Here is a 128,125-nt window from a genome sequence, read left to right as displayed (position 1 = left end):
GCTTTAAATGCCCAGCTAGATGGCGCCACTGTCACAAAACTCACAAAGAGCATTTCTTTCTTTTTGCAATCTGGATTCAAATTCTACAAAGGAATACTAGGATATTGAATTACATTTTGCCCCAAAACAGTGAAATAACCTGGGAATAGTATTTTCACAAGGGCCCCTTAGTGCTGGAACTAAATAAATATCAAGTACACTTTCCCTAACCTTTCAATTCAAAGACGACCACCAACCATACTTTTGGGATATGCCTGCCACAGGTTAGGTATTCACTGAGCATTTTATATCAAAGCTGCTGATAGGCCTCTCCATGGAGTAACGTCCTTGGTCCCGCCTACCGAGGCAATAAGTAGTCACTCTGCAGAGCTCAAATTTTCTTTTGTCTCTCACAACCAGGTAGGTAAGGTGGATATAAACTAACCTCTTCCAGTTGTTGATTGTCTCTTAAAAAGAGTCATTTTCTCTGAGTTTTTCTTGCAATTTATTGCTGGAAGTTGGCTTGCCACTTCCACAGAATCAGAACTCGGCAGCTGAAGCCTGAGCAAAACATTATAATACAAACTAATGTGCACACACTTTAGTAAGCACATTTTATTCTATGGTACAGTCCTGACAGACAACCGAAGATGAGCTACTGATAGCACAGCAGTCCTTCACATCCTTTTTCCCCCAGCAGAGTTCAGTGCCAACACAGCAGGGGCTAAACAAGAGCTGTCTGTTTACCTCGTCCTCAGCTTGGATGGTGAAAACTTCAACTCAGAGGAACTTAGAGCTTTCTTGGTCACTCTAAGCGTTATCCGAAAGCTGGCTGAAGGTATCTTCTTGTAGGGTGTTTTTTTTTTTTTTTTTTTTTTATTCAATTGGAATTTTTCTCAGTCCTGTACAATTATATAAACACAACTTGCTTACCATCTTAAAGAAGATTTAGTTTCAGTTTCTCTTACAGAGAAATTACAAACAACCAGGTAAATTATAGTGAGAAAAAAAAAATAGATATTCAGAGGTAATAATTTTTGTTATGAAAAACAACTGCATCACACTCAACTACTGTTCTCTCCTCTTCTTGTCCCGCCCCATAGCAACCCATACACCCTCCTGTTCAGCTTGTACAGTACTCCCCTGACCTCCCAACTCCCACCTAGTAGGGTATTGTTAACTGTCAGTAAATGTACTGTATTCCAGCCCCCAAAACACACAAGAGTAATGTATTGCAGATCAGAGCCTCTCACGGCGCTGCTTCTAAAATGCCTTAAATCATGTAACAAAATATTGCAGCATTTGTAATGCATAGTATTATTAAAAAAGGCCACCCCTGTATAATCGCTGCCCATGTTTAAAGGCCACAGTCATTTTGATAAATTTAAAATAAACGCTACGGATCAAACCATCAAACCTTGTGAGGTCGCGTCACTCACAATCGCAGGTTCGATGCAAAAGAAAATTTGAGCTCCACAGAGTGACTGCTTATTCCCTCGGTAGGCGGGACCAAAGACGTCACTCCCCGGAGGGGCCTATCAGCAGCTTTGATATAAAATGATCAGTGAATAGCTGACCTGTGGAAGGCATATCCCAAAAGAATGGTTGGTGGTCATCTTCTCTTTCAGGGAACTGGGGTTACACCTGTAAGCAAATGTTATACTGCATCTGGTTGAATTTTGAGCAAATGAGGAATTGGTAACTACTCAGACTGGAAGGTCCCAAAGGACCCTCAAATACACTGTTTAAAAACCTTGACAATACCCACCCTATTAGAAAACAATTGTTAACATTCATTTTTAGATGACTGGGGGAATTGCAATACAGGTTTAATTGGAATGAGTTCATCCCTTTCACATTGCACAGCACATCTGTAGATGTACTGTATATATGCGTTGTGTTTTATGTGTGTTGCCAGAATTCACTATCCTAAGAAGATACATACTATCATACTTATCACAAAAAGTGTCACATTTACCCAAAGTAAACCATATTTACAGTACTTTGAACAGATTGCAGACCATAACTTTAGGTACTTGTAATGCTATATTACCACATTATAAAAGCACGAGCAACTGAACTTGTAAAACTTTCATCGTTAACCATTATTCCTTAGCTACCATAATTAACCTATTGTTCCTATTTAGCAAATGTAGCTACTGCATTAGTAGAGCTGCTGCTTTTAGTTGGAGAATAATCCAAATACTCTGCAAATCTGGTTTAGGTTAAATACTTTGTAAGACATTATTGGAAGGTCTAGAGCTTGCCCATAAATAATTCTGAGCTGTTAAGTAATGATGAATTGTACCCATTTTTTTTAACCAGTACAATATGTTATAGTGATGATAAAATCTATTCCTCTGAAATATAAGAGAAAGTGCAAATACAGGTGTAACTCATACACCTAAAGATAACGTAGCAACAGTGGAATGTTGTGACGTGACATGATCAAGTATACTGTCTTATAGATGTTTTTCATACTGTAGGCCATAAATGTTATCACAGTGCCATTTGCTTAGGTAGTGGCAGTTCAGCATGACATTTTATTTTTGTTTAGCATCATGCTCTGGTGTTGGACAAAATAACCATTTTGAGTAGTTCTGATTCAGTTGTTTTTTATGTTTATTTCTGAAGTCTGTTTTGAGGTGAATGAGTTCAGGAGTGCCTCTTCTCCTATTCTACTTGCCTGCCATAGACGTACATAAAACATAGGCAAGATCAGCCAGCGTCTTTGTATGTAAAAGCACCATCTCGAGCACTGCTCTGTATTCTCAGCAAAACATAAAGGAAAGTTGAGCCAAAGTGGCAGATCCCTAGTTACCTGCGGCAGCAACAAAAACTGGAGTAGCTCCAAAAGCACCTTACCACAGACTTATTGTATTAATAACCAAACAGAATTATTAATAAACATCAATGACTGATGAACATATTGTTGCACTGGATGAAATATGTTTTTGATTAAAACATTTGACTGACGTTTTCATCAAATTCTTTTATAAGTGAGTATGATATAAAAAAATATTTTAGGGGGTTCTCAAGAAAAAAAGAAAGAAAGAAAGAAAGAAAAAGAAAAACTACTTCTGTGCTTTTGAGTGGAAGCAGTTCTGATAGTGTACAAACACTTAGCAACTATATTAGCTGGGGTTTTGATAAAATGTACTGTATGTCCATGTGTAACTAGAGGTGTGACCCTCCCGTCCAGGCTGAGCAAGCCCAAGTGAGAATCCATTGGTCTGCAGCAGTAAAGGGACAGTCCTGAGGAGGAGGGAGGCTCTAAGACTTGACAAAAAACTAGATGTCACCTTTTGGGGGATCCTAAGTCTCAGCTCTGTCCGGGACGGGGAGACAGGGAGAGGTGGTGCCACTGGGAAGAAGTCATATCAACATTTCAATTACATTGTTCACCTTCGACAACATGTGGCACATCTGTAAATGTCTTCTAGGATATTTGAAGGGGGAATGAAGGCATTGATTTCCTGTATGCAGTTGCAGCATTGATGTTCCAGTTAGCCAGTTAGTTAGCTGTCTTTTTCAAGTTTTGCTTTTGCATGTTTATGCTCAACTAGCTTATATCTAACTGCTCTAGGTCATTTATAAGGCACACACGACCATGTAACACAATGTCATGTGTTCGGCTTCATTGTGTAGCATTGCCTTGTGATGTGCCTGCTGTGTTTCTGAAGAATTTGACAGCCACTTTTCAGAATCTTAAAAAAAAAAAACTTAAAAAAAAGGATGGTGAGCAAGTAGATTCAAGAAAATGCACAGAGTCCTTTTCTTCAATCAGTTGTTAGGTTTATTGAAATATGCAGGGAGTCTGGTCCCAGGTACAGGACAAACAGAATACTCGTCCTTACAATTTTTCATGACATTAAATACCCTTCCGTATAGATGGTCCACCTCCTCTTTCTCTGACATTTAACCAAGAGCAAAGGTACAACACATTATTCTGTTACCATATACTCTATGTATTTAATTTAGTGTGTGTGTGTGTGTGTGTGTGTGTGTGTGTGTGTGTGTGTGTGTGTAGTCTTATGTGACAACCTCTGAACTCAGTGCATTCTTCAAACCCCTGACGCCCCAAAAGGTCCATACATCTGTTTTTTGTCATCTTCCTTGTTCATATTTCTCTGTTTTGCTTGAGACCCTTTGAGTGCAGTGGCGTTATCTCTTATTCTCCCTGAGAACTTTTGGGTCCAACGGCAGTCCCTGGGAGCCTTTTAGCTCCTTTATGCTTTGCATTCCAAAAGTCTTAGAGCTTGGCCCCTTCTGGTCCACAGCATTGTTATCTTGTTAGCTTGCAGTCAATGCTGGGCAAGAAGCTTGTAGACGCAAGGGCTCTATCAATTGTTAACAGTACATGCAATTTGAACCAAACAGTCTGCTATCTGCAATACTAGTCTCTTTTCAGAAAAGAACACCAGTATAGCTCGGCCAGTCCACATGCGTAGCAAACTGCCTTCAATTCTTGATCCGTGTTTTCCAACAATGCCCATCTTATGTGGGTCTTGCAGAAGGTGTAAGAAGTCACTCAATCTGTAGAGAGGATGCAGAACTTTTGTTGTTAAAGAGGCTATATTGATTGCACTATGTAACACAATGTTTGTTCCTGGGTAGTAAAAAACAACATATGAATCCAAATTAACATGTATTTATACATGTTATACAGTATAATCGTAAATCTCGAGAAACTACTCACTTCTAAATCTTTTGTAGTCATTTTTGTATTACTTTAGTATAAATACATGTTAATTTGGATTCATATGTTGTTTTTTCTGACTTTATGTGAATGAAAAGACACACATTTGCCCGTTTTCCCATTGGAAATAGTGATATTTTGAAATATCACTGTCCTGGTCACAAAAGCAAAGTTTGTGGGGAATAATAGTCATTTTCTATACTTTTGAGGCATAAGCAATTAGGAAATAACACTTACTACCCAGGAACAAAAAAGAACAAAAAATTTGTTACACGGTGTTGTTAGTTTCCTGTAAAATATAGCATCCTGTAATGCATGACCAGTTCTACTGTAAGAGTATGGATTTTACTTCTGACTCCAGGGATGGAAATACGACTCCCTTTGCATAGCAGTGATCCATTCCTGGTTTTACTATGATTTTAATAAAACACACCTGAGCTTGTTACCTACAGTGGCTCTCAAAAGTATTCACACTAGGAATTACTTTAATGCTGTGTTGAAGATTTAATTTTGTTTTGTTTTATTTACATTGGTTCATTTAACTGCGTTGGTAAATTTTGGGGTACTACCTGTTTTTATTTTAATTTTTTTTAAAAAATAGAAATATTTGAAATTTGCCAACCTCCACTGCTTAATAGATATTCGTCCACAGTATTCCTTTGTATGCTTACCAATTCAATTGGAAAAAATATAATATTTGCACACTTCTATTAAATAACCTTGAGAAATAGAATAAAAAAATAAATTAATAAAATAAAGGGATGGTTTATATTTTATAATTTGTACTGCACTGAGTTACACACATATGTAAGAAAATGTACAAATGAGGCCATTTATCCCTACTGTCACAAATGGTTCTGACAAGTTGCTTTTGTGCTATAAGTCATTAGATCCTTTTGCATGGAAGGCCTTGGCTGCAAGGGTGTGCGGTTCTTTGATGGACCCAGATTCAGTTAAAATGTGTTTGTCTACTGACGAAGGGAATGGGAATGTAGAGATGGGAGCCCAGCTAACAAGACTGAAGTCTTTGCAGGTATAAAGACCCTGGTCGCCCACATCTGTATGTTAAACGTTGGATGCACAGGCCTGTTGTGGTGTTCGCAGAGCCACGTCGAGCTGAGCCAGGAAGAGAATTTGAATCTTGCTGTAAACAAGCTGACTTATTTGATATAGATTGGATGCTACAGAATGAAATACACTGCTAATAGTAATGTTGTAGGATCCTGTACTTTGTATCCTTTTGACTAAGTCTGAAAAAGAGAGCTCCTGGTATCAAAAGGTCAGGCTGACCTGCTGAATGTTCCAAACCTCCCTTTTCAGGCAACAGCATCTATTTTTTAATTAGACTCAGAGAAAACATTCTGATCCAGCCAGAAAGGCAAACTCCATTGAACAGAATTAATATGCCAGAAACAATCAAACTAGGTTTGAATATAATAAGAAGAAACAAAAGTATTTAAATAAATAAGAAACCTAATATAATAACATTAAGTAAATGTATGAGCAGTCCTAAGTTTTAATATTCAAGGTTGCATTTGCTGCTAAGCAGGTGCCTAATTAAAAATTAACCTCTTGCCTTCTGTGTATATCAATGAAGTAAAATAGAATTGCAGTTTATAAAAGAGATTGTTATAAATACATGTTACAAAATAATTTAATGTATAAACTGTAACTTTACATATACAGTGAACCAATTTGTAACCCTGTCCTTAACTGCTGGTAATAAAAGCAGTTTTGGAAATGACTCATTGGTTTTGGCCAATGTGGCGTCTTTTTTTTTTTTTTACTGGACAGCAGTTTAAAAGCCAAGATCCTCTCTATAATTACCGATCTTGTTAATATTATCAAACAAAATATATTTCAGATAACAGAAGTTTATATTAAAATATATAACAAAAATTAATTAGAACCCAACAAGAAGAAATGGGAATGAAAAGCATAGGACAGGTTTACTGTGTTAAGTTAAAATTTGGTATAAAATAATGAGTATTAGAAAATGCTTATGGTAGTGTTTCATATTAATCAACACCAATAATTGGTAAAAGGCTAGAATGTCTTAAAACCTGCTTCAACTGGATTTTGTATGAATAGAGAAAGAGATCAGATTTACTTCAGTCACTGTAAAACTATTACATTTTAACATAAGATGTAACATACATTTTAAGAATAGATGAAAATAACTGGATCTTCCATTGAAAGCTTAAATTACTTCATAACAGATCAATGGAGTAAAATAAAATTATTGATGTACCTGCATTGGAAATATATGTTATAGAGTTATTTAAAGTTAAACTGTTGAAAGAACATATTAAAAGTGTATTATAACAGAAGCCTGACATTGACAATGTTGTAGACAAATTAAGACACATTTGAGATAGTGTTCGTTTAATTTAATCAATTTAAGAATTAGTTCAGTTTCTGTCTCCAACTAAACAAAAAGTATTTTAGACATTATAATATCAATTAAACTAAAGAATGTAAATGTTTAGTTTATATAAAGGTTTTACTGCAACAAAAAACAGAGGAACTGTTAAGTTTGAATGTAAGACAATGAAGTGTAAACTGTATTGGATAACTTTAGCATACAGTAAACTTGCTGAAGGAATATAACTAATTATGTGATTCCTTCACCTGCTTACAAGCAAAAGCAGTACCGGGCATGAAAAAATAGGTTTTTGCTATTTACTGATCCTCAGCAGTTTTGAATCCAAGACCTTTCAATAATTAACAAAATGAACTCTCTTATATCAAAGAAATTAATGAAAACTTGGCAGCCGAAGCAAGCATTTCATTTAAATTAGACAAGTTATCTACATTATCAGTGCTTATCAGATAGGTAGTAACTTTAATTGGGATAATGTTTGAGAGCCAAAAAATTATTTCATGCGGTGAATTTGGAAAAGTGCTTACAGTGGAGTTTCATATTAATTAAAACACTAGCCTTGTCCAGTAAACAGGGTGTCTGAAACTTGCTTGTGCAGGCAAATTCTTAGGAACAGTGAGGTCAGGTTTAATCAAAGCATGGTACAATGGAAGACAGTTGTTGTATGTTGTAGGACATAGATGTGGGTGCTTTAGCTTTTTGCATGACTAGCTTGAAGACTAAATATATGATAACCTTATTTGTATTACTGTATTGAAGTATTAATGCTGTTAAACATGTAAAGGCACTGAAAATGCCCAGACTGCCTATTAGCAGGGATCCAAAGTGGCTTGCAACCACTTGATCAATTTTTAAAACATTTAATAAACTGAAAATAGCACTACTACTGCTCTGATTTGTTAAAAGTTCGAATTAAATGAGTCTGTGTGATTTTCTTGATTATTAAAAAGTATATCATAAACAAAAGAACTTACAGGAGTTTAAGACATCTATGTCCTCCTTAAATGTTTCCCCTGAGTTTAGGAGTGTGCTCAGAGCATATATATAAATAAAAAGAGTATGTGCAAATCTTGACACTACCAATAGACAAATGTCTGGAGAATCATTCCTGGGAATTGATTTCAGCAACAAAACAGTACAGATTCAGCTTACATATGAAAAACGTTGCTCACATATAAGCAGGTTTTAAGGTTGGGGGGAGTGTCCCACAGTTACTATCTAAGAATGTAAACAACCTCACAAACAAGGTCTGCTTTCTGGCAAAATAGAATGCGTAGAAAGCAAAAAAGTGAGAGTTATATTAGCAGTCAAACTTTGGCAGATATTAAACAGACAGAGGGAGTTATATTAGTAGTAAAACTATGGCAGCTATTAAAAATACAGCAAGAGTTATATTAGCAGTAAAGTTGAACAGGATTGTGGCATAGTTTAAAATAATCAAACCATATGCAATTCCATTACCATGTGCATGTAAATACTTTTGTTAAAAAATAACCCACTGTTGTAAATATGTCTTCTACCCATATAAAATGTCAGCAGCAGATTTGGCAAGCGTGCACTTCAGACTGAAGAGCTTGAAATGCTGAGCATTTAGAGAATAACTGCTATTTCCTGCAGAGTTTTCCTACAAAAGGATAATGGGAAGTAGGAATAGGTCAGCCTTGTACAAGGGGGGGTGACCCAGAACAGTCATCAGAAAAGTTCATACTATTCTACAGGTACTGGGTGATGAATGCTGATCCAACTCAACATTTTCTGACCAAAGGACAAATGATTTTAGTTAATATAACAATTTTAAATCGCACGTATGTATTGTATACAGTTTCTAACGAACCAGCTCAGGCAGGCTTTGACAAACCACGCTGGGCCAAATTTACTTTTGCTCCAGTGAAAACCTTGTGCATTTTTTTGTTCAATATGGCTTATTCATTTTAAGGTTTTCAGATGTATACAAAATCAAATACAAAACATGTGCATATACATGGATCTATGCAGCAAAAAAAAAAAAAAAAAACTAAATTAAAAAAAACTAAATTAAAGGTCAAAAGGTAGAGAGAAAAGAGACAGTAGTAGGGAAAGAGATAGGAGTGTCACACTTACCACCCAGATGATGCATTTTTGGAATGTGTGTGGAATGTATAATTTGGTTTTAAAACATTTTGTTGCATCAGTGCCTCAGAGTTTCATGCATTTAAATGAGAATTTTCTTCCACTTATCTACACACCATACTCCACACTGTTAAGGGGAAAAAAGTTTTTATTGAGAAAAAAAATATATATTAAAAATACAAAACTGAATGATCATAATTGGATCAGTCTCCACCCCCCTGAGTTAATACTTGGTAGAAGCACCTTTGGCAGCAATTACAGCTGTGAGTCTGTTATGATAGGTCTCTACCAATTTTGCACACCTAGATTTGGCAATATTTGACCATTCTTCTTTACAAAACTGTTCAAGCTCTGTCAAGATCCTTGGAGCAAATAAAAGCAAAAAAAAAAACAGAAAATCACTTCTAATTTTTAAACCAATAACCGGCGTTTATAATATATGCTAAAAAATTACATTAAAAAAGGCTCAAATATTTTTCAATTAAAGATAAAAATTCCACAGAAAGACCTGGCCTGTGTGAGTGAAATGTGTTCTGTACTCTGAAGGGAAGTGTCAGTACTTTTTCCCCTTCCAACTGGCCCAGATCTATGGAAAAAATGTTTGTAACAAGACTGTAAGGCATGTGGAACATGTGGGTCCATTTGGTGTTGATAGGTTAAAGAGAAGTATGCCTTCAAGGTTTTGTGAATATATAATTTATTTTTGTTTAAACCAATCAGGAGGACTGAAGATACATGGGTTGCCAATTTTCACCTGTCAAACCTCAGCCATGTATGTTACACGTTGATGAGCCCTGGAGGCAAGGGCCATCCTTGGGATTAACCTCCTATCAAGATGGATAATAAACCTGGTATTGTAAATAAAGATGAAACCAGAAACAATAGAGTGATAGAAAATGGACATGGACAGATTAGAAATTAATCATCAAATGAAGATGTATTATAATATATACTTAGATAGTGTAGTCATCTATGTCATCTTTTACAGACTGCACTTTTCTGCAGTTTGCCAGCGCTTCCTTCCAGTTCACTATTTCATTTGCACATAAAGTTTAGTCTTCTTATACACAGATAGATGGTCAGAGTTGAGATCCACTGAACACATTACAAACAGTTACATGTAGAGGAAGCTTGTTACGCACTCTGGCATTCTTATAAAGGGCACCTTCATTTAATTTCTCATTAGGATCTGTTGACTTAAGAGTCAAGTATTGTTTAGAGTTGGTAAAACTGTTATAGTTAGTGACAATTAAGGATTCAAGTTACATGTACATCTCAACAAAGTGCTTCACTGTCTACTAATCTTTAAAACGAGAAAGCCATTCATGACCTTTTACTGCGTTTCGGCCCAGTCTGATTATTGGCCCTCTGTTTTTACAAGATTGCCTTTGTTCTGGCAAGGTGGCCTGGAGTGTACTGACATAAGATTCTAGTGTAACTAGGTTTGGGGTCCCTATCCTGTATGATAGATACACTTTCGGTAATGGATTCTGTTTTCTTTTTAATCGGGCTACAGTACCTTTTTGGTTTTTAAATTAAAACTCATTAGACACATATTTTGGATAAAGACTCTTCATTGCTAATAGTTGTTCAGATTAGTTTTAGTTTCTAAAAAATATTGTAAAAGTATTGTATAAACTTAAAAACGATTTGGCAATTGTTGAGGCTGGAATTGAAGTTTCATTTGGTATTAATATATATTCTACAATTGAGTGTTTTATACACTGAGAAAGACTTCTTGTAGAAACATTTCTCAAATAATGTAATATTTGTTATGCTTGATGAATGACCTAGATTATGTTAATGCTTAACTTCAAGTGGCTGTAATTAGACATTATTATGTAGGTACATACAGCTAGAATGTTAAGATTGAGACAAAATAATAATAAAAAAAACTATATGAACATAATTTAGATATTTTATTGAACATCATTTAATCAAAGAAACTACTAAATGATTTTGCAAAAGTCTACTAGATGACTTAATCGTAGTACAGTATTTCATTTTGGATTTTGAAATGTCACAAAATTGTCCACTTGTTATGGAAAACAACAAAGAGGTATGTAATTAAATATATTAATGTAACATTATTCAGCAGGTTTCATTAGACTTTATGAAGCAAAATGAGTTTGTTCTATAGGGTGATGCCATAGCTGTGCCATATACTTACATATAGTAGTGTTTACTGTGTGCGACTTGCACATAAAAATGTTTTGACTTAAAAACATACGAAAAGTGAGTGACAGAAAGTTATGCAAACATTGTACATTCCAATCACATACATATTCCTTTATGACAAATAACCATAAACCCTAATGATATGCACAACAGTAACAGAGTGTTTCTGGTGCATGTCTCAAACTCTACAGTATCTCTTTTAAAATGGCCAGTTAAAGCTTGTTTTATGGTATGCATTTCAGGTTCCTCATTCTAGTGCACAAAACATATGTGCTGGATTTCCTTAAATCTCCCAGCTGTGCTATCTCTGACAAAGGGAGTTCTCGTACTTTAAAGTCATTTACGCCCCACCAAAAGCTTTTGATCTCTGCAAAGTGGAAAATCTCCAGAGTTTATGACTTCATTGTACACAGTTTCTTTACAGGCCTTATTGAGCAACAGTTTCTATTTTAGTGTTCGATATAGTGTTTGTTTTTCCTGGCCTGTTTCCCAACTCTCTGTGCTGAGCCCTAATTTGCTATTATATTTAACAATAAACTCTTGATTAATTGTTGCAACTATCACTCCAGCTGCTGGTTTGAAAGAGTGTGGTGTAATCTTTTGACAGTATCATTGCTGATTGCAGGGATTTATTTTGGCCTTCTTGCTTCCTTTGGTGAAAATAGAGGCCTCAAATTTTAGCTAGTGTGTATTAAAGCATTTTTAAAGCATCAAGTGACTGTACACCTATTGCTTTTAAGAACACAATATACAATAACTGAGTAGACCACCAAAATGTATTTCTCTATTTAAAGCTGTAGTGTCTCTTTAATGTACCAATCCAAAGTTTTGAATTAAATCAATATTTGTTTTACCTTTTATTAAGAACTTTATGGTTTATCCCACAGGTAGATATCAATCGTAAAAGCTAGTAGGACTTTACAATCTTGAAAGTTGCATTGTGCATTTTAGAATGCGCAGATTAAAAAAAAAAGATGCTATTGATTTCTGGTACTCTAGTATAATTGAAACTCACTCAAGCAGTCTAGCACTGAAATGTTCTGCATTTTGTGTGTATTTTACCTGTGTCCTCAATTTAGAATGTCCAAATTCAATCCCCACACCAGCTTAGGAGAACTAAGAAAGTGGGTGTCCTGTGATCCCATGACAAAGTCAGTTGTCTCTGTTGGAGCGCCAAGGCCAATGTGACGCTCCCTGTGGAATCCACATGAAGATCTTGGCACAAACAGGAGGCAAACCTACACTCTCCTAACTGTATGGTTTACCCTGCCTGCACACTAAGTAGGTGTGCCAGTACCAGCTTAGCCACTCGTGGACCCCCAATGTTATGTTGTTTTTGTAATATAAATCCCTTATTCTAGATTAGTGAAGTGTGCAAAACTGCCTTGTGCTTTTGCTAAGGTAAAGTAAAAACAATTAGCAGGGTTGAAACAGGTAAATGAACTAAAGCTCAACCAATATTTGGCAAGAGGTTTGTTTACCGATTTGACTTTTCTACATTGTTTTTTATGTTGCTGAAACGTTTGTTGACATTTCCTTTGCTTTCCTTTGGTGGGTTGTCTTGTTTTAAAAGGAAAGGTCATTTGCTTTGTTAAAAGTGTAAGGTTTCCAATTTATTTGCCTGCCCTGGAAATCATTGTTTCAATTCTTTCTTGAAAAGGCTGCTGGGAGGAAATAATTTCCAAGACCTTTCCAAAAACTTTTGGGACACCCTTCCAATTGTTATGTTTCCTATGAATCACCTGGTTATAAATCTGTCCTATGATAGCAGCAACCAGGAAAGCATGCAGGCAATGCACAGGACAATATAAATGTCCCTCATACTGTACAAAGCTGTTTATTTAAAATAACGGCCTACCAAATTACCAAATTCATAGTTACATAACCATCATATAGAGGCAACTGTAGTATATACCACAAAGCGTAAGGTAACATTTATTAAATGAATGTGTTTTAAGCTTAGATGTACTAACTTGGGTTTAGTTGTGCACCAACACAGTAGGAAATTAATTACAATCCCCTTAAACAATAATTCAATAAAAGGCTCCAGCCACATTCTCATGAGCTATCTGGCAGAGACCACATTTAAACCAAAAAATAACAAAGCAGAACACTTGTCTTCTTTAAATCAAACACAAAATACATTAAAATCATAAAATAAAATCTTTTAAAAAATAATAAAATACACCACCAACCATTCATTAAATGCACCCATTCAAAATAAACAAACAATACATTTTAAATTTTAACAATCACCTGTATTTTTAACCCCATAATACATTTATTTCACATGGAGGGCTTTGTCCTGCCCCCTTTTATTATATGTATGTATTTTTATAGCTGTATTTGTGAATAATGCTAAACTGTACCAGAGATATCTCTTGTAAAATGCTATGTGTTACATATATAACTATGGGACATTGTTTCGCAAAGGCTAAATGCATGGTTTCAAATGGCAATAGAATGTATTTGAAACATGTTTTCAGTGATCAGAACTAGTTACATACAGTAAGATTAGCTGAACTTAGGGGCTTCCGAGTGCCGTATCCAGTAAAGGCACTCCGCTTGGAGTGCAGGATGCTCCCTATAGCCCGGAGGTCGCCGGTTCAAGTCCAGGCTATTCCACTGCCGACCGTGGAGGGGAGCTCCCAGGGGGCAGCTCACAATTGGCCTAGCTGGGGGAGGGCTTAGGTGGGCGAGGGTGTCCTTGGCTCACCGAGCACTAGCGACCCCTATAGACTGGCCGGGCGCCTGTAAGCTGCCCAGAGCTGCTTTGTCCTCCAATGCTGTAGCTCTGGGTTGGCTGCATGGCGGGCCTGCAGAGTGAAAAAAAGCGATTGGCTAATGGCACACACTGGAGGACAGCGTGTGTTCGTCTTCGCAGCTCCCGAGTCAGCGCAGGGGTGGTGGTGGTGATCTGAGCCTAAAATACAATTGGATGTGTCATATTGGGAGAAAAAGCAAGGTAAAATTAATTGGCGAATACTAAATTTACAAAAAAAATAAAAAAGATTAGCTGAACTTCAAATTGCTCAGTCAGAAGGTAAAAATTAGTCAAGTTGACAAACCGTTTGGCAAGATCCTTCCTCAGTGTGATATGTAGTTTCTTATAAGTTTTGATGATAAGCATCTTCAAAAACACATATTCAATAGCTCTCCTATCTACATTATAATATGAGTGCCACTGCTGTTTCATATAGTTAATCTCTTTTTCAACTTGTTGACACTGAACTGTTTTGGAGACAGTAAGTCAATGAGCTCAGCAGCCTGGTCTCTATTGCACAACAGAGTAATAATATATCCCAGATGTATAGAATTTTGCTTATAGCAGTTTGAGAACTGGATGAAAAAATACAATTTCCTTAGTAAATGAATATCAAACATGATTTGGCATAGTGTCAGTGGCAATGCTTTTCCCGAAAGACCAGAGGTAACTTATCATTGTCATTTTAAGGTCTGCGTCAGGAAAACTACTAGCAATGTTTCCTTTATTATTAGCAAAATGAACTGTATCACATTTAATGTTGAAAATCTGTATTTAATATATTCAATGTTTTTTTTTTGTAAAGTTGTTTACTATGTAAACTATCACATACATTTTTTAAACAAAGTAGGCTTGATTTAGCATTTTTGTCTTTATATTTTGCTTTTGTTTATATTACAAATTTGACATTGATTTCCACATCCAATATTCAATTAAAAAATATATGCTGATATTATGCTGTGACAGAAAGACAATGATTCTTGGTGGTAAATCTGACCGACCTGTGAGGGGGCAAAGTAATGGGAACAGAGTACCCCGGACTGCTTGGCCTGACACTTCGTTCCTAGGGTTAAAAGAAAGCGTCATTTAGAAAGGGGGCGGAGTTTAGGTACATTAACTCATCAACCCGGAAGGGAAATGATGTGGCAGCCGCAGATTGGAGGAGCGGCTGCAATCGTTTACCAAGGGGTCAGGAGTGACAGTATAAATAGGAGACGAAGCGGCGTAATCTGTTCCTTCGTTTGGTTAAAGCTTTGAACCTGGAAGGACCCAAATTGTACTGTATTGTGAGTGTTTTGTTTGTTTTGTCTAATTGTTACTTGTTATTATCAGACCGCTAACAAACCCGGAACAGCCGATAACTGTATTTGCACAAGCACTAATTAACACACTAACAGACTTGTGTATGTGTTTTGTGTGAGTGTATATTAAACAGGACTATTATTTCGGGACAAACCCAGGGATTACAAAGTAAACATCATTTATTGTTTACTGTTTATTTTGGAACGGGACATACAAACCCATTAAACAACTTTGCACCTGGATTATAATTGTCTGTCTGTTCATTGATCACCTGCACACTGTTAACCATTTTGCCACATACTGTATGCCATTTAGGATTTTAAGTTTTTTGTTCCCATTTAAACCTTTCAAACATAACGATATATGACAAGAGATTGAAACACAATCATTCATATAAACTTTTATTGAAGACATAAAAGACATTTTATAAACAAACAGTTAACAAATATAAAAGAATTGCAATGCATATTATGACAAATGACAATTACATGTATTACACATTGAACAACATATCATGTAATAATTTACAGTACTTCAGGTCAATGGTTCCCAAACTGAAGTTCCCTGGTAGACTGCAATATGGTTTATGGGGAGCCACACATACTGGTCATAAAGGACCCTGATGCTTGACAAAACAATGTTCTGCAGGTGGACATCCATTGTACATGTATGATATTATTTTCTAATGTTAACTGTACCAGTATCTACCATAATACAAAAATAATAATAATTATATGATTATAATTGGGTTTGTCAGTCAGGGTGCCTTATGTCAGAAGTATTAAGAAAGTTTCAGGAACCCCTTCTCTGAGGAACATTGATTGCAGTGGGCTATACATTTTCCTTTTTTTTTCAAAAGCTTCCGCTATAAATAAGATTAATTAAGTGATATGAAAATAGGGTATTTCAATTATTGATATACTGTACATGCATGTTCTAATTTGACACATCCGTAAGGTTCAACTAACCATGACAAGTAGAGTGGGTACCATGGCAACTGGAACTTTCACAAATATATACTTTTCCTTTTTATGTTGTGTGTGAGCTTTATACTCTAAATCAGTGGTGCACAACTTGATCCTGGGGGTCCAGTCTCTCTGCAGGTTTTCATTCCAACTGCACCCTAAAGTACTTTATTGGACCTTATTAGAAGCTTAATTTGTCCAATTAACTAATTTAGGGTATGTTTAGAACAAAACCAGCAGGGACACCAGCCCTCCATGACCTGAGTTTTGCACCACTACACTAAATGCATACACACAACATATGGTCTATAACCTGTCAACAAACTTCAATATACTAATTCTTCAGATAACGCAGGCCTACAGGTATTAGATTAATCAGTCCCTCTTTTTTCAGGGGCAGATTTGACTAGGACCATCAGTGGCAAAATATACAGTTTACCACCCATGCCTTGTTTTCTGTGAAAAAAGAATAATAAGGATTACAATTTGTCTACTTTACACCTAGCCTAACATGGAAATAGATTGGGGCTATTTTTAATCTAAAGAGAGGGTACATTATTTTCTCCTGTGGTGATTTATGGACCCACTAATATAAGACAATAAAATACACTGAAGCAAGGTTTTAAAAAAACAAATTTATAAATTCCAGGGAGTTGGTGTAATATGATGTTTACTGTTACTTAGGTCTATTTGTAATTTTGCTGCACTATTAAAATGTATCTGTGCTAGCCAGGTGGGCACTAAATGAATAAACTAAACTAAACTAAAACTGTTAAAGAGCAAGTAGCTTCAAATTACATTTTTTTTTTAACCTCCCCTTCCCTTTTTTGATTTTGCAATTGTTCTGAAGATGGCATTTCTTGCCACTGCTGCAGTGAAAAATCTAGCAATTTTCTGATGGCCGATTATATGGGAGTCACATTCTATTTATTTTGTCAATGATCAAGTTTAGGATGAATTAGCTAAACAATTCAAACAATGTCTCAGTAATTAAAAATCACATGATAATCATGGTTAAAGTCCACTGGGTTGAATTTCTTTGTGAAGGGTCATTCTCCGAGCCAGGGCAGCAATACAGGGCGACAGTCCCCTGTACTAATAATGCACACTTGAGTTTTCTATTTTTAAGTTCACACAGCAGATAAAACATATCATTCTATAAACTAAAATGGTAGTGATAAAGATCAGTACTTGTACCTCAAAACATCTATGCAGAGAATGAAACTCTCTATGAAAAAACATGTCAAAAGTTTAACTAACCCGATCTTGCAAGTAGGAAAATCTGTGTTGGCAGTCTACATGCCCACTTGTGCAGTACAGATAAGTAATACGTAAACTCTCATTTACATATTTCCATGTAGTTTCTTTGGATTTTGTGACACAGAAGAATTAAAATACTCCACGTAAAAATATCTTTAAAATATCTGATGTACATTCTGTGACAAAAATGCAGGGAATTAAAATACAGGTACTCTCAGAGATCATGAAAGGGCCTTTAAAAAAAAAAATTGTCCTGCACATATGGAACTGCCCCAATATTTGAATATTATTTTGTTGTAAACTTATTTTAAAAATTCTCATTGGCTGAAGTCTTCCATGAAATTACTTACATTTAAATTTCCAATTTGTTGGAGCCTCATTGTCATCCTGATAATAAAGGTCAGGGATAAGCAGAAGATAATGACATTGGTGACAAGGTCTAGGAGCTGCAGGGCCAGGTGATACCACTGATAGAACAATGGGTCCTGACACACATTCTGAAACTTGGCCTAGGGAAAGGGAAGCTCCACAGCATAGCCAAGGTGATTGGTTCCAACGGCTCCAGTGAATGTGTAGTAACAATATGGGCCAATCGAGATGAAGGCAACGGCGATTGCAAATTGTACTGGAGAGAATATGGTACACATGATGGCAAAGGTGCAGCTAACCTCCCACTATGATAAAACAAAAAATAAGATACAATTAATAAAAGACAAGGCCAGTTATCTGCAGGTAATGACATCTGTGAAGAACACAAATACTATAATAAACCAAATAAATAATTGTGTGTATTTTTTAAAAGTGTGGTTTTTATTACACCACTACACACACCAAGTGTTAGTGATCAAAAAATGTAATATTGCCTATTCTCCAAGGCCCCTTTAAAACAGGGTTATCTCCAGTCATAAGTACAAAATAAGTATTGATGCCCATTATAGAGCTAAAGCCTAGCCAATACATAGGTCACGTGAATTTCCTCTGTATTATTTTACCAGATTCAGTTGCACCCTAATGTATTGTAGAATGTGTGTTCGTCTGCATTGCGCCAGTTGTTCAGCCCTGTTGTTTTATTGTATTTTTCTAATTTTAAGAGCTAAACAAAGCAATTTAAATTCAATACATATAACAGAGGAAATCCCATTCTGAATCAGCAAAAACGTCCTGTAAAAGCTTATGTATTTTAACAAGGGACAAACTTTCATATACAAGTTGTTAGTTTTGGGGTTTTTTTTCTATATCAACCCTGCTTACGTGGTTTTTAATTATTCTTATTATATGTATTATTAGCAGCATAGCAAAGCACAGTGAAAGAATGGTAAGGCATAGGTAAGCATTGCAAACCCCATTTTCATTTGGCACTGTACTAAAGAAATCTCTATTTGAAAACCTTACTTCCAGGTCATCTTGAACTTCCTTGGTCATTTCACCAGGAGAGTTCAATGCCTCCTCTCATGTCATTAACCACCCAACAGCTTCCCCCCTATCGACTGGCATACTTTGCCGTCAGTAGCATGTTGGATCACAAAGACACTGCTGAAGGGTAATGATGTAAGAAGTGACACAGTAACAGATTCCCTCAAAGTAAGGCAAGTAAACAAAACATTCTTTGACTTTGCGTAGTACCAGATGTCACTGAAAAATGTCATTGATGACTTCAAATTAAAATACACGTTTATTGGTGTGTGTGTTTCCTTCAAAACATATTGTAAGCTATACCCTCTTGTGACAAAGTGGCTGAGTGGCTACAGGTGCAGGAGTGATGCAGTACGTGAAAGAAGCAGACAGAGATAATTGTAATCTAGCTTGTAAATATTTTTATTGTATTTTTCAGGCCTGGCAACCAAACAATAATTCCCCGGCAATACACATCAATGTGTACTGCACAGGGTAAATAACACGGGAAAAGACAGTCACAAATAATAAACAATATCTGCCCCACAATAATACAGACCTGGTCACCTGTCCTGGGTGCGTGCAGTAGTGCTCGTGGTGGGTGATACAAGTTGAAGAGCATGATAATGGTGAAGTGCTGTCCGGTTTAGTGCTGGCCCTTGGCGACAGCTCTGGATCTGTGTTAGTCGTCTAGTAATGAACAAGACAAAACAAGACAAGACAAACAAAACACTCACAGTGCTTTTTAAGTGCAACGAGGTCACTCACAGTCCTTCTTAGTTTATTTACACTAACCAAAGCGAAGGAACAAGTTACAATTCTCCATCCCCATTTTATGCTGTCACACATGACCCCTTGGTAAACGAGTGCAACCGCCTCTCCAATCTGCGGCTGCCACATCATTTCCCTTCCAGGTCAATGCATTATTGCAACGGAGTCTCGCCTCCTTCCTGGCTGGCCGACTTCCTTTGAACCCTGGGAAAGAACTGTCACGCCAGCCTGTCCAAGGAACTCTGTACCCTCATAGGTCGGGAGGGAGATTTACAACCAAGAATCATTGTATTTGTGTCACACCGCTGCAAAGCTACAATGTGACACAATTCTGTTTGATTTTACTACTGTTTGTCACTTGACTACATTATTTTATTGACTAGCCTTCGGTGCACAACTATTAATCTTGTATCCATTCCCTAGAGGTAGTTTTAGCTATGCACACAATGGCCTTGTGTGTGTGTGTGTGTGTGTGTGTGTGTGTGTGTGTGTGTGTGTGTGTGTGTGTGTGTGTGTGTGTGTGTGTGTTTCTTTTAGGACATCACTTAGCTAAACACATTGGTGCCCCTGCTGATTAACAATGTTTTTCATCTCCATCTATTAAAGTGTAACCACAAGCTGTTTTTGAAATTATTTCACCATGTATTTCAAAACGATAACAGCGTTTTGGGAACACTGACAATAAAAAACAAAAAAACACTTTCAGCTGGTTTCACAGATGGCAGCTGTTCATGCTAACCAGGCAACAATGACTGTACTAGTAACTAGGATTGAAACAAGTCGTTATCAAGTCATTGTGTTTTATTTCATTTTGATTGGTTAAAGGGGGTAGTGTTTCTCTAAGCAGCGCAGCTAGAAAGGCATATGTGAAAACCATCTGGGTTAATCTGTATGTGAATATTAGATTCATTTTTAAAACTGTTGAAGAAATAAAATGGTGTGAAAAGATTATGATCATTTTTAATGACTAGATTAGTAAATTACTTAATTAAGCACACAAACGAAGGCTAATGTGTTCAAAACACTTGTGTGATACCAGCTGAAGGCGATAAAAAGAATTGGGGACTTTTGAACTTTTGAGAACTTTTGTTGTCAAGTTTTTGTTGCTTGGTTTGGCAATTCTGTTTTGTGAGGGTTCATGTTACAGGTTGAAATTGTACTGTTTCATTTATTTCTCATGGATACCTATAGGAGGAAAAAATACTGAGTGTTTTGAGATGTTTTTTTGTTTGTTTGTTATTTACTGCATTAAATACTAATTAAATACTAACCAGAATTTTGTGTCTTGTTAAGGGCTTCTCCTGACGGCAGGGATTACATGCTATGTATTCCATGTAAGAAGAATGGGAAATGTTAAAGATGTTAATATACTGAGCATCAAAAGAAACTTAGCACTTATATTTGAGCATCAAAAGAAACTTAACACTTTGGATAAAATTCACTAGATCTGATCGAAAAATGACAAACTTTGTTTTAGAGCAGGTGCAGTGACTTTTTATTGTGCTGATTAACAGTTGACATCACAAAGATGTTGCAAAATGATCTTGGGCAGGTGTTGTGACTCTTGGTCTCCCAGTCTGTGGCCTGTCATTGACAGAGTGTGTCTGGTTTACTGTCTCGCCAGGTTTGAAATTGCTGGCTGTGAGCACCCAAGATGGTGAGCCAAAGTACACTACCCTAGTCCAGCCTCCAACATGTCGATTGCACAAAGGTGTTGCTCTCTTGACAGACGTGGCATATTGTTTTGTTTTTTTGTTTTTTTCTGTGATTTTCTTTATTGCTTTTACTCAAGCTTACAATTCAACAGCTGAAATCACTTCATGTCCAGTGTCCAATCAACTATCTCCCTAATTAGGTTAATCAAGATTAAGTGCATATGTTTCAGTTATAGTCACTCAAGCATGTCATGGTCAAGGATGAATGATCGAGTGATTAAAAAGAAACCAAAAACATTTCATCAATGTCCATCATTTATATACCTTTTTTTTCCGAAAATAAATGTGTTATAATAGCGATAAGTTTCTTTTGATGCTCGGCATAATAATGAACACAACAAATGATGGAAAAGCTTTTTTTCTGCAGTTTTCAATTAATAAAATGGGAGAAATTATCCATTTTTTCTTTCGTATTTTTTGATACTATTATTTTTGAGTCAGAGTCGAATTTCTTACGGTTTGGAAGCTCTGGTATACAAGTTGGGCTCAAAAATTGAAAAAAGGTCAGCATTCGAGATTTTTTCATTTAAAAATAATTAACTTAATTTCTAAAACATAGTGCGAAAATTTAACACAAAGAAAAGAAAAACAAATATGTTTCGCCCGTAGGCTTCAAGGTGGAGTTCAATAAAGAAAAAAAACTCCTATTCAGACATACCATAAGGGATTATAAAATAAAATCACTTAGCGCTGCTTTTGTGGCTAAACACACAGGACAGTTCAAAGCAAGGCGCTTGGCAGATGAAGCCCCAAAATTAGAGATTCTGGGGCCATCTGCACTGGTTTTCCTTTTCAAAATAAAGTACTGCAAAGTGTTCAACAAGTTTTATAACTCCTGTAGCAAATATAAAAAAGTTTTCCTACCAAAACTTTATTCCAGATTGCAGTGGCGATTTTGTCAATGTACCAGGGCTTGTAGCTGAAAACTGGAAAGAAGGCAATAACCCCAGAGAACAAATTGAGAAGACCAAAGGCAAGCAGCGTTCCCCCAATGCAGCGATACATAGCCCTTATTTTGAACAGGTAAGCTCCATGGTTTGTCCTTGTATAATACTCAATGTTTCTATGCCATTTCTCTGTGTAGAATGTTTGTGGTCAGTGTCTTATGAATGGTTGTTAACAAATGCATAGGTATCTGTGTACATAATGATTTCCTAATACCACAAGAAGACTTTGTCACTTTGTTTGCTAACATAATGCAGGAAAAACATTCAAAGAACCAAAGCTTGCTTTAGGGATTCTGTAAGTGCACTTCACTCACAGAATCCCTATACATCAAAAATAGTCTTGCAGCCCAAGTGTTATTAATCAATATGGGTCAGAATAATGGACAGAAATTCAAAGGGCATAATAATAGGGGCATGCTATAAACTGCCAAATTCAGATGCCGAGAAAAATAATCTGTTATACAATGACATTAGAAATGTGTGTAGCAAAGGAGAAGCCATACTAGTGGGGGATTTCAACATATAAAATGGGAAAACCCAGTGGGGAGCACCTCAACTGAAACTTAAATGGTAGAAATGACTGCTTTGTAACATAATTGGTCAAGGCACCAACTAGAGGGTCATCGAGGCATGCCTTGATTTGAATAATAACTAAAATAGAGGTCAGAGAACCATTGGCAAACTCAGATCACAACATGGTCTCATTTGAAGTGCTTTTTAAAACCCAAAAAGTTACAACTAAAGCTAAGGTTTATAATTTTAAAAAGGAAGTAGATTGCAGTCAAATAGATAAAACAGCCACAAAGAAAGGCTGGCTATTTTTCAAAAATGTAGTACTAAAGGCGCAAAACAAATACATCCCAAAAGTAGACTAAAAAGTTAAAAAAATACTTTAAAAAGTATTCAGAGAAAAAAAGGCACTTTACAGAGCGTTTAAAAGGGACCAAGAACAAAGTACACAGAAAGAGTACTTGAAACCACAAGTCAAAAAGGAAGTTAGAAAGACCAAGAGAGAGCTAGAAATGAACACAGTCAACATGGTTTTAGGAAAGGGAGATCGTATCTAACTAACCTGCTTGATTTTTTTCAGGCTGCATCAACAATGGATAATTGCAAAGCATACGACACAGTTTATTTAGATTTCCAGAAAGCTTTTTGACAAAGTCCCCCATAAAAGATGAATTTTCAAACTGAATGCAGTAGGGAGTCAAGGAAATGCATGCACATGGATTAGGGAATGGTTAACATGTAGAAAACAGAAAGTACTTATTACAGAAGAAACCTCAAAATGGAGAGAGTTAACCAGTGGAGTATCACAGGAATCAGTATTAGTTCTTCTGCTCTTCTTAATCTACATTAATGACTTAGATTCTGGTATAGTAAGCAAACTTGTTAAATTTGCAGACAACACAAAAAAAGGAGGAGTGGCAAACACCATTGCAGCAGCAAAGGTCATTCAAAATTATCTAGACAGCATTCAGAACTGGGCAGACACTTGGCAAATTACATTTAATACAGAAAAGTTTAAGGTACTGCATGCAGGCAATAAAAATGTCCATTATAAATATATAACATATGGGAGATACTGAAATTGAAGAAAGAATCTATGAAAAAGATCCAGGAGTTTATGTTTTTTCAAAAATGTCTTCATCTCCACAATGCGGAGAAGCTATTAAAAAAAAAAAAAGCCAACAAAAAAGTGTTGAATTTAAATTAAAGGAAGTAATGTTAAAACTTTACAATGCATTAGTAAGATCTTGTCTAGAATATTGTGTTCAGTTCTGGTCACCTCGCTACAAAAAGGATATTGCTGCTCTAGAAAGAGTGCAAAGAAGAGAGACCAGAATTATTCCGGGTTTAAAAGGCATGTCACATGTTATATGCAGACAGGCTAAAATAGTTGAATCTATTCAGTCTTGAACAAAGAAGAATACACAGCGACCTGATTCAAGCATTCAAAATTCTAAAAGGTATTGACAATGTCAACCTAGGGGACTTTTTTGACCTGAAAAAAGAAACAAGGGCCAGTGGTCACAAATGGAGATTAGATAAAACAATGTACAGAACACAAAATAGGAGGCATTGAGAATTGTGGGAGTCTGGAACCAACTTCCCAGTCATGTTGTTGAAGCCAACACCCTGGGATCCTTCAAGAAGCTGCTTGATGAGATTCTGGGATCAATAAGCTACTAACAACCAAACAAGCAAGGTGGGCCGAATGGCCTCCTCTCATTTGTAAGCTTTCTTATGTCCTTGTAATGCAATATTTACACAACAATATCACGCTTTGCAGCCAGGAACAGGTCTACCAAACCAAATTAAACATGTCAGCAAGGAAGCTTGCTCATGTGTAGACTGTTTGCTGATCAAACAAGTCTGACTCTTTTATCTTTTGATGATGCAAAAAAACTCTTGTGGGGAACTAATTTGAAGCATCTTCTAGTGGTCTTTAGTAGAGAACATATTTCTACAAACAATGCTAAGCTCAATTTTTTTAAAAAGAAGTTTTAAGGATAAAAAGAAAAATGCAAATAAAACAAGTATGGAAACCAAATAACATGAATGATATGTGTGTGATGAAAGTAAGACATGTAAACTTTCATTTTAGTTTGGTAATAACGTGTGTCTCTTTAAAAAAAAAATTGCACAGGATATATATATATATATATATATATATATATATATATATATATATATATATATATAATATATATTATATATATATATCACAAATGATTTAATTAACTTTGATGAGCTTCAGTCCAGATCATTTCCTTATCTCCCAAAGCTGTGTGTTGTGCATTTCCTACTATACTCACTAGATGGCGACCGACACCAATTTATGAGGCTCGGATGGCACTAAAACAATGGTTTTGAGGTAAAGGTAAATGGAGAAAAAACTGGATGATCAAGTTCGAGTTTACAAACACCTATTTTAATATATTTTAATACAAACATCACTTTTGTGCAATGCTCTTCTGCCCCTTAATCACTCATCCCTGCCCTCTACCTCTGGTGGGTGTATTCACCATGGATTGGAATGCCATTAGCAAACATGCAGTAATAATTAATTACCGGTACCTGAACAAACTAAGGCCTGGTATGGGGAATGTGATTTTTAACAGAGGTGGGAAACGTTAATGCTTTCCTGCTTATAGTCAATTGAGGCAGACAGACAGAGGGCTTCTCTTCTTCTCCTTCAGGCTTTCACATGCTGCCAAAAAGCTGGAGAACTGGATGACAAAATGTGCAAATGTGTCATTATCTCTGCCGAATGATGAACACTACTGTAAAGAGAAATAACATGAATCACAATGTAGGCAAGCTATGCTATCAACAGGAGGCGCATTAACATGTACATAATTAATAACAATGAAAACACACAGGAAATCAATTCAGCTACCAGTACCAGAAATAGAAACTAATCAACCTGATGTTAACTAGATTAATATCATTTACATTTTCATACCCATTTTATATCCTAGTCTGTGTTTTCTCTATCATGTTAATGCTTCTTTTTAGTGCATTATTTACCATGCTTTCTAATTATTCAATCAGACACTTAATGTACTTCTAAAAGCTGGTATAGAGATTTTATGTCTACTGACTCAGTTGTACATTAGGCCATACACACTATCACACTACAGAAATTAATTCTGGAAGGTGTATCCATTTTCCTATGCATTTATTAGCTTCAGTATCACTTTCATTGATTTCTTTGATGTGTAAAGATAGGCCCATTACAGTTAAGTTTCTATTTAACACATGTGTTGCAGTTAAATATGTCCCCAACAGTTTTGTGGGACTATAATCGGGGAGTTTGGCTAGGAAGATTGTTTTCAAACTTGTTCAAAAGCTTATAACATACAATTACTTTGCAATGCAAATGAATGGGCAACAGATTTTATTAAGAAAGGGCAGTGCTGTGCCAAAAGTTATAGATTTGCTACAGTGCCATCATTTTCCCTTAAATCTGCAATGATGACTGCGTTGGCTGGCTGTACAGTACCAGTAACACTTTGTGGTGGAGTGTCCTGCCCCTATATATATGTACGCTGTTTTATTGTTATTTGTCGTCTTAATGTTTGTGGCACAGATGTAAAGCCACCGCCATTATTTGCTGTTTTGTATTTTTTATTTTAAAACCCTGTGAGGATGTGTGACTGATCAGTTACTGATTATTTAACTAGCTGACAGTCATGCATCATTATTAAACTCATGCAGATTATGGCCGAGCGGTAATAGGATCATTAATTAATAGCTAGTTAAACCCTCGACTGTCTGCTCTCGGAGGGTGTTCAAGTGAGGAGTTAGGAGGTAAAAGGTAAAAGTATTAAACAAGAACAAGAACAAGAACAATTGCAATTGCTAAGCGTGCTGGCATAAACACCAGCATGATACTTGTTTGTTATTTGTTTATTTGTTTGGCCAACGCACCTTTTGTTTTGCGGTGTTTTGTTTAAATCTTTATTTTGTTTGTTATTTAATAAAGTACTGAACGCCGTAGCGTTACAGTTCTGCCCTGCCATTCACTGTTTTGGTTTGTGTTTCTGGTCTGACGTCACCCCTGCAGCCACCCTGTTCACACATTTATATTTTTAAATATATTTCTGAAAGCTTTGAAAAGCATAACAGTAAGTGTAATATGTTTACTGTACTACTACCCTCCAAGTAATCCAGTTGGAATTCCTTTCAGTAATCAGATGTCTTCCCCTCTCAGATGCCTCATTGTTTCTTGTAAAACGGTTTACTTCTGAAGTGGATATACAGTGCAGGCAGTATGAGGTAAGTTTGTTCTCCTCTGTCTTTTCTCCTTATCATGTGATTGACAAGGTTTCTCTATATATCCTGTAACTTGTGCTTAATAGTTTATTTCACAATTTATACCTATTGCACACAAAGCAAAGCAGTGGTTGTTTTCTCCTGTTCACCCTATTGAGTTCAGAACATTTGTTTTTTTGGTTTATTGATTTTTAGCAAGCAGGAGATTTAGAGGCACCTTGCTCATTACACTTTGTTTACTAAATATGTCATGTGTTTTATACAGTACAAGGATGACACTGTGGTTGTAAATACAGAGGACAGCAATACTGCAAGTCAGAGGCTATTAATAAATACAATGGGTCTTACTGGGGATGAAATGTCCTGCGAAGGGGGTGTGGTGGACCAGGTGGTACATACAGTTTCTGCATCTATCTGAAGAACAACGTATTCTCATGAAGCTTTCTACTAACATTATTTGGCATAAGTGATATAGAATATAGAATATGAGATTCTGGATATACAGTGCCTATAGAAAGTCTACACCCCCTTGAACTTTTTTTCACATTTTGTTGTGTCAGTGTCTCAGAGTTTCATGCATTTAAATGAGGGGTTTTTTTCCGCTTATCTACACAACATACTCCACACTGTTAAGGGGAAAAAAGGTTTTACTGAGAAAAAATTATATATTAAAAATACAAAACTGAAAGATTATAATTGGATAAGTCTCCACCCCCCCTGAGTTAATACTTGGTGGAAACACCTTTGGCAGCAATTACAGCTGTGAGTCTGTTGGGATAGGTCTCTACCAACTTTGCACATTTAGATTTGGCAATATTTGACCATTCTTCTTTACAAAACTGTTCAAGCTCTATCAAGTTCCTTGGGGAGCGTTGATGGACAGCAATCTTCCCAAGTCATGCCACAAATTTTCAATTGGATTTAGGTCGGGGCTCTGACTGGGCCACTCAAGAACATTTACCTTTTTGTTCCTTAACCACTCCAGTGTAGCTTTGGCTGTGTGCTTTGGGTCATTGTCATGCTGAAAGGTGAACTTCCATCTCAGTTTCAGCTTTCTTTCTGAGGGCAGCAGGTTTTCCTCAAGGCCTTCTCTGTACTTTGCTCTGTTCATTTTCCCTTCTATTCTGACAAGTGCCCCAGTCCCTGCTGATGAGAAACATCCCCATAATATGATGCTGCCACCACCATGCTTCATAGTAGGGATGGTGTTCTTTGGATGAGGCGTTGTGTTGGGCTTGTGCCAAACACAACGCTTTGCATTTAGGCCAAGAAGTTCCATTTTAGTTTCATCAGACCAGAAAACTTTTTTCCACATGGCTACAGAATCTCCTGAGTGTTTTTTTGCATACTTCAAACAGAATTCAAGGTGGGCTTTCTCGAGTAATGGCTTCCTTCTTGCCACTCTACCATACTGGCCAGATTTGTGGAGTACTTGGGATATTGTTGTCACATGCCCACTTTGACCAGTCTTGGCCATAAAAGCCTGTAGAGCTTGTAAAGTTGCCATTGGTCTCTTGGTAGCCTCTCTGATCAGTCTCCTTCTTTCTCGGTCATGCAGTTTGGAGGGACGACCTAATCTAGGCAGGCTCTTAGTGGTGCCATACACCTTCAACTTCTTAATAATCGTCTTGACTGTGCTCCAAGGGATACTCAAAGCCTTTAATATTTTTTTTTTATACCCATCCCGTGATCTGTGCCTTTCAACAACTTTGTTCCGGAGTTCTTTTGAAAGCGCCTTGGTGCTCATGGTTGAGTCTTTGCTTTAAAATACACTACCCAGCAGAGGGAACCTACAGGAACTGCTGAATTTATCCTGAAATCATGTGAATCACTACAATTTAACACAGGTGGAGGCCACTTAACTAGGTGTGTGAGTTTGAAGGTTATTGGTTACAACTGAGCTAATTCAGGATTGCTATTACAAGGGGGTAGACACTTATCCAACCAAGCTATTTCTGTTGTTATTTTAAATTAATTTTCTACAAAGTTTTTGAATATTTTTTTTCACTTGGAAATTGTGGGGTAGGATGTGAAGATAAATGAGAAAAAAAAAAGATTTTAATGCATTTTAATTCCAGACTGTAAGGCAACAAAAGGTGAAAATTTTGGAAGGGGGAGTAGACTTTCTATAGGCACTGTGTGTGTGTGATTATATATATATATATATATATATATATATATATATATATATATATATATATATATATATATATATATATATTGTGGCAGGCTGGCGAGTGGAAAGAGGCCCAGGGACAGACTGCAGTTCAAAAAAATCCTAATTTAATTATAAAAAAAAAACACAAAAATAAAGTGCACAAGGGCAAAACAAAGATCTTTAGAAACAAATAAAGCAAAAACAAAACTTACAAAAAAAATAAGGTTTCCAGGCTGGGCAATGCCTTCACTGGATTCAAAACTTTCAAACTAACAAACAACCACAAACACCAACCTGCTTCCTCAACTCCCTCCTCCCAAATGAGAAGCAGAGGCCTCCTTTTATGCCATTGTAATGCTAAGTGCTATGTTTGGCACAAGCCTAACACCTCACATCATCCTGAGAACATCATCCCTACAATGAAGCATGGTGGTGGCACCATCATGCTATGGGGATGCTTCTCTGCATCAGGGCCTGGAAGGCTCATGAAGATAGAGGGCAAAATGGATACAGTAAAGTACAAAGAAATCCTGGAGGAAAACTGCTGAAGTCTGCAAGAGACCTGGGACTTGGGCGAAGATTCATCTTCCAGCAGGACATTGACCCCAAACATACAGTCAAAGCCACACTGGAGTGGCTTAAAAACAAAAAGGTCAGTGTCCTGGAGTGGCCCAGTCAAAGCCCAGACCTCACTCCAATTGAGAATATGTGGAAAGAGTTGAAAATTGCTGTTCACCAAAGGTCCCCATCCAACTTGATGGAGCTTGAGCAATTTTGCAAAGAAGAATGGGCAAAAATTGCAGTGTCCAGATGTTCAAATGGTAGAGACTTATCCAAATAGACTCATGGCTGTAATTGCTGCCAAAAGGTGCCTCTACCAAATATTGACTCAAGGGGGTGAATACTTATGCAATCAATTATTTTCTGTTTTATATTTGTAATTAATTTAGCACAATTTGTAGATTTTATTTTTCACTTTGACATTATGGACTTTTTTTGTGTTGATCAGTGGCAAAAACTCCTAATTAAATCAATTTTGATTCCATGTTCCAACACAATAAAATGTTGAAAAGTCCAAGGGGGGTGAATACTTTTGAGAGCCACTGAGATCCATGGGGGCCCTGCACAAGGAGCCACTGTTGTCACTTTTCTAGGTGCCAGGACGGCTCGGCAAAATTATTTGTTAGTCACGACTCGAGTTTTTGGGTGAACCACTGCGCCGTTTTAGGAGGTGGTTTAGGGTGCTCCCCTGAGTCTATATCACTTGCAATGGTGGTTCTACGTGCTCGGGTTCAAGAGATATGCATGAAAATGTGCTTTTTAACACTGCCATAGACATGAATGGGGCTAAACACCCTGATTTTTTTTTTTTTTTTGCAAAGAATTGCTACAAAACTGGGCATATAACATTCAGTCTGGTCCCCTGAGTCTAGAACCATTTGAATGGAAACAGAGCAGCCCATAATTTGGGATGTTATCAGAGCGGCCCAGAATTTAGGACGTAAATGAAAACAGGGGCAGCCTATATTTAAAACTGTGATTACATTAGTTATAAACCAATGTATCCTGTAACAAAACTGCAATAGCGTATATATTTGATATTAAAATACATCGTGCAAATGATTATAGATACATACTATTTGAAAGAAAACAGTACACCACTACAGAAAAAAAAAATTCTTACATTTGTGCATAACATGATAATTCATATAAAGTAATAACCCATAGTTTGTTATATTAGTACAGCAAAATACCGCGTTATATTTTAATTGAAAGGTTGTAGAAAGCAGATCTCTCACTCTTTTTCTCTCTCTGATCGTAATGTTAAAAATGCCTGCAAGCTTTTCCACTCGTGTGACAACATATTTAAGTGACAACATTTTTTAGGCTATAGGCATTCGTGTTTATAATTAGCAACCTTTTGAGCCCAAACTTTCAGCAGTCTGACTGAAGTCTAGGGGTGGCTTTATCAAAATTTCCTTTTAGGGTATTGCAATTTGTGAGTGTACTAGCTATCTGATACTCATGTCTAAAAACCTTTTAGTTACTCATAAACAAATCTGTTTGAGCTGTTCTTTCGACCAGAGATTGGTTATGAAGTAATACTGTGGATATTAAAGCAATCTAAGTACAGCATACACTTGCTTCAGTTTACTGTAAACCAGTGCAGGCACATACCATGCAGGGTGTGATAGAGAAACAGATGGACACGATCAGCTCATAAAGGTCACCATTTATAGAATGACCCTAATAATGTAGTTTATTTCCTTCAACTGTGTATGTGTTGCCATTCAACTGTGCCTCACCAAAATTTAAACAAAAACATCTGAGGATCATCTAAGAAGATGCAGAAGAAAACAACCAAATATGCAGCATATAAAACTATGTCAGACAGAAAAGGGCAGCCAGTGTGTCAAAAGCACATTCGTATATTGCTCTGTGACATTCACTTTATCAGAAATCAGACCTACTTGACATGCCAGTCTGTGCACATTCCCTGAAGTTTTAACTGCAGGCTGTCCTTGATGCAGCAGGAATTGTATACGCAGCAGCCGGGGACAGGTGAGACGGACTTAAACAAATGAAAAAAGGGGTTCTTCATTTTTTCTAATTGTTTTTTTAGGCCCACACATAAACCAAAGTTTTTAACATGATATTAATGGTATTATGTATGGGCCATCCACCTTTTACAAAAATATGAGGCTGCCACCAAACAGCTAATAGACTGCATAGGAAAGGGAAGTGTGATAGAAATGTTTGTTACTCTTCACACCAGTGAAAATGGAAAGAAATCAGCTTAAACAAAGAACCAATATGTGTCAATGCAATCGCTCTGTATATTTAGGGAAACCATAGCACTCACTATTGCATATCGGTAGGAGTCATGATTGTAATAGTAATCCAGTACTCTTTCAAGCTTGCTGTAGGGAGACATGCAAGTACATCTGAGGTGATCTGGTTACATTAATCCGTTTCAAGTGCATTTGTACATAAATAATTGATTTGTTGTCTTTTGCACGTCTGAATAAACAAGTAATCACGTTCTGTGCAGCTCGCACCATTGATTCATATGCACTCAATACATTCCATTTCACACAGACGCAAATAATTGAACGCGTGCAACAAACTACTACTATTTGTTATGATTATTATAGTAGTAGTATTGTTATTGTTATTATTATGTAACTTGTTTAAGATACACTTGCTTGCTTTCTGTTGTAAAACAATCATTATAACGTAATGGTATTTCTCAATTAAAGTATATATACACATTTTTAATTACAAAATAACAAAACAAAAGCGTTTTTGTTTTTTTTTTACGCTTTATATAATATATAGCGAGTTCTATCCTTAACGAGACGTTCGTCAAATACGAGTATTTGCAAACATGTATTTATTTTTCCAGAAGAAACCGTCAATAAGAAAATTATGTACAGAACTACACTTTTAAAAACACGTATCTTGGTATCTTTCTGGACCTCCCTAAAGTGCGATTTTATAACCTCAGGAGTCGAAAGTTCTGGGCGGTGTTGTAGCTTTAAGTAACGCAATCGCTGTGACGGTTTTACCTTTTTTTTTTTTTTCACCCGCTGTTTAGCGTTTGTTGAAGTTGTCAATTGACCGACAGTAAATTGGAACAGGTGAGTTACATTAATTTCTAATTTATTACACACCAAATTAGAGCCTGCTTTGGTTATACGCATTTTAAGAAAATACCTGCCAATCTTCGTAGTTCAATGCACCTTCCTGTGTGGATGTGTAATTGAACGATAGATGTCCTTAAATTAAAGTGAGATGTATTTGTTGTGACCTGGCAAATTCGTTACACCTTTCGCGAGAAAAGCTTCACGAGACAGGCAGAAAGATTGAACTATGCTTGCCTGTGCAAGTGTGTCTTTTTCGAAAGCAGATTTCATGGCTGTACGTACGCTGCTGTGACTGGTTTCATCAGAATTATTATCAAAGGGGTTACTTCTGCTTTAATGAAATAAGTCTGCTTAAGTCTCAAATTGTCTAATATGTAACACTGGAACAAAAGATTTGTCATTTAATGTTTTAGTCGCCAAATTAACTGAACATGGAAAAGTGTGCCTTTGTACTGAACTTTGCACACCCAGAAGTCAAAAGCATCCCCGTCTGTGTTTGTGCAACATTAAGTTTTGTAGTTTTTGTTTGCACTGTGTGAGGATTTATTATAACTAGTTATGGAATTGTTCATTGTTATAGCTGCTGGATATATTTTTACCGTTGTTGGTAAGCAGAAGTTCGAAATTGGTGTGTGTGTGTGTGTGTGTGTGTGTGTGTGTGTGTGTGTGTGTGTGTGTGTATATATATATATATATATATATATATATATATATATATATATATATATATATATATATATATATATATATACCCACACACACACCATGCTTCATTGCTTTAAATTCAGTAACAAATGTTTAGAATAAAGTACATTCTCATATGACTTCAAGAATTTTAGTCAGAGCATTTGTCATTTACTTCACACTACAGTGTTTCATAGTAAATAATTAAATCCCTACAGCATTGCAATATCCACTTGATATAAGAAGGAACAACAGATACCTGCAACACCTCTCTGAAAGAGCCTGCTGTCCTACCTGCAAAATATACAAGCATATTCCTGAGGGCTACAGAGTGAACAAACACCAAATATTGAACACACTGAGAAAGACCTTTATTGGCTTTTCAAAGTTTCTTTTGACTCAGCCTGTAAATGTAGAGCTGTTTGTGACCTTGTAGCCTTGTGAAGTTTCCTGTGTTGTCACATGCTAAAGTTGCTTAGAAATGTGGTAAGATTCATTATCTACTACAAGAAGGAGGATGTCCATGGTGCATGAACAGTAATAGCTAAGCCTTTCTATAGGTATTGCCTAGTATTTGAAAAGACCAGCCCATTCACTTGCCATTAATTTAATCATGGACATGTCATTTTTATTTAAATTGTTAGGTATTAAATAGAAAGCAAACCAATTCCGGCCACAAGGAATTTGGCAACCCGTGTGTAAAATGCAACATTTTTATACTAAGGGTTTAATGTCAAAGTGTAAATAATTAAAGCATGTGTGGTACAGGGTAACAGTTTGTCCAAGACAGACAGCTGTGGGGTAAATAAGATGATGCATGCAAAGGGAAATGTCCCAGGTCTGGAACAGCTTGTGCAAGAGACCCATACTCTGTTGTACAGAGGTCTGTGGTGAGGAGTGAGAGGTACCAGCCAGCCTCTGCCTTTCCATTGATCTCCCCGGAGTCTGTGTAGGAATCCTGCTTGACATGCCCAAACTGAGAATCAGTAAGACAATGCACAGCATTTCAAAGATACTGTTTGTTTTGGTAATGGTTTTAAATACAGATGTCAAACTAATAATTATCAGCAAAACCTAAACAACCGCTTTTGGCTGCATTCTTCATTTACTTGTCCTGCATTAAAATGTAGGTGTTGCAAAAAGGAAGCTAAGCAAATGCTGTTTTAAGGATTTTACATGAAACAACCACATAGAGGAAAAAGTCTCTTTTCTGTTTTATGGGAAAGTGAGGTTGATTTGCTGGATCCCCCACCTTTTTTTTATCAGATCAAATATACTTTTATTGCACTTTCTAGACATGTTGGTCACAGATCAGCCCACTACCTCCCTAGCTTCCTCTTTGCAGCTGGCTCAGGCAGAGGGGGACTAAAGTCCAGCTAGCTGTTCTGGCTGCTGTATGTACGCTGTCCTACTGTAAGTTTGTTTGTATTGTGTTTAAGCTTAAAACCATCTTTAAGCACAACAGTGTAGAATGCAGTTCTTTAACAGATTGCTGGGCACTGACATCCAAGTTCCTGGAAGCCAGGTTTTGAATCTACCTTCAGTCAAAAGTAAAGTAACTTCACAATTTGACTTAATTGGCAGTCTCTGCCTGAGGCTGGCCCAAATACAGCCTCCAAGCTGTCAATAACAACATAGGATGTAAAAATGTAATTTCTACATTTCCAGTGTGGGTTCATTTCATAGTTTGCAATGCGGGCAAGTCTGCAATAGGGCTGCTACAATAAAATCGAAAATCATTTTTTCAATCGATTCCATTCCTCATTATATACATCGATATAAATACTGTATAATCAATTTAGATAACTACATTTTTTGTAACATGCATAGTTAATAACATTATTTACGTGTATCCCCACCGAACGCACCCTGCCTTGCTATTTACAGTATATCTGCCAAAGAGAAGCAGTAGTTGTGCTTTTCTTTTCCTGCTGATTTGCTGGTCCCATCATACAAGCGAATCACTTTTGAAAATTCTTTGTATGTACACACCATCTGTGTATTTGATGTAAACAAAAATTGTGCTGCCTTGGATCCAGAGGGCAAACATGTAAATAAATTGTGCAAATTGATGAAAACTGACTGTATACAGTTTGCTTGTCTTTAGAGTTTCAAAATGAGCTGTGAAACTTGGGGATAATACTGTTTTTTAGTTTTTTTTACGATGTGTTTTTCAAACTCGACTGCGTGCACCGTCTGGGTTTCCTGATTGATGACCACCTCTATTTGATGTAAGTACAGTCAGTGCTGCCCACAGCTGATAAAACTAATGATCTGCATTTGAGATTTTTAGAATCGGGTCCGAACGGGGTATCTCTCATTTGAACCTGGTACTTTGAGTCTGATTCCGGTTCCCAAACTATTTAACTCTTTCCGTATGTCAATATGTGATATACATAAAAACAAGCACTAGTGCTACAGTTCTATATCAGCATAAAAAACCATTAGAAAGACCTCAACAATCACAGAGCAAAAAATAAGTCAAACTAAACTCATCACAGCCGCGATCAGACAGTAGTCCAAAACAAGGACAACAAAGCACAAATATGTAGTCTAGCTAAGTACGGGTTTTTTCAGGTTTTTTTCTAAGTATGAACATGTCCATTATAGTTAAGAAATGTATTTTTGACCTAAAGTGTATGTGGGCGGTACAATCTTTGACATTTATTCGAACGATTATATTTTGTGTGCCCAATTAATTTATTGCTATCTGGAGGCTTAACGGACAGGTCTAGTCTAATGCTCTACCTTGACAACACATCATACACAATAACATATTTTATCAGGGATACATCAATATATTTTTTACAGTCTTAAATGTTCAACCCCTATTCCAAATAAAGAACTGGCAGCAGTTCCAGACTAAACTTGTACTATATGGTATTCGTTTTGTTTTAAAAAGGAGATGGATACTCTGCTAACATTTAAATATTTGTTTTTCGCTGTAAAGCAATATATAAACCCGGCTAACTAAAGATTAATCTGGTTTAATGGAAATATCTTGGTAAACACATACAAATATAACATGTAAAAAAATTAATTAAACAGATAAAAACACCTGTATGACCATGAGTTAATGAAACGTCCACATTGCTCAAGCATGGAGGTCAATTGATGCTAAGGTGTAGGGACCCAGGTAAGAATTAGCCAGTTATGTTTCAGCCTCATTATGTTTCAACTTATGATATATATATATATATATATATATATATATATATATATATATATATATATACAGATATATATATATATATATATATGTAAAATACGTAAACAGCATATAGTATCCTTGCAGCTGAACACATTTTATTTGATACACAGCACAGTGTCTACAGTCACATTTCAAGGGATGTAGCTGTATACCAAGGGCAATAAATACTTGTGGTGATGACTGATTACACAGCCTTTTCCACAGGGTATAGCTTGAACAGGGGAAGGGCAGAGGAAGGTTAGGAGTGAATTATGGATGCAGTGATGCAGGTGTTCTGTTGCTATCTAAACAGACTGATTAATTGTCTGTGCAGTTCTTCATGCTGGTAACATTTCTTTCTGTTTGCCTCACTGTACAGTAATGTAAATAACACTACATTATGTCAAAGTTCAGCAGGAATATATATATGGGAGTTCATTTTTTTGTTAATTATGAATAAGCCCAGTCATGTTCAATTTCACACTGAAATGCAGTTAATTGTTTATTGCCTTCTTACATAGCTTAGCCTTCCCATGCTCTTTGCTTGAACAGAAAGAAACAATAACAGAAATTTAAAAAGTCATTGCCATTTTTTTAAATAGTGTATTTGTTATACAATCAATTTAGTATTAAACACCACCTGTATAATGGACCACCTGCCTAAGAGAGAACAATTGTTGTTTTAAGATATTTGTGGTTGCATATGTAGTTAAGAAAAACTGCTTACTGTCCACAAACTCACACAGTCGTCTTAATGATTATGGATAGTAAACCCATTCACTCCCGAATAATAACGTGGAGAATCAGTTACACCATGCTTATAGAGAATACAAGCAACATGAGATAATCACGTGCTTTTCTCTCCCAGTCTCAGATGAGAAGCACTGACAGGTTACAATAGAATGGAAATAATATTACACAGCACCACAAATACATGTGAAAAGAAATCCCAGTTTGGAGGCTAGGTGGTGCAGTGAACAAATTCACCTGGCCATTTTTATTATTATTATTATTATTATTATTATTATTATTATTATTATTATTATTATTATTATTATTATTATTATTAGCAGAAGCCCTTATCAGAAGTTACAAAGTATCACACTACAAAGTATCACATTACCAGTAAGAGCAGTTATAAAATACAATAAAATCAGTAGAAAATGAGAGCAAATTCAAATAAGAGCAAAATAGAGTACAGTAAATAATTATATATAAGAACGAATTTGAATAAGAGCAGTTAAACTTGTAGTAAAGGAATTTGCTTATACAAGCAAATTCCATAAAGAGCAAGTAGTAAGTACAATCAATGGATAAGAACGATTTGAAAAAAGAGTAGTTACAAAAAACGAGAATACAGTATGTGGCAAAGTGCACAGGTGTAGAGGTGATGCAGTGCTCCAAACAACGGCAAACACAGTTTGATGAAGTGATGGGTTTTTAATTGTAATCCAAATGGTCGAAACTGACCAACAGAAATTATAAATGAAATACAGGTAGTACACAACGAGTACTGCTGTGTATAATTAATACACGGGGCTGTCCCAAATGATAGTACACGGTAATTCACAAAAAGACACACACACACACACACACACAGAAACACACAAAACACATAGACGGTCACCAGTCCTCAGTGAGTGCAGTAGTGCGCATGGTGAATATACAATTTATCGTGCTCTAGTGCAGTGATGTTCCGGGTACGTGCTGGCCTCTGGCAACAGCTCTGGAACGTGTTTAACAGTCTAACAAATAGCAAGCAACAGTTAGACAAACAAACAAAAAACACTCACGATACAACAGCAAGGGTCCTTCCGGTTTCAATGCTGTTAACCAAAACGAATGCACAGATTCGGTTGCATCAACCCCTACTTATACCGTCACTCATGACCCCTTGGTAAACGATGGAAGCCACTCCTCCGGTCCGCGGCCGCCACGTCATTTCCCTTTTGGGTCGATGAGTTAATGTACTGAAGCTCCGCCCCTTTTCAAAATGACCGACGGCCTTTTAACCCTAGGAACGAAGTGTCAGGCCAAGCAGTCCAGGGTACTATGTTCCTGTTACTTAGCCCCCTCACAGGTTGAGAGGGAGCTTTACCAGCAAGAATCATTGTTTTCTGTCACAGGTTACCTTTAAGAGCAAAATCAAGTACAGGATACAGAAAATAGTTACAGTTAAGAGCAGTAGTAGAATACAGCAAAGTGTGGAGCAGCTAAGTACACGAACAGTAATTCGCAAGTGCTAATTCTGAGGCACTTGTACTGCCAATGAGCCCATCATTTTAACAAACTAATCTCAGAATTGAACAGTGAGTGTTGTTTCATGCTTTGGCCAAAAGGGGGCATGAGGAGCTTTAAAACTGCAGTGCCATAGGTTTTTATGTTTCACTTAAGTATACAGTAGTTTTCAAGCTTGGCATTAAATAAGTATTTCTTTGATATGCAGTTACCCTTTTTTGAAATCTGGTTAAGTGTTAATGATCAGAAGTAGATTTGGCAGGGGTCTGACTGTTCAAACACCTGGCAGCTTGTAATTTCAGTAGTGTCCTTAAGTTCAAAAGCCCTGCCTTTTATTTGGAAGAAGGGACCTGTGTGCTCTCGAAAGGTTGAACTTGTATGTTGTCCAAAAAAAGTTATTAACTTCAACATTTTATTTAGAATCTCTGGACTAATACGGTGGTTAAGGTCCAGAGTTTGTAACCAGAAGGTCACTGGTTCAAATCTCTGGCTGACTCACTGTGTGACCCTGCGCAAGTCACTTAATCTCCTTGTGCTCCATCCTGCAGATGAGATGTTAAATCAATGGCCTATGGTAACTGACTCTGCAAATAATGCACAGTTCACAGCTTACCTCTGTAAAGTGCTTTGTGATGGTGGTCCACTATGAAAAGATAGGAGAATCAGACCTCAATCCCTGCAACTGAAACACTTAAAATATTAATTTATGATTATGCTTTTTTTTTTTTTTTTTTTAATTTTTTTAAACATGCTTACTCATCAACTAGAGACAAAAATGTGTGTACATTTAATGGTGGGCTGTTTATCATTATGTATTTTAATGTTTAACCTGGTATTATTTGGAAATGGCTTTGTAGGAAGTGTTGAAATGTACCATGATTTGTTTCTTTTGAAATGTGATTGATTAGCCTTGTGTAAACATTTGCTGAGTTAATGATTGATATTGAGATCCATTTTATTGGAGAGATTTATGATTTTGTATGATACCAGGTAGATGCTACAGTGATTAGAATGTCACATCTTGGTTGGCTTATCCTGTGTGAATCATATTAGATTTAAATACTGACAATACTAGCAGCATTTGAAAGTGTCACTGAGAGAATTCAAGCATTGTGTGGGCCTCTGGTCTGGATCTGAGCCACAGATTCCAGTGAATACAAAGTAGCTTATATAATTTCAGGGATAGGAAAGCAGACAGTGCTGTTTTGTCTGTCAACAACATAAATAAGTTTGACTTCATCATAGTACTTTGGATCAGTACCATAAAGGGAGTTTGTATGAGTTTGTCAACCTACTGTACCATCACACCTACTACTGCTCAGGGCTCGCAAAATTTTGGTAATAGTACTTTCCCTTCGGGTAGTCCATTGTCGACATTTGATTGTCCAAAAAAATGTCAAGTTATCCATAATTGACCTATGGAGTGTGATTTGTACAAAGTACACTGTACTCAATATAGGTACAGTATCTCAGGGTTCATACACTTTTTCAGCATCAAAATTCCATACTTTTTCCAGATTTCCATTTGTTTTTCCCAGACTTGTGTTTTAGTTAGCTTCTACTAGTTTTTTGATAGTTATCCACATAGATGGGCAGCCGCAGAGCATTATAGACTTTTGATCCAGAGCAGAAGTTGCTGCTGGTTTTCTAAAAGTATTTGTTAGAATCTGGAGGTGCATATCTAGCAAGAGACAATGCAGGTATGCAAAAGAGAACAATCTAAGAAATGTCCAATATTTGAGAACTGCGTTGCATTAGTTACAAAAAGAATATACAAAGTTGTATACTGCAAGTATACTTGTGCCAAAATAGGATAGAATAATGGTCCCAATAGTATACCAGACAATTCTGGCACAAGTGTACTTGCAGTATGTTACCTTTTTGTAAGGGATGACATTGGATTCTGATCTTAACTTCTTTATACCCTCTTAAATGTTGAACACTATGGGAGGTGAAAAATAACAAAAATGAAAAATGTGCACACATTATATAGTAAAATGTGTCAGTGTCGTGTATTAAGCATATAAGTCAAATACTAAATACAGTACACCCTCGCTATAACAACCCTGTCTGGGTCCAAAGCCTTTTGCTCACTCTAGTAAAAGGACAACCCAAAACGAACAATATAAGCTGCTGGAGTAAGTCAAGAAAGTCACCTTGGATAAAGGCATTAGCTAAATTATTAATAATTTTAGTACTGTTTTATTTTTTTGATTATTATTACAGTATTTGTCATTACTAGCACTAATAATAATAATAATAGTGCTGAGATTGTGAATAAAAGCAGAATTACAAGTACAGTACCTATTTGTGGCATGCTGCATCCAGTATTCTTGCTATATCCTATTCGTTGAAGAACACAGTACAACACCCCTCAAAAAAAGTGCATCAACAAATTTCAGTTTTGTTTCAATTGCAAATGTTAATTGAAATCTTGGTTCTTTATTAAAAAAAAAAATCAAATGTTGCTTTGCCGTGCCGGTTGTATAGACCTGTACGAGCCAACATCGCAGCAGTTTGATTTCTTTATTTATTTTTAAATCCGTATTTATTCATATAGAAGACCATATAGCGAGGATGTAAATAGTATACCTACACTCGGCTGACGGTTTGGACCTGAGACTGTTGCTGCACTCAGTACAAGCAAGCACCGTATATTTAAAATAAAATTACCAGTACATTTTATTAATCACATTAAAGAAATGAAAACAGCGATGTCAGCATGCTACGTGCTAAATCTGAGTCAGTGATAATAACTATTGTATTCAATAATATATATATATATATATATATATATATATATATATATATATATATTAACGATTTAATAAAGGTAACAAGAAGATAACAAAATGTGAATCTTGGTGAACAGAGTACTGTAGCTTGTAATTCCAGTCTAACTTGGTTTAAAAGAATGGGAGTAGTGTTAAACCGCCAAGTGGTGATGACAGATGCCTCCAACCTGGGTTGGGGGGCGGTCTGTGAAGGCACAGGAGTATGCAGATCCTGGCCGAACCGCTGGACACCCCCGCACATAATTATGCTGGAGTTGCAAGCGGTTTGCTTTGCTCTCCACCACTTCCTTCCAGTGCACATGTGTTGATACGGACGGACAAACAACAGTGGTGGCGTATGTCAACCGCCAGAGTGGCCTATTAACATGGGCTCAGACGGACTTGCTGTCTCTAAGGGAGATGCACATTCCTGGAGTGGTGAACAAGGCAGCGGACCTCCTTTCCGGCTAGCACTCTTTGACACCTGGAACCGGGCAGGTTCTGGGTATGGGTCTGGCCCTTGAAAGGGACCGCTGGTTAGCCCTAGGGCTATCAGATGAGGTTGTGGCTACATTGCAGAGCGCTATGGCAGACTCCAGTAGGTCTTTATCTATAAGTGGAGGTATTTCCAAGCTTGGTGTCTGGCTGGAAACAATGTCCCAATATCTTGCCCTATGCCAGTTACTTTGAAGGTGTATTTACCATCTATCTCTGCATGCCACGCCCCCGTAGATGTCTCCAGGTGCGTATTTCTTGGCTACCCATTTTCTTAAAGGCTCTCAGAGATTACGTCCTTCCAAGAGGACTGTCCTCCGCGAATGGAGCCTTAATATTGTACTGAAGGCTCTCACAAAGGCCCAGTTTGAGTCCGTGCACTCCATAGAGCTGAAGTACCTGTCTGTGAAGACAACCTTCCTCTTGGCTATCACCTCTGCTAAGCAGGTGAACTCCTGCATGCGTATTTGGGAGGATGGCAGCAGGGTGCCTCTGTGCACTAACCCTGCTTACCTGCCCAAGGTGATCACAGCCTTCCACATTAATCAGTCTGTAGAACTGGTCCTTCCATCCACCTACGTTTACTTCAGTGGAGGATAAGAGATTGAATTTCCTCTGCCCAGTGCTGGCATTGAGATGCTTCATGCATAGGACAAAAGCTTGTGTCAATCTGACCAGCTCTTCATCTGTTACAGGACATGGACCCTAGGACAGCCCCTCTCTAAGTAGCATCTGTCTGACTGGATTGTGGACAGCCTCGACTGTGTATGATGGTGCTGGCTTGCCCCCACCAGGTAGGGTAGCCACACACTAGAGGGTTGGCTACATCTTGAGCCCTCTTCAGAGGGGCCTCAATTTCTGACATTTGTACTGCGGCTAGCTGGGCTGCGCCTCATACCTTCTCCATGTTCTTCCGTCTTAATGTGGTAGACCCTGCCCTGCTTCATTACACGAGGATCCTTGAGGGTGTAAGTTCACACCGCTAACCTCTGGGTTAGACAGTGCTAGTGCGTCCCTCATATGCTGCTGTTCCTTTTCCATCACGACGGCTCTGGTATACATTATCCCATACGAAATGTCATTGGTGGTCATTTTTTCATTGAAAGGGAACGTTAGGTTACTTACTGGTTCCCTGAAAGAGAAGATGACCACCAACCACAACGTTGCATCTGTCCCCCTCATGGGTTTGATGGAAAAAGAGAAATGGCTTCCTTCGGATGGCAGTTTTATTCCCTCGGTGGGCGGGACCAAGTGCATCATCCCAGGAAGGGGCCTATCGGCAGTTCTGATATAGCTACCCAATGAGCAGAGACATCCCATACATAATATCATTGGTGGTCGGCTTCTCTTTCAGGAAACCAGGGTTATGGTAAGTAACCTAACGTTTTGTGTTTGTGCTGGTAGCTTTTCTGTTTTACTTAATAAAATACAGCAAGTTACTACATTTACTATTATAATAATTATTTTCTATCTATCATTTTGTGTAAATAAGTGATTTTTAAACCTTTATTTTTACTTTATATTGCTGCATTTTTTTGGTTGGTACTATATGTATATGCTTTTTCAACCCTGCTTATGTAGTTGCTTTCAAAATTGATTTATAGTATGTATTAAAGAATCTTGAAAATTATTGATTGTAATGCTAAGTTTATGGGATGGTAACGTGAATTTTTTGAATTTTTATTGTGTTTTGCTTTATGTGAAACCAGTGTTCTCCGTACTGGCTCAAGATTAACTATGAAGGAGATACCAGAAACTTAGAAATGTGTACCGGTACACATATCGTCAATGGAATACAATCATGATGCAATTAAAGAGGATTTGTGCTCTAAGCTGCCTGTCTTTATGTTTGGTAAACACATGTCAATGCATGACAAAGACTAAATATATGTGGAAAGGGTATTTATGTAAAGGGTATTTAATGTGACAGTGTAACTGCGGCTAAACGATTAATTGATATAAATCAAATAGTTTAAACTGATTTTTTATTAAAAGATATTTACTGCACATCCCTAGCGTATGCACTTGACAAGCCGCTATTTATTCTGTATGTGGAGTCTCTCATCTCTCATTTGAGATTCCAGATCCTGTTATTGGTACAGTTTCAACAGATGTCACAAAGACACCCATTCACAAGTGGCACACAACTGATTTCTTATTAAATGCAGGACCTTAAAGTCCAAACCACTTGTCAGATACTGCAATAGCTACAAGTTGAAAATGCATTGAGTTTATTAGTAGACTGTTGTATGTGGCCCCCTAGAACCTCTGTACTGTGTAATGTGTAAGTATTATACCATGATTGCCACTTACAATTATGTGTAATAATCTAAACTAATGTTATTGTCTGGTTATTTGGGGAATGATTAATAGCCAAGGCAGAATTCCAGAATTGAGAAAGCAATGTCTTTTTTTTTTTTACTCAAACTAACAGGGTAATTACAGTAAAGCCAAAAGTAATGACGTTAACTCCTACTTGGTTAGACAGAAATAGGCAGAATATTGGAAATGAAATGATTTATGGGTTTTGAAGCAGATATGTAACTTTACTGCCCCCATGAGTCACTGAGGTGGAAAGTTCAAGAGTACAACCTACCAAGAGTTTCGTGATTAATTTAACAGACAGTAGTTTGGTGGTATGAAATATAGGAGTCATCAAAATACAAATTGGTTTTCATTTTACTTTTTCTTTATAGCACACAAAAGTGTGAATACTGATACAGATATAATTGGGACAGAGATGTACTCCAGCCCAGTACTTGTCATCTGACTACCAGGATAGTCTAAAATGAGCAGGACCAAATCAAGTCTGAAGTATTATGTGACATCAATGTTAGGGGTGCAACAATTAATCGTTGAATGGATTATTGATTATCTGTCCTTAAATTTCCCAAGCTTCAATTAGATATTGGTGAATCGATGCATCAAATTAGAACCCATTTTGAAGTTTCCTGTTGCCGGTTAGTAGGCCTGTTGTATTCACGTTTTCTTGTTTTAAAAATTAAGACAATACGTTTTTTTGTTTTGTTTTGTTTTAAATGTATTAAATCTACCGATTACCTTCATTTGTTTCAAAGCGTGTTTGGGTTATAAGGCAATATTATATCAAAAGAAGCTGAATTTAGTACTATAGTTAAATCAGTCAGGATTTGTGAAATTAATTCAAATGTTTTGCTTTAATTTTGGACATAACATGCTAACAGTAATGAACAGCCATAGTTCAGCTAGAAATTACTTCTGTTAAAATGTTGTATTTTCTATTATTATTACAGTGTTAAAGGGACATCTGATGTGGACACATGCATATTCTTTTCAGTGGTTAAAAGACCTTTGTATTTCTTTTTTTTTATAATCAGAAGTGTTCTAATATGAATACAAGTTGTGCCTTTTTGTTTAACTATTCTGCACAACGGTGTTTTTAGTTATTGTATCTTCTGTTAAAAAAAAAAAAAAAAAGTTCTTTATTTTGAAAAATAAGACGTCAATGCATAGATTATATCTGATAAATGCCCGTATGATAATCGAATACGAAAGGGTGCTGACTGCACCACTAGTCTATATATATATATATATATATATATATATATATATATATATATATATATATATATATATATATATATATATATACTGTATAACACATATTGAAGCCTTATCACTGCATACATGTAACAGAAATAAATCCTTTAATTAGCTCGCCTTCTAAATTTACATTGCTGTTATTAAATACACTTTTTATATAACTTTTTATTTATTGGAATTGTTCAGCATTCTAATACAAACAACCGAATAAAGAACATTGTAATTTAAAAGCAAAAATAAAATCTGAAACAGGTGTATTTAGAGAAAGTGTGGCTGTACTGACTATACAGTAGCAACGGTTATGACCTGTGTAAATTAAATAAGTAATGTTGTGATTACTGTTAAGCCAACCATTTATATATATATATATCTCAGTGAACCAAAGTGCAGTACATTCCCTTCAGTGTACTGTAAATGATTGCCTTGTGGTTTCTGCATTCAAAGGAGACACAAACCTGGCAGATAGATAGTCTAGGACAGCTCAACAACAAGGAAGTACTGTATTTGCATTAACTTTCTCCAATAGGTTGCAAGTCACTGATTGACAAGGCAGGGCATGCAGAGTCTCTCCCCAAAGGGAGTTGGCCTAAACGACACACAGAACTCTGAAGTCAGTTTCTATCTCTGTAGCCTGCACTGCATGTTTTCTTTGCTTGGAATTTTGGCAGTCGTGTTTGGAAAATATCTTAGTGGAAAACATTAATTAATTAAATAAAAAGGAACTCAACGGTCACCATGAGGAGTCTGCTTTCAAGGGGGATACGGGTTAGTATAGAAGTTACATGGTTTACTTTTACTTAATGATCTGTTACTGTCACTATATTTACTGCAGCACCATTAGGCACAGCTACAAAGGGAACTGGGAAGATAATGTTCATTTGCGCTAATTTCTAAGAGGTGTATGCATAAGCGTAGTGTAATTATGTTTATTTTAACATCTGTTCCTAGTTTTCATATAGAAAAATATGGTTGTACAGTGTGGTGACTGTATTAAAACAACCAAAAAAAATCTACACTGAGGCTTGTGTGAAACTGCTTGGAATGAAAAAGTTTGGGAGTATGAAATATAAAAGGTTATCTATTCTTGTTTGTATTATGATTGTGTGAGTCTAGCTATTATAAATAATGTGTTGCTTTTAGTAATGTTTCCAGGTGCTCAGTTAAAAGTGCCACTTGATGGTGATCACTGTTTTCTATTCATGTACAGGTAGGCATGTCTTTTAGAGTTTTAATGTTAACAGATATGCAGATATGATAGTTTACTTACCAGAAAAGTAAAAAAAAACAAAACAAAAACAACATTTACTGTATTTTGCACATGAAAACACTATACTATAACTAAAAACTCAGTTTTACAAAAGTGAAATGTATTGCAAAAGTAAAGCTTTCTTTGTCAGTAACACTTGAATTATGATCAGCTGATGTCTGGAATGAAACAGAGCCAAGTGTTTTTGGTTTGATGAAATAATATATTACTATTAAGTGAATCATGTAAGATCACAATAATTGACATAGCCCATTGCATAACACGAATGAGCTTCTAGTATACCGCGTAGCCACAATATTGATAAAGTATTACAATATTTTATATAATGGCCCTATTCACAATTTAAAGATTTTGTTTTAAATTCTGTTTTGATGGATTAAAGGATGTTTTTATGCATGAAAGTTATACAAAAGCAGCAGTGGCATAATTAAAATGTGATCTCATATTTATTGGGACAGGTTCTTTAGTCTATGTGAGTGGTGTGGTAAGGATTAAATGTCAACAAAGAAGGTCTATTTACCTAATTTGTCCCATTTTTATTAAAAAGAACTGTCTCCTCTACCAGCAGTGGTACTGGGGAATCAAACAGTGGGCTTGCACTTGCAGTCCCAAACTAAAAGGTTCCCAAAATAATAAAACAATAGTCACAGTCCAAGGTGTGCAAGTGACTGATCTCAGAATGCTGGTCCAGTTTGAAGTGATGTGTCTGTGCACCTCTCGAATCCGTCTATGTCTGCATCTGCTTACACAAAACAGTAAAAAAAACACACACACAGCACTCTAGGGCTGCAGCGAAGGGTACATTTTGGCCTTCAAAGGTTCGGAACACATTACCAAAGGAAGGTTCGAACCTTCGATGGTACTAATTTGCATAATTTACTGGTGACGTCACCATAGCTACTTGTTTATATTGGATAAAAAAAATACATTATACTACTAAAAATATTAATAATAATAATATTAATAATTAATACTATGAACTGTCAAGTGATGCCAGAGATTGGTTATGCCTCCACGATATGAGTCGCTTGCACAGTTTGCATTTAACTATTTTTATTTTTTTTTTTGGTTGTCTGGACATTTAACAAAAAAATCATTTACGCTATACAATGCTGTCGAGATGGTGAATGAAAAAATGTAAGGTTTGCCTCTGGATAACGTGAGCTGGAGGGGGGAGGGGTGGACAGTGCTCAGTTTTCGAAATTAAAATGGTTAGTGTTTTGTATGTTTCAAAAATATTCTACCATATCACTTCTCGTACACTGTCTTGTATGCTAGGTATTCAGTACATATTTTACTGAAGCACTACAACTGCTATAGGTACCCCCATCCCCCAGTGCTTTGGCATACTATACCCTGTTCCATACACGGCAGCAGTGCCATATGGAGTTGATACCACACGTATAACGATTTGGTGCAATCACTCTGGCTTTCTACTATATCAGCATAAGGGGCCTGCTGAACTCCTTCCTGTGATCTGTATGACGCCTCGCTCTATCCAATTGCCGCGTGCAACACAGCTGATCACAACAGAAGTGTTCAGCAGTCTTACAGCTATGCCCTCTTACCAAGATGGCCGACTACCATCGAGTCGGCCCATCTCTGTGAAGGCGTATCACCAACCTAACTTAGCGCCTTTCCTGGTCGGGAGATAGAGCTACACTTCAGATTCATTCTCTCCTGTTCACAGCTTTCACCTTTTTAGTTCACATGCTGGGATTCAAGTGAATAATTAATTAGTAAATGAATTCCGGCGCAACAGTATATATAGATGCACGTTCCACTCGCTCTGGGTTGGGTGTTCAGGGCGAGAGAACGGGAAAGAAAGTTGGGAGTAAATTGTTATACATGCTGAATTAGAGCAGCACAATACTTGTTTGTTTAGCGTTCGTCCCCTTTCTTAGTGTCTGTTTCGTTTAGTGTTAGTACGTTTTGTTTGTCTATTTATTTTGGTCTAAAGTGCTGTGTGCTGTTTTTGTTTTATTTTTTTGTTTGTTTATTAAAGCACCTCAACGTCTCAGTTTTCAACCCCAGAACTGCCTCTCTGTGTACTCCTTTCAGGCCTGACGTCACCCCACACACGCCATCCCCATGTAGCTGTCACAAGTCTCCATGTAGCTGTCTTGGTAAGGACACTGCATGGTGTGCAGGGTCAGTCATAAAGGTAGGTGTGCATCCCGACTGTGCCAAGTTGTCGATAAAATACTGATTGATTGGCTTGGCAGTCGGATCGAAGGATGCCCACTGACCTTCAGTTCTCCTTTGCTGTTGTGGGGAGATGCTACAGTGAGGGGACATAATTGGACAGTGTAACTGGATAGTATTGTGGGCCCATGTGTTATCGGCAGGGAAAGAGACTCCGACATCAAGAAGCTGCATTTTAAGAGCTGATGCGCGTTTTAAATCAACAAAAATAACAAATAAAACAGAATCAGAAGGGCACAAGAGCCAAAATAAACAGTTAAACAAAAACACTAATGTCAGGCTAGGCATTCGCCTTCACTGACCACTAACAGCAAAGTAACAAACACAAAACGATTGCTGGGCATTTGCCTTCACTACTTACAATTATACCAAACACAAACAACACAGTGTTCACTCACCAACTTCCTCTTTCTAATGGAGCCCTGTGCTCCGCATTTATAGGATGTGGCTTCCCCCAATTAGCACCACTTGTTCAATTAGGAGTAGCTACATTCCCACATGTTTTTGGCAGGTAGAGGAATTAACCCCATCCCTGAGGATATTCCATGGAGTGACTGCGATCGTGGTCCTCCAGTGATGTCTAGGACCAGACCTGTAAACTTTCCATGTTGATATGGTTTATTGCCAGTTTGGGTTTTTTTGGCCTGGCTGTCTTTTGTGGTCTTTTTCCACCTTAAATTAATTTGGTCCATGGTTTGCACTTGCCCAGACCTAGTAGAGTTCACTCTGGTTAAAATGTCAGGCCACGCTGCATTTTTTTTTTGCCCGAGTTTCTCTGAGTTGTGCTGCTGAAAGCATGAACAATGACAGCACAATGACTTCTAATGCACTCTTAGAGAGCGTGAGTCTCCGAAACAGTGACATTTCTGTCTTTAGTATAGGTAGCAGTATTCGCTTCTTCCTCCATCTTAACCTCTTTACATCTACATAGCACACAAACACGTATTTAAAAATAAATTGTTGAACTTCACGTATATAAAACAATGAAATGCTTTTTTATTAAAGTTATACCACTAAATATGTTTTCCTTTTTACTTGAATGGATACAAAGCTTAAAGATTTATGTAAATATTATATTATAATATTATATTTGGACATATAGTGTGTGTTTGCTGTGACAGTTCATGCAAAGTATCGCTGTTCTATGATCATTTAAAAGCGAAATCCACCTCCACAGTAGGAGCACGGTAATCCTGGTGTTTTGGATCAAAGTAATCCTGATTTCTTTAAATTCTGAAAAACTCAATTACAACATTTATTTGTGATAAAAAGTGCAATTGGATTACCGAAATGAAATCCAGATCACAGTAATCTTGATTGCATTTTTTCATGCTTTGAAAAACCCAATTTCACAATATACCCCAGATCAAACGTGGAAATCTGATTACCAGAGTTTTGAAAAACAGACCCCTGCATTAGCCCCAGTGGTCACCAGTCCACATCACGAGACCATCTCAGAACTGAGACTGCTTGAGAGAGGCCCAGGACAGAGTAGCAGTGTTATTTCAGGCGTGGATTCAGGTGTGCTTGCAGTGCTGTGAAGAAAACCTCCTGTTTGATTTTAGTCGGTTCAGTTGTCCCTCATCCTTCATGAGAACTACTGACAAAATTAAATTAAAAAACAATAGCAAAATGTTATTCTTTGGCTACAAAATAGTAGTGGAAGATACAGTAGTGCACTCAATTGAAAGCTTTAAAGAAATTAAACTGTTGCTGTACTGGCTTGGAGTTAGAGGGGCCCACATGTACAAACAATTAAAAGACACGCACATTCCTAATCAGAGTCCATTCATTTATTCCTAGAAATGTGATTTATAGCCAGTGCAATGCAAGCACCACGTTTAACTTTAAAACAGTTTTCTATTTCCTCAGTGATCCTGAGAAGCCAAAGTCTGGCTATTTGTACAGCGGTTTATTTTCATAATGCTTTCTGTTTAATGAATACCTAAAAAAAAAAAAAAAGATTTGCTGAAAGAGCTGCATCCTAGATCCTGGCATTGCTGTTCTTTTTAATTTTTATCCTGCCGCTCCCAATTGGTTTGATTTCTAACGTTATATTAAAGTGGAACTCCCAAGGGGGAATCAGATCCGCTAATAACAAACATTAGAACTATGAACTTTTCCGCATTCTATTGTGTTACAACATGGAATCAAAATGGATTTAATTAGGAGTTTTTGCCACTGATCAACACAAAAAAATGTCCATAATGTCAAAGTGAAAAGTACAATTTACAAATTGTTCTAAATTAATTACAAATACAAAACATAAAAATAATTGATTGCATAAGTATTCACCCCCTTGAGTCAATATTTGGTAGAGGCACCTTTGGCAGCAATTACAGCCATGAGTCTATTTGGATAAGTCTCTACCAGCTTTGCACATCTGGCCACTGCAATTTTTTCCCATTCTTCTTTGCAAAATTGCTCAAGCTCCATCAGGTTGGATGGTGACCTTTGGGGAACAGCAGTTTTCAACTCTTTCCACATATTCTCAATTGGATTGAGGTCCGGGCTTTAACTGGGCCACTCCAGCACATTGACCTTTTTGTTTTTAAGCCACTCCAGTGTGGCTTTGACTGTATGTTTGGGGTCATTGTCCTGCTGGAAGATGAATCTTCGCCCATCCCAGGTCTCTTGCAGACTTCAGCAGGTTTTCCTCTAGGATTTCTCTGCACTTTGCTGCATCCATTTTGCCCTCTATCTTCACGAGCTTTCCAAGCCCTGATGCAGAGAAGCATCCCCATAGCATGATGCTGCCACCACCATGTTTCACGGTAGGGATGGTGTTCCCAGGATGATGTGAGGTGTTAGGGTTGCACCAAACATAGCGCTTAGCATTGAGGCCAAAAAGCTCTATTTTGGTCTCATCAGACCATAGAATCTTCTTTCACTTGGTCTCAGAGTCTCCCACATGCCCTCTTGGAAACTCTAGCCGAGATTTGATATTTTTTTTCAACAATTACTTTTTTTTTGCCACTCTCCCATAAAGGCCAGTTTTGTGAAGCACCCAGGCTATTGTTACCGTATGCAGTGTCTCTCAGCTTAGCTGTGGAAGACTGTAACTCCTTTAGAGTTGCCTTAGGCCTCTTGGTGGCCTCCCTGACTACTGCCCTTCTCGCCCGGATACTCAGTTTTTGAGGACGGCCTGTTCTAGACAGATTCACAGTTGTGCCATATTCTCTCCATTTCTTAATAATGGACTCTACTGTGCTCCGGGGGATATTCAGTGCCTTGGAAATGTTCTCATATCCTACCCCTGATTGGTGCTTTGGAAGAACCTTATTCCGGATTTGCTTTGAATGTTCCTTCGTCTTCATGATGTAGTTTTTGTTAGGAAATGTACTAACCAACTGTGGGACCTCCCAGAGTCAGGTGTATTTAACCTGAAATCATGTGAAACACCTTAATTGCACACAGCTGGACTCCATTCAACTAATTATGTGACTTCTAAAGACAGCTGGTTGCACCAGAAATTATTAAGGTGTGTCATAGCAAAAAGGGGGGGGGGGATACTTATGCAATCATTTATTTTCTGTTTTATATTTGTAATTAATTTAGAACAATTTGTGGATTTTATTTTTCACTTTGTCATTATGGACGTTTTTGTGTTGATCGGTGGCAAAAACTCCTATTAAATCCCTTGGAATGTTTGATTCCATGTTTTAACACAGTAAAATGTGGAAAAGTCCAAGTGGGGTGAATACTTCTGAGAGCCACTGTATGTCTTGAAAGAGACTGTGTATGAATCAGACACTTGTTTTAAAGCTGCACTAATTATCAGGTTTATAATGACACAGATAAGTGTTGGTTTAAAAATAAATGTTAGTTTAAAACTGATAGCCACATGGGTGCATTGTTTAAACAGATGCTAATTTCTTAGTGGTTATGGAGGCAGCAAATAGGCTCCAGACAGAGAAATCACAAAAATAGTAGTTATCATAGTTGGCAGCTTAGATGGAAGCAGGCGTTTAAAAGCAGAGTGCAAAGGAAGCACTGAAATGTATTATTATCCACCTACATACCCAAGCAACGGGAAAAGTGGAGGCAACCATACAAAAATCGGGAGTATCACAATCTAGGAATATAGGAAGGATTAGCACTCCTTGGGGAAAATGTCAAATTAAAAGCATTTTATATGTTTAAACCTGTAACATTATAAATAAACCTAAGCTAAACTGTCCTTGAAAAAATATTGTGAAAGATGGAAATCACATAGAATATGCACTGAGTGAAATTCATTTTTGAAACACTTTAAATTTTAGTAAATGCAATAAATTGCAAAAACTAAACAGACATTTTTATCAAACCTTTAAATTAGGTACCTCTGTATAATTGAACATTTTAGAAATGCAGTTATTTTTCTTGATCATCGTTCATAACTACCTGAAGAGGAATCACTTCTGAGTAAAACCAGTACAACATGCACAAAAACATAACTCTTAAATCCTAATTTCTGAACACTGTGTAACTAAAATGTCCAGCCATTACCACTCACGCTGAACTGTCATGCACAAAAGACAAAGTGCAGAATGCAGAAAGAAACAAAATCTTGCATAAGTTACTTTTTTCGCCACTCCTGTACAACCAAATAGAACTTGCAAAATCACATTCAGTTGGCTTGTAAAATCCCCCCCCCCCCCCAAAAAAAATATTATTATTTAACAATAAAACATATTCTAGCATTATTTTAAGATGACTGTAAATGAGCCAGTAATCAATAAAATAGCAGTTTATCCAAAAATTTTAATAAATCAGTTACTGGTATGTAACACGATTTATTAGTTTGGTTTAATAACTTGATTTAGTTAATGTTGAAACATACATCAAAGTACTCAATATTTTAAATGTTAATAGCTAATTAGTCACAAAAACTTATTCACCATAGGCATCAATTAAATTTTGTAATTAATTTTATCAAGTACAAAAGTTAATATGAAAACGTTTCTACAAAATTAAAAAAAAAACATTATATCACCTCAAAACTGAGCCCACGGTACAAATGCATTCAGACTCCTGTAGCTGCCTTTTTTGTTCTTTATACTTTGCAAAACTGATTCTTTTGTAGTGGATTGGATATAACATATTGTCATTTTATTAATACTGAACACGCTTTTTACATCTGCCAGCAGAACGATCATGTGACCTTAACACTGCCCTATTGTCAGAGCTCTTGCTCTACATCCCGCCTACAGGTAGGCAATCTGTTGGCGTGATTTATGAATTGCTGTTTTGACTGACAGTTCACCAATACTGCCTTGCTACACTTTATTTTTCTACAGTTACAGCTGCCGCCGGCGCCTGCATTTCACTACGAATAGAAAAAAATACACAGAATGTCATTGCTCCCGCAGCCCACCTGGGACCACAGTTTGGGAACACCTGCGTACGTGATACTTTGCATGGTGTTGGCGGCTCCAATTTCCGCTGCTGGGGGTTTACAGAGGCTGACTCTATAGCTGCCCATCTGTCTGTATGTCGCAGTTAAATTTTTTGTATAACTTTGTATGGAAGATTCGGAGTATGTTGAGGCATCTCTATGTCAAACTTACATTTATCAGCAATATCCGTCACATATATATATATATATATATATATATATATATATATATATATATATATATATATATATATATATAGATGTGCACGTATATATATATATATATATATATATATATATATATATATTATATATATATATATATATATATATATATATATATATATATATATATATATATATATATTATTCTTTTCTAGCCGTTGTTGTCATTGCTGGTTTCGCCTTTATGGTCTCTGGCCTTTGTTTGTTGATAATGTGACCCAGATTTTGATATTTTGACCCATTTTTCTCGTAAACTGTAATAAGTATATATATTTTTAAGATGAGACCCCGCAATATGAACACAACACTGTATTGTTCGTTTGTAAAACCACTCTGCCTCTTCTGCCTTTGTGGTTTGGGGAGGGGAAAACTCGTCATCCCTTCAGTGGTCGTTATGACATCACCGACCACGTATTGTAATTTAGATATGTGCGTGCATTCTGACTTAAGCCGGCTCAAGGCACAACCGCATGAAAACACTATGTGAAAAATGATAAGAATCTCCACGATTAGTCAGACCTGAGTCGGCTTAGGTCAGAGGTGGTAGGGTAAACACAGCAATAGTGACTCAGGAATCCTGCCTGGGAAAATCTGTATAACTGACTGGGTATATGACTGTGGTGTCCATGCTGTTTCTAACAACTCTGATATCATAATGGGTGACCTTAATATACTCAGAGACCTATGACAGCACCCAAAGCTTTGTGCAGAATATATATCTACTGTATGTCTAAATATGTCGGTAACAGTGTTTTTACATATTGTTTGCATTTTGCAGTGGAGAAAGTTATTAATTATGGGAATCTGAAGCCTTTATGTACTATGCAGTCAGGGTTTTGCACACTTCAGTTAGTCTTAGTTTGATCTCAGAATCTCAGTTTTTCATGTCAAGACTTGCATCAGACCAATTAGTCTGATATGTTTTGTTGGACTTCCAGTTTGATGTAAAGTGAAAGCAAAATAATGGTGAGACATATATTTTTTCACTATACTTAGGCCTCATTATGTTACCGGCGATGTAATGCTAAAATTATTTAAATGGTAGCGCAGAAATCTTTTTCAGTCAACCAAAGACTATTCTAGGTAACCACTGTTTGGGGCTATAACTGAGAGAATATTTACTTTAGAAGAACAAAGAGAGACCTGACCTCCCTGTTGCATGTGATCTCAAAAATCTGGAACATCAAACGCTTACAGCAGCAATTATAGGTGAACTATAACGTTTTAGGAATCTTTTAGCATGCTGTATATTAGTAACTTGTACTGAGATTCATATTTGTTATAAGAAAGCCGTTCAGCTTGATCATTTGTTGTACTCTACAGTATAAAGACAGTGTGTGTGCTTTACATGGTTGTCTCTGAATATAATGTATGCTTTCATACCCAACATGCAGTGTGATTTTTGTTCTCACTGTCACACTCGATTTTGTACTAATGTAATTGTCTTGGTGTCTGTTGGCTGTGCATCTGTCTACTGTACTTCATTAGAAGAAAGACTTTATTTAGACTGTCACAAACTTCCTCCCCACTTGAAACCTGCTTGACTACATAACTATGTGAACCAAACAGAAATCGAAATTATCTTTTTTTTTTTCCCAAACGCTTTTTTGTCATACTGATTACTAGTGTCATTTTAATCATGGACTATTAGAAATGCACCTTTCCTAGATATTAAAAAGTAGGTATTTGTAGAAACTGTTTTATGACCTACAGACAAACAGTACTCTTAACTTTGTTTTTATTTACTGGTGTTTTAACTCGATCTGATTTAAGGTGTTTAACTCAGTTGACCCCTTTATTGACATCCCCACATGCAGTAAATGCATGGGGGAAACAGATCCGCCAAAAAGGTGTTTAAGCGGTATTAAGATTAGCTGCTGTATTGATATTTACAAAAGGCCCTGTTGGAAGACACATGCTACAGGCAGATTCCTCCTTCTATATGAATAACTTTGCCAAATCTGATCATAAAAGCTGTGAAAGAAATTCTCTTTACCAAGGTTTCTAAGCATTGCCTCAGCTCACTGGAATGTTTGTCTGTTAAATGGGAACTAGTACAGCTGTGCCAAGTCCAAGGCTTCTTTAATATACTATTCATTCTAATGACTAGGTTGTAAACAACATACAGTGCTGTCCCTTTAAAATGCTGCAGAGATTGTCCACCGTTAAGAGGCCTTGCAACAGTATTTGTGTTCTGCCTTCCAAAGAGTACGAATTATGGGGCAAAGCAGTTCATCTGTATAAAGGGCTGCTTTACAAGGCATGAGCCCAGCATTTGTTAGACTTGACTATGTGTAGTTTGCAAGGAATTAACTTAAAACCACACACTATTACTTTGTTAACATTGACAGTAAATTGCTTTATGATGACAACTGCCATTTAAATGTAAACGCACACACTCTCAATTTTAGATTGAGCATAAATGTGCAACACTAGCTATAAGGCTACTGGCCATTTAAGACAGACAATGTCCTGCAGCAGGTTGCCTATAACACATAATTTACCTTATTAGCAGTTTAACTCTGTCAACACTGCATACCTCTAAAGAGGTCAGGGGGACAATAGCTCCACTCAAAATGTCAGACTGCTGGCACAGTCTAGGAACATCCACTGAACACAACAGACCACCTAACCACATACTTTGGTGCTGGATCAGCTGTTCCTCACATTAATCACTTTCTGCCTTGATGTGTGCAAAACATGTGGGGACATTTTAATAAAGGGCAGTGTAATCTGTAATCTGTTGCATATCTGACTGTGGAGGGACCAGAGTAAGAGCAGATATGTAAAAAGGCAGATGAATGAATCCTGTTTTAAATACCATTATACACAGCTGTAACTATTACTATAATAACACAATTATTGTTTTGAGGTTCAGCTTTTATTAGGGAGCCCCCCTAAATCCCTTGTTTAAGAAGATACAGGGTATTAATGCTTGTGACAGAGTAGCTGTCTGCCGTGAGGGTGTGTGCATTTGCTGCTGAGTGAGATTGAGACGAAGGGGGATCTACAATCTCTGAACTGATCTTCTCTATTTAATAATAAACTAACATTCCTGAAGAACTTGATTAGGGCGGATACACGACAGATTACTATAGTCCTGTGTTGGGTTTTTTTTCTTTAAAAAAAACAAAAACAAATTACAGATCATTGTTTAAATTTTCAATGTGTTGAAAATAACACAGCACAGTGAGAGAGCAACACATGCACAGTGTATCTCTGCACAGTGTATCCATGCATACTTCTGTTGACCCTTTCTGCTTAGTCACTTTCCAAATCAGGGTGTAACTTTAGCTGGGTGGGGTGAGAGCACTAGGAAACGGTCATAAGTCCTTATGACAAAGTGCCCGCCCCTGTTTGTATTTTCTGTATATGTTGCGTGTGGTGTGTTAAATGTTGGTGTATAGTCATTGATACATGGGATATAAACGGGTCTGTGTAACACGAGTGTTTAAAATGTATATTTGTATTTAGGCACCAGGATTGCACAGCACTTCACGTGCAAGTAAAAAGTAATAATATGTGAGCACAGGGAATTGCACTTTATTAATTCACGTGCAGTTGTACCGAGACCCCAATTGAATGATTGATTACACTATGTAACACAATTTTTGTTCCTGGGTAGTAAGTGTTATTTCCTAATTGCTTATTCCTCAAAAGTATAGAAAATGGCTATTATTCCCCACAAACTTTGCTTTTGTGACCAGGACAGTAATATTTTGAAATTTACCTATTTCCAATGAGAAAACAGGCAAATTTGTGTCTTTTTGTTCACATAAAGTCAGAAAAAAACAACATATGAATCCAAATTAACATGTATTTATACTAAAGTAATACAAAAATGACTACAAAAGATTTAGAAGTGAGTAGTTTTTCGAGATTTACGATTATACTATAAATCACTTTCACGAATCAGCCCCCAAATGTAGTCTCCCATCATGTTCTCGTTATACTGTCCTTGGTAACGGCGTTCAAAGTCCAGTATATCCTGGTGGAAGCGCTCGCCTTGCTCCTCCGAGTACGCTCCCATGTTCTCCTTGAATTTATCAAGATGAGCATCAAGGATATGGACTTTGAGGGACATCCTACAGCCCATTGTGCCTTAGTTCTTCACCAGAGTCTCAACCAACTCCACATAGTTTTCGGCCTTGTGACTGCCCAGGAAGCCCTGAACCACTGCAACAAAGCTGTTCCAAGCCGCTTTCTCCTTACTATTGAGCTTCTTGGGGAATTCATTGCACTCCAGGATCTTTTTTATCTGTGGTCCGACGAAGACACCGGCTTTGACCTTTGCCTCAGACAGCTTAGGGAAGAAGTCTTGAAGGTACTTGAAGGCTGCCGACTCCTTATCTAGAGCTCTGACAGATTGTTTCATAAGGCCCAATTTGATGTGCAGTGGTGGCATCAGCACCTTCCGGGGGTCCACCAGTGGCTCCCACTTGACGTTGTTCCTCCCCACAGAGAACTCGGTCCGCTGTGGCCAGTCCCGCCTGTGGTAGTGCGCCTTGGTGTCCCTGCTGTCCCAAAGGCAAAGATAGCAGGGAAACTTGGTAAAACCGCCTTGGAGACCCATCAGGAATGCCATCATTTTGAAGTCTCCTATGACCTCCCAGCCGTACTCATCATACTTCAAGGCCTCCAGCAAGGTCTTGATGCTGTTGTAATCCTCTTTGAGGTGCACCAAGTGAGCCAGGGGAAGAGATGGGTACTTGTTACCATTATGGAGCAGCACGGCTTTGAGGCTCTTGAATTCTTGGGATAGCGAACTTCATGGCTCTCTTTTCCCCTCTGTACCATCCTACAAAAATACATTTATTTCACCCATGACTAATGTGTAAGAGATTCTTGCAACATTTTTCATATATGATATATTTTTTCAATAACGTTGAAAATTGTAAAACATTTTAAAATTAAAAACTTTTACAATTTTAAAAATTTTAACAAATTTTATAACATAAAATTCCAAGCAACAATTGTCCATCTTCCCTTCCAGAGTTTTTTTGCAGTGCTCGCAGGTGAATTGAGGTGCCCAGGGTTTGTCTTGATCCCCGACAGGCATGCCGAAATATGCCTTGTAGGCCTCACACATCTTAGCAGATGCTTCCACAGAGTACTTTTTCGCTCGTCTTGATAAATTGGCCGCAGACATAGCAAAATGCATCTGCCGGATGCTTGCAGACTCTTGTTGCCATCTCAGAAAAATGCAGATATGTATCCATTTAGGCAGCTGGAACTAAACTGAACTGGTGGGCTTAAGGCCCCTGTATTTATACTACTATTTATATTACTGGAAAGTTCTAGAAAGTTCTAGAAGTTACTCCAAGTTTACTCAGCACTGAATCTATCTGGAATGTTCTGGAAAATAGGTAAATTTCAAAATATCACTGTCCTGGTCACAAAAGCAAAGTTTGTGAGGAATAGTAGCCATTTTCTATACTTTTGAGGCATAAGCAATTAGGAAATAACACTTGCTACCCAGGAACCAAAAAAATAAAATAAAAAATTTTGTTACACAGTGTTAGCAATCGAGTCTTGGTACAGCTGCATAAAAGCTGCATGTTTTCACTCACTCGGGGTTGTGTGTTCGGTGAGTGGAGAACTGGATAGGAGACGGAGGTAATAATTGTGATCATAGTAATAGAAATAAAATATCTGCTCACAGTGTTTTGTTTAGTGTTAGTCCGTTTTGTTTGTCTCTTTGCTTTGGCGAATGTGCCGTGTCCTTTATTTTTGTTTGTTACAACCTTTTTATTTTCTGTTCTGTTTATTTATTAAATGCTGAGCAAAAGCATTCGCTCAGCTCCACCAAACTCCACCTCTCTCTCAGTTGCTTATTTCCTGGCTCTGGTCTGACGCCACCCACTCCGGCCATCTTTGTGACAATCCTTCAACATGAAATGCCAGTGTTGCTGCTGCCAATTGTGGATAACAAACTCCACATACAGCACCCTGTAAATCTGAGCTTGCCTCTTGGCAGGAACATCGTGGAAAGGAGCTGTCACAGCACTTACCATAATTAATGTACCCTTTGGTATCTAACTGAGATATGCATTCACAGCTATAACTTTTAGGGGGAAAAAATAGAGATGACTAACTAGCATTGTGACATTCCTTTTAGTAGGACATGCTGCATTTCTCATGACTATTTGGCTGTTGTGAATCATTAGAGTAAGATAAACTGCACCATTCTGCCTCATTCCACATGAGTTTAACAGTGGGAATTTAAATTGACAAGCTGTTGAGAGTATTAGAACATGGGGATATATGAAGAAACCTGTCTGTCCTCCTTCCATACGGGATACGTGGCATTTGAACTGGTTCTACTGTATAATTGAGATGAAATTTGATATTGTCATTCTTTGGTACAAGTTATTTAGCTTATCAGCACATGAGGATGCAGGTTGTGTTGTCTTGAAACTGGCAAGGTCAATGGGGAATTCTTGGTAATTAATAGTAAGTAGTGTGGTTTGGCTGTTACACATAAGTTCACTGAACCCCCTTTATCTGGCACCAGGCAGATATTTACAGTAGCCTGGTCAGTGACTCAGTGTTTCTTTAGAGTGGCTGAGATTATCTTTTCTCATCTCCAGTTCTCAGCTATGCTTGCCCGTTTTAATTGACTGCCCCTGGGAGTCATATATGAAGAATACCAAATATCTAAAATAAATCACATTCATGAAATCCAATTGAGAATTTCCTAAACATTAAAACCCGGTTGATTGTTTTCACGGTTTTCTTTGCACAATTGGTAAACATTTGCAGCTGATCTTCCAATCTGCGGCAGCCACATCACTTCCCTTCCGGGTTGATGAGTTAATGTACCGAAGTTCTATCCCATTTCTAAATGACCGACTTCCTTTTAAACCTAAGAATGAAGTGTCAGGCCAAACAGTCCAGGGTACTATGTTCCTGTTACTTAGCATGCAGAACTGCTTCAACTCAGTGACATTTGCAGGTTTTTGAGCATAAACTGCTCGTTTCAGGTCCTGACAAAACATCTCGGTGGGGTTTAGGTCTGAACTTTGATTAGGCCATTCCAAAACTTTAAATTTCTTGTTCTTCAACCATTCTGATGTAGACTTGCTTGTGTGTTCTGGACCATTGTCTTGCTGCATGACCCAGCTGCACTTCAGCTCCAGCTCATGGATGGATGGCCTGACATTCTCCTGTAGAATTATCTGATACAGAGCAGAATTCATGGTTCATACAATGATGGCAAGTCATCCAGGTCCTGATGCAGCAAAGCATCCCCAAATCATGACACTACCACCACCATGCTTGACCGGGTTCTTATCAGGTTCTTACTGTGGAATGCAGTGTTTGGTTTTCACCAGACATAACAGGGCCCATGTTGGCCAAAAAGTTCCACTTTTGACTCATCTGTCTATAGAACATTTTTTCAGAACTGAGGATCATCCAGGGGCTTTTTGGCAAACTTGAGACAAGCATTTGTGTTCTTCTTAGTGAGCAGTGGTTTCCGCCTTGCTACTCTGCCATGAATCCCATTTTTGCCCAGTGTGTTTCTGATTGTGGAGTCACGAACATTGACCTTAGCCGAAATGAGAGAGGCCTGCAGATCCCTGGATGTTGTTGTAGGGTTCTTTGTGACTTCCTGGACGATTTTACACCTTGCTCTTGCAGAGATTTTGACAGGACGGCCACTCCTGGGAAGATTCACTACTGTCCCAAACTTTCTCTATTTGGTCAGTATGGCTCTGCCGGTGGTTTGGTGGAGCCCCAGAGCCTTAGAAATTGCTTTTTAACCCTTTCCAGATTGATAGGCATCAACAACTTTTTTTCCAGAGTTTTTCAGGAATTTCTTTTAATCGTGGCATCATGTGCCTCTAGAACTTGTGTGCTGACAACTTCACTCTGATGGTAAGGGCCAAAGTTAGTCAGATTTTTATTGGGCAGGGCTGGCCCAAATCAGGCCTGATTGTTAACCAAAGTATTCAAACAGCTGACCCTAATTATCCCTTTAATTGGGTTGAGTTAACTAGGGTGCAATAACTTTTTCACACCTGAAGATTGCATGGTTGATTACCTTGCACATCAAGCAAATGAAAGAAGCACCTCTATATACTACTGGAACACACAAAATCTGCCCAAATTCAATGTGAAAAATGTGCAAAAATGCAGAAAATCAGACAGGGAAGGGGGGGGGATACTTTTTCATGGCACTGTATGACAGAACTTAGATGACATTCTGCTGCTGCAGTGGATCCCCAGGAGTGTTTGAGCAAAGGACGCTCATGAGGGCTGAAAGATGTAGAGAAATAGGGAGGAGTTACAGTAAATCAGGGACCATAGGCTAGTTCATAATTCAAGTTTCATAGTTCATATTCAACACAGTCACATGATGTTTTAGGATATAAAATACTGACGATTGATAGCGTAACCTTTCACGGGCCCTCTTTCTTTGGTGATAAATCTGCAAAACTTCAGAGCAGGATTTCCATAACCCTGTGAGGTGACATGTTCATACTGTACATTGTAGTTGATATTGTTAATCAATACTTAGGAAACAATTTGACTGCCAAACTACAAACTGTGTTTCATTTGCTGTTCCAATTGCAGTATGTAATACAGAGCAGAAACAGTAAATCAATTTGCACCAGATTCTCAGCACTGGTGTGATACTAATAACCTCAAGACAAGACAGCTTTTCTACATTTCACACTCATTTTGTCAGAGAGTATCTATTTCTGTTCCCTGTACCCCTAGGATAACTGAGGATCATGAACTAAAAGAACAAGTATAACAAAGCCACATCAAATTACCAGAAAGATCTACCTAACTGACCTGATTTTGTTTTGCTATCATTTCTATTTTTAGTAGTTTCTTTCCTTTCTTTTAGAAGTCTTTTAGAAGAATCCCCACCTTTCACATCTCTACTCCACCATTAACAAACTAATCATTGTGACGAGTGCTGTTTACACAGAGCTCTCACGGGGAGGGGATACCCATTCTGACATACAAATACCAACACATACAAGTTTTGCCTTAGAAAACATTACCGGCCAGGAAATAAAGTTTCAGATGACAATATACTATAGTACAGCTTTTTTTCAGATCTCCACTACAGTATATAAGCTATCTGATATTGAATCATAAACATCTGTATGTGGCCTTTACCTCACTGTATCATTTGGCTGAAAGTTGTTAACAGTTCACAATGTTAACAGATCTCCTGCCCATCTGCTTTCTAAGCGTGGTTTGATGTCATCGTAATTTCTGACCAACTAGCTGGTTGGTGGCAGGTGCTTGTGTATCCAGAACTGCAGAGCTGTCTCAGACTGATGACTGTAGGCTATTTGTAAGCATTAAGAGATGTCCCAGATTTGAACCAGTGCCAGCCTATTGAGCATGTTCTGCCAGGTGTTTTTATTTTATATAACCACCTGTACATTGCAGTATTTCTATAGCTCATACAATATGTATTCAATATAACTTGTTATATTTATTTGTGTGTGTCTAGAGTGTGTATTTGAACTTGCAAAGTAATATTAGTTAGCGTCACAGTTGGAGGGTATAAAGTGGGATTTAATTTCCTAGTGTTTAAGCCCATATGGAAGGGGGAGGGGGGTGCTAATCCACTGGCAGGTCAAGTCCCGGAGGCCTGGGTTCAAGTCAGAGTTTGTTAGTCTTCATTAACATTGTTCCACAGTACAAAATTAATACACCATTTGGCCTTAGGCATCTTTGTAGACTATCCAAAAGAGAGGTGAAGAATTGGAAAGGCATGGTGCCTGAACTGCCCCCTCCAGGGTTGGTTTGAGGCACTATGGAATGTTTATACTACTTGTACTATCCCTGTATATACATTTACTGTACTCTTCAGTGGTGATTTAACTGCTCTAACAGTGACACTTTCAAATCGAAGTGCCTCTCCCTTTTGAATTGGGGTTAGAGTTTCATATTAACTGCTGAGCGTTGAACTTTCCAGACATGCAGTAGAACCCATTAGGGAAAACACTGAAGCAGATCTTGTAATTCAGGCTTTCATTGTAACTGCCACTTGTTTGTTTTAAAGAGCTCAGTTATTGACTGGTGTTATCAGTGTTATCAGCCTACTCTCAGAAGTGGAACATAAAGCACTGGCTGGGTGTTTCCTGTACAATGTTTGAGTGTCTACTTTTTGAAAATTAAAGAATTGGATATTATATTCAACATTTAAGAGGATATTAGGTAGGTTTAAAATATTGGGAAAGGCTAAAAATCCAACATGGCAGATCCTGAAAGTAAGGATGTATGATACAGTAAGGCAGAATTACATGAAGGCAGGGATCGAAATTAACACCCGCCCACCTGCCAAACATGGGTTAATTTGGTCTGTGGTGGGTAAATTTCACATACTTATACGCCACAGTGAAAGGTACATTTTTGTACTCTTAACACTTTGAATGCACTTGCGACAGACCACTGTACCTAAAACAACAAGAAACATGAAAAAATGATGTCACCACAACTTCTGCTTTTGATTGGTCTATTATTTAATATATGTCATCATTCAATTTTTTTTTTTTTTTTTAGCAAATCACATATGACAGAGGTGTTGCTGACAACCAAACAAAACGGAAAAGGAGGCGGTGCTTGTGCTGTGAAGTAATAGGTCTACTTTTCCATAGTCTATCAGAATCTCGTTTTTTCAAAGAATTTAGGTTAGTTTCTGATATTTACTTAATTCAATCTAAAAGGATTTTTATAAACTACTTCTGTTAATAAAATAGTATAAATATTGTAACATACTCAGTGTCAAGGAGGCTAAACAGGGTTTAACACTATGTTGATTGGCACTGACATAGGCACGAAATATACCCAACAATAACAAACAACTGTGTGCTGTAAAAATAATTGCAGGGTTGCTGTTGGCCACAACCACGCCATAACTAGTAACCTGTTGGCTCTAAAACACATGTGGCTCCTCTACAATCCGGCCTTACGCGGCACTGCACTCGCCACCACCAACATGGCTGCCTCACCCACCCTCTTCTCCCTGCCTCTCTGACGAAGCACCAGAAGCAGTTCTGTGTCTCCGCTCATCACTTCCCTTAGAGCCCTATGGCGACCCACCAATCGGAGCCCAGGCTGATGGTTGCCCTTCAGATCAGGGATAAGAAGGGACTCTCAGCCCCAGTGCACGTTACAATATTATCATATGTCATTCTTTTTAGATGTAAATGCTTAATGCTAAAAAAAAAAATGCTTACCGCTAAATTAGTTGAAGTAGTTATGTTTACGTGTGTTTTATTATTTAAATATGGGTAGAAAATATTTTGCTGGCTAACCGATCAAAAAACCTACACAGGTTCGAAAACAAACCCCCTCAGACGTCTTGGGCTGCCTTTCTCTCTGTGATTACTTTTTACAAATAAAAATGATACCACAGAACAGCAAAAACAATTTGAAAAAGCTGGTCAAAATGCTGAAAACTATTTTTGCTGACAAAAATAAGATTGCCCTGGCAGTACTGTTTATTTATGTATTTAATTACTTTCGTTTATTTTTGTTATTTTTAGAATAGCAAAAAAAAAAAAAAAAAAAAAAAAAAAAAATACACTGCACTGCTGGCTGCACCTCTTCTATTTGCTGACCAAGATAATGTGAGACCGAAAGCCGTGAGGTCAGTTTAGATAGCAAGATCGGAAGAGGTTAGGAGAGGGCGGGGGGGAAGGGACAAAAAAAAAAAAAAAAAAAAAACTGTATTGTATATAGCGGTGGAAAAAATACCTGAATATCCGAACGAATATTTTTTTTTACATGTATTCGAACAGGAAAATAAAATGTATGTTGTATTCGTCAGAAATGCATATTGTGCGTTTTTTTCTATTACAGTTTTGTTGCAATGTAAAAAGTACACGATCATCCGCTCTCGATCCCCGATTTTAAAATGCTTAAGTTTCTTTCTGATGTCCAAAAAAAAGAAACTCAAAAGATAAATTGAGTCCAGATTACGCGCACTCAACCCTGAGCTAGCAAATACTGCTCTACCTGGGGTTTCGGGTGCTGTTTTGGAGACAATATCGGCATTGGCTTCCATCAGCAACACTGACGCAGTTACCACAGAAAACTCGCTGTGGCCAACAGAAAGCACAACACTACAGCAGTTTATTTGGGGATGTAGATGAGGAACCGGACACCGTGGGTGACCAGTCTGAGTACGATATTTTTTTGCAAGAACCCAAACTATCTGTCACATTTCTATAAGCACTTGAACACTTATTGCGAACGAAATGTTAATACATTAAATGTCTTTATTGGTTGATACCTGTTAGTTACGAAAAGGCCTTAAGTACTGCGGTGATGTCAGTAATATGCAAGTTCTGTGTTCTTGTTGTTTTGTTGTTTGTTTAAATGTCATACACAATAAATATACTCCCTGAGCATCTTTCCACACAAAATAACGTGTTTCATTTAATGGCTTTTTCTAAATTTCCAAACGAATATCTGAACGAATATATTTCATATTTGTTCTACAGATCTGCCAAATGAAGACATAAACAAACTCCACGGTTTTCTTGTATTGTATGGCTTACACACATCTATTTGCATATCTTTTTAGGTACAGTATTCTTATTCTTTATGGCCACACTTTCTGTTAGAACCTTTCCAATCTGTAATTTACACTCTTTCTATTGTATTATATTTTATTATAATAATAATAATAATATAATAATAATAATAATAATAATAATAATAATAAAGTTTAGCAAGCATTTGAATCACTGTTTCCATGTACATTTTGTTTTGGATAACTCCTGAAAATAATTAGGCTATCAGACTTATGAATGAATATTACAAGGTCATGAACGATACTGTACATCGATTGGTCATTAATGAAAGATTATTATTGTCAATGAGCACAACTCTCACAAGAAGGAAGTATCACGATTAGTTTTAATAAAAGGAAGGATGGAGTAACTGAAAACCAACAGTCCTAAATGAACAGCAAAGTATTGCAATAGACTTGAATAGCTTTTTGGTGCAGATTTGTAGAAGTACTGATTTAATAGCAGATTGTTGTATTGTGGGAGCGTTGATGTGAAACACACTGAAATAGCTTTGCTTGTCATTCTTAGTCCTCTGTGCACTCCATAACAGTTCGGTGTATTGATGATAATATTTTCCAGGAAACACCTATAATTATATTTTTAACATGGGCATGGAAAGCAACAACAGTATCAAATATATTCAATAATGTAAAAAAAAAAAAAAAAAAAAAACCCTACGATTTGCTGTTCGCTTCCAGAAAACAGCAGAATTGAGAGTCAAGAGATTTGCTCTCAAAATTTATTATTAAAGTCAGCAGTATAAGAAACTAATTATAGTAGATCTGGTCAGTGATGCCTGGTGTTTTGTATTTACTTCCTCTTTCACGTCTAACTCATGATTTTGTGCACATACACTTGGTATTTTGAAGTTGTGCTTAACGTGTGTGTCGCTAACAAAATAGTTTAATCAATGAGTTGTACAGTTTTAATTTGACATTTCCCTTCCAACGCCTTATTTCTTGTCATTAACCAACCTGCGGCTTTGACCCTGAAGACAGAGCTGTGGTGAAATGACTGACCTGAAACAGTAAAAAAAAACACTTCCTGAGATTAAGGCATGGAAATGTGATTGGATGAACCTGTGGTAGGCATCCAATCAGAGGGCTACAAACAGTAGCTAAAGAATTGCCTTCTTTCCAACATCTCTCTGCTTGACTGTGGCTCATTTTGAGGTCATCGTTTTGTCACACAGAACAAAATGTGCCTGTTTTGTGATGGTGTGGGGAAAAAAAAAAAAAAAACGTTCTGGAAAATAATAATTATTTACATTGATAGATAGTTGACTTTATTCCCTTCGTAGCCACTTTTCCTTTCCTTGCTTTCATGAACAAAGCAGCAGGGAGGAGAAGCACTCAAGTTTCAACTTATTTTATGTAACATTTAAAAAGTTAACAATCAAGCGATAGAAATCATTTTAACCTTACCTTGATTTAATTTTTACATGCTCCTTGAGCCACTTCTGGTCATTTTAAAAGCATGGCACTTTTGAGTCACTTTAAACGCTGGCTTAGAAATTGTCAAGGTCTAGTTAGAGTACAGTGTGACTACATTTTTCTTTAAGCACATTTTCCTCAGACTATCGTGAATACAAGTGGATTTATATTCGAATGTGTCTAATGTTACCAGAGACAGTAGGGCTGTTCCGCTTGAACCAAGAGCTCGGTATTTTGATTAACTGATTTAATTGTATTGCTTTGAAAAATACACTCCTCTTGTCAACAACATTTGGTGTAAACTTTGGAATGAAGTAGGGCAGGAACGAAGGGTACTTTTTGACATTCGAAGGGTCGGAACACATTACCGAAGGAAGGTTCGAAATTTCGATGGTACTCATTTGTATAATTTATTTGTGACATCACCATAGCGACTTGTTTATATTTGATTGAAAATAATTTTATTTTACAGTCCATAAAGTAATCCATATAAATAGAATAAAACATGCACATGTAGTTTAAAAATAATATATTACATAGAACAGTAATCATGTTTTTGTCATTCCAATAAAACATAAAAATACACATTGTTTATTTACACGTAATTGAGCCTGTTTGCGATATATGCAGTAAGCTTGCATTGCACTAGCGCCAACTACAGCGGACAAACGCTTTATTTAACAGTCACCGTTACAAGCAGGTTATCAGTTACATTTTACTACTACTAAAAATATAGTAATACTAATAATAAGAACTTACACTTGTCAAGTGACCCCATAGATTGGTTATGCCTCCATGATACGAGTCGCTTGCAGTTTCCGTTCAACTTTTTTTTTTTTTTTTTTTTTTTTTTTTGGGTCATCTGGGGATTTTAACACAAATCCCAGAGACACTTCTTTCGATATAGCTTATGCCTTTAGGCCTTACACACCAGATACGATGCGAAGAGCGACATGACAAAGCGACACGAGAAAACCAATAAAACCTATGCTTTTCAATAGCGCTCTTCACACCAAAGGTGACACAAATTCCAACGCGAGCGATGAAAACAAATAGAAAATGATCCTATTTTTGCGAATTTGTCGAGCGACAAATACACAACTGGGCAATCAGAGAACAGGTTCATGACACGTGGTTTGAAATCAAGCAGTGTTTCACTTTGTGAAGGGGTGCCCTCCTCTTGGGTGTACTTGTAGGTATTCATCATTATTATTATTATTATTATTATTATTATTATTATTATTATTATTATTCTAATATAAATATATTGTGTTTACGACGGCCTTCCAACATGATTCTTTATTATTTAAGATGACGGCGAAAAGCGTCGTTTGTGTTTTGTTTATTTATTTAAAAAGCTTGTGCAGAAGGTGACCAGTGACCAGAGATGGTCATCTTTATAAAAAGCTGCAGCTTTCTGTGCTCCAGGAGAAGAGTGTCATAGGCAAGACGTGAGTCTAAATTAATAGAGAAACAATCTAAAACAGACTTGTTTAGAATTGTTAGTGTATGTTTCACTTTGGCCAGAGTGCCCTTTTATACAGGTGAACATCTCCCAGTTACCAACAATTATTCAGTGAATTAACTTGGGAGATGGTCAACTTCTGCACAAGGTTTTTAAATAAATAAACAAAACCCAAACGCTCAGCTTTTTGCCACCATATCAAATAATAAATAATCCTGTCAGACGACTTTCATTCATCCGCACATAAACACCATATATTTATATACTATGAATAATAATAATAATAATAATAATAATAATAATAATAATAATAATAATAATAAATCAATACCTACATCTGGCAAATTTCCAGCTGTCGCGTCGTTTCTGTGATCGCTTCTGTGCACTGTGTTTTTGCCGCGAATTAGTCATGCCCCCCAGTAAAAATCGTGTCGTGTCTGGTGTGTGCAGGCTTTTACGCTACAATGCTTTGCTGTCGAGACGGTGAATGAAGAAATTAAAGGTTTGCTTCTGGATAACACGAGCTGGAGCACAGAGGAGTGGACGGTGTTCAGTTTTCGAAGTTGCAATTATTAGTGTTAGCGTATATTTTGTATGTTTCAAACATACTCTACCATAGCACTTCTCTTACACTGTCTTGTACACAAGGTATTCAGCACATATTTTACTGAAGCAGTACAGTTTAGAGGTACGGGGCAACTGTTTTTTTATACTATATCCTGCTCCATACACTGCAGCGGTATCATGTAGAGTCGGTACGTATACGATCTGGTAGCGGATTTTAATAATAACTTTTTGTTTACTTAATATGCATTATACAAATCAAAAGATCGAATTTTGGAAGTTCGAGACATTTAATGTGTGATTTATAGTATTCACACATTGTCAAACAGTTTCTGTTAACAGGAAAAAAATAAATAAATAATACAGTGCGTGAACAAGTCTGACGAACCTTTGGAGGTTTAAAACAATCTTCGAATCCCTGGCTAGCGAACGAACCTTCCGACACAGCTCTAGACTTAAGTTGTTTGAACCTTTTTTTTTAAACTATTGCTACAAAAGTCCTGGTTTCTGTCTGGAGACGAACAATAACCCTGAAGCACATTCACAATCTCTAGGCATTTTGCTCTTGTCTGGAATACCTTCAAAGCATATTATTTATCAAATGTGAACATTTAATAAAAATGGGCAGGTTTTACAGTGACGTTCTTAATGAGAGAGGGTAGCTTATTAAAATAGTGTCTTTTTCAATTGGTAAATACATTAAGCTCTATAAACAGTGTAGAGTTGCATTTATTATATATTGCCTTGGTTATTAGAAACACGAAATAAAATTGGTTGCAAATCAGTTTTATTTTCGTATAATTATTAATGATGGGTACATTATGCTGTAGAAGGTACCACCCTTCGGACTTTGCTGTGGCAATAAGACAGCAATGCAGTGCCTCTGCGCTAATGGACAAGCGTAGCACATTATTATGAGCCATTGCTAGAATGGTACATATACCATATAAATGATCACTATGGTATGCCAGAACTCTTGTGGTCTGCTAGTTGTAATCCTGGCAATGGTATTGCAATAAGAATTATATGTATGGCTACTTTTTTTTCTGGTCTTTCTTAAAGTAAACATTTGTCAAGTACAGCTCATGCCTGGCCTAGGATTCCTGTTGGATTGTGTGTCCTGTTTCCATCTCCCCAGGTAACCCCTGTACACCCTGAGTGCTAGACATGACTCTGGAGAAGGAAGTACAAGAGAGTACGTTACCACTGAAGAAAGTGGCTTTCGACATGAGCCAGATAATGGAGAATCTGGACACCAGGGACCTTGATTTGGAGGAGGTGGATTTCGAGCCTTATGATCCCAGCCTGCCAGGTGAGAAGTCCTGTTCAATAATATCGAATATTTTAAGTATCGGATTATAAATAATTCCATCATTTCCGTCTTACTTGAAGTGCATTGCAATGAGCTATAGGCTGCTGGACTAACACATCCTATATCTGTGTTTCAGTGAGTGCTCGAATTCCCTTCTCTGCCATTTACAAAACAAAGGGGTTTAAGGAAGCAGATATCCAGGTCTACCTCAATGAAGTCCACATTACTGCCAAAGTTCTGGAAGTAGAACGCGGTATAATTGCACAACATGAGCGGGTTTCTTCAGCGCAACAAAGGCTGACATCAAAGGTCAGAAAGATTTTATTAGGCTGTTGTCAGTGATCCTAGAGTGATAACGATTTAGCAATAGGCATAATGTATTTACTCTGTCTGTATAGCTCAGATTATATGATTTTGAAGTTTGGGATAAAGCCTTGGTACAGATTCTTAAAGCTCTTTTTACCAAATAATTATTTGTAATAATATTTTAACAAGTTTGAATTTATGGAATTTACATAAACTGTGATTGACAGTGTAAACTGCTGCATAGTGCCATTACCCTCCCAAGTACTGTATACAGTATTTGCTTGTATCAAAGTGATTCTTAAACTTTGCCATGATGTACTGTTTGCAGGTAAAACATGCTGGTGTCTTCACAATTGAACTGAAGCATGGGGGGTTTACGTGGCAAGTGAGAAGGAAAGAAAAACACTTTCACGAGCTCCACAGAGAGCTGATCACATACAAGACCTTCATGAGAATTCCTATTCCTACAAGAAGGTAATTCACATGATTACTGGAAGCAGCCTACAAAGAGCATGGCATTTGTACAATTGTAACCCATTGCAGTTTTAATAAATAGAAGCGTGAAAGCTACTTTGCCAACATCAAAATAATTTTCATATTACCATTTAAAAAAATATATAATTATTTCGTTTCTTCTTGGTTAAAAATAAGTGCCAGAAAGACATAGTAGTCCATTTTGTAAAATATTTGTATTGTCTGCTTTTTCTGTCATGGCTTTATAAATTCTCATTATCAAAACGTATATAAATCCACAGTTTATCAGATTATGCGCAAATGCAATCTGAAAGATGATTTTATCATTGGTGTTTATGTTTAACGTTTGGAGAAGATTTGGGAAATATCAAGTTAGTTTTCACATTCACCACAGTAGTAGTTTTAGGATTGAGGACTGGAAGAAATCCAACTCTCTATTGCTCTGACGAAGATAGGTGCAAAACCTTCCTAAAAATAACATATTGACATCATTTTTATTTATTTTTTTTTTTTTACAGAGCTGCTTAATTGTGCAAATCTTGCATACCATAACTGTATTGTCCTGTACCTTTTTCAGTCACACTGTAAGAAGGAAGACAATTAAGAGAGATGAAGTCCGACAGATGCCCAGCCTGCCTCGCGGCAGTGAAAACCTGGCCCGAGAAGAGCAGTTCTCCAGTAGAAGGGTAGGTCATTCCGTGCTGTACTGTACATGGGTAGAAATCTCTGACAATAAGCCTTTGGCCCAAGGTGCCAAGCTCTTTCTACACTATAAGGGAAAATATTGTCAAGGGAAATTTTGTATGAAGTAAAATACTATCAGTGCAGTACTTTTTATTTGTTTGTTTGAATATTCGTTCAAATTGTGTTATTTTAGCAAATTCATTTTAGTTTTACTTATTTCAGAAGTCAGTTAATACTTCAAGACCACTATCATTTTTAATTATTACTATTATTATTTATTTCTTAGCAGGCGCCCGTATCACAGTACAAAGTATCATATTACAAAATATCACATTGTAAAGTATCCCATTTCAGAATATCACATTACAGAATATCACATTACAATACAATCAGTGGCTAAAGATCAAATTCAATACATTTAAAACATTTTTAAGTATGGGTGTGTTCTGGTGCTATACACACACCTGTATGCAATGAACATTTTTAAGGGTTGTGTGTAATGTTTTTACTTTACTTTTCTTTCAGAAACAACTTGAAGACTATCTGAATAAGTTGTTAAAAACAGCTATGTACAGAAACTACCACGCTACAGTAAGTAGTTGAGTACAGTCTTAAGCCATAGGTTCATTGAACTATTTTTAAAATAAGTACTGTAATTATATTTGCAACATTATTAAAAATGTATTCAAAATGTCTAATTTAGGAATCCAAATAGAGTATGTGTAATACTGTAAATTAGCTTCAGTTGGTATTACATTGCTGCAAATATTTTGACCTTAAAATTCCAGACTATATTATGTATATTTGCATCTATACAAATGGTTACAACAGGCTTCCTTAAAAGGTTTCCATGACTACATCCTCAATCCACTAATATATAAAGTATGCCATTCAACTGAAAGCAGTGTATTTGTCAAAAAACAATTAACTTTCAATTTGTATTTTGTATTATCTCTTCTAGCAAAGGGATAAGGGAATCAGATAAATTATACATGTTTTGAGAGACAGGAACAACTCAGTGGGCTTGTATGTGTGCTACAAGGCAAAGTCTGGAGTTTTTTTTTTTTTTTTTTTGTAAAGAACTAGAATGCTTGAAAACCAGAAATATAAATATAGGAGAAGGGGGTACAGCTGGGTTAATGTACAGTTAAAGAGTGGCTGCGTTAAATTCCATGCTTAAGATGTGGTTGTGGAATTATTCTGTACTAATTTCATTAATATCTTTTTTTTATTATTTTCTTTTTTAGTTGGAGTTTATTGATGTCAGTCAGATGTCCTTCATTTACGAGTTGGGACCAAAGGGCTTGTGAGGACAAAACTTTTATTTTGATGATTATTTTATGTTGCTTTAAATAGCTACAGTAGCTAAAATAAAAAACCAATGCCGGGAAAGGTTTAATGATTGCTGCCAATTTAATGAGTTGTTTACGATTTGAGCACTATTGAGAACATCCAGAGCTAGGAAGGCCTGCTTCTCATCTGTAGTCAACTGATGTACACAGATCTAGCAATTTAGTAGAACTAGTACATATAAAACTACACGTTCACAGCCAGCTGGAAGAGATGACGTGAACTGAAGACTGCTTACCAAAGATATTCAATGACAAAGCAGGGGCACGACAAGGACAATGCAGTGGTTGTAACATTTTCACATTTTAACGTATGGTGTATCAGTAAATGCGCACTGGTATTTCATTGCAGTGTCATTATACCATATCAGTGCCAGTGTGCTACAGAATAGGACCACTAAGCAATATCTGTTCCAAATCCACTGTGATGCTTGCTGTTGATATTGTGGTGTGCTAATGACTTTTGTAGATTTTTCTGAAGGTGAAACACTGTGATTTATAATGGTATCCTCATGGAATTTGTCAAACATTTCTGTAATGTCAGGGTTACTTGTTTCAGATGAACCCAGTTTTCTATAGTAGATGGTATTTTTGTGTTTGGTGAAGGAAAAAACAGGCCAGTGATCCGTTCCCAGTATAGGGTATTCCCCAATATAATTTTGTAATACTTGTTTCCATATAGAGTAAGACACTGAAACTTTAATTGGTTACAGTATTTTTTTAGTTATTTTTTTATGGTGCTTAGAGAGTACATTACAGACAATTAATATGAAAATATTTTATCTGAAAATCTAAAGTAAATAGCTTATACAAAAACAGCTGGGCAAGGTAAATGGTACTAAATGTAAACCAGAAAGTATCCATTATTCTGGTTTGACTTCTGTTTTCTTATATATATAAATTATTTATTTATTGATATTATTATTTATTTATTTCCAGGGAGGGGATGATAATGAAGCGTTCAGGGGGTCACCGGATCCCTGACCTGAACTGTTGTGGTCGGCATGAAATCTGTTACCGCTGGTCCAAAAGGTCTGTGTGTTTGTGTGTGTGAGGTTTTTTGTTTTGTTTTTTTTGGCATAATTAAACCCAGTTTATGAATACTTCTTGACTTAAGATATATACAGTAAACAATGGTTCAGTCATCTTGTACATTTCTAGAATACTCTGGGGGCCAGGCTTTTATGGGAACTACAGGCCTCACACAATGCAGTGAACTTACAAAAGGCTTCAGATTTGTTTTCCATACAAACAAAGCCCAAAAAGTGCAGAGGATAATAAGCATTGGCACTTGCTAAAAAATTAAAGAGTGTATTGCACATGGCAATATTCATCAGTATAAATCTTATTGCCTATAATTCACAGTATTCATCTTATTGCCTATAATTACAGCCTGTAATTATTTTAGGGATTTGAAGGATCTGCAAGAAAGTTCTCCAGAATAGCTAAAAAATAGTCATCACTTTTAGACTTCTTGTAAAACATAAATGCTTTGGGCAGTCTTGGGCGATGAAGACGCACCTGCCAACCAATGTTACCTGTATTGTAGTATAAGCATTTATAGTACAACCCAAGAATCTTAGCATTTATCAGTTTGTCTCCAGTGGAATACATTTTTCATTGAATTGTACAATTGTTATTGTTATTGTTTGTAATAGACGTTCACAACTAATTAAGCAACTGTTAAGATGACATATAACGATGCAAAGGGTGAACTGCATTTTCAGGTGGTTAGTTGTTAAAGACTCATTCATAATGTACATGAAACCAGACACGGGAGCCATTTCATTTGTCATGCTGGTGGATAAGGAGTTTTGTGTAAAGATGGGCCTCAAGGACACAGAGACTAAACACGGAGTTCGCATTGACAGTCAGTCCAGGTAAAAAAGTGACTCCCCTCCCCATTACTCATTTGTAACTTCAAATCCAATCAATCACAACTTATAAGAAGGAGTTGATTTGATTCCAGAATTGACCACAAAAATAGGTGGTTGTACCTTTTTTAAATAACCATCTGCATTTCAGAATCACAGATTAAACAAAGAACATTAATATTGAGGCCTAATAAAAGCTTTAGCGGTTAAGCTACTATCACTTTACTTTTAAATACAGTGTTCATAGTCAAGGACTTAGTACCAAGTTTATTTAGTACTGTTTCTAAAGCCAACTAGTGCAAAAAATGTATTAGCAATAGTTAGGTAGTACACTAGTGTCTTTAAAGACTATTCAAGTTAAGCTGATGCTAAAGTAGTGTACAGATATATTTAATGCCAAGCAGAAATTATGTAGAAGTTTTTGGATTTACTGTAGGATACAGGATACTGAAGGATAAATCAAACAAATAAAAAAATGTCATGCACACATTTCTATCTTCTTAACCCAGATCATTGATTCTGAAGTGTACCAGCTATCGTCATGCCCTGTGGTGGGGTCAGGCCCTTGAAGATCATATTCAAAAACATGGGAAAGCCTTTTTGCACGATCACAGATTTGGGTCCTTTGCAAGAGAACAAGAAAACACTCTGGCAAAATGGTACATTTTCATTTTGTGAATTTAGATACTGCATGGAAAGAGAAGGACAATGGAGTCCTCACAGCTGCTCAATCGTGATCTACCTCTGCCATCCAGCCCGACTCAAGCTGAACTGCATGGTGGTTTTGTGACTGATGTACACTGGGGATAGTACGATATCACTAAAGTGGTTCCAAATGTGACCAAAAAGAGATTAAAATTCTGGCCACTTGAGAGGTCATTGAATTATTAAACCTGTGCAGAATTGGCAGAAAAGGAAAACATGAACTTACTGGAATGATGCAGTAATTTTCAGTATAATATTGTTACATTGCCATTTTAGTAGGGATTGAAGATTGAACAGCAAGTTGTCTCAATTTGTTTTCCAGGTATGTCAATTCAAGTATTTACATGCAAGATGTAGCGAATGCTCTAGAAGAAGCCGCAGAAGAAATCTTCATCACCGACTGGTGGCAAGTAACACGTTACAGTTCATTTAACAGCTCCCTAATGTATGGTCTTTAATAAAGTAAATCAAGATGAAACGGAAAGTGGAGCTGTTTATATTACGAACTAGGGGGGCACTGCTTCAGTTGGCAGAGAAATATTCATTAAGCGGTTCCTGTTTACGGTTACAACCGCTCAGGTACTTGCGATTAAAAAAAAAAAAAAAAAAGAAAAGGTTATCATTTTCAACAGCCATTGCTAACAATTAAGTTAAGGGCGTTATTGCTCATTTTATATGTAACTGGACATTTGCATAGTTAAGCACAATAAAAAAAAAATTCATTTCTAAATTTGCTTTTTATCCAAAATTAAAGCTGCATTAGTGGCTAACACTGCTGCACTACAAATGCTAAATTATCGAATGATATGTCTATATTTACTTAATCATTCATTTTTTATCTTTGCAGGCTGAGTCCAGAGATTTTTCTCAAGAGACCAGTTGTAGAGGGGAACCGTTGGAGGTTAGATTGTATTCTTAAACGCAAAGCTGTAAGTAGGACAAGGTTCTCATTGGAAGCCCCCATTTTGTTTGGCGGACTTGCACTTTTACATCAGCTGTTTAATTCACCTTGCCCTGTAAAAGATTGCAGAATGATAGAAGAATCTCAGTGCAGTAAAACACGGCAGATTGTGCTGGACAGGATTTTGAATTCTGACACAGAAGCTAAATCACAGTCCAACGGAACACAATCTACCCTCTGTGCCTTGTTTTTTTAAAGGTCACTATGTATCATTAAACATGCCTTTTGATGGCATACTTTTCTATGAAGTATACGATAAAATGATCATTAATGGTGGACTATATTGTTAAATTACATAATATATTTTTGTATTGAATAACTATTTGGTGGAATACAAGTTAGCTTAGGAGTGCTTTTGGTCAAGTATCATATTTTGTTTAATAATAGAATTGAAATGGTCAGTGTGATACACTGTTACGGATTGTGATTCTATCAGTAAGATGAGGTGAAAAGCTCTATACCCTAGCTCTGCTGCATAGTAGTTAAGACACTCACTTTTTTTTTTTTTTTTTTTTTTTTTTTTTTTTTTTTTTAGCAACAAGGTGTGAAGATTTGTGTGATGCTGTACAAAGAGGTGGAGCTGGCTTTGGGAATCAACAGTGAGTACAGCAAGAGGACACTAATGTGCCTTCATCCTAACATCAAGGTAAATGGCTGAACTGTAGAATTAATAGAATATGTGGAACTGTCTTTTTTTTTTTTTTTTACTGGAAAATGGGGACAGGTTATGTTATATTGATCCCAGGCTGTACTTAGTTAAATGCTGTCAACCTGCATTATAACATACAGTTAAAACTGTATTTTAAATCATTTTTATTAAGGTATTTGAGTGTATCCTGTACTTTGCTGATATACAAAGATTTTCATTTAGTAGTTGCATAACATGACAAATTGATTCAAGGACGCTGACGACATCATTCAAAATGTTTGTCTACAGTTTCCTATCTCATTGTAGACCGGTATTGACCAGTTGATGCAGTTTGTTTTGTGAATCACAAAGGAAGGCAGCAATATGTTAGTTTTCGAAAGGTGCACTTGTACAGTATATTTCATATCCCAGTTTGCTGCACTGCTGAGGGATATTTTTTAATCGGTATCTATCTTGATGTTTGAAGGTAATGAGGCACCCTGACCATGTCTCCTCCTCTGTGTATCTGTGGGCCCACCATGAGAAGCTGGTTGTTATCGATCAATCCATCGCATTTGTAGGTGGGATCGACCTGGCCTATGGCAGATGGGACGACAGAGAACACAGACTGACAGACGTTGGAAGCGTCACGCGAGCTATATCAACTGCCAGCTGCCTAGTAAGCACCCTTAAACAGAAAAATCATAATAGCAGTGTGTTATCCTGAAAAGACCCTTGCATAACACAACAAAATGTGATAATGATAACATATTGAATAGTGAACAAGTGTAGCACATTCCTGATACTGCAGCTGTACTGAAATTGATTATTGATATGTATGGGTTCAGACTCTTGGTCAAAATAAATAACTAAAATAATAAACACTTTTACAGTTATTATGGGACCAAATCAATTACCTTTTAACTGTGGGAAAAAAGCTTTTAAAGAAAATAATAAGGTATGCAATAAACAAAATGGATGTGGAATTTTTTGTATTTGTTTATCAGTGACATCTAAGTCAAATCACAAGAATGCATTTGCCACAATGAATGCATTAATTTATATTTTCCTTAAACAGCTAAAAGTTAATTAAATGTGGACCAAAGCCATGCGCTTGGGAACTGTGAATTCCAGTTTGTGCCCATCCTCCATCTGTTACAAGCCTCATTCCTCATATGTGTTGTCTCCTAATGTACCAGCTGTCAGACAAGAACACTAAAGGTCCAGGAGAAGAGAGCATGCCACATGACAATGGCAGCAGACAGAAAGCCGGGGGCGAAGTGAAAGCTGCAGACAGTGTGGACTTAACCAAATTGAAAGGAGTTGGTCGCTCAAGGAAATACCCCCAGTTCAGCCTCCACAAACAATTCCACAAACACCACCTGCAGCACGGAGACAGCATCAGCAGCATCGACAGCAGTGAAGGAAGTAAGTCCTCGTGACCTGTTATTGTCAGCTGCGCACACAGCGAGCCAGATCATGAGCTGCATGTGACCTGGAGTCAGTGTGAAACACTGTTTCCCGTAACAATCTGTCAATCAATCAACATTTATTTTATATAGCACCTTTCATAGTGGACCACCATCACAAAGCGCTTTACAAGATAGTGTGGAACAATGCATAGTACGTTACATACAGGGCATAGTACATTAAATACAGCAGTAAAAAAAACAATGCAACTATATTAAATATAGGCATAATACATTAAATAAAAGGCTAGGATGTGAATTCTAAACACTGTGGATGTGTGTGTCAAGCAGAATTAAATGAATAAGATGGAGTGAAAAGCCTGAAATAGCAATTTAGACAATAGCTGATAAAAGATATCAGGCTTAGAGAGCATTAAAAACAAGAGAGAATAAGTGAGTCTTGAGAGTTGATTTGAAGTGAGCTATTGTAGGCCATGAAGCAAAAGAACGCTGTCTGAGTGTGGTGTGCTTTTGCTTGGGTATAACAAGCAGGCCTGAGTCAGAGAATTTAATACCAGGTAAAAAGCCCCATCTGAAGATATTCCACCGGGAACCCGGACAGGGGCTTTCTCAGTCCCAGGATGGTGAGTGAACCTCTTCACTGGCTTTGCTATGAAACATGAAGGGGTGACATCACCACGTCTGCTCCAAGCTTTGGTGTTCTCCCCTGCCCTTTGGCTTTCAGTGTACTGCACTGCAGTTGTCTCAGCAAAGTCACAAGGAGGTGATATTTTGGGGAATCCCCTAGGAAACATATTTGTAAAGTTTTTTAATTGAGCAGGACCAGTAGAGAGACCTACTTTCAGCAGAACTTCAGAAGTGGTGGATCTTATGCATTGAACTGAGTGCTGAGAGGGAATAAATGTTTTCTGTTCTTCTTTTTCTTTTTAAGGCTTAGAATTTACTAATTCAGTGTTTAATTCAGTGTTTGTAACTGTAGTTCTTTTGGATGCATTCCTACCACAGATGGCTGTCTAAGGGTCTGAAGAATGATTGGCTGAGAGTGGCTGAGTTTCTGTTAGTTCACACAGAACTCTACATTTGTTTCCAGGGAAGGTCACTGAATTGGCTACAGCGAATCCTTGTTCATTTGCAGTGCTATTTTCTTCTTCTTCAGGGACTGTGAATCTGGCAGAGCTTCTCACATTCAGTCTCACACACAATGTTTTGTGTCCTGTCTTAAATGGACGTTTACACAATTTGTTATTACTCTTGTAGAAATAAGATTCTGCCTTCCCTAATCAATCCTGCACTTCACAAATACTCCCTGTCAATAAGGTGTTTAAAGAGCACTAAAGGTTTCACGTGTAAGCAGACCTGCTCGTGAGCTTTCATATAACACATACTGTATTTGCCTTTCTTGGTAGTGGGTAGAAGTAGTTATAAACTAGCATTTTTGGTAAAGTTTAATTTGAATTTTAAATTATTTGCTTGTCATAAAATCTTCTTTAGCACTCACCCTTATGACTAATTCACTAACAGCACTTTTTTAAGGAACAATCTAAAAATAAGGTCACCCTGTTCATTTTGCAGATACTAACCCTTTTGGCAATACATCATGGGATTTAGTCATCTCTCACTGTACTGTTGTTGCTGATATAAGTCTGTACAGTTTTGTGGGCTTGCTTGGGATATCAGTGGATACTCTTGCATGTTGCTTTCTGAATATGTTGGCTGTGGTGCAAGTGAGACTTGTGTGTGCATCCGTTGCTATGTGACAAGGTGTATGAATAATAAGCGGTGTACAGTACAATGCAAAAAAAAGGGGTGACCATCCCTCCTATATAATATGCATTTACCAAGTTGAAGGGCTGGACGTGCTCTCTGCATTGCTTTACACTTACTTACTGCATGTGGCTTGTGTGTGAAGGGTTAACAAACTTACATAAGCACAGTTAACAACTGTGTGGTACTGATAGAAATCTGTTTTTCCAGGTTTTTCTAGTATTGGTATACAGTCTTTAACGAGACAGTTATTTTAATATAAAGCACATTATATAGTGAATATATTGTTGAATTTGGCCTAAATACATTTGGAATTGTTCATTATGATAAAAGAATACAAAATAATATTTGTAAGCGTGAAAGTGTTTGCGCCTAGGTTTTCAGTTTATCATTTTGTGTTGCTGTATTGCTTACTGCTTTGCTCTGTTCAAATAAATGCGTACTAAAGCCTTGAGGATTTGTCTAGGACTGTTTTAATTGAAGTAGTATAGCAGCGCTCTTTTGTCAGTTAAGTGTTACAGACAAACACATGCCAAGCAATTTTTGCTCTCTGAAAAATCTGTGTTTGTTTTGAGACACAAACTGTCTGGGGGCTGATAGAAACAAAGGGCTCTTGCACATTTCAGCCGCAAGATGGGTGTAATGCTTTGAGGTATGGAAAGTTGTTTCTAATAGTCCATGTGTGTGCTGTGTTCAGATAACGGCTCGATAAGAAATCTACAGACTGGAGTTGGACTGCTTCAAGGGGACACTCGCTTCTGGCATGGGAAGGACTACTGCAATTTTGTCTTCAAGGACTGGGTCCAGCTTGACAAACCTTTTGATGGTAAGTAGTCTCCCACAAGCGAAACACTTGGTACTAGTTCCAAATGTGTGAATTGACCCTGAAATTTATATATATATATATATATATATATATATATATATATATATATATATATATATATATATATATATATATATGCTGATCCGTTTAGATTTAAAAGTGTGCAGTGTCAGCATAGCATTGTGTAAGTAACACTATCCATGTAGAGCAGTGGTTCCCAAACTTGCTGCATCCCTGTGGCAATTTGGCCCGTGATTGTGAACAGGTGTAGAGGTGATGCAGTGCAAAGGAAATCACAAACAACAGGTTTACAGTCCCAAACAATAATCACAGACGTATCTGCCCCACAATAATACGGCACACGGTTACTAGTCCTGGGTGCATGTGGTCGTGCTCGTGGTGGGTGATAAGCAATGTTATTTCGTGACTGTATTAGTGCAGTGATGATCCGGCTTGTGCTGGCCCAAGGCGACAGCTCCAGATACGTGTTAGCTGTCTGGTGGTTCAATAACCACAGACAATACAAACAAACAACACTCACGAATATTCTTTTACGTTCTTTTTTTACTTCTCCGGCAGTCACTACTGCAGCTCTCTCAGTCCTTCCAGGTTAAAGTGCAAACCCATGCGAAGGAAAAGATTAGCGTTTCTCTGGACCCTTTTATGCTACCCCACATGATCCCTTGGTAAACGATTCCAGCTGCGTCTATAGCTTGCAGCTGTTACCTCGTTTACCTTCCTGGTCAATACATTCCTGCAACAGAGTCTCGCTTCCATCCAGGCTGACTGACTTCCCAACCTTGGAAACGAACTGTCAGGCCAGCCCGTCCAAATACCTTTCCTTTCGTTATTTAGCACCCTCACAGGTGGAGAGGGAGATTTACAACCAGAACTTTTTTTTTTTTTTTTTTTTTTTTTTTTTTTTTGGCTTCACCCCCCATTCTAGTACATAGTACAATATTTGGAAAAATACGATTTTCCTAAAATAACATATTGTAACGTTGCTTGTAAAATGAAAGCAGGCTTCGCAGTAGCTTCGTGCTTGAATTCAACAGTTTCTTAGCACAGGACAAATACCGTGCCAAAGCAAAACAAAATAAGAAATTCCAGTCTACCTCTCGCTCTCACTGAGACAGCCTCTGTCACTCACTCGCACAACTGCTCTCAGGCATGCAGCACTCCTATTTATCTCTTTACATGAAACCATGCCCTCATCTGCCTTCACCAATCCCAGGAATGCCATTCGGACCCCAGTCTCCCGCCAGCATTCTGGGGGTACAAATGCACGTCCAGAATTGGTGAACACAGACAGACAGACAACTAGGGGCATGGCACAGCAAAACATTATGTAATGCAAAAACATGAAAGACAAACAAATGGAACAGTCAATATGTCCTGCAATGATGGAATCGCCGGGTCGTTACAATATTATAGCATTGAGCATGCTGTAGGTTCTACCAGAATACAGTGCAGCTGGGAATTCAGCAAAGGTGCAACATTTAAATAAGCAACTAATCTTTAATAAAGTTATAATGAGGGCTTCTGTTTTTCGGGTTTTATTAATTGTATTTTTCGGGGCTTATTTTTAGCTATTTTCGAGTTATGTAAATTGTTGTTTTTTCTTTTTTTCATGGCTTTTTGATATACTGTGTGAAATTAGTGTTTTCTGTTACTTTCCAAAATGCTTGAGCATTTTCCTTTTCTGTCAAAATATGTATAGTGGTAACTCAACAGTACTTGCTTGCACACTTAAGTTGTATCTCCTTTCCTTTGCTGTCTTCTTCTGGGTTTTTTGTGTGTAGGCATGTTTTGTACATTTCACCAAATTCTGTTTTAAATCCTTTGTATTTTAACTGTAATACAGTTTTAAATCCAGCTGACAAGCCTCTGTTCCTGACTGTAATCTCATTTTAAATGTGTTAATCTCGCAAGTGGAGCCTCCAATAGAAATGTAGGTGTTTTTTGACTGTCCACTGATTTCATTTTTTTTTTTTTGGATCGGGTGTTTTATTGGGTTTTATCGGTTAAAACCGTAAATCAGAAGCCCTAGTTAGAATATATATTTTCTAAGCTGGGTGCACTTTATTACAATCAGTATTCGTAATTGTATTAATAACAATACATATTCACTTATTCTCGTTCTTCATTCCACATTTAAATGAGAATGTAAGGATGTTCCATTTAATTGGTTCACAGCCAAACCCTGTAAATTAAACTAATTGTACTATTATTATTACAGTATTGTTATTACAGTATACCTTTTTATTTATATGATGGTCTCGTTTCACTAGTAATAACGCCCTTAGTGCTTTTAATCTGTGCTCATTGAAACACATTTCAATTTGTTTATTTGTGAAATAAAAGTGTATTAGCAATGTAATAATAATAGTAATAATATAATAAAATCAACTGAATTTACGGTGTTTTGCTGTGAAACAACTAAATGGACTTTTAAGTCCTTCAAGTCCTTACTTTCAGATAAGATAACGAGGGTGCTACATTTTAATGCGTGACTAGTCTTTATTAATGTTAATGCAATTCTGACTAGTAATTGTAATATTTGTCCAGCTTATTTTTTAAAATTATAACTCGTTTGTCCGTTTTCTACATTCTGCACGCAGAAAAAACAGTAAATTAAACTAAAAGCCAAGACCCCTCCACCCCACCCCCCGCCAATTATTGAATTGCAGGTGTATCTAAACCTATTTTTTTTTTGTTTTGTTTTATTTGTGTTTGATATGAAAACTCTCTGCCACTGCACTTTCAGCTGCATGTTCGATAGATGTGAAACTACACAAGCTCTGTGGATGGGGATTGGTCAGATTTAACAGGGGGTTGGTCAGATTAAACGTGATCCCTGCCTGGGTAGTTGATTGAGTCAATCATCCTGGAAGCCCACCAAGTCTGCCACATACCATATAGCCTTTACAATCATAAGTATTTTCCAATCAGGACTTGGCGCCCCCCTAATATCCTCATCGCACCCCCCTCCACTGTTTGAAAACCTCTGATTAGACTGTTTTATATCAGACTGCAGAATATTTAGCAAACATGCTGTATGTAATATGAAATGCGTATACTAACTATAAAGTATAAAGACCACTAGCACAACACTGTCAAATCTCACATTTCCCTCCTGGAATTTGATGAGTCCTGCATGGATATTTGTTTGTAAAAGGCATTCAACTGGCTGAGCATTTTTATTGCACTCTCAAGCACAGTACAAAGGCTACATCTTAAAATACTGGTCTGCTTTTCATTAAGTAGTGAAGACTCTTTGGCTGATCTAGCCTGGGTATAAATTTCTGAGGCATTGTTATAAAACAATAACATATGTATAGATTTTGAGTGCTAGCAGTAAGAACATGTTTTTTTACAAACATCATAAGAAGGCAAAAGGCAATAAACAAAATTGAAAATGTAACTTGAAGCGATGCACTCTTTAAACTGTGTGCGGGCATTTGTTATTAACTACTGTTTTGCAGGTTTTTGATGTATCCTTGGTAGGAGTGTATTGTGTATAACTGACATGCCTACTGCTAACATGTCTACGGTACATTGGAATAAATTGAGTAATCTTCGCTGATATACTCCAGAGGTGTTTGTGGAAGCTTTAACTAGAGTTCGTTACTGTCTTAGTTAAGTGAGTTCACACTCCCCTCATCATAGTTTCTTTAATACAGCCTGTGATTTTCCACAGTGTGCTACAGTTTGGACAGTACATTGATTTATAGTTACAGCAAAACATTTATTGAACAGGTATATCCTGCTTCTTGGTTATAGAATTACTATGCGTTCCAGTGGCGTACCAGAGGGTACCATGCTGGTTGCAAGAAAGAATAGCTGGAGTAAGGGGTTATCTACAAATTACACATTAAGAAAAAAGCTAAATCTGTTCCGTCAAATTTTGCAATGTTAACATGTGTTATAGTTTTGAAGACCCCTTTTCTGTGAAAATTTATCGAAAACTCTTGTTTACAAAGTGTTACCATCTTTTCCAAATTTCAGTAGGCTAACAATCACTTTTATTTTTTTATTAAATGGTTAGTAGGATCAAAATAGCTATTTGAATCTGAAACCTCCTGCATTGCTGATTTTATTACCAAGACAACATTAATTAATGTTAGCGTAATCACAAACATCACATCATCACATGATATTATTGCAGCCCCATGTTATCAGTCTGCACAACTGTGACTCATACAAGATGCTATGTTTTACAAAGGTGTTCTGCCTGTGCTGGCCAATAATTGTGGTTTTCACTTAAGTGTCTGTGTTGGCATTTCAAAGTCTAATGTAGCTCCTGTTTGTCTTCACAGATTTTATAGACAGGTATACCACACCAAGAATGCCATGGCATGACATTGGTTCAGTGGTACATGGGAAAGCAGCCAGAGATGTAGCAAGGCACTTTATACAACGCTGGAACTTCACAAAAGTTAGTTTTTTTGTTTGTTTGTTTGTTTTAAACAACACTGTGGAATAACATTTATAGCACAAGCAACTGTCATTATTGAACTGTGCACATTTATCACAGGCTACATATTCCTTGGCTTCCTGTATTGGATACAAACAAATGAACTTCAGACTTTAAGTACTTAAACTATAAAAGACAGTATAAAGCAAATTTGTTTCTATATACTTTTAAAAAATGTTTACTCTATAGATTACGTACACTGACTGGTTAAAGTCTGTAATAGGGTTACATTTTTTGGCCAGAAGAAAATTATTATCAACGGATTATCTTGTGCCCAAAATCTTAAGATTATTTTCTCTAACAGATTATGAAGCCGAAGTACAGATCCCTCTCCTATCCATACCTTTTGCCAAAATCCCACACAACAGCAAATGATTTGAGGTTTCAGGTTCCAGACTGTGTGAAAACTAAAGTACAGGTGGGTTTTACAGTGGTGAGCAGTCACTTCAGTATATATACCGAACAGTGACAATTATGGTATCTATTCTTCTATAACTGCAGTGTATATGTTCATCAATAATTTAATTGTGAATTCTGAGTTAAAAAAGGCAAACTTTTTTCTGTAACACTGATGAAGGTATTTTTTGAAAAATGTCTACTTTTGTAGCCTTGGTTTGTCTTTTCAGATAATCTTCCCCTTAAAGAGCAGGTTCCATGGACATTGTATATGTACATACAGTACTGTGCAAAAGTTTTAGGCAGGTGTGAAAAAATGCTGTAAAGTAAGAATGCTTTCAAAAATAGACATGTTAATAGTTTATATTTATCAATTAACAAAATGCAAAGTGAGTGAACAGAAGAAAAATCTACATCAAATCAATATTTGGTGTGACCACCCTTTGCCTTCAAAACAGCATCAATTCTTCTAGGTACACTTGCACACAGTTTTTGAAGGAACTTGGCAGGTAGGTTGGCCCAAACATCTTGGAGGGCTAACCACAGTTCTTCTGTGGATTTAGGCAGCCTCAGTTGCTTCTCTCTCTTCATGTAATCCCAGACAGACTCGATGATGTTGAGATCAGGGCTCTGTGGGGGCCATACCATCACTTCCAGGACTCCTTGTTCTTCTTTACGCTGAAGATAGTTCTTATTGACTTTCGCTGTATGTTTGGGGTCATTGCCATGCTGCAGAATAAATTTGGGGCCAATCAAATGCCTCCCTGATGGTATTGCATGATGGATAAGTATCTGCCTGTTCTTCTCTGCATTGAGGAGACCATTAATTCTGACCAAATCCCCAACTCCATATGCAGAAATGTAGCCCCAAACTTGCAAGGAACCTCCACCATGCTTCCCTGTTGCCTGCAGACACTCATCCGTGTACCACTCTCCAGCCCTTTGGTGAACAAATTGCCTTCTGCTACAGCCAAATATTTCAAATTTTGATTCATCAGTCCAGAGCACCTGCTGCCATTTTTCTGCACCCCAGTTCCTGTGTTTTCGTGCATAGTTGAGTCGATTGGCATTGTTTCCACGTTGGAGGTATGGCTTTTTGGCCGCAAGTCTTCCATGAAGGCCTCTTCTGACCAGACTTCTCCGGACAGTAGATGGGTGTACCAGGGTCTCACTGTTTTCTGCCAATTCTGAGCTGATGACACTGCTGGACATCTTCCGATTGCGAAGGGAAGTAAGCATGATGTGTCTTTCATCTGCTGCAGTAAGTTTCCTTGGCCGACCACTGTGTCTACGATCCTCAACGTTGCCCGTTTCTTTGTGCTTCTTCAAAAGAGCTTGGACAGCACATCTGGAAACCCCTGTCTGCTATGAAATTTCTGCCTGGGAGAGACCTTGCTGATGCAGTATAACTACCTTGTGTCTTGTTGCTTTGCTCAGTCTTGCCATGGTGTATGACTTTTGACTGTAAACTGTCTTCAGCAACCTCACCTTGTTAGCTGAGTTTGGCTGTCCCTCACCCAGTTTTATTCCTCCTACACATCTGTTTGTGTTTCAGTTAATTATTGTGTTTCAACCTACATATTGAATTGATGATCATTAGCACCTGTTTGGTATAATTGTTTAATCATACACCTGACTATATACCTACAAAATCCCTGACTTTGTGCAAGTGTACCTAGAAGAACTGATGCTGTTTTGAAGGCAAAGGCTGGTCTCACCAAATATGGATTTGATTTAGATTTTTCTTCTGTTCACACACTTTGCATTTAGTTAATTGATAAATATAAACTATCAACATGTCTATTTTTGAAAGCATTCTTACTTTACAGCATTTTTTCACACCTGCCTAAAACTTTTGCACAGTACTGTATATTTATATATTCCGGAGCGAAATATAATTTTGTACTTGTGCAAGTACTTGTCTCCTTAGTGATTAAAGTTACAGATACTGTTATTTGTAATGAGGTAACATTACCTAGATATCTAAATCAAGTTTAAAACATGTCACAGAATGTTAAACATTAAGATGGTCAACTCAGAATCCTAATGGTACCACTGGCATCAGTGGCAGGTGCTGAGTTAAGTATTGTCCTTCTTGTATAACAATATTTCGTTTCCAGGTGTTGCGCTCAGCTGCAGATTGGTCAGCAGGTATCAAGTGCCATGAAGAATCGATCCACAATGCCTATGTTCATGTAATAGAGAACAGCAAACACTACATCTACATTGAGGTTTGTTCTTCTACACTAGACAACAAGCAGAAAGCAGAAATAGTCGCTGTTTTTAATGCATTGTTTTATGGAAATCGGCGATCTGAAGATTTTATCCATAGTACAATGAGCCCAGATTAAGTAATGATGTAAATTGTTAGCCTGGGGCTATCAAAACTGGCTAGATTTATCACATCCTACTCTTCTACTGTGGTACTATTATAGTACGAAAAACAAGAATACTACTGTTGTACCAGAAAATATTTCCCACTCAAGGAATAAAAAAAAAACAACACACCCTTATTTATTTCTCTTTGGCTAACTTTATTTGCCCCTCTAAAATTCTACCTTTCTTTTGCCTGCATGCAATTTCCACATTTTACTTTATTTGTTTTCTTTTGCTTATGTGACCAACTTAACCTAGTAACAGTGGACCTATTGACACCTATACAAGGTTACTGTCTGATACATGCAAAATCTGTACATTCCTCTTAACAGGACTGTTAAGAGATGTTCACACTTTATCAATTGGCGGTGGAGTCCACATTACACAGAGATATAAGAACATTAAAGACATATAGAAAGACTTCTAGTCTAAGCATTTGTCATTTAAATATATTTTGTATTTCTATACTTGTATTAATAATGCATAACGGGAGTCACGATTTAAAAAATTATATGATTATAACAGCATAACACACGTCTTCAAGCAAAGTTTAAACAGTTTTTGTTTTCTTTTCATGTATGAAATAATGTATGAATAATGCAGGTATTTGGTCATGCTATTAACAGTCCAACCTAGCCCATGGATGAGTTAAATACTGAAATAACAAAATACTTTTTTTATTGCTTGGCAAAATAGATAACTATAAAGACAAAGAGTTAAATCCAGATTACATTATTTTTTCGTTTTCTCGAGTGAAGGTGTTTAGTAAATCTAGCCCCAAATCTCTGAATCTGTTTGATATTATATCAGTTGTTTCCATTCCCTTTTTAGAACCAGTTTTTCATCAGCTGCACTGATAACCGGTTAGTTTTCAACAGGATTGGAGACACTATTGCTGCAAGGATCCTCAGAGCTTACAGGTATTCATTTATATTTTTAAATATTGTCACTAGAAAAAATTGGGACATTTAACAATAATGATTTTAGAAAAGTAGCTAACTTTATTCTTACATATACAGTACCAGTCAAAAGTTTGAGTACACCTGCTTGAAACCAGGTTTTTCATGATTATCTATGCTTTTAACTGTATGAACTTGTCTATAAACACTTAATATTTCTTTATATTATACATGCAATTATATAAGCTGATAATCATGAGTGAATTGCATTCAAAAATTAAATTTTTACATGAAAATGTAAATCTTGTCAATTTCAATAAAATGGTCACCCAAAGCAAGGAGATTTCAGTCTGAAGCTTTTGTCTTTGTTAGATGTTCTCTGAGTTAAGTAGCATGTTACCTAATTAACCTTTTGTCACCAATTATTGTTAACAGGTGAGGGTCCATAATTACTATAAATATAAGTAGCATAGGCACAAGTTTGTCATTCCTGAATGTAAGGGAGCAGAAAATGGCAAAATATGCTCAGTTAAGCAAAGAAAAAAGACAGTCTGCAATTACTTTAAGAAATGAAGGTCAATCTTTTAGACAGATCGCAAGAACTTTGCAAGTGTCTGTAACTGCTGTGGCCAAGACCATCAAATGATTTGAAGAAACTGGCACTCATGAGGCCCGAACAAGGTCAGGCAAGCCAAGGGTGACCTCAGAATCAGAGAACAAGTTCATTCGAGTCACAAGTCTAGGAAACTGGCAATTAACTGCCCCTGAAATACAAGCTTAGCTAAATGCTACTAGAAGTACAGATACTTCAACATCAACTGTTCAGAGGAGATTGCGTGAAGCTGGCCTAACTGGAAGAATTGCTGCAAAGAAACCAATGAGTCAAAATTTGAAATATTTGGGTCCAACCGCTGAGTATTGTAAGGCGCAGAGAGGGTGAGCGCATGAGTTCTGCATGTGTGGTTCCCACTGTCAAGCATGGAGGAGGCAGTGTCATGGTCTGGGGTTGCTTTGCTGGTGACAGAGTTGGTGATCTTTACCGAGTCCCTGGCACGCTCAACCAGCATGGCTATCATAACAACTTCAGAGGCATGCCATTCCATCAGGATTACGGCTAGTTGGGCAGTCCTTAATTCTTCAACAAGATAATGACCCGAAATACCTCAAAGTTGTGCAAGAACTATCTGGCGAAGAAGGAAAGTGAAGGACAACTCAATCTAATGACCTGGCCTGCCCAGTCTCCAGACCTCAATTCCATAGAACTTGTATGGGACGAACTGGACAGAAGAGTCAAAGCAAAGCTACCCACAAGTGCCCTACATCTCTGGGAATTGCTGCAGAAGAGCTGGGAAGACATGTCACAATTACAATTTTACAGGAAAGATCAGTAACAATAGTATCCTTTCTGTACATAGTAAAAGTGCCCATTTTACAGCTGACCTTTTAAAGAGAGACCACCTCTTACAAGCAACCACTTACTTGCTGACTCCCAAGGGTGGTTGTTCATAGCATGTGTGCGTGCATGCATCCGTCTGTCCGTCCGTCCGTCCACAAAGATAGTAACTCTTGAAAACATGACATTGTGGGGACGTCTCCACATTGTAAAACACCTTTTTAAGAACTAAATATGTATGTAAAAAAATAAATAAAAAACAACTAAAAAGGAGAAAATATTTAGTTTGTTGTCAACTTTCACCCTGTGCGGAGTTTTGTCTGACTGGAGTTAGAAATAGTAAATAAAAATATAGTGAGAGTCAATGAGAATTCCCCACAAGTATAGGAAAACAAACGTGTGTGTGTGTGTGTGTGTGTGTGTAATGTATGTTTATACTATATGTGAAAATAAAGAGACTAAAAAAAGACGCTTGGATGTTTGTTTTTCATAAGCTTGGCCCCTTTATTAATTTAAACAAAAGAACACACCCCTGCATCTTTAAAAGTGTCCTGCAGACTACATTACCATTGAATCTGCATTTGATGTTTTTTTCCTCTGGTAAATCAGAGCCAGTGAATACACAGCAGAGAGAAAGACCTTTTATTCTCGTCACTTAGGATTCTTCAGACAAGCACAAAAGGTAGATTTTGAGAATGATTCAATATTGGGACAACCAAATGAAGTAAAAATCATAAAATGGTGAGGAAAATGTTAAATAAATAAATAAATAAATAAAAATAAACAAACAAATAAATAAATAAATGGGAATGACAAACATAAGTCTCACATTAAAAAAAAAAAAAAAAAAAGCTGAGAAATGTTGGAACTACTGCTTTTCCTTGACTGAAAGAAAATCAAAAGACATTACATCTGAATTAAACATGCACCATGCTACTGTTTACAAAACTGTTTCTGGTTTACTGGGTAGTAAAAGCAGGTGACTGCTGTAAAGACTCTCTGTTCTCTGTTTTACATGTTATTCAAATACATATAAAATAATGCAGACAGTGCTTCCGTGACACTGAAGGTGCTAAGCTTATATTTAAAGACTTGAAGTACTCACGGTACTGGTATTAAGTGCCCATAAATACATCTTACTGCTTTAAAGTTCAGCTGTAGTGGCTGCTTAAGCTGTAGTCGTATTGAGACTCTGACAGAAAAAGCCCTTCTCTTCTGTTGACTTAAAACTTCCACCCCCATCACTGAATGTTTGGGGACCTTTTAAATTAGTTTAAAATAATTTAATGATATTAACCAGCTGGGGCCAAAAAATTGAAACACCTGCCAAAGCCACCAATCATATATAGTCCTTAAAACTTAATAGCCGTTATCGCAGCAGTGTTTTGTTTTTCTTTGTTGTTGTTATTACAGCTGGAAATCCCCATGAAGAAACAGCATAAACCATTGGCCAGTACAAAATGGCTGAACAAACATTATTGGAAGAGCTGTACAGTATATTGTATCTGGTACACACTGAATAAAATTTTCCTCCCATGTTTGATATTAAAATGTGTTTGTCACAGGGAAAATTTGCATTAAAGGGTTTAGGTATTAGATAGCTGATTGGTTAGATATCTAAGCATTGCTTCCTGAACTGAAACAGTTACTAAAGGTGTCCTTGATAGCCTCCTTTATTCTAAACTGTAACATCCCCCTAATACAACATGTATAATCCAATTGCGTTTCTCTTTCTTCAGAGAGAATAAGAGGTACCGCGTTTATGTGGTGACACCTCTCTTACCTGGATTTGAAGGAGACATCTCCAGTGGAGGAGGGAGCGCTATACAAGCAGTCATGCACTTTAACTACAGGTGAGAAAGTAAAGGTTATCGTACTAATATAATACCTTGGTATGCCGATGGATTAAAAGTGTTTATTAGTTGATCATGCCTTTGTGGTAGGTCAAAATATTAAAATACTCCCACCAAGGTGGAGTTCTTCCACTGTCCCTTTAGTACAGACCCATGTCATTGCCATTTGGAAAGGGATTGCATTTTACAGAAGGTGCAATGCCTATATTATGTGCAAGTCGGGTCAAATCCACTTTCCAGAGCTGTGGAGAACTAACCAATAGCCTATACTTTTTAATCATAGTGGTCTTCCATGAGATCCAGAGTTTAACACATGCCATAGTGTCACCAATTCAAAGACATGTATGCAGCACATGTTAAAAACGGATAGTTTTAAGAGCAAAGGACATTATGGTTCACAGCCTGTGATAGTCACATCTTTCCTTTCCTGTTTCGTGTGTTGGTGCTTGTGGATAAGGTGCCCATGAAAGTTAATGGACACTGGCCCTGGTAACAGTCAGATGCAGTGTAGGCAGGTGCCAGATGTGAGCAAGTTTATAGGATGGTTTGGATTATACTGCAGGTCTACCAGGACTGCCGGGCTGTGGATTATCAAGACTGCACTGTAAGTGTTTTGTTGAAAGATTGTGTATTGGTGAATAGAAACAAAAGTGACTCCCATGGTAATTGCAGAGTGATTTTGAGTCTTGGGGCTCTATTCATATGCTTAAATCTTGTCCATTTTGTCTTGTACTTTTGACAGCTTCCTATTATTAGATAATTAAATGCCTTCCCTTCTGAAACATACCATTGTCATAATATTATAGTATCAGTGTATTGCCCAGAGGAAACCCCAGTTAAACCATAACCACACCTTACCAAAGCAATAGCAGCAATGGCAACAGGTTTGGAATAGATCTGGAGCAGTGGCCCTTATACTACACAGTGATACTGATATGGTACCATGGTACTGCAATGGACCAGTATGCAAAATATGTCACATTTTGAAAATACTACCACAGTGATAGCATTCTACCAATAGCTCATACCACTGTATCTTACTTTGTGCTAGTACTGTCCCATTAATACAGAACTGTTGTTTTCTACACTGTAGTGCCATTGCAGATCATATGGTTGGGTGATCCCTTTATTACACAAGCGAATGTTATGCCACAATGTTTTCTTGTTTGAGCAGCAGTTGTTAAGGATGACTCTGTATAATCTTGTGATTCGCATGTGACTTATGCCCTCGCTTAAAGCAAATAAGATAAGCTTTTGGATTTCAGTTGGATTATCCTGTTATCTTAGGTAATTCAGTACGCTATGTAAAGCCTATACAAAACATATGATGAATGGTTTCAGTTGTTTTTAGGTAGGACACAAATGATTAGTTTCCATTTAAAAATCAAGAACCTGAGAATACAAGCTAAGCAATTCCGGGGGGGTGGTTCCTGTGTGTGAATTTATTTTAAATAGATGCTCAGTAATTGGATCCCACTAGGCAGTGAATGGCAAAATAACGCAGAATACATTTCAGTGTAGTTCTCAAACTTAACGGACCGATAATAAAAAATAAAACGTTTGCACAGTGGACTGGCTCAGCAAGAATGGAAATACCCAAATGGAAATGAACAGTGGGTAAGCAAGATTCACAAGAACCAAACTTTTTGTGTCTGGTCAGTGGTTCTGACCATACATGGTACAAATTCCCTTAAAACCGGATGTCCAGTCAAAAACCAGATAGTTGGTAACCCTAGCCCTCATCTCTGAACTGAGAAATACAAAAACGTAGGTCATTTTATTTAAACCTTTGCACTATTTTGTGAAAGGAACATAACTGGGAATGAGCCAAAATCACAGTACTTCAACTAAAGACTAGTTTTGAAGAGTGTTGAACGTTCTGTAGGGGTACAGAATGCTTTAAAACATGCTAATCCCTTTCTAGAAAAGGTTTAATAAATGTAGTGGCAAGGATAGAAAACCACAGTTTTAAAATACATGCTCATGACTCTTTTTAGCATAATTAGCATTAACATTGACCCCACTTTAGACTGCAGGTAATTCTGGATCTTTTTTTACTTGTACCTTACTCACTTCCTGTGAGAAGTCACATGGCATGATTTCAGCTAGACCATTGGACGGCAACTTGGCTACAGCAAAAATAAGTGATTTAATACAAGGAAGCAGAAGCAACTTTTTAACAAGCATTTTCTTTGAAATATCTGCCTTTTTCAAACTGAAGTATAGAAAAGAAGGCAATTAAATTCAGCAGATGAAATCTGAGATATGTTTACTACTGTTAATAACAGGGAAATGTTGGTTTCTACTCCTTTAAAACAAGGTCCCTATTGAGTAATAGTGTTGTAATACAGTAATCCATTTTATTATTTACAGCGTGGTTTTGCATATATTTTCTTAACCACATGAAAAGGCATCTTTTTGGAAAGCTCTAAACTCTGGCCATCAGCTAGTGGTATACTTTCAGTCATAACACAACAGAAATCCTGTTCACACAACATGCAACACAACCATAACATTCCAATTGTATTTTTGTGTTTTCTTTTCAGGACAATGAGCAAGGGCGATAATTCCATCATTTCACAACTGAAAGCAGAAAGTAAGTATATCTCAGTGTGAGTAATACCAGGGTAAAAGAATCCATGCCTGTGTTCTCAACCTTTCTGGCTCTTTTTACTGATTGTACTGTTCCTCATTTCAAACTCCTGCCAAGAAGTCTGTCAATTTCTGCATCCCATTTTTCCACATATAAAGCTTGCTTTAAAGATTTCATGGTGTCTGTACAATATTGTAATACTGAATGTTTTCATTTTTCCTCACATCAGTTTAGACACATACCATATTGAAGAACAACTATGGAAACGAAGCATTAGAGTTCTACAGTCTGCGTTCTCAGTTAGAGGCGATGAGCACTATAAAAAGAAAACATTGTGTCTTTCAAAATAGTTAAATACACTATATGCTACTATTGCTTACATTAAAAAAAACGAAGGCATTAATGAAATTGTCAGAAATATTATGGGACAAAATGTTGAATGTTCAAGCATTCCTAACAAAACTGATGGGACAGAATTCCCTCCAACTTTTCCTTCTCTTGAACAGTGAACTATATATACACTTCTAGATGGATTTTGTAACCTATGTTTACTGAAACATAGCATATAATAGGACAGTGAACATCTATGTATGTGTTGTATCAATATGTGTAGCTTGTAAACAGCTTTTAGTTTGTCAGTTCAGCTCTATTTGTGCTGATATTCCTTTAAACACAGACGTTCGACATTCTGCTGTACCAATAGCATTGTTCATAAGCTATTAAGCATGCTTGCCAGCAGATTTTATTGGGTCTTGTGTAGGCCTTGTATGTACAGGACTTGCCTTAAAGCCCAATTACTCTCACATAACTGAGAATCTTTGGGAAATTAAACCTTTTTTTTTTGTCTTTACAGTCCTTATCAGTTACAGTCTTAGATGCTTGAGATACTAATACACATTTTAGTTGAATAGTCACCAGGAATTGGGTGGCAGTCTTGTTTGTTTTATCTAGAACATGTCTGAATTGCTTTGGTCTTTGGTTTATTGAGGAGTAAAAAGTGTTGGCTGGTCTACTGTAATTTGATGACTTGCATTTAGGCTGTATTCAAAAGGCTTATTTAAGGGCTGGTTTTAAAAGTCTGATTTGAGGGATTCAATAAATTGTTGATATAAAAAAAACACTATTTCATTTGTTAACAAACAATACAAACAAGTTGAAATGCTTTTGTGAAAGTTGCTCCGTGTAGGTTTGGTAAATGTTTAGACAAATGAACCTGCCCTCACAGTTGGTCCCACTTGAGTTGTTTGTGATGAATCACTCACAGTTTCTTTTTTGTGTTCGCTTGTTGTGGGTGTACAGTGGGAAACCAGTGGATTAACTACATCTCATTCTGTGGGCTGAGGACTCATGCAGAGCTGGCGGGAAAGATGGTCACCGAGCTCATCTACGTTCACAGCAAGATGCTGATAGCTGACGACAACACTGTCATCATCGGTGAGTGAATGGGCTCAGAGCTGCTAATAAGATTAATCTCCTTCACTGATAAAGCATGGAGAGGTTCTGAGCACTTTGGCAGCTTGCCACCTTCGCTATCTATCATTTTATTGACCTTAATGCCATTTTCAGTACACTACTGATTTTTTTGTTGGTTGTATAAAAATAAAATGTATCTTATATGAACTTGAGGCTAGATCAGTGTATCTTTGCAAGGCATCCTTTTAACTAAAGGCCAAAGATTGAGTAGAAACTGAACGCTAAACTTTTTTTTATTCTAACAAATAAAACAGGATAGAATAAAGTCTTCATAATGGCACATAAACAATCACTGCTTCCTTTGGGGCCTCCAAAGTAGACGTTTCTGCTTCCAGTGTTTGGTTTAACCCTGGACCCTGAAGTCTAAGCTGAGGTCTGGATCATCAAGGCCAATTAAGGATGAAGCCAGTGTCAGGGCTGGAAGCCTCTAAGTAGGGTTCAGTGTCAATAACGTTATATAAGACAGTCAAACATGTATTGCTGTTTATTAGGGTACATTGGGGGTAAATGTGGAGGGTTTTCAGAAAATGTTTACAAATATAAAAAGGATCTAGAAAAGGATCAGAAAAAAAGACATAAAATGTGAACTCTTCAAAGATTGCAAATGTGCAAAACATGCAGCCAAGCAGGCTTAGCAGTACTGGTGAGACATTACCCGTGACCAGTTTAAAACACCCTTCTTTGAAGTCCTGAGATCATTGTCAGTCCTGTTGATTATTACTTAGTGGAGATGCAATGTTGTGTTTAGAATGACACAAGTACAACCCTGCACTGCCACCATATATTGTATACAGCTATGTAGATATAATGGGTTGCAATTTTATTTGTATCTATGAATAGCAATGGAATTTTCCTTTTCATCAGCCAACAAAAGCACACTCAGTAACTGGCTGGTCTTAGCTCTTAGTAGGTGTCTTGTTTTGTTGATTTGTGTAGTATTCTAATTTATAATAAAACCAAGATTTTTGTGAATTACAGTATTTAGCAATACCTGCTTGCAATGATTCATTACTCCATAATTCAGTTCTGTCAAAAATTGTGAATTACAGCACACAATATGATTCTGTAGTTCAGAAATGAGTATGTGGGACTTCATATTTAAGTGTATAAATATACAGTGATTTATATTTCCTTCAAAGCTACCGTATATACCGGTAAATAATACATTGTTATCATCAAAGATAATCTAATTGTATGAAGAGGATGTAATTGTCTTCATATGTTAGACAGATCACAGTTCTGTCTAAACCAAGATGATGTCACTTTCTGAAAACACACGTTGGCATTTATTTGTCATGCTGTTTGACAGCCTATAATATGCATTGCTTCAGACTTCCCACCAAATATGCACAGCTGCAAACAAGCATGTAATTGTTATTCAGATCCTAATAAGGCAATGCCTAATGTGCTATCGGAAGTGTGTGGGGCTCCCAGAGGATCTGTACGACTCACAAGAACCAACATGTTTCCCTTAAACAAGTAAGGAACAAGTGAAGAAATGGTGGAGTATTTACTGGTCATCTAAAAAGCATTCAGTGGGAGACATGTGACATTTTTGTGATTTGCCTTTTCCTCAGTTAGCAGTTGGGGTACCCCTATTCAAAATAACTTTATTAAAAAAATTTAAAAAGTAATTTTTTCTATGTTTCTACAGCACATCTTTGATTTTTATGGGCATTAGCTGTAATACACTGCAGGAGAGGCTTTATTGCAGTTATCTCCTCAGTATCATTTTGTACCAGGCTTATTTCTGTGAACTCTGAATCTGAGAGAGCAAGGGTGCCAAACCATAAACAAAGATGACAATAATATATATATATATATATGTGTGTGTGTGTGTGTGTGTGTATATATATATATATATATATATATATATATATATATTTTTAATAAACGTAATTTAAAGTATTTGGCAAGGCATTGATTTCAGTTCAACGTATAACATTTCATTCATGACTGTGCTTTGTAGTTGAACAATTTTATTTCCAGTTGACTGGAGAAGACAAACATAGAATAAATAGTGAACTTTAACATAAAAAATCGGTAAGTGTTATTTGTTGGTGTCCGTCTAAAATCATAAGGCCAGTACAGTGTTAGTTTAATGGTGCCCCTAAAATCCATATTTCTATTACCTTCACTCCTCAATTTATTTTTAATTCCCTAATGCATTTTATTCACTTTATCATACTTCTTTCCAGTGATTTTTATATAACTGGCCACAGCTGCAAATGATGCTCAAATTACAGTTGCACACCCCCTAGTGGTCATTTCTAAAACCTCATTTTAAATGCCTGTAGTGTTCATAATAGCAGTAATCCCATCTGAAGCATATATTACTGTAGTTTTGGCACTGTACACTTGTTGTGCTTTTATCAACAGGAGCACTATTTAATCAATAGAACCCTGATTAGGGAGCATTACTAAAGCATTAACTATAGGGTGCATCAAGCACACAAGGAAAACTCTTCTGAATGGAAAAACTTGAGGATGTTATGCTTGTGAGTGAGATTGGTACTGTATACTAGATGCCCCTGTAGTACTAGCTTTTGCCATATAAGTGTTTTGGTCTTTCCTTGTTGTTTGTTTTGTTTTGTTTTGTTTTGTTTTTTAATCTTTTATGTGCTAGTTCCACTGAGAGTCAATCGAATTAGTCGTTTGTTATGTCTGAATTTTTAGCGCTGCTCTACCACAGTGCAGTGTCCGCCAGTCTCCTGACAGCCGGGTGATAGTTCTTAAGTGTCTGATTAACAGCCTTGCCCAATTTTTTTTTTTTTTTCATTTACTGGTAAATAAAAAAATCATGAAAACTGGTTGTGCTCTTTTAGGCTCTGCAAACATTAATGATCGAAGCATGCTGGGGAAGCGAGACAGTGAAATGGCAGTGATCATTGAAGACACGCAAACTGTACCCTCTGTAATGGATGGGGAGGACTACCAGGCAGGGGAACTGGGACTCCAGCTGCGGCTTGAGTGCTTCAAGTAACCCACTTTTCATTATAAATTACCATGAAAGATTTAACTGATAACATGCCTGCATAATTAGAAAAATGCTGTTGTTTTTTTTTTTTTTTTTTTTGCACTAAGTTTCATATTAATTTAAGTTTATTTTAAGATAAGCCTACAATATATTTTAGTTTAGAGTTGTTTTCATGCTCTGTAATACACTGTATAGCTTCATCTACCACTACCTTAAAATTGATTGCCCTTCCTTTAATCTGTCAGCATTGTATAAAAGCGTCTTTATGGGTGTTTGTTTTCTCTTTCTCACTTCAGTGAAATATTCTTGATGTGTATCTGTTTAGTGCAAATCAATGATACAAGTCACCACTATGAGGTGCTGTAATAGTTAAGCTGTGTCTTCTGATAATTCCAGGTTGATTCTAGGTGGCTTCACTGATCCCACCATTAATGTAACTGACCCAATCAGTGAAAGGTTCTTCAAGGAGGTGTGGGTAACAACAGCAGCACGCAATGCGACTATCTACGAGAAGGTGGGTATAAAAGGATGGGAATAATAACAGAGAAGGGAACAAAGCATAGTTTACATTAACTGCTCTGTTCCAACTCCCAAAAATCAGTAAGAGCTGAAAAGCCCACCTTAGTTTAAAAAAAAAAATAAGTTAGATAACAGTAAGGATGCCACATTTAAGCATGTGCAGGCTTCACTATTAAACTAAACTCACACACGCCATCCCCTAAAGACATTTAGTACATTTTTACTTGGAACGGTTCATTTAACATGGGTGTAAGAGGAGGATGTTACCTGCGTGGGCCGTCACTGAATAATAATAAGTCAGACACATAGCAGTGGGTGTTGACACGCAGCACAGGCATGCAGATTTAATAAACCCGGGTGCCGATGCTAGGGTAACAACAATGGTAATTCTAGCACTGAATTTAATAAACAACAAAACAAAGCTAATATATAAAGGTTTGCCCACAGATGGCGAACGCTAGTTCCATTAAAAGGAACATCCCACTTCAGGAACCTGCTACACGGCTGACCCTCACCGTACTTAGTTTGGGATTAACTCCCCTAAACTGACCTAGTGATGTTGCTCCCGAAGTCCCAGCGATTCCGGCTTTTTCCGACGGCCCTGGCTTGGCAGCGCCTTCACAGGCCCAGTCTGGGAGTCGAATGGTTTTGTGAAGCAATTCCCCCTAAATCGGACACTCTCTTCTGTGAAAATACGGGAGCTGAGTGTAGCTCACGCCTGAGGGTCTGTGGCCTGACGATAGCCTCAAACTTCTTAAACAAGCGTAGGCTCCCTAGGCATACCTCCCAGCCAATCAGGACCTCTCGATCAACTCACCCTTCCTGTTTACTAAGCAGCAGCCCGATGAACCAGCAACAGGGTCCTCCCTGTCTTTTTTTTTTTATTGAGTAAATGAAGAATTCTTTTGATCAGATACAGCGGCTGTCAAAAGTATTCACCCCCCTTGGACTTTTCCACATTTTATTATGTTACAACATGGAATCAGAATGGATTTTATTAGGAGTTTTTGTCACTGATCAACACAAAAAAGTCCATAATGTCAAAATGAAAAATAAAATCTACAAAATGTTCTAAATTAATTACAAATATAAAACAGAAAATAATTGATTGCATAAGTAGTCACCCCCTTTGCTATGACACACCTAAATAAGCTCTTGTGCAACCAACTGTCTTTAGAAGTCACATAATTAGTTGAATGGAGTCCACCTGTGTGCAATTAAGATGTTTCACATGATTTCAGGTTAAATATACCTGTCTCTGGGAGGTCCACAGTTGGTTAGTACATTTCCTAACAAAAACTACATCATGAAGACGAAGGAACATTCAAAGCAAATCCGGAATAAGGGTCTTCAAAAGCACCAATCAGGGGTAGGATATAAGAACATTTCCAAGGCACTGAATATCCCCCGGAGCACAGTAAAGTCCATTATTAAGAAATGGAGAGAATATGGCACAACTATGAATCTGTCTAGAACAGGCCATCCTCAAAAAGTGAGTATCTTGATGAGAAGGGCACTAGTCAGGAAGGCCACCAAGAGGCCTATGGCAACTCTAAAAGAGTTACAGTCTTCCACGGCTGAGCTGAGAGACACTGTGCATACGGGAACAATAGCCCGGGTGCTTCACAAAACTGGCCATTATGGGAGAGTGGCAAAAAAAAAGCCATTGTTGAATAGAACTCGCATCAGATCTCGGCTAGAGTTTACCAGAAGGCATGTGGGACACTCTGAGACCAAGTGGAAGAAGATTGTATGGTCTGATGAACCAATATAGAGCTTTTTGGCCTCAATGCTAAGTGCTATGTTTGGTGCAAGCCTAACACCGCACATCATCCTGAGAACACCATCCCTACCGTGAAGCGTGGTGGTGGCAGCATCATGCTATGGGGATGCTTCTCTGTGTCAGGGCCTGGAAAGTTCATGAAGATAGAGGGCAAGATGGATGCAGCAAAGTACAGAGAAATCCTGGAAGAAATCCTGCTGAAGCCTGCAAGAGGCCTGGGACCACAAGCAAGACATTGACCCCAAACATACAGCCAAAGCCACACTGGAGTGGCTTAAAAACAAAAAGGTCAATGTCCTGGAGTGGCCCAGTCAAAGCCCGGACCTCAATCCAATTGAGAATATGTGGAAAGAGTTGAAAATTGCTGTTCACCAAAGGTCCCCATCCAACTTGACGGAGCTTGAGCAATTTTGCGAAAAAGAATGGGCAAAAGTCTTATCCAAATAGACTCATGGCTGTAATTGCTGCCAAAGGTGCCTCTACCAAATATTGACTCAAGGGGGTGAATACAATTATTTTTAGTATTATTTTCTATTTGTATTTGTAATTAATTTAGAACAATTTATAGATTTTATTTTTCACTTTGACATTATGGGCATTTTTTTTTTTTTTTTTTTGTGTGTTGATCAGTGCCAAAAACTCCTAATTAAATCCATTTTGATTCCATGTTGTAACACAATAAAATGTGGAAAACTCCAAGGGGGTGAATACTTTTAAGAGCCACTGTATAAGCTTTAAGTCACACAATCTCTAAATGCTGTTAATAATTTACAGTATAATTTAGTTTACTGCAGCCTTAATTGCTACCAGTAGTCTCTAGTTTAGCATAGCTGCCTCTATGCAATATATAACCATCCACAATATAGCATAATGGTCATATTTGTAATACTTTTCAAAACAATGCAGCCAGTTCTACTTTTAACAAGATGTCAAATTACCTACAAATGAATTTTTATATATTGGGGGATTTATCATTTCAAACCAATCCGGATATTTGTGCTACTTTGCAGAAGTAGCCCTGTAGGACAATATTCACAGCTTGCAAGGTCTGAAGGAAACAACCATTAAGTAAATCCAAGCAAGCATTAAAAGTTAAAACTCTTAAAGAAATGGGAACGTTCTAGAAAGCACCTCCTGTCACAGGGAGTTAATGCTCTAGCAGCACTAGTAAAGACTAGTGCCTGTAACTCAACTTTAATCCTGTTTATGTCAGTTCTGGGTTTTCAGTACATTTTGCCCTACTGTTTTCTCTCTAGGTTTTCAGATGCCTGCCTTCCGATGCAGTGCGAAACACTGTTGAGCTCAGCGAGTTCATAGCTAAGCTTGGCCTGGATACAGAGGACCCTGCCAAAGCCCTGGAAGAGCTGAAGAAGATCCGGGGCTTCCTGGTGCAGTTCCCCTTGTACTTCCTGTGTGAGGAGAACCTACTTCCTTCTGTTGGGACAAAAGAACATATGGTTCCCACGGAGACCTGGACATGAGGAAACACTCCCTTTCCCCATCACAATCTAGGCTTAATCAAGCCGACTGAAAATGATTAATACTGTATACAAAAAACTACACAGCAGACGTGGAAAAAAAATGGAAGACTGGTAGTTCTAAAACATAATGAACGGAAATAAGGAAATTCAACAATGGAGGAATCACACAGATAGAGAAGATGGTCTGAAATGTTCGTTTTTTAGAATTTTTTTAATAGTTTTTTTGTTTTTTTAATTGTCAAAATAACAGTTAATTTTCATTAACAGCATCACATACAAGACTTAAAAGACACTTTTTTTGCATGTAAAACAACCACAAAAGCACATTTAACAGGTGGGATCTGATTACGGGGCTCTGCTAGAATCGTACAATGTTTTTATATTTCTTGATCACCTGAAGGCCCAGAATGTAATATTTCAGTGGATGTTCGAGACTGGCACTTTAATGTGGGCATATGTGAGTGGGGCCTTCTGAAAAAAAAATTACTCAAATCATATCCTTCATAGACTTATGTTATGCCTGTAACTAAATATCAAATATAGCACCCTGGGTTCCTGGGTACTTACATTCCTCTAGTAACCCTAAAGATGCTTTTCTTTATGGGGCTGCTTCTCAAAGCTTTCTTTTTTTTTTTTTTTCGGTTGTTAACAAACAATAGCTAACCACCCCCATAGAAATTATATATGGTGCCCAAATATGAAGTCCAAAATCCACAAACTGCATTAGAAAATCCCGTGGAAGAACTTTGACCAGCATTTGTGACTTTTTTTTTTTTTTTTTCTGCGAGCCCCAAACGGTGGCCACACTGGCACACTATTTGAATAATTACTTTAAACTAGTAAGAATTGCTTTGATGTTTTATCATTTGTTTTTAAATTTCAGTTACCCTTAAATTAATATTATTGTTAATATTATATATATTACCAATGAATTGTGGTTTTGCACATGTACAATGAAATGAAAAGTAATTTGTAATTGTGTTAAATGTCAATGCCGCCATTAATTTTATAATTGTAAGAAATATTTCAAAAAGTAAATACTATCAGGTAAAGTAGTTTATTATTCTTTAATGTAACAATCATTTCTGTTATGAAAAAGTCAAGAAGTTTTAGTAAATGTCTCATTGTTGTAGTATTTCATTTTAACAGAAACTTATAATAACTTGATTTAAAAAAGCCATATTACTCCAGCTTATTTTAAACTCAGTGCTGTAACTGGTTTTAATATTGTATTTTGTTTTGTTTATGAAGCTCTAATTTTTTATCGAATGTTTTGAAGTCCCAAAATGAAAATTTTAATAACCAGTGGAATTGCTGACTTGTCAACATTTTTCAAGCAGTATGCCATTTTTTAATCCGACAGTCTTGATTAAGCATTAGCCTTGCAAGATAAACACTCTTTGGAAACATGATTGCTTTGTCGCTGGTGCAAGAAGTTTAATGTCATCTTTTGTGACACAGCTTAAATTGAATTTCAGCAAGAGCTGACATTTTCTATTAAGGAAGGTCAGTTGTGTTTGAAGGGCTGGTCATCGTTTATGCTCAGTGAAGTTTCTAATGCATTGTGAATGTTCTTTTGGGGGGAGAAGACTTGCTGTACTAGTTAATGCACTGCATTCAAATCCAGCAAGGTCAGGGAGGTGTAGCAGCCTACTGTCCACATCTGGTTAAGAACACTGCAGATGTGGATGTGTTAAATATTCTTCACATGTTCCTACTATGAAGGGCTCATTTTTCATTTTACCAATGTAATTTCTTAAAATAAGTTAAATAGCTCTTGTTAATTGTGTTGTTGTAACAGAATGCTGTTAAAATCAATACATTGCGTTATTTTATTTTGTGCTACACACATTCATATTCTCAGAGGGAGTTTAGTGGAAGGTTTTGAGCTACTAGTGTGCATTAAGTCCCTCTCAGCACACAGTTCACACAGCACACAGTTCAACACCATCTGTGAAAGGAAGGGATGCTTAGTGGTGCCTGCGAGCTCTGTGCATTACAGTTTTCAGTGGCATTGTCCATCACATTCATGATAACTAAATTCACAGGCACCAAATTTATAGATATATTAAAAAAAAAAAATTGGCAACGAAATTAAAAAAAAATAATAATAATCCCTATCGCTTATGTATATAATGAATTACATTTTAAGAAAGATTAAATTGAATGTTTTGGGTTTTTTTATATATATATATACATTTAAAATGGTTATACACTTTGTTTTATTCACTGAAAAGTTCAAATAAGTAATACCAATTTACAAAACAAATTGTGACAAAAAATAAATGTTGTCCTTATCACAGTTTTTTGGCACTTTCTTATAGCTGCAATATAGACAGTGGTGTCGTAATTCAAATGTAATTGCCTTTCCTGAAACTCACCAGTATTTCCCAGACACCAGGTATTCATAGAAACTCAGACGACTGTCCTTATCATGGTCAACTTCTGCTAGGAATTGCTACTCAAAAGCACAAATGAATTTAAATTATAGGTCATAAATTTGATTTGACAAGTAAGTTAGTTATCCAAACACCTCAAAACAAAATTTATTAAAACTACTCAACGGTACTGATTAAAATATGATGAACAAAAAAATGGCTGGAGAATATTTACTAGGGTTTCAGTTGAATTGTACATTTAATTAAATATCAAAAGACTAATTCCATAGAAATGTTTTTGAATTATTATGATTATGATTAATATTATTTTATTTACCTTTCTGAGATTGAAGGCTATCTCCCTACTTTCAACCACATCTGCCAAGGCAGCAACCATCCAGAACACAGGGATTAACGAGATTAACAAGCAAAATTATAGGTAATGATAATCACCTTATAAAAACACACAATTGTACAGGTTATACGCACAATTATAGGCTATATTCAATCGTAAACAGCGAATTTAAACTTGTTTGTGGTCCTTTTTCATTTTGAACTTTCCCCTAAGATTTTTAGGATGTTTACTATCTATGTTTATCAGAGGCTGAATCCTTTTGTACAGACAGGGAGCTGATTGAAGCTGACAAAGAGTTGTGTCTTTACCTCTGAAATGTCTAGATAACCATCATGATTCCTGTCGTATTTGTCAAACAGATTGTTTTGAAGCATTATCTACAAACAAAAGGAAATTAACTGCTTAGAAAAATAATTACCCAGCACCTGCAGTGTGAGAATGCATTCTAATATACAGCAGAACCTGATACTACTGTCAAATTGCATACATCTCTTTGTATCAGATGGTTTGTCAGATCGCTTCTCAGTGGAAACGACAGCACATTACGATTAACTACTTGGGTTCTGATTTTAGCTTTTAACAATGTGTTGCAATGGAGGTACAGTGTTGCACTGTGATTCCAATCTGTGTTCCTATTTAATTTGAATAGTTCTCAGCTAGCCTCAACACATACAAACCTTAGAGAAACCAGAAAGAGCTAAACAATTCACTTTGAGCGTCTGAGAATTTCTAACAGTCCTAACACAGAAAAGGGGAATAAATAAAATAAAATTCCTATTTAACAGTACTGTGTCTGTGTGTGTGTCAGAGTAAAGCTAATCATGGGCAAACACCCTGAACACAGCTTGTATACTGCAACTAGCAGTTCCAGAATTAAATTGTTGTAAACAGACATAACAAGATGATGCAATGTTCAATACTCATTGAATCATTTCTTAAAATATATTTCTAAGTTTTTGTTGATTGAGCCAATGTATTATTAGCCTACTGAAAACACGCAGTTATCCTGACACATGTCAACAGTCAATGCTAATGATACATGCTGTAGACAAATGCCTTTCTCTCTCCAGGGATTAACAGTTAGCATTAGGTCCACTGCTGTCGAATGGTTTATTATTTGTAGTCAACAACATTAAGGCATCTAGAACATTTTTATTAGAAACCAATTTAAATGCAAATTTCGCAGAGCTCTTCATTGTGTAATACCCTCACTCTGTCCAACAATCCATGTGCAGTGCCATCGGATAGGAAACGGATGCCATTAATGCTGTCCTTTTGAACAGCATTTACAAAACAGTCCTTGGAAAGACTGACAGTATCCTATTGCAAAGTGACTGATCTAAGTTTTGTAATTGAACTCAGAAATAGAATGTGTGGTGACTCAATAATAATAATGTCAAATGGATGCGCGGTTCAGAAAAGTAACAGTAATGAAGATGTCTGGCTTGGGAGCTAGGAGCTGGACAATTGATTAGCCTTTCATCTGTACAAGCTCTAAGTGAAATGGATTTGGTGGTAGACTTTCATGAAACCAGTGTAAAACTCGATCAAATCTTGTTCCAATATCAAAGTGGGCCTGCCAGGTTCGTGAGTTTGTGTCCCTGCAGTTTCATTGAGATGTACAAACTGCCTGTCAACAAGGTTTCTGATGAAGTTGATTACATGTAACACTTTACAAGAATATAGTAAACAGACACCAAGGAATTATATTTTATATAGTGACATGGATTTCCTCGAAAAAGGAGAGAGATTTTCTGATACAATTTGGGCAATCTGGCAAAATATGATCAATAGTATAAGCACTGGTTTGAATTACTGTATAACCATTGCAACTCGTCAGTAACCCACCAATCTGTTTACAGAATAAACAAACTTTTCATTTTCCCAAACTAGCTCCCTTTGTTAAACCAGATTAAATATGTTATGACTCAAGTAATTAGACGTTAATATTGAATACACTTGAAAGACATTCATTAACAAAACAAGCACATTAATCTACAAATAGATACCCTTGGGGAAATATACAGTTCAATGCTAACACAGCAAAACTCACAAACATTATGTGAGACCTAAACAGGCAGCTAGAAAGAAAAGCTGTGTAGTCATTGTATATCAAATTGCAAATAGCTTAATACGTTGTATTTTTCTAACTGTCTTACATGAGAAGAGAAAACTTAGGTGAACATAGTGACATTATGTCCATAGTCTGTATCCAAAGGCTATTGGCAAAATTAAAGGGGACATTTTAATGTGGGTTAATGCCCTGGTTTTATACCTGATGGGTTTGAATCCAATCCAGCTTCAGGCTATAATAGAAAGGTATCACTACAATTAGTGAAATTACCACAAAGTTAGCCTTCAAACAGACAATTGGATGACCGAACAGCTCCCTCACTCCTTGAGAAGGTAGTCTATAGCTTGTTTGAGTCATGCTCATGTTGCTATCATTTTTCTGTGAGCACCAACATCAAAACCTATCTGTGCTGTCAATGCTGCAACAGCTGCTTCCGTACTGCAGTGGGCAGACTCTTTCCACAGCTGCATGGCCAAGCAAGCCCAACAGACGTCAAGCTCTGCTGTGCGGCTCTAAGACCTGCCAGCAGGTGGTACTGTTGGGCTTGTGACCTATGTAATACAACTATCTGATTTATACACAGTTGTGGGGCCTGTGTCTTAGTTTACAGTGAAGTGTTTGCACTCTTAATATAACAGAAGATGATATAACTGCTTAACATGTCTTTCAGGTATGAATTGTGTACTTATACAATGAACTTTACCTAGCATGAAAAGTAATACCATTAGCAGCTCATTTACAGTAATGACAGTGTGGCAGAGCAAAGCTCTGCCCTTTTTAAATTTCCCCTATCTGCCTGGGTTTATTATGTTCAGGTGGCTGGGGTTGATTAGTTGATTAGGTTAATTAACAATCAATCAGCGCCCACCCACCTGACATAAAAGGAGGCCTCTGCTTCTCATTTGGGAGGAGGGAGCTGAGGAAGCAGCTTGGTGTTTGTGGTTTTTGTGATTTGTGAATCATGAATCCAGTGAAGGCATTGCCCAGCCTGGAAATTGTTATTTTGTAAGTTTTGTTTTTTTGTATTGCTTTATTTGTGTTTAAATCCCTTTATTTTGCCCTTGTGCACTTTTTTTTGTGTTTATTTATAATAAAATCATTATTTTTTTTGAACTGCAGTCTGTCTCTGGACCTCTATCCACTCGCCAGCCTGCCACATATGGTGTCAGTAATGGGATAGCGCCACCTAAGGGCTCAGAGCAGTATATATATATATATATATATATATATATATATATATATATATATATATATATATATATATATATATATATATATTTTTTTTTTTTTAATTTTTGGGATAATTTTTTGTTAAAAAAACATGGGAAAGAAGAGCAGACAGCAGCAAAGGCAGGACAAGCAGCAGCTGAAGAAATGTAAGCTGCTGCAGCCACCGCTGGAGGACCCGGCCAGTCTCTTCCCCTGGTGTTTCTGGTGCGGGAAGGAGGACCATCGTTGGCGGTGTGGCCGGTGTGAGGAGGACGGCCACAACTGGGCAGGATGCCCCTACAACCAGGCCCAGGAAGAGGTGCAGTGTTCACCCCGGGCATCAGGGGCCACCCCACTACCTCCAGCACCACCACCTTCACCACCGTCACAGGAGATCTGGGACTGGTTGATGCACCCTGAGGCAGATCTCGTCCTTGATCTCCCCATAGTTATCAACACGCTGTGGCGTCGAGATGGGGAGAGGTGGGAACAGTGGAAGGAACAACACCACCCGGCGTCCTTCCCAGAGGTTGCCCTCATGTTGGTTAATTACCTGGCGGTAGATATGGGAGATGCCCCGGTCACTCCAATAAAGAGGGGTGAGCCGCCTTCGCGAGAGCCAGAGAGGGGTGAGCCGCCCTCGCGAGAGCCAGAGAGGGGTGAGCCGCCCTCGCGAGAGCCAGAGAGGGGTGAGCCACCTTCGCGAGAGCCAGAGAGAGGTGAACCACCTTCGCGAGAGCCAGAGAGGGGTGAGGAGCTGCCGTCGCTCCCAGAGCCAGAGAGGGGTGAGGAGCTACCGTCGCTCCCAGAGCCAGAGAGGGGTGAGGAGCTGCCGTCGCTCCCAGAGCCAGAGAGGGGTGAGGAGCTGTCGCCGCTCCCAGAGCCAGAGAGGGAGGAGGAGCTGCCGCCGCTCCCAGAGCCCAAGAGGGAGGAGCCGCCGCTTTCAGAGCCCAGAGGAGAGGAGCTATGGCCCAAGGATGCCTGCCTTGCACTGCCCAGGGATGCCATGCCCACTCCACTCATGGATGATTCATTTGGATCGCTTGGGGTTGCCTGCTGCTCCGCATCGCTTGGGACTGCTGGTGTCTCCTTTTTGTTTTCTAGGGTTGCCAAGGGTCTGCCGCCGTTGCCGCCTCCGCCACTAGAGGGAGCCGGGCCACCGTCGCCGTACTACCTTGGATTCAACCAGGAGGCTTGGGGGCTCCGACATCAACCCCGCCCACCACCACCACCTTAACAGCCCACCCAAGGGACATAATTGAACTCTTGGGGGGGAGGGGGGTGGGGGGAAGGGGGGAGTTGGCCGATTGCGGCCGGTGTACGTTGTACATGGGGGGAGGTGTCTGGCAGAGCAAAGCTCTGCCCTTTTTAAATTGGCAGGGATGGGGTTAATTTCCCCTACCTGTCTGGGTTTATTATGTTCAGGTGGCTGGGGTTGATTATTTGATTAGGTTAATTAACAATCAATCAGCGCCCAGCCACCTGACATAAAAGGAGGCCTCTGCTGAGGAAGCAGCTTGGTGTTTGTGGTTTTTGTGATTTGTGAATCGTGAATCCAGTGAAGGCATTGCCCAGCCTGGAAATTGTTATTTTGTAAGTTTTGTTTTTTTGTATTGCTTTATTTGTGTTTAAATCCCTTTATTTTGCCCTTGTGCACTTTATTTTTGTGTTTATTTATAATAAAATTTTTTTTTTTTTTTTAACTGCATTCTGTCTCTGGGCCTCTATCCACTCGCCAGCCTGCCACAGATAGTCACATGGATTTGGTACAAATGGGTCTTATAAGGTCAGGCAGAGCACCGCTGGGGACAATTTCATTTGGGTGAAATATCCAAAGAGGGCTTACAAACCAGTGTAGTGCCATGTTGTACATTGAAAATACATGTTAGCCATAACATTTATTTATTTAGATGGATGTGCATTGAGACCTACTTTGTACATGTAAGATTTATGGATTTATTTTTGCCCAATTAGGTAGTCACTGAAAACCTTAAATATACAGCTGAATTTATGAATTATCAGAATATAAATTTACCGGTTGCTTGTTCATCTGTTCTGTTTTCTTCTTGGCTTGAAGTGGCGGAACGTACTCTCCTGCAGTTTCTTCTTATTTTCTGAAGACAGCACTTTTTTCTCATTTGCCGGTGGACATGCTAAAGAAGGATGGTCCTCTCTAGAGCTGTCTGACACCATAGCAGGGAGGCTCGTTCTTCTTTGGGTCTGTTTCACCTTTGCCCTAGTCTTGTTCTTTTTGATCTTCCCTTTGCAGGATTTATTTGGTTGCTCGGGAGACTTTTCATCCAAAAGGTTTCTGAAACAACAATTCACTGAGCCTGTTAAAGAGTCAGTCTACAATTCTTGTCCACTAATGTGTGGGTTGTCACCTTGTTGTTGGTGGCAGAGGAAAGAGAGGAGGGATTTAGCTGCTCTGAAGGGCAGGCACCATGGAGTCCTCGTAATCCTCGGATAGTTTCATGGCATCTTCCAGGGTGTGGGGGTTGTGGTACCATATCCAGGCTTGGGTATCAGTGCCGACCACATGGCAGAATTGCTCCACAACCACTGCTTCCCCCATTTGCAGGTTGGTTTGATTCTCGGGAGTTAGCCAGTGTACCATGTGGTCAAGCAACCACTCCGAAAACAACCTGGGGTGTGTCTCCTGGGATTTTTGGCACTCCCCGAACCATACTTGGTGAGTCTCTGCCGTGATGTTGAGGCAATGGACAATGGCCAGCTTGACCAGGTCATAACTGGTGGCATTGAGGGTGCTCATAGCCTGGTAGGCTGCCTGAGCCTCCCTGATTAGGCAGGGTCCCAGCTGGTTTGTCCGGAACTCCCGTGGCCATGACGCGGTGGTGGCCATCAACTTTAACGTGACCAGGTACACCTCTGTGTCATCCTCCACCGACATTTTCATCGCCCGAGCCTTCGGTGCCAACATTGCTGGTGTTCCAGTAGCAGCTGGTGCTGTGGAAAACGCCAACCCTACCTGTTCAGTGAGCGCAGTGAAGCGTTCCTCCCTCTTTCTCTCCTCTGTCTCCTGTCTGCTATCCAGCACCTCCAGTAGCTCTGCCAGTGCATTGTGGTCCATAATCCCACCTCTATCATCACTTGTGGCAAAGTGCTTGATTGTGTTCAGGTGCAGAGGTGAATAAAACAGACAGAGATTGTAATCAGGTATAGAAAAGGGTATCTTTATCGTTATAATCCAAGTCTGGTGACCAAAACAATGATCCCCAGAAATACTCAGCAATGTGTAATGCACAGGGTTAATAACGGGTTGCAGTTCCAAACAATAAACACAAGTATCTCTCCCACAATATACAAACACGGTCACCAGTCCTGGATATGTGCTGTAGTGCTTGTGGTGGGTTATACAGTTTAATGCGTGACTATAGTGTATTGCTGTTCCGGGTTTTATGCTGGACCTTAGCGACAGCTCCAGAACGTGTTAGTCGTCTATGAAAACACAAGCAACAATTATAGACAAGACAAACAAACACTCATGATATTTCACAATTACTACACTGGTCTTTCCAGGTTATATTTCGTAATCAAAGCAAAGGAACAGATTACGATTCTCCATCCCCCTTATATGCTGTCACGCATGACCCCTTGGTAAACGAGCACAGCTGCCTTTACAATCTGCAGCTGCTACATTGTTTCCCTTCTGGGTCAATACCTTCTTGCAACAGAGTCTCTCCTTCTTCCTGAATGAGCGACTTCCCGACCCGGGGAAAGAACTGCCAGGACAGCCCGTCCAAAGAACTCTGTCCTCGCTGCTTAGCGCCCTCACAGGGAGGGAGATTTACAACCAAGATTCATTGTATTTTTGTCACACCGACCTGTAAAGAGAATGGAAATTTACAACAGCTATGATTCTTGTCATTTGTTTGTTAGTTACTTGGATACTTTAATTAGCATGTTTTAACCAGGTATACTTAAGCCATATGGTGCAAATATTTTTTTTTATATAAAACTCATTCAAACTTGACACTGTTCAGTTGGAATTCCCAGGAAACATGTGTCACCTTATATCAGAGGTGAGGGGAGAATGTTTATAAGTGGAATCCATGAACAATATGGCCGGTATCCCTTTTATTATACGGTTTACTGTTTGTAGGTTTTACAAGTTTTTTCTAAGTTTATCTTAATGTTAGTGTGCATTGATGATGCTGGTGTACGACAGATCTGTTTTTGTACAGACTCGGGTCCAGTGAATAAGGACAATTGTTACTTGGGTATTGTTTGTGCCTTGGGACACTGTTGTATTAAATCACAGGTAAAACCACAGTATAAAATTTCAGCTAATCCCAGTGCACTAAAAACATACTGATTCATAACCTAAAAAGTGACATGATAACCAAGGTCTATGCAAGCAATAAGTTATAAACACTGCTAAAGATGAAAATATATTGGGTAGTATTTCTTTTGTATTTTGGATCCAAAAGCTGTAATGACCTGCTTACAGCAAGGAATAAAGAATCCCAGAAACAAACATTGTTTAATATTTTTTAAGCCATTTAATTGTATAAATGTACATGTTGTGTTTTAGATGTGTACAAATGTTTGTAACCCACCTTTGTCCCTTCGGCGTGGCTTTGTAATTTACATAGTGAAACATCTCTATGTTTTTTGTCTTGGTTAACCAATAACTAACACAGAAGCACAATACGCTTGTGGTAGAGTTGTGCGACACAGCCTGGTATTAGTCCATACTGTGATTTTGTGGTCTAAAGGTAAGTCAGTAGCACGGTTTACAAGATTTACATTCAACAAGCACTGCTGAAGAAATGTTATATCTTGAATTACTCAGACAACTGTGAACCTAAAGAGAAAAACAGACCAAAACTAGATACACACACACGTTCCTGATAACAGGCTTGATGTGTGCAATCCTGGGAAAACAGTGTCAATATCCTGCAGAAAAAAACCACATTATTACTATTATACTACTAACATTTGACAGATGCCTTGGTATCAGATGACCTTTATCAGATGGAAATCCTATCACCTTCAAATTAGCAATACTGTTTAATCATTCTTATTTAACTATAAATTTAAAAAAATATATGTGACATGGGGCACTGTGTAAGATTGAAGCTGATTTTCACCCACCCAAACTGGCTGGTAAGCCCACATGTGGAATGAATATCAGCCCCCTATACGATATTCTATATAGCACATACTATTAAAGAGTATGTTTAAACAGATTTCTTTACCTTGTGTTGAATGCATCACAGTGTTCCTGTAGACACTTTGAAACCCAGCAAGTACCAAGCCCAATGTTCTGTCTGCTGAGGCCTGGGAAACAGTGTTCAGATACCCACAGTATCTATGATAGTTTTCTGGTGTGATACTGTAGTCACAGTTCTCATTCGCTGCCATTGCACTTTAAATAGAAAAACCTAAAATTACCCCAATCCATCGATTTGCATTGAAACTCACTTTAACATGTTTTCTTTTTTGTGTAATTGGACAATCTGATTATGGGATTGCTAGCCTGGTGCTGGGGAAGTGATGATCCAGAATGTGTTTTTTGCTGTTGATTGTTCTTTTGGAATTCCTAATTTTGAGACAAAATATGTTACTAAAAAGTGTTTAGAATACATTTGTAAGCAACCAAGATGACCTCCAGCAAGATGGCAAGATGAAATTAAGAAACACGACTGGAGCAACATGGAGCAGCAGACAAGCTTTTGTGGTAGACTCTTGAGGAGGCCTTCATCCAGCAGTGGATTGAAAAAGGCTTAAGATGATGATGAGATATATATATATATATATTATCCATACATAGATAATCATGTGCTATACAATTTGGATAATTTTAAAGTAATTTTTACATCCATCTTTTATTGTGCCATATTTATCACATCCTATAATGTTAAACAATATGCTGAACAATTAGCAGATGGCATGTAGATATTCAATATTTCATTTTTGTCTGGAATTTTTTTTACCTCTAAACATCAGTGCTTCTGCAAAAAGATTGCTGGCCATCTGCTGAGCTAAAGAAAGTGACCTCACTTTAAATTCAAATTCCCAGAGCTATGAGAAGCTAATGAAAATCCCAACTGAATTTTAGCACCCAGCAATCAATATGCTGTTTGATTGAAATTAGTCACTGTCTTCTGGGGTTGGTGTCATGTCTAACTGTAATGTCAGAAAAACAGTCTTGTCCTAGTTTAAAGTGATGCACTGCACAATGATTAACTGCTGCTCATTTTTCACTGTCACTCTTTACTGGAAGTAGTTTTGTTGTTGCAGACTCAACTGTCTGTGTTGGTCTGTATTTACGCAGGCAATGCTCCTGACTGACCTTGCGATTTCTTAATTTTTCTCCTTCACTACTTGTTGGGCGCTGTTCAGCATTCCCTGCATTACAATCCTATCCTTATATTCAACTTTCATCTTCATCGGGTCCATTTTTTCTTCCCAGATTTTTTCAGTGTTATCAGGATAGGAACACGTTCAATATGTCTATAACTATACTACACTGTCAGAAATAGCACACATACTCTTGTATTCTCTAAGCACACTCTTAAACTCAGAGGAGAATGTGACCTAGAAATGTCTTTCAATCAGTCAGGAACAACGTATCCAGGTGACTTTTAATAATCAAGAAGCTCACACAGACTGGAATCAGAGGAGTATCAGTACTCTTTCAATTTATTAAATGCTTAAAAATGGATTGAGTAGTTTCAGACTACTTTGAATCGCAGCTGACAGGCAATCTGGGAGGTCCAGTGCCTTAACAGGTATAATAGCATTAGTACTTCAATACAGTAATACAAATGCTTATCATATGCTTAGGCTATAAAATACGCAAAAGCTAATATTTTACGGTTTTTCGATTATGTGGGTGGTAGAACATCATATATATATATATATATATATATATATATATATATACGATATATATATATATTTCTATTATATATATATATATATATATATATATATTATAATATGTTAAATATATAACGATCAATATAGATATGTTATACATTAAATTCAATCTATAGCAACGAGTCAATATAAGAGAGATACTAAATTCATTCCAGTATATGGAAGTGTAGGATACATTGAAAAATAAAAACTGTCTCCAAAAGGCAGAGATTGACTTCGACCAAACAGCAATCAGTTTTTCAGAGATCCTCAGAGCATGGATCACATCAGCTTGTAGTTAACAAGTTGAGCGATATTGAAGGGGGTCTTGCTCTGGGCTTATATAGGATTTTCCTTCCATTGAATACATCAGGAGTCCCAAGTAAATCTAATCATCATTTGGCCTTGACATTTCTTATCTTTAAGTTAATTATACATTCTAGAAGGATCTGGTCAACTTCTTTTTCAAAACTGATTGGATATAACTTCTTGCCAAAAAATATTAGAACATGATTTCATCGCTCGCTTTTTCCAACTCTTCCTTTTTCTAAAAGTTTACAGAATCCTAGTATATGTGTATATATGAGAGATGTTTTTAATATGTAACACCAGATCTGTTGGATTATGTATTAAACAAAATGATATGTCCCTTAGCCGCACATTGTCAATGGGCCAGTTTAACTTCATATACAAATGTGTGTTAGCAAAGTATAGGACAAAGACTGCTTTTGAATACGCACACACTTGTCAGGTCAATTGTTTTCATTTAAATGTTAAACTATAATGAACATGTTAAGTATTATAACCTTATTTAACTGTGCATTCTCGGAATATGCCTGACCTCTGTTTCAAAAAGTTGCCTGCTCCAGCAGGATTCAGACACCCAGTTTTCTTTCCAGGACTATTGTTTTGATTAATATGAAACACCATTGTAAGCACTTCTCCAAATTCACTACATTAAGTTAGTTTTCTTCCAAACAATGTTGCTACTTATTTGATTAGAACTGATACTGGACACAACTTCCCTAATTCGTGGAATGCTCTGTACAACTGCTAGGTTTTCTATCATAAAAAGACCTTGGATTCAAAACTGCAGACTACAAGTAAATCTCACTTTGACTGCCAAAAAGAACTTTCCATGTCTAGCACCGCACTGCTTGCAAGCAAATAAGGGCAAGGCTATTTTGCTGTAGGTTTTTTGTGTACTAAAATTATTGAATACAGTTTATACTTTATTTGTCTAATATTCCAACCTAACAGTTCCTGTTTTTTATTGCAGTAAAGGCTTTATAAAAACTAAACATGTATATTCTTTAGTTTAATGGATATTGTACTGTCTAAAAGATTTTTTGTTTAGTTGGAGAAAGAAACTGAACTGACTCTTAAATTAATTAAATTAAATGCTCGCTGCTTTTACAGTCTATTTGTATTACAATAGAGCCTTAAACAAGCAAAAACACTTGTTAGTTTAAATTCTTATTAGATCAAAATACTTAAATATTATGTCTCTTGAGAGTTTTGACACTATTAGGGATGTGCCAGAACCGTCTGTGACAACACACCATGTACTGCACTGTATATGTACACTTCCTGTCCTTGTATTACCTGATTGCATTTGGCATCACCCTGGTATGGTTAATGTACTCCTGGTGTACTATGGGTAATCTTGATTACTCTGGATAGCCAAACAACTGCTGTAGTTTACTCAACCATAATGTACCCATCTTGCTAGAATTGTACACAAATGGTTTGAGGATCATGACAGAGACTTGGGGCATCTTCCTTGGCCAAGACATTTGCTTGAAACATGGCTAAGCCAATGAGACTTTAACATTGTTTAACTTTGTTTGGTTATCTATTCAAATATCTCTCCCAAGGTGAATCACAATTATAATGTGTGTAGAAGTATCAGCACATGAATGGAGCATCATAATAAATGTAAAAAATAAAGCAAATAAAGTTCCTCGGGTTCCTAATCTATTTACAATAGCCTTACCCATCAACAGTATTTGAACATAAAATGCTTCACATTGAATTTACTATCATATTGAATTATCAATCCTTGTTTATGATTTCAGCCTGTGTTATGTTATAATTCATTGAGAACTTGTCTGACCTACCATGCATTTTAGACATGCAGAGATTAGGCTGAGGGTGGCTCTTTTTTGCATTCTAAAAAAAGAAGAAAAAAATTGAATCACCTGCAGTTCTTACAGCATAGTTATTTGCTGCAGTGTGTTCATGAATTGTTCTTACCGCAAGATTACTGCAAACTTCAGCTTTACATTTGTTAAGTTTAATAAGCACATCTTGAAGGATGGGATCACCCAGTGTCTGAAACGTCTAAAATATTAAACATGGTCATTATAAATTAAGCCTGTACTAACAGTAAATTGAGTATCTTCCATAAAATTGACTAGTTATATTAAATAACTTCTTTACAAAGTAGCAAACATTATTAGAAGCATAGACTATTGCCTTGGTTGTGTGTATTAAACAAACAAGAATGCCAGTATATGTGGCTTTGTGAAGGGTCACCGATTCCAGAGAATCATTTATTAAACTTGTACCAGGAATACAAAAAAATCAAAAAGGAAATTGGACTATTGCCATCTGATTCCTCAGAAACAATTTAATCGCCTGGCTTTCTCAAGAACTGTGCTTTTATTTTCTGTTTTCAAATATGTTAGTAGCTGGCACTCGTTGAATGGTTTTGTCTAGGAAAGTTGTGGTTTAAGGAATTACAATGTTTCTCTTTGGTCAGTTCTTGGTAAACAGATACAAAGGAAATAGGTCCACCATTTAATTATTCAAAAACTGCAGGCTTGTATACAGGCCTAGGTAAGATAACTCAAAACTGCAGACCACTTTAGTAGGATAAGAAACATAACTCCACTTAAAACTACAGAATACATAATTTATGTTAATGCCTATTTTTATGTCACTTTCAGAATAACACACTTTTTAAATAGTTATCCTTCAGGCAGCATTCTATAAAGTGATATAATGGCTGGTTTCACAGACCCTGTATCGCATTAATCTGGGTTGAATGTAATCTTAGGTAAAGTAATCCCAGATTAGTGCTAATCAGGATCTATGAAACCAGCTGAAAGTGTACATCCATAATAAAACATAAAGTTAAAAAAATGTGCATAATTATATATATTACCAGTCTCCAGGTTTTGCACAAGAGAAAGAGCTTCTAGTGCCTCCAGAGATGTATTCAGGTGAGACAAGACAGAAGGTCTAGATTCCATAATGAATTTTAGCTACAGGATTTAAACAATATATAAATGTCAGAAATAATGTTTTGAAGCAAGAGAAAAGCCAATGACAAATTTTGCCAGGGAGGAGCAGTTAAACACATTTTCCGAGAAGTTTCAAGCTTGATAGTGTTAAAATGTGTGTATTCCTCAATGAAAAGTGTCCTGCACTTGTTTCAAAATAACACCCTGTGGGAAAGTGGCTGCTGATTGTAAACAGGTGCCGAGGTGATGCAGTGCAGGAATAATCACAGACAGACAATTTGTAATCCGGTTTGGAAAAAGACATTTATTTGTAATCCTGGTCTGGTGACCAAACAATAAGCTCAGGCTATACACACTAATGTGTAAAGCACGGAGATAGAAAATACAGATATACTTCCTGTATGTTGGACAAATAGGGACATGGAATACGTGTCCTTTCGGTCCACTGTTACAAACCATTCGCCCGGCCGGACAGACTGGCGAGTTTGGCGAAGTATGGTATGGTAGGTGTTATTGATATGCTGGGGCGCTAAAGCACAGAGACATGAAGCATCAAAACACAAAGGTAGTAATAGGAAAAAGATATAGGCTTACACACACAGCAGTTCTGCTAAGGGAGAAACAGTCATACAAAAATGACTACAAAAGATTTAGAAGTGAGTAGTTTCTCGAGATTTATGATTATACTGTAATCGTAAATCTCGAAAAACTACTCACTTCTAAATCTTTTGTAGTCATTTTTGTATTACTTTAGTATAAATACATGTTCATTTGGATTCATATGTTGTTTTTTTCTGACTTTATGTGAACAAAAAGACACACATTTGCCTGTTTTCCCATTGGAAATAGTGATATTTTGAAATATCACTGTCCTGGTCACAAAAGCAAAGTTTGTGGGGAATAATAACCATTTTCTATACTTTTGAGGCATAAGCAATTAGGAAATAACACTTACTACCCAGGAACAAATATATAATATATATATATATATATATATATATATATATATATATATATATATATATATATATATATATATATATATATATTTCTACACACGGTGTAATCAAGCAAGCTGAGAATTGAACATTTTTGACTTGTTGTGCAAATAAAGTTGTGTGTGTTGACCAGGCCCTGTATCCCCGGTGACTGGTGAATGATATAAGAAGTTTAATACAATGCAGCGTACATTGGAATAGCTTTCATGGAGTCAGTGAATAATTTTCCAGCCCAGCAAGCTGTTTAATGATGACTAATGTATGTTGGCCTGAATAATAAACTTAAAAAAGCTTGCTCAGAACTCATTACAATCTGGTACTGTACAGTATATACCAAAATCAATGTCAGCTCATTTCTGAATTCAAATGCCATGTGCATTTGTCATCTAAGATAAAATAACACATTTTTTTATGGTTTTGGTAATTGCAAAATGTGTGTTGTTATACTGAGGAGAAATCTGAGTAAATTGTTGAGAAGTTTGCAAAGTAAAAAAAACAAAAACAAAACCAATCAAACAAACATTGCGGCTTACTTTAAAATTTGATTTTTTTAAATTTTGTGTGTGCAAAACACCAAGGGCCAAATATTCAAACACCTTGCCTGTGTCGCAAGGGGAGTTGCAGAGATTTTTTTTCACAAGTCCTTTTTGCAAAAAAATTGCGCTTCTGAGTGAGATTCAAAATAGATGCTGCTTTGGAAAAAATAGGTTTAAGCATTGTTCTCTCGAAAGTGCTTTTCCATCACATTGGGAGAGTTGTTATGAATAATCCCACAAGTTCACCACCACAAGCTAAATTCAAAAGTTAATTTGATTGTAAATCTCTCTATTGCATGGAAATAACTTAAGACTGGTTCCACTCCTCTTAATTATTTCGCAGGAAGTATTTCAGGACAATCTCTGTTTCTAGTTAAAGAGTGAACATGGCTTTCAGCCAGCTTGACTTGTCTACTGAAGAAGTCCTTAGTCGATTTATACTTTTATTTAAACATAATAACATTTTGGTTTATTGCCAACTTTAATTTATTTGTATGAGATGAACATGGTTTCATTGTAGTGCCATATTCAAGCAATGGTTAAACATGGAATATAAGGGACAAATTAGGGTTGACCATTTAATGAAAATTATTTTGAAAAAACATACATCTATTGTGTTAAAAATGTAGTCATGGCAATACATATAGATGTTTATAACACAGATAGCAAAAATACACACAAAAAAATCTACCAACAAAACTCTGAACACCTGACTCCAATGAATGCAATGTTTCAGCTCTTTGTATTAATTAGCACTTACTAAATACATTTATTTCAATAACACGTCTCTTTACAGGAATAACAAATCCATCAGCTGTATAATACTGAATTGGTAATATTCCAAATAGCAAGCCAGATGGACAAGTTTCTCAAGCACAGCGCATTCCTGTAAAGAGATGTGTATGTACTTTGTGTTCTTACATTTTAATTAAAGTAAGACCTGTTATTAAAGGCACACTGTCACCAGTAAATTGTTCAAAATTAATTTTTGCAATACAGGTGATTGGGCACGGCACCTTTCTGCATCCTTGGAAACTGTTTTCCTACCTCTGTGTCTCCTAGAAGTCAAGTGATTATTATATGTTTCCATAGTATTTATTTAATAACTATGTTTCATGCTGTGGTTTGCCAGTATAATTATATTGTCATGTAATGGAAGAAGGATTCTCATGGATCCTACTGCCTGTTTCAATTGGCTCAGTTACCTCCCGCTTGGCTTCGCTTTTTAACTCCTCTGATCTCTACCTCTTTAATTACCAAAGCCTTGGCTCAGCGTCCAATGGTGTTTGAAATGTACTCCTCACATGTGCAACCCCAGAAAAATAACACAAACCAAAGGGATTCATTTACTAAGCTCCCACCCCATTAAAATATCTTGTATATTTTTAAAGAGGAGATGATTTTCTCTTCACTAATACCAAGATATTTAGAGAGAAAGTAGTCTAAGTGGAGTTATCTGGCAACAAACTCCCCAGTCCCAGTTGTACTGCTTTCCTAGAAAAAGGACAACATTTTGGGGCACCATTCTGTTTGTGAGATGGTTTCCTCTTTAAAATATTTAGCATATATTTTAAAGAGGAGACAAGGGATTTAGAAAGTAAGGGGTCTGAGTGAGGAGAAATAGGCAATACAATGCCCATCCCTAGTCTTGCTGGATATCATTTGTTGTTTCTGAACTTTTGAACACAGCGCTATCTAGTGGATCAATGGACTTTGGATCAAGTTTCATTTTATTTTTCTGGCAATACACTGATGTGCACTCAGTGGCACTGGTGATTATTTTTAAGACACTTCAACTAATCTAGAACCGCACAGAATATTTGCAAACATCATACAAATATCAATACACAGTAAATGTGTTTCCAGCAATACACCAAGTATTTACTCTGTTAGCTATTATGAGGAAATGGATAAATATCTATTCTCTGCATGATAGAAATCTATAACTTCCGTTTCATTCTAGTTTACCTCCTGAGGGCCTGCTAGTAAGAGCATGTGGAAAAGACATATTGCTCAAGTCATTAGTAATGCAAATGTTTCTATTCTGAGGATCTGCAATGTCTTTCCACTGCTGTTGTAAAACTGTTTCGAGGAGCTAATAATTAGCCCTTAGTGGAAAAAATACCTTTATATTATATGAAGAAAACCTAGAATTAATTTCAAAATTATATGGAAAATAGTACACAATGTAATGGGGAAAAGTCATAAATCCAGGATTAATCCTGCAGTAATTATTTTGAATTTTCAGTGAGTCTTTTAAACTGTAGGCTGTGGCAAAGTTATAATTCATTGGTGAACAAAAAAGCAAAACTACATTTTCACATACAGTACAGTATATCTACAAGTACTGTAATAGCAGAGACTAGAGGCTCTGATGGCAATTGCCTTACTGATGACTTTTTAAAATGTTGTTCTATATAGCATATTATAAAAAGATTTATCGTAGTGAAAATGTCATCAGTCCTTGCTTTGCTCATCATATATTGCATTGATGTTCTGGTGAATTATAATGCCACCAGAACATTAATGCAAATACAAATCTTTTTCAGATCAGCTCTTATTTTATATATTGTAACACGTAATTTGATTAATTGCCAGTTAGATTTTTTAACTGATTTTTAAAATAAGAAGAATTTGCTATTATTACATTGCAAAATAGGAAACAGAGTCCTTTCCATTTTATAAAATAAGCAAAGTCATATATTGCACGCAGTGAACACTGGTACTGATATATCAATCAATCAATCTTTATTTTATATAGCGGCTATCATAGTGGACCACCATCACAAAGTGCTTTACAAGATGCATTAACAACAAGAAATTCCATAATACAGAGAAATGTATAATACATGATATACAGTTATATTTATATAAAAAAAATGCATGCTATATTAAATACAGTGGAAAGTACATAACATATGATAGTAACATAATACATGAAATAGTAGCAGCAACACAGCAGCTAATAGCAGATATCAGGCTTAAAGCGCATAGAAAGCAAAAGAGAACAGGTAGGTCTTGAGACTTGATTTAAAGCGAGCGATGATAGGAGCATCAAACACCAAAGCTGGGAGAGAGTTCCAAAGAGTCGGAACGTTGTCCAAGTGTGGTGCACTTTTGCTTGGAGATAGCAAGCAGGCCAGAGTCGGAGGGCCTCAGCTTGTGGGCAGAGACATAGCGGGTCAGCAGGTTGAGGAGGTACTCTGGACTTGTGTGATGAAGGGCATTGTAGGTGAGCAGGAGAGTTTTGAAAATAATCCTGAACTTTACAGGTGGCCAGTGCACCTGGGGGGGGGGGGGGGGGGGGGGGGGGGGGGGGGGGGGGGGGTGGGGGCAGTTAAGTTGGATCATGTTTGTTATATCTGGTAAGGATTCTGGCAGCAGCATTTTGAACTAGCTGCAGTTGGTTTCTGGTGCGTGCCGGGAGACCTCCATATAGAGAGTTGTAGAAGTCAAGTTGAGAGGAGACAAATGACGGACTTTGGAGATGTTTTGGAGATGGTAGATGGAAGATTTGACCACGGAGGAGATGTGGGCATCAAAGGAGAGGTTACTGTCAAGAAGTACACCCAGGCTTCGTACTGTGGGGGAAAGCAGATATATTTAGTTCTTAAGTTAGATCCTACTGGAAGGAGTTCAGATTTGTAAGTGTTCAGTTGAAGAAAATTGGCAGACATTCAGGACTCGATGTCTTGAATGCAAGCCAAGAGCTGGACCATGGCAGAGGGGCTACCGGGTCGAGTTTTAAGTAGAGCTGGGTATCGTCGGCATAGGACTGAAACATGAGGCTGTGATGGTGGACAAGTTGACCTAAAGGAAGCATGTAGATATTGAAAAGAATGGGCCCAAAAACAGATCCTTAAGGGACACCACAAGTAACTGGGTTTGCATCAACACTGCATCCAGCATAGAAAACAGACTGCATGTATCCAAATAGGTAAGAGGACATCCAGGAGAGACAGGTTCCAGAGATTCCAGCATTCTTCTGAAGGCAGTCAAGAAGAATGCCATGATCTATGGCATCAAAAGCAACTGAGGACATGGAGGACAAGCACAGAGGGAGCACCAGCAACAGCATCAGTATTGTGCAGGAGATAATTCACAATCCGGAGCAGAGCAGTTTCAATACTGTGATGCGGCCGGAAACTAGACTGTAGAGAATCAAGCAGATTGTTGTCCGTGAGGTGTTTCTTCAGCTGAATGGCTACAGCCCTTTCGAGAGTTTTTGAGAGAAAAGGAAAATTGGAGATTGGACGGAAGTTGGATAAGTCAGCCGGGTCAAGGAAGGGTTTTTTGTGTGCCAGCGTAACTCTGGCAAGCTTGAGGGCAGCAGGAACTGAGCCAGAGTCCAGAGACAGGCTGAGAGTGTGCATAATGAAGGGATCAAGATCAGAAGCACTGGGACAGACAAGGTTAGTCGGCCAGGGGTCCAGGGGGCATGTGGAAATAGTTGATTTCTACAGCAAGCCGGAAATATCAGCAATGGAGAGAGGGGAGAAGGAGGAGGGGGGAGGGGGGGCAACTGAAGGAGCATTAAGGTGGTCAAGTAGTAAACTGGGTTTGTGGTGGGCAAGCATAGAATAGATGTTGCTGATTTTGTTCCGAAAGAAAGAGGAGAAATCATGACTGGTAAGAGAGGAGAATGGATGGGAGTTGGATCTGTCAGTGGCTGGATGTAGGACGGTCAATGGTCTGAAGAGAACATTGGGTTTACCATGTGCCATAGTTATGATTTCAGAGAAGTATTTCACCCTGGCCACTGCAAGCGCACACCTGTAGCTGCAGTGGCCCTCACCACTATGGTA

The 128,125-nt window shown here is 37.3% G+C and overlaps 1 protein-coding gene across 6 annotated transcripts; it reads left to right on the top strand.

Moving 5' to 3' along the window:
* Positions 1–31,944: 31,944 nt before the first annotated feature.
* LOC121322911 (phospholipase D1-like) lies at positions 31,945–107,703 on the top strand. Of its 6 annotated transcripts, XM_041263506.1 has the most exons (27): positions 46,609–46,779; positions 72,240–72,413; positions 72,550–72,722; positions 73,048–73,193; positions 73,771–73,879; positions 74,403–74,468; positions 75,125–75,183; positions 76,166–76,258; positions 76,954–77,106; positions 77,610–77,759; positions 78,128–78,211; positions 78,653–78,734; positions 79,302–79,412; positions 79,882–80,073; positions 80,594–80,832; positions 81,353–81,447; positions 83,286–83,414; positions 87,734–87,852; positions 88,196–88,309; positions 90,408–90,518; positions 91,495–91,583; positions 94,695–94,808; positions 97,355–97,404; positions 98,701–98,835; positions 101,700–101,853; positions 102,248–102,365; positions 105,410–107,703. In XM_041263506.1, exons 2-27 carry the CDS (start codon positions 72,269–72,271, stop codon positions 105,632–105,634), a joined length of 3,255 nt encoding a protein of 1,084 aa, XP_041119440.1. In that variant the 5' UTR covers positions 46,609–46,779; positions 72,240–72,268; the 3' UTR covers positions 105,635–107,703. The 6 variants fall into 6 exon arrangements, with proteins under 6 accessions (XP_041119437.1, XP_041119436.1, XP_041119440.1 ...); XM_041263503.1 differs by lacking the exons at positions 46,609–46,779; positions 81,353–81,447 and adding an exon at positions 31,945–31,966 and having other exon boundaries at positions 80,594–80,822; XM_041263502.1 differs by lacking the exons at positions 46,609–46,779; positions 81,353–81,447 and adding an exon at positions 32,962–33,045 and having other exon boundaries at positions 80,594–80,822.
* Positions 107,704–128,125: the final 20,422 nt, after the last annotated feature.

This window comes from Polyodon spathula, chromosome 11 (assembly GCF_017654505.1).
Source record: "Polyodon spathula isolate WHYD16114869_AA chromosome 11, ASM1765450v1, whole genome shotgun sequence".
NCBI classification, from domain to species: Eukaryota; Metazoa; Chordata; class Actinopteri; order Acipenseriformes; family Polyodontidae; genus Polyodon; species Polyodon spathula.
The sequence above is the reverse complement of the archived record's forward strand: the minus strand, read 5'-3'. Positions and strand labels throughout refer to the sequence as shown.

Bases quoted from the DNA above. Each gene is read 5' to 3' on its own strand.
- LOC121322911 (XM_041263506.1), top strand. From the start codon at position 72,269: ATGACTCTGGAGAAGGAAGTACAAGAGAGTACGTTACCACTGAAGAAA. The intron at 83,415-87,733 runs GTAAGTAGTCTC...TTGTCTTCACAG, and splicing joins GCTTGACAAACCTTTTGATG to ATTTTATAGACAGGTATACC. The intron at 102,366-105,409 runs GTGGGTATAAAA...TTTTCTCTCTAG, and splicing joins ATGCGACTATCTACGAGAAG to GTTTTCAGATGCCTGCCTTC.